Source organism: Amblyraja radiata, chromosome 10 (assembly GCF_010909765.2).
Source record: "Amblyraja radiata isolate CabotCenter1 chromosome 10, sAmbRad1.1.pri, whole genome shotgun sequence".
Taxonomy (NCBI): domain Eukaryota; kingdom Metazoa; phylum Chordata; class Chondrichthyes; order Rajiformes; family Rajidae; genus Amblyraja; species Amblyraja radiata.
In genome coordinates, this window is record NC_045965.1 from 52,942,876 (window position 1) to 53,079,151 (window position 136,276).

Here is a 136,276-nt window from a genome sequence, read left to right on the forward strand (position 1 = left end):
AAACCTTGGGTGGGGCGCAAAGTCTCCAGAGGTTTCCGTTCAGGTTTCCTAAGTGGGACAGGGGCATAAGGCAGCAACTCTACCGTGCCACCCATTTCATAAACAGTTCTTACATTCATTAGAGTATGCATTCTTTTGTCAGGTTCTAATATGCAGGAACTACATGGGTGACGTGGACATGAATGAAATTGACTACTTCCTACCGATGTTGACGCAGAAAGAAGACGAGGGGTCTGGATCTCCATTCCTCATTCATGGACGTGCTCATTTCCTCTGGATAAGACACAATAACTTGTACTGTATCCTTAAAGTGGGGCTCCCGTGCTGGGGCAATCTGTTTAATGGTCGATCTGGAGCAATGTTTAAGGGGGATATGCAGAAACAAGGAACTGCAGATGCTGATTTATTAAAAAATACCACAAAGTGCTGGATTAACTTAGCAGCTTAGCCAGCATTTCCGGAGAAGACTGATAGGTAACATTTTGAGTCAGGCCCCTTCGTCAGTCTGAAGAAGGGTCCTGACCTGATAATAAAAAGACATACCTTTAAAAAGGAGATGAGGAAGAATTTATTTAGTCAGAGGGTGGTGAATCTGTGGAATTCAATGCCACAGACGCTTGTGGAGGCCAAGACAATGGATGCTTTTAAAATGAAGATTGACTAATTTCTGATTACTAATAGCCCTGTCCCACGGTACGAGTTCATTCCAAGAGCTCTCCCGAGTTTAAAAAAAATCAAACTCGTGGTAAGCACGGAGAATGAACGTAGCGGGTACGTCGGAGCTCAAGGACGTCTCTTAGCGGTTCGTAACGCTAACGCTAACGGCAGGTACTCGAAAAGACTCGCTAATGGAAGGTAAGCACAGGAAGACTCGTGAAGATTTTTCAACATGTTGAAAAATGTCCACGAGAGCCCCGAGTACCGACGAGCGGCCATTACCGTAAATCTCCGAGTTCGAATCAGGGCAAACTCGGGAGAGCTCTTGGAATGAACTCGTACCGTGGGACAGGGCTTTAAGGGTGTTAGGGGGGCAGGCAGGAGAATGGGGTTTGAGAGGGAAAGATGGATCTACCATGAGTGAATGGCAGGAGAGACTTGATGGGCCGAATGGCCTGATTCTGCTCCTAGAATTAATGAACGTCATCTATCCATGTTCTCCAGAGATGTTGCCTGATCCACTGAGTTCCTCTAGCACTTTGGGTCCTTTTTTTAAAAGGGGAATACTTGCTTTATCCTTTCATTGAAGGAGATTGATATCTGTTATTTGTGACTATGTGATACCACTGGTGTGTAGTAACTTACAATACAGAATGTTGCCACTTGGTCCAAATTACTTCTGCCAGCCTGTGGGTTCAGTGAGAATTTGTATTGGAGCCCTGGCCGGAGAGAACATAACTTGTAATATCTTCTCACCACCATCAAAATTAGCTAAAGGGGCTGCGGTGTTTTTAGTTTTTTTAAGATTTTTTAGTAATATGCTTGCTACTGGATTTTTTCCTCTGGAGAAATATGTGGGGTCTATGTCTATCCAGAAAGGATCATGGTATTGGAATTAAAAGTGGAAGGACAAGGCAAATGATCACTGTAGGGACAGATGCATAGTCAGATTGCCTTCTGCTTATATCTGTGAAGAGAATAAATAATTCATCTGTATCCATTGGGGATAATGCACTTTTAATTTCAAGGCAGTGAAGACTTGGAATAAGAAAATGGTATTTTTTAGTTTAGTCTAGTTTAGAGATACGGTGCGGAAACAGGCCGAGTCGGTGCCGACTAGCGATCCCTGTACGCAAGCATTATCCCACACACGAGGGACAATTTACAATTTTTACTGAAGACAATTAACCTACAAACGTGTATGTCCTTGGAGTGTGGGAGGAAACTGGAGCACCCTGGAAAAACTCATGTGGTCACAGGGAGAACGTACAAACTCCTTACAGATAGCACCCGTAGTCAGGATGTAGGCCATTCGGTGCAGGAGTAGGCCATTCGGTCCTTCGAGCAAGCACCACCATTCGATGTGATCATGGCTGATCATCCACAATCATTCCTGCCTTCTCTCCATATCCCTTAACTACATTATCCCAAAGAGTTCTATCTAACTCTCTTTTGAAAGCATCTAGAGAACCAGCTTCGATCGCCCTCTGAGGCAGAGAATTCCACAGACTCACAAGTCTCTGTGTGAAAAAGTTTTTCCTCATCTTTATTCTAAATGGCTTACCACTTATTCTTAAACTATGGCCCCTGATTCTGGACTCCCCCAACATTGGGAATATGTTTCCAGCCTCTCGTCTGTCCAAACCCTTAATAATCTTATATGTTTCAATAAGATATCCTTTCATCCTTCTAAATTCCAGAGTATACAAGCCCAGCTTCTCCAATCTATCAACATATGTCAGTCTTGCCATTCCAGGAATTAACCTTGTAAACCTACGCTGTACTCTCTCAATAGCAAGAATGTCCATCCTCAAGTTTGGAGACCAAAAGTGTACACAATACTCCAGGTGTGGTCTCACTAGGGCCCTGTACAACTGCAGGAGGACCTCTTTGCTCCTAACTTCAACTCCTCGTGTTATGAAGGCCAACATGCCATTCGTTTCTTCACTGCCTGCTGTACCTGCATCCTTATTTTCAGTGACTGATGAACAAGGACCCCAGATCCCGCTGTACTTCCCCTTTTCCCAAATTGACACGATTTAGATAATAATCTGCTTTCCTGTTTTTGCCACCAAAGTGGATAACCTCACATTTATCCACATTAAACTGCATCTGCCAACTCACCAAACTTGTCCAAGTCACCCTGCATCCTCATAGCATCCTCCTCACAGTTCACACTGCCACCCAGCTTTGTGTCATCTGCAAATTTGCTAATGTTACTTTTAATCATCTTCATCCAAATCATTTATATATATTGTAAATAGCTGCGGTCACAGCACCGAGCCTTGCGGTACCCCACTACTCACTGCCTGCCATTCTGAAAGGGACCTGTTAATTCCTACCCTTTGTTTCCTGTCTGCTAACCAATTTTCTATCCATGTCAGTACCCTACTCCCAATACCATGTGCTCTAATTTTGCCCACTAATCTCCTATGTGGGACCTTATCAAATGCTTTTTGAAAGTCCATGTACACTACATCCACTGGCTCTATCTCTTGTCCATTATCCTGGTTACATCCTCAAAAAAATTCCAGAAGATTAGTCAAGCATGATTTCCCCTTCGTAAATCCATGTTGACTCAGACCAATCCTGTTACTGCTATCCAAATGTGTGGCTATCTCATCTTTTATAATTGACTCCAGCATCTTCCCCACCACCGATGTCAGGCTAACTGGTCCATAATTCCCTGTTTTCTCTCTGCCGCCTTTCTTAAAGAGTGGGATAACATTAGCTACCCTCCAATCCACAGGAACCGAGCCTGAATCTATAGAACATTGGAAAATGATCACCAATGCATCCACGATTTCTAGAGCCACTTCCTTAACCCGGAACCCGGGTCTCTGGCACTGGAAGGCAGCATCTCTACCACTGTGCTAACTGCACCTCAACTGTTGGAAGAGGGGTTTCGCTGTTGATGTCTCTTTAAATGAAGCATCTTTGTGTGAAGATTAAGGCCAATTTAAAATAAAGTTCTTCAAATTTAAAAAAATGGTTTGTAAAATCCTGTCATACGAGTTTAACAATGGAAAATATCAGCCGATGATGCGCTGTCGAATTGTTTGATAATTTGCTATGGTTGCTATTTTAACAGGACGTACCTTTAGAAAGGAGTTGAGGAGGAATTTATTTCGCCAGAGGGTGTTGAATATGTGGAATTCATTGACACACATGCCTGCGGAGGTATTGGGTATTTTTTAAATGGAGATTGCTAGATTCTTGCTTAGTAATGGGCCTGTCCCATTTATGCGACTTTTTAGGCGACTGCAGGAGACTATGCAGTTGCCACTTGTTCATTGGTGGTTGCCGGGGAGTCGCCTTGGTGGTCGTGAGGAGTTCCCGCATTCTGGGAACTCCTCGTGGCCTCATTATGGTCGCCGTGAATTTTTCAAAATGTTGAGAAATTAGCGGCGACTAGAATGGAGAGTAGCGAGAATTCTCGAGCCGTGGGTGGGTCGCTGGGAGGTCCTGGTGGGTTGCTAGGAGGTCGAAGGTTCTCGGAGGTTGTAGTCGGTGCTGACCGGTGAATTTCATTGGCTCATTAGGAAAAAAAAGGTAAGCAGTAGTTTTCAGAACCAAGGATAACTGACCGGTAATGTTAAATGTCCGTTGAGCTTCACAGCCGTGTATCTCTGGCTACTTAAAAGTTGTCTCCACCCCTCCTCCCCCCCCCCCCCGCTCTCCCCCCCTCTCCCCGATTTTAAAGGACTTACCTGCACTGTGCTTTAGACATCTTTTTACAGCGCCAACCTTCCTGTTGATCGCGGTGTGTGTCTGTATCACCTTGGCTTTGCACCGTGGGAATTTTTTACAGGGCAAGCGGGGGGAGCGCTGTCTAAAAAATTGACACGGGCTGGTGAAGGAAGCGATGTGTGTGTGTGTGTGTGTGTGTGTGTTCCACTCTGACAGTCGCCGTTCCAGTTCCCAGTTTTTCAGGCGACTTCCGGGAACTTGACAGTCGCCGGCAGTCCGCTTAAGAATCGCCTAAGTGGGACAGGCCCATAACAGTGTCAAAGGTTATGGGGAGAAGGCAGGAGAATAGGGTTGGGAGGGAAAGATGGATCAGCTGTCGATGGGCTGAATAGCCTAATTCTGCTCCTATGACTTACAAACTTATGAACAGAAGATGATAGAACTTTACAAAAAATGACAAATATTTATCCCACAAAATCATTAATAATTTTCATTTTCCGTTCTAAACTGAAATATGTAACTCATAATGTGTGCATAAATCTACAAATGTGAACTGAAGCGAAGCAAATTAATTCCTGATTCTGATCTTTGTCGTAACAAAATGACATTTAGAACTTTCCATACGGTCTGGGGCTAATAGATTAGCAGATCAGACGTTACTGCTGTAATATGCCTGCTCTGCTGTTTAACCTGCTGCTCAACAATTTAACTTCTTTAACCTTGAACACCAAGTGGTAGCAATGACGAAGAAGAATGCAAACGCAGCTCTGGTTTTTGCTTTTCTATATAAAATTATTCAGGTGAGTGCAATTCAATCAATCCTCATGTTTTTTTTGTTTTGCATTATTAGCCCTGTTGCCAGCAATATTGGATTTTTCCTGTCTTGAATTTAAATATTATGCTACACTGAATGGAAAAATGTATTCTCATTTTCGTATTGAGGCATAAGGGTTAAAATGTGGCTTGGTTTGTTTACTGACAAACTGGGCTAAAGTATTGACGATAAGCTTCAAAATAGGAGAAATACTGGAAGATCAAAGCTCCATCCAGTAGACAGTCCGAGACAAAATGCATGATTTAGAGTTAACAACACAACGTATCACCTTGTTATTCTCCCCTCCTAATCCATGATTAGGCCAGTTCACTAAACCTCTCACATCAGACTGGGATACAAAACGGCCTGTCCCACTATCACGACCTAATTCACGCACTTTTTTGCTCGTGGACATTTTTCATCAGGCTAGAAAAACGCCCCGACCTACTTGATGCCACGAGTACCTACGACTAACATCATGACCTGCCTTCGACCTACCTACAACTTCGTGACGACCATGCTGCGAGTATGAGTCAAGGGCAAACTCGGCAGAGGTCATGAATTAGGTCGTGAAAGTGGGACAGGCCCTTAAGGCACTCGTATATTCTCAATGGTCAAAGTCTCTGGAACCTGCTGTACACTGGAGTGTGTGTGGTTTCAGGTTTTAATGAAAAGGCAAGTCAAACGTGATAGAAAATGGGTGGATGATTCATTCCTGCTTGGTTGAAACCACCTCTGCCAAACAGTGACACCCTCAACCCAGGGCACAATGGTAGAGTTGCTGCCTTACAGTGCCAGAGAGCCCGGGTTCGATCCTCACTACTGTCTCTGTCTGTCCGGAGTTTGCACATTCTTCCTGTGACTGAGTGGGTTATCTCCGGGTTCTCCGGTTTCCTCCCACACTCCAGAGATGTACCGGATTGTAGGTTAATTGGCCTCGGTAAAAATTGTCACTAGTGTGTAGGATAGTGCTAGTGTACGGGGATTGCTGGTCGGCATGGACTCGATGTGCAGAAGGGCCTGTTTCTGCTCTGTATCTCTCAACTCAAACTATACCCCAATTTCCCACCTTCTCTTCCACTCCATGCATGACCCGTATCTCCCTGCACCGCTCCACATTGACAAGAACAGTTGTGACTGTTGATTACATGGGGAGAAGGCAGGAGAATGGGGTTAGGAGGGAGAGATAGATCAGCCATGATTGAATGGCAGAGTAGACTTGATGGGCCGAATGGCCTAATTCTATTCCTATCACTAATGACCTTATGACTGACTGACATAGCACTGACTGGTTGCACCACCTTCCAACCCTCTGCTTTCTATCGCATCTGCACAAGCCCCACTAGCCCCTTTCCACCTGCCTGTCCTTCCCCCCCCCCCAGCCCGGAGATAAGATATATCTGTTTACTGAACCACAGGCAGCTGATCTGTCCCGTCACTTTTTACTCTCTCACCATTTGAATATCTTCCGTCTATCTGCTTTCAATTTGTGTCGCCCTCAGGTTTTCTCAGAATATTTTAAAGAGGTCGAAGAGGAGAGCATCCGAGATAACTTTGTTATCGTTTACGAACTTTTGGATGAGGTGATGGATTTTGGATTCCCACAGACGACAGATAGTAAGATACTACAAGAGTAAGTATAGAACTGAGGAATTTGTTTGAACCCAAATGTATTAATTTGCTCCTCTGCATTTTGAATGTTTTCCCCCAGTGCTAGCAGATTTACCAGTTTCTTTTCCAGTGCATGGAATAGCACTCACAATACCACATCATGAGATCCAATTTGTTAATTGGGTAATATTTATGACGAATTATGATTTTTGTTATCATAGTGCAAAATAACTGGCAGAGTCTGAGACCCAGGGCTACCAGTGTATCCTCCTGATTTATTATAGACTCACAGGTGTGGATTGCACACCTTGGACCATTTATCTTTCACATTCAAGGTTAATAGCTGCATGGTGGTGCAGCTGTTGAGTTGCTGCCTTACAGCGCTACAGCGCCAGAGACCTGGGTTCAATACCGACCATAGGTGTACAGAATTTGTACGTTCTCCCCCGTGACCTGCGTGGGTTTTCTCTTCGGTTTCCTCCCACACTCCAAAGACGTACAGGTTTACAGGTTAATTGGCTTGATATAAGTGTGAATCGTCCCTAGTGTGTATATGGTAATGTTAGTGTGGGGGGATCACCGGTCAGCGCGGACCCGGTGGGCCGAAGGGCCTGTTTCTGTGCTCTATCTCTAAACTAAACCAAATCAAGGTCCCCATCAGTAACATCCTGGGATCTCTACTCGATGGAACATAGCTGGACCCAACCATACTAATAGTGTGGATACAAGATCAGGTCTGAGGCTGAATATCTGGTGCGTACTCTTGACTTCCCAAGGCCATTCCACCATCTACGGCATCTCGTACAAGCCATGGGTGTGATGGAATACTCCCCACCTGTCCACATGAAAGCAGCTCCGACATACACTCAAACTGCTCGGCTCCATCCAGGACAAAAGAAGGCCACATGACTGCCACCACCACTGAACATTGGTTCTCTCCACTCTGTACCATCTATACATTGCACTTACTTGCTTTGGTTATTCAGACAGTACCTCACAAACTCATAGGCTTCACCATCAAGAAGAACAAGGACATGGGGCCTTCTTAACAGCATTATAGGCCCCCGAGCAAAGCAGTGCACTGGGGTCCCTACCTACACAACCACTCACAGGAATAAAAATGTAAATGGTCGATAAAATTAAAGCCAGTTCAAACGCTGCTACCCCATTGTGCTGCAAAGCTGATTTTCTTTATGTTTCAGTCTTGAAAATGAACGTTCTGAGTGGAATTTCAACATTGGGAAACACAGATTTCAAGTTGTCCGAAATTATTTTGATCCTCTTCTTCTGATCCGTCATATCTAGTAAGACGCACACTTCGCTTTCATTCCCGTTTTTTCACATCGCTATAATCTGTATCTGGACACCTACTCCTGCCTTTCAATTCATATTCACTGAATTTGTCTCTAATTTCCTGAAGATACGTTTTCGGAGACTCTAGAGGATTCATGGCAACAAGTTTGTTCACATCTCTGACTGCAGGACCTCACTTGTTTTGTTCACTCTTTCAAGAATTTCATTCCAATGAAATGTGAGAAAGATCGTTTCCAGGTTCTCCATTTTCTCGCTCAATCCTTCTGCCTCTCGCCTGGTGTTCACTTCCTGTTCAGTGTCAGCTGATGCAGAATCTAGTGCATGTTTAATTTTCTCCAAACCACCATACAGAGCATGAACAGCATCAAAAGGTGACGAACATCTCGCGTCAGACAGACGCTTGGCCACAACATTCTTTCCTAAAGATGATGCCAGAACATTCATAGAAACATAGAAAATAGGTGCAGGAGTAGGCCATTCGGCACTTCGAGCCTGCACCGCCATTCAACATGATCATGGCAGATCATCCAACTCAGTATCCCATACCTGCCTTCTCTCCATACCCCCTGATCCCTTTAGCCACAAGGGCCACATCTAACTCCCTCTTTAATCTAGCCAATGAACTGGCCTCAACTACCTTCTGCGGCAGAGAATTCCACAGATTCACCACTCTCTGTTTAAAAAATGATTTTCTCATCTCGGTCCTAAAAGACTTCCCTCTTATCCTTAAACTGTGACCCCTTGTCCTGGACTTCCCCAACATCGGGAACAATCTTCCTGCATCTATTCCATTGACTCCACTGCATTCCATTGATGTGTAGAAGCAGAGAAAAAGGAATACAGACACCGAACAAAGTCAAAGAATTTTACAGTCTGTAGCCAACACTCTGCCGCTTTTACACCCACCAAGTTCAGGCTGTGTCCAGCACATGGGACATAGATGGCAAACTCATTCAGTTGATGAATCCATGCTTGCAATCCAGTATTTATTTATTGACAGCAAGTCACAACATACATAGATTAGCTTGGGGTCCCTATGCTCGTGGGGCCCCGGGCAACTGCCCAGCGTGCCCATGCGTTAAGACGGCCTTGCAAGGGCAGAAGGTGCATAGGTACACCACTACGGTAGCTTTCTCTCTGTCTCACACCAGCTTGATTTGGAGATATGTTGCTGGTCCTTCTGGTCACTGGGGCTAAATCCCTTCCTACCCCAACATGTTCATCAGCAGTGTTTAAAAAAGACAGTTCACCACCACCTTCTCTCAAAGGATTAGGGATCAATGCTAGACGCGGGCCATAACAGCAATGCCCATATCTCAAGCACGCTAGCATGAATAACATCATCAAAGGCCATGATGTGGTATTTGCAGGTAGATTCTTCAATATTCTCCTGACAAAATTATTTTAACTGTCAAATCATACAAACATTGAGAAAATCCAGGATTAAGATTGATACTATTTAACCCTAGTGATAGTGCTGAAGTAACTCGGCATCTGCTGAGAAAAAGGATAGGTGATGTTTCGGGTCAGGACCCTTCTTCAGAATAACCCTCGTGATTTAAATTGGGAACAGCCCAATGATTTCACCTCAGTCCAGTATACTAATTAAGAGTTCTGCCCAGTACTACATAGTTTTGCAGTACACTTTGTCCTTTTGCTTTGCATTGGTCCTTTGTGACAAATATCTTCCCAACCCTCACCCTCCATATGATTCCATTGGTCCTTTGACCAACCACGCAATGTCTCAGCACAAATGGATCTTGGCTGATTTCCCTGAATGGGAAGGAGGGAACAAACAGACATTCATTACAGTCTTGGCTGTTACATAACGGGCTGGAAACAGATTCACAGGATAGTTATTGTACAGTAGGAGCCAGTTCATTCAACAAATCCATTAGAAAAAAGGTATTTTACTTTACTATCATATTTTTACTTTAGATACTTTAGTGATACAGCACAGAAACAGGCCCTTCGGCCCACCAAGTCCATGCCGACCAGCATTCGCCAAGTACAACAGCACAATCCTACACAATAGACAGTAGACAATAGGTGCAGGAGTAGGCTATTCGGCCCTTTGAGCCTGCACCGCCATTCAATGTGATCATGGCTGATCATCCCCAATCAGTACCCCGTTCCTGCCTTCTCACCATATCCCGTGACACCCCTATCTTTAAGAGCCCTACCTAGCTCTCTTGAAAATATCAAGAGAACCGGCCTCCACCACCCGCTGAGGCAGAGAATTCCACAGACTCACAAATCTCCATGTGAAAAAGTTGCGATTAGGGACAATTTACATTTTTTTTTTACCAAAGCCAATTAACCTACAAGCCTGTACATCTTTGGAGTGTGGGAGGAAACCAGAGCACCTGGAGAAAACCCACGTGGTCATGGAGAACGTTCAAACTCCCATGGTCCCACACTCCAAAGACGTACAGGTTTGAAGGCGAATTGATTTGTTAAAATTGTCCCCAGTGTGTGTAGGATAGTGTCAGTTTGTGGAGTTGGCTGGTCGACGCGGACTCGGTGGACCAAAGGGCCTGTTTCCGCACCGTATCTCTAAACTAAACTTCTGTACTTTTCATTTAGTCCTCTATCATTCTGCTCAGCTTCAGCGAAATCAAACCTAGTTGACTTAATCTCTCCTCAAACAGCCGTCAACCATTTTAGATCATAACTACTTTGTGTAAAATAAAAACCATCCTACAAACCCCTGTATCTTTTGATGGAGGATGTATAAAATGCCATCCAGGCAGATTGATACACACGTGGAACAAAGTGAAACTAGAAAAGCATAGAGATCGGAGTCTCTGAGTCTGAGGAAGTGTCCCAATCCAAAATGTTGCTTATCCATGCCCTGCACAGATGCTGCTTGACTCACTGAGTCACTCCAGCACTTTGTGGTTTGCTCAAGATTACAGCATCGGCAGTTCCTTGTGTCTCCATAGAGATTTGATGTTATGTGACCAGCAGAGGTCTCCACTGTCATTTTTCTGCCATGGTACTAACTTGTACCAGGGCTGGAATATTGCAATCCATACTTTTAGAAGACGATAGAATATATTTACCAAGAGAGGGAAATTAATGCTAAAATTAACGATTAATAAAATGTATCATTAATTTCCCTGCCTTTTTATTCCTGTTGGGTTAAAAATGTAAAGCTAATTTGACATGGTTCTGGTGAAGAATTTGAGGAACATGAGCCCCACATAATGTCCATAGCCTGCAGTGAACCACAGTTCTATTCAACCACCTCTCACTGAGTACTAAATCCTGGTTGCCCACATTACATTCAGTCCTCAGTAAATGCTACTAAATAGAACTGTCCAGTGATAATGATGAATTGCTTCCTGGTTTCCCCACCTCAGCGATCAAACAACCATTTGAATGACTAATGGTCCATTCTTCAGTTTTTAATATTCACGTAACAGAGATTGATGAAAGTAATGCCATCACTCATTTGAGAATGTCCCGCTTCGGAACGGAAGTTTGAAATTGAGAATAAGTCTGCCAAAAATACTGATGGACTCTATTGATAACAAAAGAAGTATTTTCTCATAAATAATTCCATACACAAACAATTTGGTATTCGTTATTTACGTTGCCGAACCAGGTTGTGATGCAAGCAATCAGTATGTGCTCTACTGTACACCTGTGGACGTTCAATAGGCTATTTCTCGTCCTCCCCGACTATTAAAAGAAGGGAGGAAGGCAAAATGTAATCTTCAAAATGTTTTGTATTAAATGCACAGATGCATAGAGTCTCTTGCCCAGAGTAGGGGAATCGAGGACCAGAGAACATAGGTTCAAAGTGAAGGGGGAAAAGATTTAATAGGAATCTGAGGGGTAACTTTTTCACACAAAGGGTGGTGGGTGTATGGAACAAGCTGCCGGAGGAGGTAGTTGAGGCTGGGACTATCCCAACATTTAAGAAACAGGTACATGGATAGGACAGTTTTGGAGGGAAATGGACCAAGCGCAGGCAGGTAGGACTAGTGTAGCTGGGACATGTTGGCGGGTGTGGGCAAGTTGGGCCGAAGGGCCTGTTTCAACACTGTATCACTCCATGACTCTAAATGGTTATGTTAGAATAACAAGCAAATTTCCACACAAGGCTAACCAATGAGTCAAAGCCAACAGCCTTTATTAAAAATAATCTAATGTAAATACTGAAGGACACAAACCAAGCAGGAAAGTATTCAAATATACATAGTGGGTTATTAATTAGAAAGTAAAATAACACAAATGTTTCAAATAAAAAAATTGAAAAAGCTCAAAATACTCAATATGTTTGTGGAGGAAGGAAGAAAGTTAATTTTTCATTTGATTATTTTCACATTTTAGTATTCTGGAGGACCTCATTGTATCAAGCAATATCTGAGGAGGGCAATAGTCTTTGCTAAAGATACCAGCATCTGCTGTGTCTTGTGTCTCTATATTTTAGTATTTTTAGCTTGTAGTCTGCCTCAAAAAGGCAGCCAGCATCATCAGAGACCCACATCACACTGGCCACACACTCATTTCACTCCTGCCATTGGCAAGAACAAATAGGAGCCTGAAAACGGTCATGCCCAGGTTCAGGAGCAGCTTCTTCCCTACAACCATCAGGCTATTAGACACTACAATGTGTAGGAAGGAACTGCAGATGCTGGTTTACACCGAAGGGTCTCGACCAGAAACGTCACCCATTCCTTCTCTCCAGGGATGCTGCCTGTCCCGTTGAGTTACTCCAGCATTTTGTGTCTATATTAGACACTACAGCCTCCAAATAAGCTCAGAACTACATATTCTTGGGGGCATTAGTTTTGTCTTTTTGCACTATTACTGTTTAGTTTCTTTATTTATTACAGTATATTGTTCAAAGAGTGCTATATTTACATATTCTGTTGTGCTGCTGCAAGTAAGAATGTCATTGTTCTGTTTGGGACAGATGACACTGTTGACTCTATTAACTACTGTCGCCGTACCACTAATGCTACATCACTTAACTCAAGTGACACCATGTTATATGGTGAGATGCGTTGCTATGCCTCAGGAACATTACATTAATTCCTGTGGCAAAAATGTCTCCTGATCGTACTTGAAGTGAATTCCATTGCACATTTAATGCCTTCTTGTTATTTTGAACGCTCAACTTTCAGGTACATCATCCAACAGGGGCACAAGCTGGAAATCGGAGCACCGCGCCCCCCTGCTACCCTTACTAACGCTGTGTCCTGGAGATCAGAGGGTATTAAATACAGAAAAAATGAGGTGTTCATTGATCTGATCGAATCTGTCAACTTAATGGTGAGCAGCTGCGACTACAACCGTGATATCCTGTAAAACCCATTATTTAATTTCAACATTGCACTTCTAGCATTTAGAACGAGAGAGAGACCTGCATTAAAGCAGCCTGGTAGAAATGCTGCAGTAAACAGCCTCTTTATCTGGGAGTTATTATTTATGTTCTACGTTTTCTCCATGATGTCCATTTCATTTTTGGTCTTGAATGGTGTTGCCACAGTTTGAGTTAGTTTACGAATTTTTGTTGAGACAATAGACAATGGGTGCAGGAGTAGGCCATTCGGCCCTTCGAGCCAGCACCACCATTCACTGAGATCATGGCTGATCATCCCCAATCAGTACCCTGTCCCTGCCTTCTCCCCATATCCCTTGACTCCACTATCTTTAAGAGCTCTATCTAACTACAAGAGCTACAAGAGACTGCAGATGCTAGAATCCTGAGCCAAACACAAAGTGCTAGAGGAACTCAGTAGGTCAGGCAGCATTTATGGAGGGAATGGGTTAAGTGCAGGTAGACAGGTGATGGTCTTGGCATCATATTCAGCATTGATATTATGGGCTGAATGGCCTATTCTTGTGCTGTACAGTTCTACATTCAAAGTTCTATGGAATGGACAGATGACATTTAGGGTCGGGATACATCTTCGGACTTTTGAAGGAGGGTCTTATAGAAACATATAAAATTCTTATGGGATTGAACAGGCTAGATGCAGGAAAGATGGGGGAGTCTAGAATTAAGGGCGGCACGGTGGCGCAGCGGTAGAGCTGCTGCCTTACAGCGCTTGCAGCGCCGGAGACCCGGGTTCAATCCCGACTTCGGGTACTGTCTGTACGGAGTTTGTACGTTCTCCGCGTGACCTGCGTGGGTTTTCCACGAGATCTTCGGATTCCTCCCACACTCCAAAGACGTACAGGTATGTCGGCTAATTGGCTTAGTAACATAGGTGTAGGGTAGTGTTAATATGCGGGGATCACTGGTTGGCGCAGACATGGTAGGCCGAAGGGCCTGTTTCCGCGCTGTATCTCTAAACTAAAAACTAAACTAAACCAGGGGTCACAGTTTAAGAATAAGGGGTAGCCCATTTAGGACTGAGATAAGGAAAAAACGTTTTCCAGAGAGTTGTGAATCTGTGGAATTCTCTGCCACAGAAGTCAGTGGAGGTCAATTCACTGGATGTTTTCAAGAGAGAGTTAAATTTAGCTCTTAGGGCTAACGGAATCAAGGAATATGGGGGAAAGCAGGAATGGGGTACTGATTTTGGATGATCAGCCATGATCATATTGAAAGGCAGTGCTGGCTCGAAGGGCCGAATGGCCTACTCTTGCACCGATTTTCTATGTTTCCATAGCCCTAACCCCGAAACAACAGCCATCTGTTCCCACCCAAAATGCGACCCGACATGCTTAGTTCCTCTAGTATTTGTGTTTTGTTATGAATTCTTGCTGGTTGACCAAGCATATGTGCATGTGTTAATGACTCGAGTGCTATATAAACTCTACATGCATAACAACGTTTAAATTGAAATGACATTGAAGAGCTAAAGAATTCCCCCTTCCTCCGCGCAATGCACTTAAAGAACAGATGGAAACCAGGATAAAATTATTGAGGCATTATAAACATTATAAACCCGTTGACAGGTTCAATGGCAATGGTTAACCAGTAAATGTTCTGTTATAAATGATATGAGTGCCTCACTGCAGATATAAAATGATACAAACTGGAGGCCATTCAGACCATTGTGGTCCTGCTAGCTCCTTTGTAAATCTATCCTTAACCTCACATACCAAGTTGTACCCTCCCATCCTGCACATAATTCCTCTTTCAGTATTTATCAAATTCTTGTTTACAATATACCTTTAAGCCTACTTCCATCATGCTTTCTGTATGGTGGAAATTCGGCCTGGATAGAGTGGATGAGGAGAGGACCTTTCCACTAGGGCCAGAGGCCATACCCTCAGAATAAAAGGACGTCCCTTTAGAAAGGAGATGAGGAGGAATTTCTTTAGTCAGAGGGTAGTGGATCCGTGAAATTCTTTGCCACAGAAGGTTGTGGAGGCCAAGTCAAAGGATATTTTTAAGGCGGAGATTGATAGATTCTTGATTAGTACGGATGTCAGGGGTTTTGGGGAGAAGACAGGAGAATGGGCCTTAGAGGTAGAAATACATCAGCCATGGTTGTATGGAGGAGTAGACTTGATGGGCCGAATGGCCTAATTCTGCTCCTATAACTTATGAACTTTCAGGTCATCCATTCTAACTTTTACCAACACTGCATTAAAGATGCTGCTGATATTAAATAGTTTCTCCCGAATAATTGTAGCAAAATCTCCCCTGTGTGTCAATGCAAGCCGACTACTGTTGGAGTTGACTCGTGTTTGAACCAGAGCGTGGCCCTGTGATTTAAACCAAATAATTGTACTCTTAACTCAAATGCACAAGGGGCCGAAAAATCTAATAAGTCAATGAGTTTGGTGAACGAGAGTCATATACATACAAATGAGCATGTGGTGGTAAATCATGCAAAGTCTTGGGAAGGACACAATGATTAGGAGGACAGTGTGTGGTTTTGGCCTTCATTCCAAAGGAAGTATATTGAGGAAAAATACAGAAGAGATTCACGAGGACACAGCTTTAATAGAGAGTAGAAATGTGTAGCTAACCACATCGTGTCGGGCTGTGTGTGTGTGTTAGGGGAAGGGGTGGATTCAGGTTATATGCTTGTTCTTGAATGCATGTACCTGAGTTCCTCCAGCAGTTTTGTGATTTGCTATGAATTCTTGCTGGTTGACCAAGCATATGGGCATCTGTTAATGACTCAAGAGCTATATAAACTGTACATGCATAACTACATTAAAAAAGTTGAAGAGTTAAAACATTTTCCCTTCCTCCAAACAACACAATTAACATGCACCTACAGGACATGCATTTAACCAAATATGTGTAGTCACACAAAATTTACACTCAGGAATGCGCGTGCACACAGACACACACACACACACACACACACACACACACACATTCAGCTGTACGCATGTTCTTGCATGCGTGCACCTGGGTGTGTGTGGTGTGTGAATATGTGTGTATTCTTGAGTGTAAATTTGTGTGCAAATGCATATGTGGGTTATATGCGTTTCCTTGTGTGTGCATGCATGCTTATTTACATGTATGTGCTTATTTGTGTGCATGGCAGCTAAATATACAGCTTTTGTGTATGAATGAGTGGGTGTATGTGTGCACGTGTGTATAATCCTATGCGTCTGCATGTGTATGTGGTCACATATGTGTGTGCATGCATGTGTGTGTGTGTCTATTGGCATGAAGTGCTACTGATTTTCTGCATGCTGAGTGCTGCTTGCTTCAATGTTTCCTGTTTCTCCAGGTGAGTGCAAATGGCAACGTCCTGAAAAGTGAGATTGTTGGAAATGTAAAGCTGAAGGTTGTACTCTCAGGAATGCCAGAACTACGACTCGGACTCAATGATAAGGTTCTGTTTGAGATCTCTGGAAGTAAGTAGATATGGACACACAAACAAATGCAATAGGAACAGCAACGGTCCACTTACTCATCAAGTATCTAACTGCACCTACTTTAAAAGTATTAAAAGACTCTCATTGCTCTTTGAAGAAAAATTCCAAAGACCATGAGAAAGAATTTTGCCTCATTTCCATTCTAAGTGACCATTCCCTTATTTTTTGCAAAGGATGCCTAGTCCTTGATTCTTCCACACAACAATATCCTCTCAATATTCATTCTGCTAAAATCTCTCAGGATTTTATATGTTTCAAATGTCTTCTCACTCTTAAACACAGTCCCATCCAATCATTAATCTGGTAATCCTTCTCTGAGCTGCTTTCAATTTTAAGCAAGGGATCTTTATTGTACAGAATACTCCAGATGAAACCTTACTAGTTTAGTTTAGAGATACAGCGCGGAAATAGGTCCTTTGGCCCACTGACCAGTGATCCTCGAACACCATCACTAGCTTACACAATAGGGATGGTTTATAACTTTCCCCGAAGCTAATGTTCCTACAAACCTGTACGTCTTTGGAGTGTGCGAGGAAATCCGAGCACTCTGGGTCACAGGGAGAACGTACAAACTCCGTACAGGCACCACCCATAGTCAGGATGGAACCCGGGTCTCTGGTGCTGTAAGACAGCAACTCTACCACTGTGCCACCCTGCCATCCCACTAATGTCTGAAGCATAACCTCCCTATTTTAGTAATCGGTTACCCTCGTAATACATTATAACATTCTGTTAGCTTTCCAAATTACTCTCTGCATCAACATGCCATGAATGAAACATGTACCCAGATCTCTCAGTAATCTTTCTTTATTCTGTGGAAAAGCTTATTCCTAACTGTTATTCCTAACTGTCACTGTATGTTGTTGTCACTTGCGGGCAGAGCACCAAGGCAAATTCCTTCTTTGTGAATACTTGGCCAATAAGCTTATTCATTCATTCATTCATTCATTCATTCAAAAGCTTCCCTTATTTTACCTACCAAAACGGTCAATTTCACGATTTCCCAATTTTTTTCCATTTATTGTATGTTTGGCTGTAGCAATTTTCTGCATAACATCCATCACCATGTCAACAGTTAAAGAATAACTGAGCTTGGGAATGCATAACCAAAAAGCAAAGAAAAAAATGCAGATCCTGGAAAAGTAAAAAAAGGAAAACAAATTCTAGTAATATATACTGATTTCTAACCTTTACAGTTCTGATGAAATGTTTTCAACCTAAAACGTCAGCACTTTTTCCCTCTCCATGGATGCTGCCTAACCTGCTGAGAATTTAGTGGGAAAAGTTCAGACGCACAGATGTGAATTGCATCTGCCAGTATCCAGTCCAATTTCACAATCAGTCAACACAGGTAGATAGGATGGTAACGAAGGTGAATGGCATACTTGCCTTTAGAGGTCGAGGCATTGAGCCTAAACGTTGACAAGTCCTGTTGCAGCTTTAGAAAGCTTTAATGTTAGGTCATATTTGGAGTGACATGTGCACTTTTTGTCACCACGTTTCAGAAAAGATGCGAAGGCTTTGGAGAGGTTGTAGGAGATGTTCGCCCAGGATGTTGTCTTTATCAAAGAGTATTATCAATGAGGAGAGGTTGGACAAGCTTGGATTATTTGCTCTGGAGTTTCCGATGCTGAGGGATGGCCTGATAGAAGTATGTAAACTTATGAGAGGCACAGACAGGATAGCTGGACATTGTCTTTTCCGTAGGTTGGAAACATTAAATACTGGTGGACATACTGATAAGAGGGGAAAAGTTGAAAGCAGACTTATAAAGGAAGAATTTTACACAGAAAGTGGTCTGAGCTGGAAAACATTGCCAAGGGAAATGGTGAACATGGAAACAACAATAATTTGCACATGAACAGGCTGGGAATGGGGAGGATAGAGGTCATCTGCATGCAAATTTGAATTGTTTAAATTGGCATCATGGTCAACACAGACATCATGGGCTGAATGGCCTCTTCCATTGTGGTACTGCTTTATGCTCTACGATACTTAGCACAATTTCACCTGGAATTATGTACTGAGTATTTACTTCTCGTGAAATCAGGAGTGGATGGAGATGATTCTTTTCCAGCCCTAATTAAGCCGATTTCTAGCCATTCTCTCACAAAGGATGGGAACTTTTGAGAGGCATTCTCTGCCTACCCCAGGAGTTGTGGGTGTGGACTATGTAAGGCAAGGCTGAGGTAGATTGTTTTTTGACTTGAAAGGAAACCAACATCCATGGGAAACAGGAAGGAAAGGAAGGTTGAGACCAAATCAGACTAATCATGATCTGAGTACGTGATGGAGCAAGCTCTACAGCTATATCGCCCACCACTGCAATTTGTTATGTTTGCAATTTTGTTTTTGGATTACTTTATACCACTTGGGATCAACATCAAGGCTCAACATAACACTTGATGAGCATTTGACCCCACTGGACCTCCACTCGCTGGAGTATAGAAGGATGAGGGGGGAGCCCCATTGAATTTACCAATTAGTGAAAGGCTTGGATAGAGTAGATGTGGAGAGGATGTTTCCACTAGTGGGAAAGTCTAGGACTAGAGGTGGTAGCCGCAGAATTAAAGGATGTTCCTCTAGGAAGGAAATGAGGAGGAATCTGTGGAATTCATTGCCACAGACGACCATGGAGGCCAAATCAATGGATATTTTTAAGGTTAAGATCGATGTCAGAGATATGGAGAGAAGGCAGGAGAATGGGGTTAGGAGGGAGAGGCAGATCAGCCATGATTGAATGGCGTAGTAGACTTGATGGGCCGAGTGGCCAAATTCTGCTCCTACGACGTATGAACATTAACATAAAATGCTGATTGAAGACTACACGTGCTCTAGGAACAAAATAATTCTGCTCACTTTCTCTCAGACACGGATCTAATGTGGGATCATTATGAAGAAGGAACTTTGTTCAGCATAAAGCTGCAACAGTAACCATTCTCCATTTCACTAGCAGGAATTTTGGCTCCTCAATTACTTTGTTTCACAAAGGCTTTAGCTCAGCGACTCCAACTAACAGCATGCTTCTTTTTTATTCACATTAGGGGACAAGAGTAAATCCGTGGAACTGGAGGATGTAAAGTTTCATCAGTGTGTCCGCCTATCCCGCTTTGAAAACGATCGGACTATATCCTTCATCCCTCCTGACGGAGAGTTTGAACTCATGTCCTACCGGCTTTATACTCAGGTGCGTAACATGCCCAGAGTAGCTCCAGGGTAAATGTACAGTCGGGCACGAAACATATTCAGAATTTACCTCTGTCATTAAGAATACAGCACACAGCTCGCAACTCTCAGTCTGAAGAAGGGTCTCGACCCAAAATGTCACCTGTTCCTTTTCTCCAGAGAAGCTGCCCGGCTCGCGGAGTTACTCTAACATTTTGCGTCCATACGCAGCTGATGAATATGTACATGCAGAGGCTGAGTTCCAAGCTGTTGTCAATTCATTCACCATAGCATACAATAGACTCCAAATTTGTATAATAGATATATTGAACTCTTGAGTGCCTTCAGGGCAGAAAATACCTAGATTTCCTGAAAAACTACAGCATCCGCACTGTCTTATAGAATCCTTGGACTTTGACCACTTAAACTGGAGATGGAACATCCAAGATCAATCTGATAACCTTGGGTATCTTAGTGTATAACCTGATTAAAAATGCCTGAATGAGCACAAAACGTTCCAGCCAACACACCTAACCACCACATGAAGCATCTACTACCTGTCCTGGGTAGGGTCTATAGAACCCACATGGGAAATAGCCATCCTTGAGACCAACAGACTGTCCAGAGCAAGAAGAAACTGAAGTATTTATGTAGCACTTGAGTTTTTTACATATTCAGAAGTAGTAATGCCAAATGTACGCTCATCTACATGATAAATCCATAAGGTAGACAAAAATGCTGGAGAAACTCAGCGGGTGAGGCAGCATCTCTGGAGCGAAGGAAATAGGCAACATTAGGAAATAGGCAAACCCATAAGTTTAGTTTATAAATACACCATGGAAACATCCCCACACACTAACGCTATCCTACAAACACTAGGGATAATTTACAATAACACCAAGCCAATTAATCAATTAATTAACCGTCCATTCAATTAACCTACAAACCAGTATGTCTTTGGAATGTGGGAGGAAACCGGAGATCTTAGAGAAAACCCACACAGGTCAAGAGGAGAATGTATAAATCCTGTACAGGCAGCATCGAACCCGAGTCTCTGGCGCTGTAAGGCTGCAACTCAACCTGGCAAAGTAGGAGATAATGGGCAAAGCATTGGCAAGATAATAGAAACATAGAAACATAGAAATTAGGTGCAGGAGTAGGCCATTCGGCCCTTCGAGCCTGCACCGCCATTCAATATGATCATGGCTGATCATCCAACTCAGTATCCCGTACCTGCCTTCTCTCCATACCCTCTGATCCCCTTAGCCACAAGGGCCACATCTAACTCCCTCTTAAATATAGCCAATGAACTGGCCTCGACTACCCTCTGTGGCAGGGAGTTCCAGAGATTCACCACTCTCTGTGTGAAAAAGGTTCTTCTCATCTCGGTTTTAAAGGATTTCCCCCTTATCCTTAAGCTGTGACCCCTTGTCCTGGACTTCCCCAACATCGGGAGCAATCTTCCTGCATCTAGCCTGTCCAAGCCCTTAAGAATTTTGTAAGTTTCTATAAGATCCCCTCTCAATCTCCTAAATTCTAGAGAGTATAAACCAAGTCTATCCAGTCTTTCTTCATAAGACAGTCCTGACATCCCAGGAATCAGTCTGGTGAACCTTCTCTGCACTCCCTCTATGGCAATAATGTCCTTCCTCAGATTTGGAGACCAAAACTGTACGCAATACTCCAGGTGTGGTCTCACCAAGACCCTGTACAACTGCAGTAGAACCTCCCTGCTCCTATACTCAAATCCTTTTGCTACATGCATATATCTACACGCTGCTTTGGCAGTGGCACTGGCCAGCTATTGAAATTGAAGCTCCCATTGAGATATCTGTACTTTCAGAATGGAAATATGTTTTGTATATTTCTCCGTTTTCTCATTCATTGTTATTAGTGAACATTAGTTACCTTTGTAGTTATCATTATAAAATGCCACACGCATGGGTATTGTTGCAATGACTTGTTTTGCAGGTAAAACCCTTGATTTGGATTGAGTCAGCAATTGAGAAACACTCACACAGTCGGGTAGAGATTATGGTAAAGGTAAGAGTGGAACTACAGCTAAGATTATAATGTTGTTAACGGAGCATTATTAAGTTTCTCCGTAGAGCTGGTTCTTGGTGGTCACATTTAAAGGGCCATATCTACCTATGAGGATGTGGGTCCCATTAATTTTGTTTTGGTACGAAGTTTGTGCCTTTGTCTCTATTCCTAGCTTTCTCCCCCTTCCACTAGCCCATTCCACTCCCAGGATTTCATCCCTTAGTTCCTAATAGAAATAGCCAAACTGTTACGGTGGCCCCACAAATCCCAGCAAAGAGAACCCAGTGTGATTTAAGAACACAAATGCAAAACAAGAACCAGCACTAAAAGGAGGTTATCCTTCCTCTCAATCCTATTTGGCCATTCAATTGCTTGCCCGAGTCACCTTCTGAGGCACTGGGAGTCCAGAAGCAGGGGCCACAGTTTAACAATAAGTGGGAGGCCATTTAGAATGGAGATGAGGAAAAACTTTTTCACCCAGAGAGTTGTGAATCTGTGGAATTCGCTGCCTCAGAAGGCAGTGGAGGCCAATTCTCTGGATGCTTTCAAGAGAGTTAGATTGTGCTCTTAAAGATAGCGGAGTCAGGGGATATGGTGAGAAGGCAGGAACGGGGTACTGAATGTGGATGATCAGCAATGATCACAGTGAATGGCGGTGCTGGCTCGAAGGACTGAATGGCCTACTCCTGCACCTATTGTCTATTGTCTTTTGTCAGCGGGACAGGCAACATCTCTGGAGAAAATGGATAGGTCTTCCTTACTGATATGCCCATTCGTAAAATGTTGTCTTACTAGACTTAATGCTACCAATATGGAGAACTGTGTTGATAATTATCTCACTCTTCCCAAACCTGTTATTTAGTTCACCAAATCAACATCCCACTTTCTACAACACTGACCATGTAGTCCAATCCTATTCTCACCCTGTATGCTTTATGCCATCAATGTAATTCTATTTGTGAAGAAAACTGGTACCATAGGAATATATTGTTTAAGAAGGAACTGCAGATGCTGGAACAATCGAAGGTAGACAAAAATGCTGGAGAAACTCAGCAGGTGAGGCAGCATATATGGAGCGAAGGAATGGGTGATGTTTCGGGTCAAGACCCTTCTTTAGACTGAAGGGTCTCGACCCGAAATGTCACCATTCCTTCGCTCCATAGATGCTGCCTCACCCGCTGAGTTTCTCCAGCATTTTTGTCTACCTACCATAGGAATATACTTATGGCATCCCTTCTTAGGAAACTTAAAAGAATATTGGCCTTAACTATTTTCCTGTATGCTAAACACTAGCATGTTTATAGGAATAGTCAGTACTACAGTGTGTATTTCACATCAAGAGAGGGTGAGGCCAATGCAAATATGCTTGTGCACAGGGAAATAAAATAATTGAGTAAGAGATGGAATGTAGCAGACCTGAAGGTCAAAGAGTAACACCCAGTATTCTTGTTGGTCCACTGTAATTAAATCGATGGTGAACAGGAGAAAAATACCAGGCTGTGATGGAACACACAGTATCTTGGCTGATGGGCATATTTCTTGAATTGTGACTATTTCCCAAGAAGAAAATAAGATAGCCTATTGAGCAAGTTAGCATTTAGGAATAGCATTTATGCGAATGGATCTAAGTCAGGAATGGAGGGTGTTTACTTATATCCAAAGTATATCCGTATATCGGGCTTTATAATTTCAATATACCAAATGTTATTGAGTTTATACCAAAGCTGAAGCAGCGATACCTGTGATTCTCAAGTTAAATATATCAATTTACTGTGCATGTTCAAAAATGGTGTAATATATTTAAGGTAAATCTTTTTATTTAAATTATTGTTCATTTTGTTCTGTGTGTGTGTGCACATGTGCATGCATGTGTTGTGACTGTCTGGGTGTGTGTGTGTGTGTGTGCGGGCCTGTGTGTGTGTCTGGGTGTGTATGTGTGTGCGCATTGTGACTGCCTGTGTGTGTGTGTGTGTGTGTGTGTGTGTGTGTGTGTGTGTGTGTGTGTATCTGGGTACATTTTAAATGTGAAGATTCTTATTAATCCTCCAAATTTTGTTGACTGTGTTCTGCTTGTTTCTTGATTATTTCTGCTTGTTTGCTTGTTGCCTTAATTTTCATAACTTAAACTACTACACTTATTCAAATTCAGGCCAAGAGTCAGTTTAAGCACCGTTCTACAGCGAACAACGTCGAGATAATTGTGCCAGTTCCCAGTGACGCTGACTCACCAAAATTCAAGACTAGCACCGGCACTGCGAAGTGGCTGCCAGAGAAGAATGTTGTTATCTGGTCAATCAAGTCTTTCCCTGTGAGTAACGTGGACTATTCAAAATAATGGCAGCACAGTGGTGCAGCAGACCAGAACTGTAGGGGTGTCCAACCCTTGCCCACTGCTGAGGTTAGACTGGGATAAGTAATGCAATAAAAGCCTCTCATGCATTAGGTTAGGCAGTCCATGCATGCATTAGATTTGGTGAAATTCTTTGGATAGATTTCAGTGACTACAACTTGACTAATTTTCTGTCATTATTCATGAAATGTCATTTCCTGAATTATTTGAATTATCGATTCGGCAGTTGGAAAATAATTATTTAATTTAAAACATAATTTCAGTGTTTAATTTTATGTCTATCCTGGGATGTTCCAAACCATCTTATATCCAATGAAGTACGTATATCTGAAGGCCAGTCCCTATAGTATTAAATGCAATGTGGCAGTCAATTTGCATCTAGAATCCACAATACAAACAATACATGATTACAATCGAGCCATTTACAGTGTATAGATACATGCTAAGGGAATAACGTTTAATGCAAGGTAAAGCCAGCAAAGTCCGATCAAGGATAGTCCGCGGATCACCAATGAGGTAGATAGCAGTTCAGGACTGCACAATGAGATGCCGATTACCCTACATGTCTTTGGGATGTGGGTGGAAACCAGTGAATCTGGAGGAAACCCACATGGTCTCAGTGAGAAGGTGCAAACTCTACACAGACAACACCTGAGGTCAGGATTAAACCCAGGTCTCTGGTGCAGTGAGGCAGCAGCTCTACCAGCTGTGTCACTGTGCCGCCTCTGGGGTCAGTTGTGGCTTCAGCTTAATGTCTCATCCAAGAAACACCACCAACTATTGCACGGGTGCCTCAACACTGCATCGGAGTGTCAGCCTAGGTGTTTGTGCTGAAGAACTTCCACTCCAGTAGTGCTTTCAATAGGTCTAATGATCAAGTTGAATATGTATTCCAAATTTGGCAGCAGTGCTATGTTCTCCAATTTTGCAGGTTTGCTTTATTAAACCATTGGACCTATTCCTGCTTTTAATTTAGTTTAGTTCAGTTTACTTTAGCTGTACTGCGTGGAAACAGGCCCTTCTGCCCACTGAATCCATGGCGACCATCAATCATCTGTACACTAGTTCTATGTCCTACACACGAGGAGCAACATAAAAGTCAATTAACCTACAAACCCACAAGTGAGAGGAAATCAGAGCTCCCAGAGAAAACACTTGCCGACCACCACGGGGAGGACGAGCAATCTCCGCATAGACGGCACCCGAAGTCAGGATCGAATCCGGGTCTCTGTCGCTGTGATGCAGTAGCCCTACCGCTGCGCCACTGTTCCGCCCTATTGTGACATTGCCTGTTTCCGTTCTTTTCAGGGTGGTAAGGAATACTTGATGCGGGCTCACTTTGGTCTCCCAAGTGTTGAGGGTGAGGAGCAGGAGGGAAGGCCACCCATCACCATCAATTTTGAAATTCCATATTTTACTGTCTCCGGAATTCAGGTCAGTTTCACTGTACCTCGGTACAGGTGACAATAAACTAAACTGAACTGGATATATTTCATTAAAGGGAGGAATCGCATTATATTTTTCTTGCTTCCAGGTGCTTTCCCAAGTTAATTTGAATGTTCTGTATTAGTTTCGCAATAGGGGAAGTTTACTCTGGCTGAGTTCAGCCTTCCCTGTGATCCGACCGACTCCATTACTGAGTTCTATTTCTTTACCTTTTTCAATCAACATGCCCATTGCCTCCTCCCAACCTGCCAAATACATTGGACGCTGTCTACTAACTCTTGATTGTTGGGCAGCCTGTCAACTTGTCTGGGTGCCAGACAGGAAACATAACTTTAAAAAAAAATAATAGCCACCAAATTTCCACGACTACCAGACATGTTTATTTACCTCTCTGCTACCCCTACTTGTAATATTGGGGAATTTTACCAAAGTAAATGGGCTTCCTCCTTCCCAACCAAACAGGGCATCAGACTAATTCCTGTGTCAGGAGCCATTCAGCGCTGGTACTGTAAATAATGTCATGAGGCAGTAGGACTGGCACGTGGTACATGAGATCTGGGAGATGGCGCGATTAGTTTTCCCTTGGAAAACAAGGACTCAATGGGCCAATTGACCTCCTTCCTCGATGCAATGATTTCATGAAATCAGAAATCAGTTGATGGATGTCATTTTTTTTACTTGAACACTAACGCTGACAAGATAGGACTGGCCTTCCCCAATGCTGTACTGACTTACTACAAGAAACTATGTTCACAGTCACTGCTTGCAACTGTGTCCTCGCTCTTCACGGTACGCATCATCTCCATCCCAGGCAAACCTTCTTGGCTTTATGAGAAGGAACTTGAGCTTTTATTGTTTAACTGAAATAACAAAAACAAATGTTAGAATGGTTTCGGCCCGAAACGTTGCCTATTTCCTTCGCTCCATAGATGCTGCTGCACCCGCTGAGTTTCTCCAGCTTTTTTGTGTACCAACAAAAACAAATGATAGGATTGTTTTTTCATGATGGGGGCAATGAATTCAGCAATTGCACAATTCACATTTTTGGTCAGAGACACAACAAACTGCAGATGCTGGAACCTTGAGTTAAAGACCAAGTGTTGGAGTAACTCAGCGGGTCAGGCAGCATCTCTGGAGAACTTGGCTAGGTGACGTTTCAGGTCGGGACCCTTCTTCAGACGCTGAGCTGCCTGACCCGCTGAGTTCCTCCTGTACTTTGTATGTTTAAAATTATATGTTTGGACGATGTTTGGGAAATCTCATCACCCATGTGTGTTTGTTTTCACTAGGTGCGCTATCTGAAAATCATTGAGAAGAGTGGTTATCAAGCTCTACCCTGGGTCCGTTACATTACTCAGAGTGGAGGTAAGAAAAGTATCATAAAAACATTGAAAATAGGTGAAGGAGTGGTCCATTCGGCCCTTTGAGCCAGCACCGCCATTCAAAATGTTCATGCTGGTCATTGATTTCGTTCCTGCATTCTCCCCATATCCCTTGATTCCGTTAGCCCTAAAACTATATCTAACTCTCTCTTGGATACATCCAGTGAATTGGCCTCCACTGCCTCCTGTGGCAGAGAATTCCACAGATTCACAACTCTCTGGGTGAAAAAGCCTACCCCTTATTCTTATATAGACAATAGACAATAGGTGCAGGAGTAGGCCATTTGGCCCTTTGAGCCATCACCGCCATTCAATGTGATCATGGCTGATCATCCACAATCAGTATCCCATTCCTGCCTTCTCCCCATATCCCCTGACTCCGCTATCTTTCAGAGCCTTACCTAGCTCTCTCTTGAAAGTATCTTGAGAACCGGCCCCCACCGCTCTCTGAGGCAGAGAATTCCACAGACTCACAACTTTCTGTGAGAAAAAGTGTTTCCTCATCTCCATTCTAAATGGCTTACCCCTTATTCTTAAACTGTGGCCCCTGGTTCTGGACTCCCCCAACATCGGGAACATGTTTCCTGCCTCTAGCGTGTCCAAACCCTTAATAATCTTATGTTTCAATAAGAACCCCTCTCAGTATAGAAGCCCAGCTATACAGAATATAGAAGCCCAGCCGCTTTATTCTCTCAGCTTATGACAGTCCCGCCATCCCGGGAATTAACCATGTGAATCTACGCTGCACTCCCTCAATAGCAAGAATGTCCTTCCTCAAATTTGGAGACCAAAACTGCACACAATACTTCAAGTGTTGTCTCACTAGGGCCCTGTACAACTGCAGAAGGATCTCTTTGCTCTTATACTCAGCTCCTCTTGTTATGAAGGCCAACATGCCATTCGCTTTCTTCACTGTCTGCTGTACCTGCATGCTTACTTTGATTGACTGATGAACAAGGACCCCCAGATCCCGTTATACTTCCCCTTTTCCCAACTTGACACCATTTAGATAATAATCTGCCTTCCTGTTTTTGCTACCATAGTGGATAACCTCACATTTATTTTGAATTTTTGAATTTGAATTTGAATTTGAATTTGAATTTGAATTTTGAATTTGAATTTGAATACCTTTATTGTCATTCAGACCTTACGGTCTGAACGAAATTTCATGCCTGCAGTCATACATACAATCATACAATAATAAACAACAATAAACACAAATTAACACCACCACAGTGTATCCTCCAAGCACCTCCTCACTGTGGTGGAGGCAAAAACCTTAGGGTTACTGTCTCTTCCCTCCTCTTCTCCATCTGCGCTGAGGCGATTCCCCACCGGGCGATGGCACAACAGTCCCGCGGCTCACCGAACCCCGCAAACGGGCCGGTTCAAACACCGCGGCCCGGGGGTGGTCGAAGCTGCCGCCCTCCAGTCCAGCACACGCAGCCGCTGGCCCGCGGCTGAACCCCGGACTCAGGTCACCACCTCAGAACGCCGTCCCAGCCACCGGAGCACCGTTCCAGCCCCGAGCCGGATCGCCCTCACGTGAGTACCGTTCTCCCTCGGGCTGGGCCACTCCGACGGGAGTGCCGTTCTCCCTCGGGCTGGGCCACTCCGACGGGAGTGCCGTTCCACCCTCGGGCTGGGCCACTCCGACGGGAGTGCCGTTCCACCCTCGGGCTGGGCCACTCCGACGGGAGTGCCGTTCCACCCTCGGGCTGGGCCACTCCGACGGGAGTGCCGTTCTCCCTCGAGCTGGGCCATTCCGACGGGCCACAGCCCCTCACGGGAAAGTCTCTCAGCCCCTCGCCAGGCCGCTCTCACGAGAGCGCAGTTCCAGCCCCGGGCTGGGCCACCCTCACGGGAGCTCAGGGCGAGTCCTGTCAGCTGCCTCCAGAGTCCCGAGGTCGCCAGCTCCGCCATTAGGCCTCAGTGTAGACGGAGGCAGAGAAGGGGGATACGACAAAAAGGTCGTATTCCCCCGTAGGGAGAGACAGCAAGCCCCGTTTCACCCCCCCCCCCCACCCCACATAAACACGACCTAAAAACCAAAAACGTAACTAGACAAAACGAAAAAATACAACACAAAAAAGTAAAAGACAAACGGACTGCAGGCGAGCCGCAGCCGTTCCCGGCGCCGCCACTTCCCTGGGAAATTTATCCACATTAAACTGCATCTGCCCACTCACCCAACCTGTCCAAGTCACCCTGCATCCTCATAGCATCCTCCTCTCAGTTCACACTGCCACCCAGCTTTGTGTCACCTGCAAATTTGCTAATGTTACTTTGAATCCCTTCATCTAAATCATTGGTGTATATTGTAAATAGCTGCGGACACAGCACCGAGCCTTGCGGCACCCCACTAGTCACTGCCTGCCATTCTGAAAGGGACCCGTTATCTCTACTCTTGATTACTTTTCTGCCAACCAATTTTCTATCCATGTCAGCACTCTACCCCTAATTTTGTCCACTAATCTCCCATGTGGGACCTTATCAAATGCTTTCTGAAAGTCCAGGTACACTGGCTCTCCCTTGTCAATTTTCCTAGTTACATCCTCAATAAATTCCAGAAGTTTAGTCTAGCATGATTTCCCCTTCGTAAATCCATGCTGATTCGGACCGATCCTGTTACAGCTATCCAAATGTGCGACAATTTCATCTTTTATAATTGACTCCAGCATCTTCCCCACCACCGATGTCAGGCTAACTGGTCTATAATTCCCTGTTTTCTGTCTCCCGCCTTTCTTAAAAAGTGGGATAACATTAGCTACCCTCCAATCCACAGGAACTGATCCTGAATCTATAGAACATTGGAAAATGGTCACCAATGCATCCACGATTTCTAGAGCCACTTCCTTAAGTACCCTGGGATGCAGTCCGTCGGGCCCTGGGGATTTATCAGCCTTCAGTCCCATCAGTCTATCCAACACCATTTCCTGCCCAATGTGGATTTCCTTCAGTTCCTCCGTCACCCCCGGTTCTGGGCTTCCCCCAACATCTGAATTGTTTTTCCTGCATCTAGACTGCACAATCCCTTAAGAATTTTATATGTTTCTATAAGATCACCTCTCATCCTTCTAAATACCAGTGAATATAAGCCCTGTCGATCCATTCTTTGCAAAATGCAGAAAACCAAAAGTTGTATTCTATGCCATTAAATAATATGATTCTTAGAATCAATAAGCATTATTACTATTCCCTTACTCAGATTTAGCCTACTTCCTTTTTTCATGGCTGAATAATGATTTTCCCGGATTATATTTAGCAGAATCTATCAAATTTATCACCACATTCGTAGAGGCTCCAGGACAAATGCTGGAGAACTGGCATTTCCCTGTATATTATTTTCCAAACTTAAAATGTACAATCACACAATCCTTTTTTAATGGCCATATACCAGTGGGACAATTGCGATAGTAATGAACTATCCAAATGAAAGCAATTTTGGAAGCTGCCAATTTTTAGTGTAAAACACATCAGAGACTACCCTTGTACACGTGCATGGCTCTGACCAAGATCAAACTAAACACTCTGATGAATGTGTGTACGGTTAAACAACCTGAGTGTTGGTTACTTAGCAACTCTGCGAGTAAGTAGGAAGCATTGGATTACAGAGAGAGATCATATCCGCTCAAACTTGAAACAAATTCGTACTCAGATAGCGTAAAAAGAAATATATGCAGCTGAAAATGGAGAGGGAATGGTGAGAGTTTTAACAATCCAATTGATAGATCTGAACGGGAGATGTTGATAAAACATTTAAGTTTTTAAGTACACATATCTGGGAGAGAATGGTTTGAGAGGGGAGAGTTTGCTTTAAACCATTTCATTGTGACGTAGTTTAGCTTGTTCCTGTTGTTTAGTATCTCCGTGTTGTGTTCCAGATTATCAACTGCGCACCAATTAATAGGGACGCTGCGATCCAGTGGAATTCCTGAGTTGGAAGGACACGATTTGTGATCGGTAAAGAAGGGGAAAATTATGACCAAAATCCAAATCCACAAGACTTCAGGATCACGGATTATGGCTGTTACATAGCGGAAGTGTTCGAACAGAGCTCTGACCAACCAGATAGGAAAATTTGACTCCCACTGACGTAGCATTTCTTTGTAGCCTCTGAATGAGTGTTAGGTTTCTACCTTCATTTCTGTTCCTTCCTGGTTTAGCTGCTATCTGGATACGGTCGGCTGAAGTCCACGCCCTGGGTAAATGCTGATCTCTGTTCAGCTTTCTGACATACTTCAAATGTTCTGACACATTCAAACATTATCACCATACTAACACAAAGGGAAGTCTGATAACATTGGCGTGAGAAGCGCCCTGGAAGTGCAATGAAGGATTCTGTTTCCTTTTCCTGGATCAGGTAGAATAATGGGTACTTTCCCGAACTAGAACAGGTAGGCTGGACCATTGGTTCTGGAGACGCTGGTTCAAATTCCACCATGGCAAACGGGGAATTTAACTTCAAGTAATTAAATAAATCTGGAATAAAAATCTGGTTACAGTGATCACTACTGGATTTTGGCAAAAAAACCCCCACCTAGTTGCCTAATAAGACAATGCAAATAGTTTCTGATTGCTTTAGCAGTGAGCTATCACTAGGATGATGGGATGAATGGCTGCCTTCTGTTTTGTAGGTCTAACAGCATAACTTTGATAAGTGCCAGTTGTCACAGTCAGGCTTAATGGTTGGAGAAAATATCATGGGAGAAAATCTGGAACTTGGAGTTTGAACAACAGCAATTGGAGTTACTATTGCAGTAATGCCTGGGTGCCCAGTAACCAAGGAACCTTCTACACATTGCTATAAGTGGAGTGCAGAGTAGAGGCTGATTACATTGTTCTAGTTCTCTGAAGGGCATGATAACCTGATATGAGAGGGACTAGGGACCCTTCCTCCCCATTGCATGATATTGTGTATGAGCTGCCTGCTAGGTTTCCCAAAGCACCGAGCAGTTTTTAGTGCAAAGCCATCGTTCTATTATAGTCTGGCTGAAGTCAGCTGATTCTGAAGCAGGCCTGGATGTGCGTTTGCTCTCCATGGGTTGCATCGAAGGCCTTCCCAGCCCTTCCTTACCTAGTTCTTAAGCCCTTCCTCAGCTAATACACCTCTCATTATGACTGTCCCAGTGAAAACACTGCCTTATTGACCCACTGAAGCAAGAAGGAAGGAGCAAAACACAAACTGCTGGGGAAACCCAGCAGCCCAAGCCACATCTGTGGTGACAAAGGGGTAGTTGTCATTTGGGGTCAAGGCCAAAAGTCAACAGCCAAAGTCCATTGTCATTGAAGGCTGTAGTTTGTATGTTAGTGACAATTCCACCGCCCAAATCTTTACCAACGTCCATGAGCAGCAGCCAGAAATATGTGTAGGAAGGAACTGCAGATGCTGGTTTAAATCGAAGATAGACACAAAATGCTGGACTAACTCAGCAGGACCGGCAGCATCTCTGGAGAGAAGGAATGGGCGACGTTTCGGGTCAAGACCCTTCTTCCGACTGATGTCAGGGGAGTGCGCAGTACATAGATAAGGAAGTGTATAGATAAGGAAAAGTAAGGTGTGAAAACAGGACAAAGGGAATGGAGACCAAGGAAAATGTAGAATAGATCATTGTTAGTTGGGAGAAGGTAACAACAAAGCAAACAGAGATAAAATGTAGTCTGAGACGGAGAGACTGGTCGGAGAAGGGGGGAGGGATGCAGAGGGAGGGAAAGCAAGGGCTACTTGAAGTTAGAGAAGTCAATGTTCATACCGCTGGGGTATAAGCAGCCCAGGTGAAATATGAGGTGCTGTTCCTCCAGTTTGCGCTAGCCCCAGGCAACCAATAGGACATCTATAGTTATAGGATGGAGTATAAACCCAGATTTTAGATAAGGCTCTCACACACAGCAGAGGATGATAGACTACTTATAATCACATATTTAGATTGGAATTGAATTCTGCCAACAACTCCTGATTATTGAGTTGATCCATTCTTTACCTCAACCCGGTGAAAAGATTTTGTGTTGTATTTTGTTTTCCTTCTGCTTTCCCAGATTAGTGTTGAGAAGTGAGGTTGAATTTAGTCGCTGCCGTTTACTCCGCCCTGACCATGGATTTCCAGTTGTGTTTTGCTCTGATGAACATTACGGTGCTTCTTTGGTTCAGTCTCCTCTGACAGGGTTCTAGACCAGGGGGTATAAATGTGACTCCTTAAATAAATTATTTGAAGGATCCACAACAGCAGTGCGCATTCTGAATGAGCATGTAGCAACTAGAAAAATATATTCAAGGTGATATCAGGTACAGAAAATAGAAAGGCAGAATACTGTTAAATAGTGAGAGATTGAAGTTGTGTTCATGTTTACAGGGATCTGGTGTCCTTGGGCACACAGTAAAAGTTAACATGCAGGTTTAGCCAGTAATTAGGAAGGCAAATGACCTTCATTGCAAGACGATTTGGGATTAATGGTATGGATGCTTCATTCTCATTACATCTAAATTCTGAAGAAGGTCCCCACCAGAATCGTCACCCATCCATGTTCTCAAGTTCAAGTTCAAGTGAGTTTATTGTCATGTGTCCCTGATAGGACAATGAAATTCTTGCTTTGCCTCCAGGGATGCTGCCTGACACTTACTGCAGCACTTTGTGTCCACATCTAATGTCTCGTCTCCCTACCAAAGGAGATCACCTTGCTACTGAGGGAGAGAGGCGGAGATTCACCAGCTTTATTCTTGGCTTGGCATTAGTTAGCCAGTAGGTATGCAAAGTACTGGAGAAACTAAGCAGCTCAGGCAGCATCTCTGGAATACATGGATAGGTGATGTTTTGGTTCAAGACTCTTCTCCAGTCTGAAGAAGAGTCTCGACCCAAAATGTCAGTATGAAGAAGGATCTCAATGTTAAACGCCACCTATCCATGTTCTCCAGAGATGCTGCTTGACCTGCTGAGTTACACTTTGGATCCTTATGTATATTGACCAGCATTTGCAGTTCATTGTTTCTGCATTACTGAGCCAGTTCTCTACTGAATTTAGAAGGATAAAAGGTGATCTCATGAAACGCATTCGTATTGTATTTGACATCTTAATTGTGCAGTTTGATGTTTCTTTGGATGCCCAGAATGCGGGCCCATGGTATAAGTGATCAGTCATTCAGAGCAATCATGTGAAGACTAGTCCTGATGCAGGGTCTCAACCCGCAATGCTGAAATGCTTCTGCCACCACGGATGCTGTCTGACCCACTGATTCCCTCCTGCAACTTGCTCATCACTCCAGATTCCACCATCTCTTGTGTCTCCAGTCATGTGAAGAAATGTCTTCACCAGAAGGCAGTGAATCTTTAGAGTTCTCTACCCAAGAAGGTGCTGTCGTTCTGTCACTGAGTATCATCAAGCCAGAGGTCAACACATGTTTAGATATTAAAAGAATCAAAGGAAATTAGGGGAATACAGGAAGGTGGCGCTGATATACAACATCAGCCCGGATCTTGTAGCTGAGCGGAGTGAGTAACTGTGGGCACCATATCTGAGGAAGCATGTGCTAGCTCTGGAGAGGAGGTTTACAAGATTGATCCCAGGAATGAGTAGGTTGACCTTTGATGAGCGTTTTTCAACATTGGGCCTGTACTCGCTGGAGTTAAGAAGAATGAGGGGGACCTCAATGAAACATACAGAATAGTGAAAGGCTTGGATAGAGTGGATGTGGAGAGGATGTTTCCACTAGTGGGGGAGCCTAGGACTAGAGGTCAGAATTAAAGGACGTTCTTTTAGGAAGGAGATAAGGAGAAAGGTCAGAGGATGGTGAATCTGTGGAATTCTTTGCCACCGAAGGCTGTGGAGGCCAAGTCAGTGGATATTTTTAAGGCAGAGATAGATTCTTGATTAGTACAAGTGTCGGAGGTTATGGGGGGAAGGCAGGAGAATGGGGTTAGGAGGGAGAGATAGATCAGCCATGATTGAATGAAGGAGTAGACTTGATGGGCCAAATGGCCCAATTCTATTCCTATTCCTTATGACCATATTAGCGATTAAGGACTTAGTGGCCCATACCTGAATCGGCTTCTGTTATTGTTATCTTCACAGTCTGAGGGCATAAGACTCTTTCAGTTCCAGGGAGGTTTTGTAGAAGCATCGGTTGAGCTAATTGTCGATTTGAGCCAGAATGGACAAGCCATAATATTTCCGAGTAGATTTAGTGAGCGTCCATTGCCTAATGCATGGCGTTCAATGATTTTCAATTAACACGTCAAGCGCTATAAGAATGTTGTGCATTTCAATGAGATCACCTTTTATTGTTCTCAACTCAGTGATGCACCCACTCAGTAACGCCAGGTCACGAATCAAACTGGTGAAACTTTGCTGCTCTCCATCAGTTGCAGCTTTATCCTTTGGTGGGGAAATGAGGCGTGAGATGTGATTTTACTGGGGCACAATGTAATTACAGTGGGACATCCCTAACCTTCTACCCAAATCCTCTTGCAGTAAAAGTCAACGTATCGTTTACTTCCCTAATTACTGGCTGAACCTACACGTGCACTTTTAACGCGCGAGTCTCTGATTGAGACACTGGGAAAGGGAAGACTCTGAAACCGCAGGGCTACCCAGACAAGAATCTTTGATTACTGTGCATAATGGGGGCAGATGGACCCACTGAAACTTGCTGTCTAATCATTCGTTAATAAAGCCGAGTGCTGGAACCTTAATGAGCAAAATCTGGTCTGCCGTGTTCAGAACAAGATTGGCTGTTTCATGTTTAACAGTTATAAAATGATTGGAGGTAGGGTAATATGCCAGTTTGACGGGGTGGATTAGGTTAGTTTAGAGATACAGCTGGGAAACAAGTCCTTTGGCCCACCCAGTCCACACAGACCAGCGATCCCCGCACATTAACACTATCCCACACACATTAGGGGCAATTTACCTTTATACCAAACCAATGAACCTACAAACCTGTGCGTCTTTGGAGTGTGGGAGGAAACCAAAGATCTCGGAGAAAACCCATGCAGGTCACGGGGAGAACGTACAAACTCTGTACAGGCAGCACCCGTAGTCAGGATCGAACCTGGGTCTCTGGCGCTGTGAGGCAGGGGCTCTACCAGTTGCGCCACTGGGCTAGAATAGTTCTATGTGGAAGTGTTGCAATGAAATCTCCAGATATATATTCATGGTTTGTGCAATATTCCACCACACCCTTCCAGAAGAATTTCCTGCATTCATTACATGTTGAAATTTACAATAGACTACATTTTGGGGTGGCACGGCAGGGGTTGAGTTGCTGCCTTACGGCAACAGAGACCCGGGTTGGATCCTGACTACGGGTGCTGTCTACGGAGTTTGTTCATTTTCCCTGTGACCTGCGTGGGTTTTCTCAAGGTGCTCCGGTTTCCCCCCCACACTCCAAAGATGTACACTTTGTAGATTAATTTACTTAGGTAAAAATGGAAACTGTCCTTAGTGCGTATGTAGGATAGTGTTAGTGTGTGGGGGTCGCTGGTCGGCGCGGACTCGGTGGGCCAAAGGGCCTGTTTCCGCGCTGTATCTCTGAACTAAACTAAACAAGTTTTAAAGGACAGTGAAAATGTATATGTGTTATTCCCACTGAGAAATATACCCAACTCCTAGCAGCAAACAGAAGCATTTGTACACACAGGGGTAGTGTCCATGGTACGTGTCACTGGGTACAGAAATTGGGGGGTTTTGGCTTCTGGTTTCGAATGATATTGAATCGTTCCTCTTTAATTGAAGGTTTCTATTCCATGAAACTATTTTGAGCCATGTTGACCCATATAGTGTTCTGGCTGATACTTATCTCTAAACCAACATTATAAAACAGATTGAAGACACAAAGTGCAGGAGTGACTCAGTGGAACAGGCAGCACCTTTGGAGAACATGGATGGGTGACATTTTGGGTTGGGACCCTTTCTTTAATCAGAACCATCTGCCTATCAAAATACAACCTCAACTGTATCCACCTATCACTCACCAGGCTTTGTCCTGGCCCTCTCTTCCAACTTTCTCCCCCCCCCCCCCCCCCCCCAACCCTCACCACCGCCATCAGTCTGAAAAAGGGTCCTGACCTGAAGCATCACCTATCCATGTTCTCCAGGGCTGTTTGCCTGACCTGCTGAGTTATGGGCCTGTCCCATTTACGCGACTTTTTCGGCGACTGCCGGCACCCGTCATAGGTCGTTGCAGGTCGCCGAAAATGTTCAACATGTTGAAAATCCAGCAGCGACCAGAACAAGGAATGACCACTCACGACCATACAGGCTTCACACGGCCACATGTCGCCGGGGTGTCACCTGTACGGTCGTGAGTAGTCACCTCAGTCGCCCAAAGAGTCGTAGCGTCTTTCTGGTCGCCGCTGGTTTTTCAACATGGTGAAAATTTTCGACGACCTGCAATGACCTATGACAGGTATATGCAGTCGCCGAAAAAGTCGCGTAAGTGGGACAGGCCCATTAGTCCAGTACTTTGTTCCTTCTTTTGTAAACGAACCCCATGCACTTCCTTGTTTCCACTTCTTGTAAAGCAGATGAATCTGACTGTTAGTGCATTGCTGTTTGTGGATGCTCTTGTGCAAGTTGGCAGCTGTGTTTCCCACCCTGCAGCTGTGATACACTTCCAAAGTAGGTTTTGAAGGGCTTTGGGATGATCGAAGCTACAAAATGTGCATTGGAAGTGCAGGGGAGCTGAATTCAAAGGCTGAGTACCTGGTACTTGGAAGCCTTCTGGCACCTAGTGTAGGAGAGGGAGCTGAGATACCTGCCGTGTTCTCTTAACAATTAATACAAAGAGGCCCCCCTGGAGATTGAAGCTGTTGACATGCTTGGGCAGAGCTCAGTTATTGCTGCACCTGAATGTCAGCCAGAAACGGGGCAGTGAGTATATTACAGATTACACTACCTTGCTCTGCAACAACATAGAGCACGGTGGCCTAAAGCCAGGCCATTCGGCCCAACTGCTTCATGCTGGGGTTCCTGCTCCATGCAAACTTCCTCCCTTATCTTTCTTACATCATAGTGTCAGCCAGCAATGGCATGTTTCCTTTATCATTGTTACTTTTTTGCATATCTTTCATTCATTGTTCTTTATCTCTCTACATCATCGTCTATATCTCTCGTTTCCTTTATCCCTAACCAGTCTGAAGAACGGTCTCGACCCAAAACGTCACCCATTCCGTCTCTCCAGAGATGCTGCCTGGCCCGCTGAGTTACTCCAGTCTTCGGTTTAAACCAGCACTTGCAGTTCCTTCATACCCGCTCATAGTGTCATAGATCCATACAGCACAGAAACAGGCCCCTCGCCCCAGCTTGCCCATGCTGACCAAGCTGCCCCATCTACACCAGTCCCGCCTGCCCGCGTTTGGCCCATATCCATTACCTATCCATGTACCTGTCCAAATGTCTTTTAAATGTTGGTATAGTTTCTGCTTCAACTCACTCCATACAACCATCACTCTGTGTGTGAAAAATTCGCCCCTCCGATTTGTGTTAAATCTTTCTACTTTCACCTTATAGCACGTCTTTTATATTTTACCCTTAAGAATAAATCCAATTTCCCAATATATGAATCATTTTAATTCGCCACAACAGCAAGTTCCCCATTCTTGCCCGTATCTGAATAAGACACAAAGTGCTGGAGTAACTCAGCAGGCCAGGCAGCATCTGTGGAGAACATCGATAGCTGATGTTTTGGATCGGGACCCTTCTTCAGAAGAACTGAAGCTTCTTCGGACCCGAAACCTCACCTATCCATAATCTCCGGAGATGCTGCCTGACCCAGTGTCGACTGCACTTTGTGTCTTTGTTTCTAAACCAGCAGTTGCAGTTCCATGTTTCTGAATAAGATGGCCATTCCTCAACCTCACGAGATAAATTTGTGACTTGCATCTCCTCACAAATGGCATTAACCTTTTGAATGTCCATCCATCACATAATTTCCTCGTGTAAATGATCTTTGTTAATTCTTCTTGTTTCTGGAGAAAAAACACTTTGCCTGGGGAATTACATGGCAAGTAGGCCCCAAAATATTTCAGCCATAAACCACAGGCTCCAAGATGGCAAATGCACAGCCCTAGAACTGTGTGGAGAGGGGTTAATCACCTCAAGGACACCAGATCCCTGATATTTTTCTAAAACCACTAGGTTTCCAGTCATCTTCAATGTTTTAGAGTAGATGACCAACTACTCTTAAAGTATTCTTATAATATTCTTATAATTTAATTCTTAAATATTCTATAAATGAAGCAAATAAAATAATCCTACAAAATGTGTTTTCATGTTTTCCTTCCAATGGGCACATGGTCTCCTTTGCACTTGTAAAGGGCCTGTCCCACCTTCACGACCTAATTCACCACCTTTTTTACTCGTGGACATTTTTCATCATGTTGAAAAAACGCCCCGACCTGCTTGATGCCATGAGTACCTACGACTAGCATCACGACCTACCTACGACTTACCAACGACATCCTACGACCTCGTGACGACCATGCAGTGAGAATGAGTCAAGGGCTAACTCGGCAGAGGTCGTGAATTAGGTCGTGAAAGTGGGACAGGCCCATTACTCATTCAGCCTGCACCATCAATGCCAAACACAAGGTCTTTCCTTGACACACATAACAAGGAAGACGATTCTAAATGGTCAATATCCATGTATGACAACGTAGGAATGTGGCAGCAGGGTGATTGCCTTTCCAGTGCTCCAGGAATATTTTGGGCATCACAGGAACTGAAGATGAAACTCCAATGTATTATTGTGAGTGATCTAGAAAGAAGGACATGAACACCTTAAGCACCTTCACTTTTCTTGAAAATATTACAGGTACTATAACAATATTTTAAAGTCATTGTTCATGTACATAGGTAGGAAAAGTTGAGAGGGATAGGGGCCTAATGCAGGCAGGTGGGGCATCTTGGTCGGCATGGAGAGATTGGGCTGAAGAATTTCTTTAGTCAGAGGGTAGTTAATCTCTGCAAGTCATTGCCACAGAGGGCTGCGGAGGCTAAGTCAGTGCATAACTTTAAGGCAGCGATAGACAAATTCTTGATTGGAATGGGTGTCAAGGGTTATGGGCAGTAGGTGGGAAAATTTGATTAGGAGGCATGATTGAATGACGGAGTAGACTCGATGGGCTGAATGGCCTAATTCTACTCCTACAACTTGTGAAGGTGTGAACTGTTTCCCAGCTGTTTGACACTATGACACTACCAGCAGGTAGCAAAAGAAACAGCAAACTTGCATTTACAGTACATGACACATTTAGTGATGTTTCCGTGACCTTCATTGTCAACCTATGTCCCCTGGTTCTCGAATCCCCTCCTCTGGGCAAGAGACTCTGTGTGTCTACCCGATCTATTCCTCTCATTGTCTTACATTGATAATACAATTGTGCCACTGCTGCCTTTGATCAATAGAGGAAAGGGGTATTTGAAAATTAAGAAATAATCTTTCTCCTTGGGTGGAATTATCGCAGGACATAGCTTTAAAGTAAAAATGGCAATGTATAAAGGAAGTATTTTACACGGGGGGGCGGTGGAGCCTGGAACGCACTGCCAGGGGTGGTGGTGGAGCTATATACGATAGTGGCGTTTAAGATGCTTTCAGTTAAGCACATGGATATGCAGGGAATGGGGGAATATGCAGGCAGATGATCATAAGATCATAAGTGACAGGAGTGGAATTAGACCACTCGGCCCATCAAGTCTACTCCGCCATTCAATCACGGCTGATCTATATCTCCCTCCTAACCCCATTCTCCAACGTTCTACCCATAACCTCTGACACCCGTATTAATCAACAATCTAACTATCTCTGCCTTATATATAGCCACTGACTTTGCCTCCACAACCTTCTGTGGTAAAGATCTGCCACAGATGAGATTAGTTTATCTTGGCATCTTGTTCTACACAGACCTTATGGGCTGTAGGGCGTGTTCCTATGCTGTACTTGTCTACGTTCTATGCTCTAAGACCTCAGACTTGGCCCAAAGCCCTTGATATACCCGGCAGCAACGGTTTCTGTTCTTTTCATATGTTTCAGTGACCTGGATTACCCACTATAGGCACCTAAACTCACTGGAAGGATACCACTAACACTGCGGTGAAATAATTGTCAATTTCCTGCTCAGCAGTGAAGATTTCAAGATTCAAGCTGAAATGTGGAAGACTATCAATTGTAGTGGCCTTGCTACATGCTGGTGTAACAGGGGTCTCATAGGATATGATCGTAACAAATAAAAAACATATAACCACACTATGCACGCTATTCAAATTTGATGGTGCCATTGAAATAAAATCTCTTCAAGAGGTTTAGGCTGGTTTTTTTGTTTAGGTTTAGTTTAAAGATACAGTGTGGAAACATGCCCTTTGGCCCATCGAGTCCACATAAACCAGCGATCCCTGCACACTAACACTATCCTACACACACTAGGGACAATTTACAATTTTACCAAGTCAATTAACCTATAAACCTGTACGTCTTTGGAGTTTGGGAGGAAACTGGAGGTCCCTGGAGAAAACCCACGCAGGTGACAGGGAGAACGTACAAACCTGTAGATAGCACCCATAGTCAGGATCGAACCCTGGACTCTGGTGCTGTAAAGGGCCTGTCCCACGAGCATGCCCCACGAGCATGCGACTGCATGCGGCGAGCGCGACCAAACCGGAAGCGGGGGCCGAGCGGAGGTCAAGTGATCCCGTACGAGTGAAGTTCAAGCGAAGGCGTACGCCGTCAAGACGCTGCGCACGCCCGTCGAGGCGGTGCGTACGGCCTCAATGAGGCTGCAGGCCGGCAGGCCGTTGCCGCGCGGAATTATTGGACACTGTCAGTTTTTCGGAGCCCCGCGTGATGTCGGGACCAGCTCCGCACAACTCCATACGGCTGCGGCGATCGAAGTGGGACCGGCCCCGCGAGGCCCTATGGCTCAAGCGACCACATTAGGTCGCGCTTGCTGCATGCAGTCGCATGCTCGTGGGACAGGCCCTTTAGGCAGCAACTCTACCGCTGTGTCACCATGCCGCCTTGATGTCAAGTAATTGCTCCAAGCTCGCCAAATGATGAAATAATTAAAACAGTAAAAATACTAACCTAAAACCCCCCCCCCCCCCCCCCCTCCCCCCAGATCCGCACCTATTTGTCCCCTTCCACCTCCGTCTCCACATATTCCTTCCTCTGGCTTCACACTTCACACCTATTCTATCTTTACGTCATGCCTTTTATCTTTTAATCTCTGGCCATCTGCCGCCCCTCACCTGTATCCACCTATCACTCGCCATGCTTTGTCCTGGCCGTCCTCAATTCCAGCTTTCTACACCCACACCCCAAGCAAAACAATCAGTCTGAAGGAGGGTCCCAACCCGAAACATCACCTCTCCATGTTCTCCAGAGATGCTGCCTGACTCGCCGAGTTAATCCAGCATCTTGTGTCTTTTTTGTAAACCAGCATCGTCAGTCCCTTGTATCTCCATAATGAGAAAGTCCATTTTAAACAAAGAATGCGTAATAGAAATGCCTCAACAACAAATGACCAAAGTATTGAAACCATTACCACCCCAGGAAGATATTTTTAACTAATAAACAGCCGGAAATGTACTTATTCAAACAGTAAGTGCTGCAACAGTTTTTTAAAAAAGGCATTAAGTAAGAGAGATGATAATGGATCAGGCAGATTAAATAACAAAGGTGTACTGGTAACGAGATGAATAGAAAACAATTCCACTCTTAAATATTTAACATGTATTTGCATTTATTATTAGCAGCCACACAGCACCTTTTGTTAGTGACTTGGCTGAGGCATAGCATGTTTGTGTTTGACATTAATTCTATTTAGTCCTCTGAACTTCTGCAGCCCAAAGCGCTTTTTTGTGAGTGTCATTTTGTGACAGCTACAATTGTAAGACTCTAGTCATTTGTGATCATCAACAGATAAATAGTTTCATCAGCAAATCTCAAATCTCTTCTCGTAGTCAATGCCCTCCACCGCAAGTCTCCACCAAAATTCAAGATTACTCAAACAAATTGATCTCGACTGGCATTAATTGGTCTTGTTAAAAAAGCTTATTCGTGGCGTTACTTGTTCAATGTTCACCATAAAAATGAGGCACATTAGTCCAGTCATTTCACTGTTTGAACAGTCAGTCAGTGCCCATTTCAGATCAAGTTGGCTGCACTTGATGAGACTTCCCTTTGCCTCCCCTGTGCAGTGCTTGTAGATATTACATAGATGCTCAGCTCTCCCCCACCTGAAGCCCCGGGTACTATATGGGGACAAAATTTGAAGATGACGCTGTAGACTAAGAGGACAAGGAGGATAATGGAGCCGGACAATGTAATGGCAACACCAGCGATGAACATGTCGCTCCAGGACCTCGGTGAGAGGCGAGGGTCGGAATTCGCCAGGATTATCAGCACGTAGCCACAAATAAGTATGACAGACCCAGCAATCAAAATAAGCAAATAATCAATGAGCCCTCCACTCCTTAGCTTGTTGATCTGGGTCCGGTTCCTCATGCAGTTCATATCCTGGATGGCGGAGCTCAGTAACTGTTTTAGGAGGATGCCCAAAGCCAGGAGACACATGACAGTCCCGACTCCCAGCCGCCACTCGCTCGATTTACTAGTTGCCGTGGACAATAACACGATTCCCCCCAACCCGGTCCCCAGAATGAGCACCACCGCCACCGAGTAACACAGGATCGAACGTTTGAGATCTTGGAACCACCACAGTTCCACCTGATCCTCCAAGATGCTCTGCTGGATCCGTATAGGGTTTGCAGGGGAACGGCCGGGTGTGATCTCCGATAGCTCCGGCATCTGGAGATGTTTGCCCAGCCTTCACCAAAGGGGAAATAAATATTAAAGCCAGCCTGCAAAAATATACAAGATGCCGGGAAAAAATAACAAACAGTAAATCTCAAGCGAGTCTCAGTCTGAAGAAGGGTCTTGACCCGAAGCGTCACCTATTCCTTCTCTCCAGAGCTGCTGCCCGGCCCGCTGAGTTACTCCAGCCTTGTGTGTCTCTCTTCGGTATAAACCAGCATCTGCAGTTCCTTCCTACACACTTCGAAATTGAATGGTTGTTTGGTAGAAATCGTCCATGTTAATCGACCAGATTCATAGGGTTAGAACTTGGAGAGAACTTGTGGGATGCCGCATGAGATCAGAGAGTAGCAACTTCATGAGTTAGAAAGTAGCATCCACTTCACACCAGACTCGATTCTTCATTTCAATTTGCTGCAGATATTTAAAATTCAATGTTATGCCTTCAGTATCATCCATTTGTATTTGTTTTTCATTCGGGTTACCTGGAAGATTATTAATAACACAGTCTCAGATGCATGCTCCACTTTGTATATGCTTTGAGTGCAAAGGAAACTCCTTAATAAGAGTGCAGGTTGATAAGATGCAATCGTTCACACTGTCCACAATTCCGAGCCCATCCTATGAAATCACCCAGTATCTTTAAGCACAACTCATAGCCTAATTCTCTTCCTTACTTGTTCCAGCAATGACGATGCTTATGTCCCATCTCCCAGGCTGGCGTTGAGGAAAGTTGAAATGATCTCACAAGACAAGATATTGTGGAGTTCCCCAGTCGTCGGCCGAGGCAGCTTTTCTTAACGCTGGCCTTCAAATCAGTGCTATCCCTCCATGTTGAATCTCTCCAGCAATTCGCTCCTCATTAATAATGTGCTTCACCCAGCGGTGCAATCTCACACGATGGTTTTCTCAAGACAAAGTTTATATCTAATGTAGATGCGACCTGTTATGAAGCAGTCCAAAAAAAAAAATTCGGTCAAGATAGACTTCATGAAATACTGCAATTGCAACGAGTTTTTGCAGCTTTATCAGCTGAACCTGCAAATAGTCCAACGTCTCAGGATGGTTTCGCTGGAATCACACAGGCTCCGGATTGGATGTTCTTTCCACGATTTCACCTTGATCTATTCCAGCCCTCTCGCTGGCTAAGGTGTTCAGTTTCCAGATCGTTTACAGACCGTCTTGAAGCAGGTAACTAATCAGTGCAGTTTCCACGCCGGTGAGGGCGATGATGCGTTGCACCAGGCAGCCTTCCCGGAGAATAAAGTAAATACATTGTCAGTTTGCATTCTGCAGTTTGGCAGATGTTTCCAGAATCTTGTGGGTGTTGCCTGGCCTCGCTGTTTTCCACTCACTTTCAGGTAAATCTCCTGTGAGCGAAGTCTGACTCCGCCTGGCTCCACCCCAACTCCCACCAAGGCTCAGCTTGGCAGCATCTATTTATTTTTTTCAGACCGTTCCTTTGACAAGCATTTTGTTTTATGATCAAATGACCCAGCTCTGCTCAGATAGCTTTAACAGGGTTGTTTGTGTGTGGCTGACCGCCCCCAAACTGCTTTGCTCAACTAAAGACCTCCTTGGTGAATTTATAAACCAGTTGCAATTCTCATGGAGTTTACCTGGAACTAGTCAACCAATTAATTCCACCCGAGGTGAATTTCAAGAAGCACAATAACATTTGTACATTTACCACACAAATTATTAATTTGCGGAGGAGACATTGAGTCAAGTAGCTTAGCATTTTAAATATGAGTATCCAGGAATAACCATCAATGTTAAAAATTTGTTATTTAATCTCAGGTAGAATTTCTGAAAGGGCACAAAGAGTTTTATGTTAACATGTTTTATATTATCTGCACTTTCATACTAAAATATCTAAAGAGAATTTTGACAACCCCTGACTGGATCTCTCTCTCTCTCCCACACACACACACACACACACACATCATTTGTTTTCTTGCTGCCATTAGCTTGAATTGCTTCATGCATTATACTTTATTTCTCATCACTGGTGAGTGAGTGCAATCTTTGTTCAACCAACAGAACCTTTCTGTCGTCCTTGTGCAGCTGGGAATGGTGGGAAAGTTGCTACAAAGTGGTGTGTCTGTGGAGCTGAAGTGCCAGCTGGTACCATCCCTCCATAGGTAACACGTCCTCTTGTATTATAAATAATGGAGCCCGCTGGGGGTGTGACTATTGTCCTCGTCTGAATGCCTGGCCAAGTGATGTCATGATTCAGGGCTGTGATCAGTGTAACACAGCTGGTACAGTAAGCAATATTGTTAGAGGTTTTCTGATCATAGAATGCCAATCTCTTATTTATTTCTTGCTTTCAATAGGCAACAGATTGCTACTAACAATGTTTGTGCGTTGAATCAAGCAATCAGGGAACATCGAAGGAAACTATTTGGCACATTCACATTAGTGTTTAGTGACTTGATTTAAGTCAAGTTGCCCAGAAAAATGACTCCCCTTAAAGCACCCGTTATCTCGTACCCTTTTGAAAGTTACCAATGGGTCTGTTCCTTGCAACCATTCAGGCAGAACCTTCTAGATCACAACATCATTGTTCATGTTAGAGACACAAAATGCTGGAGTAACTCAGCAGGACAGGCAACATCTCTGGAGAGAAAGAATGGGTGACGTTTCGGGTCGAGACCCTTCTTCAGAAATGTCACCCATTCCTTCTCTCCAGAGATGCTGCCTGTCCCGCTGAGTTACTCCAGCACTTTGTGTCTACCTTCGATTTAAACCAGCATCTGCAGTTCTTTCCTACACATGGAGTCATGCGTACAATACCCCTTGAAAATTTGACCCCCATTAAGAAGGGTCTGGACCCAAAACATCATCCATTCCTTCGCTCCAGAGATGCTGCCTGTCCCGCTGAGTTGCTCCAGCTTTTTGTGCCTATCTCCGGTTTAAACCAGCATTTGCTGTTCCTTCCTACACATTGTTCGTGTCATGTTGTCTCCCCAAATCGCCACCTGATTATTTGGTCTTTTCTCTCTCAGATGTTCCGAGACTTTAGAAACCATTGTATGAATGTGAATATTTCTTTTGTTAACTCTATTGACGTCTGATTTCCAATTAGACATTAGTCAACATAATTAAGGACTACCCTGGACATTTTCTGTTCACCCCTCTCCCGGTGAGCGGAAGATGCAAAAGTTTGAAAGCTCGTGCCACCAGAGTCAGGAACAAGCTTTCTCCCCACTGCTATCATTCTATTGAAAGGACCTTACATGAGCTACCATCGATTACATATACACTTCACACTGCCTCGCAAAAGCAGCCAATATAATCAAAGATTATACCCACCCTGGTCATTCCTTCTTCTCCCTGCTCCCATCGGGCAAAATGTACAGGTGTTTGAAGCACACACTACCAAATTCGGGAACAGCTTCTTCCCCTGTGTTATCAGGCTTCTGAACAGTCCTTCCATAAGCTAGGCTACTGTCCGATTTACCTCTACCCGAATGGCGACATTGGACTTTGTCTATGACACTGTTGCGTCACAATGCTGAGAGCTATATTCGGCTCTCTGTATATTCCCCTTTGCTCTACCTATTGTACTTGGGTTTGACGTGATTGTATTTACAGTATATATGATATTATCTGATCTGATATGATAGCATGAAAATCAAAGTTTTTCACTGTATGACAATGATAAACCCAACCCTAGATTGAAGGTGGAGTTCCTATCTTCTAATCTACCTCAATGCAGCCCTTGCAGTTTTTTTATCTGCACTTTCTCTGTAACTGATACACAATATTCTACACTCTGGTTATTTATCCCTTTGCACTACCTCTTGTTCCTGTGTATGGTTTAATTGTACTTGTGTATGGTATGCTCCGACTGGATAGCACACAAAACAAATATTTTTTGTATCTTGGTACATGTGACAATAATAATCAACCAAACTAAACCAACATGTACTGGTAGCAGCAACAGTTCCTCTTAATTTGTTTTATCAGAAGCTTTAATGACTTGTAACATCTCTTTGAAATCATCTCTTAACTATGTTTGGTTTAAGGAAAGGTCCCTGCTACACCAATGCCTCTATAAACACAACATCCCTGTTACCATCCTGATAAATCTCTCTTGCATTCTCTCCAAAGTTTAGTTTAGTTTAGTTTAGAGATACAGCGCAGAAACAGGCCCACCGAGTCCACGCCGACCTGTGATCACCCCGTACACTCACACCATCTTACACCCTAGGTAAATTTACAATCTTTACCGAACCCATCTAACCTACCTGTACGTCCTTGAAGTGTGGGAGGAAACTGGAGCACCTGGGGTAAAGCCATGCGGTCACAGGGAGAATGTATAAACTACATACAAACAGCACCCATAGTCAGGATTGAACACAGATCTCGGGCGCTGTAAGCCAGATACTTAATTGCTAAGTCACCGTGCTGCCCTATATTCTTATGCCCCATGGTGGGACTCACGACAGTCCGAGGAGGCTTCCAACTCCATCGATGGAAGGCCGCAGAGCCCGGAGAATGTGATCCGAAAATTAATCACATCTCTGGGAATTTATATTCTTCTCAAAAGGAGAGGCGAGAATTAGCACCAGTTTTCAATTCGAGCTAATCATTTATAAAGCTTCTTATATCTTTCTTGGTAGTATTATCTCTCTCTCTGTAAATCCAGGGATTCTAAATGCTTTTTTAAAATTAGCTTCCCAACTTGCCCAGCCTCCTTAAAAAATACGAATGAATATCCCAGGTCACTGTTCTTATACTCTTTAATATTGTAGTAATTAACATGTTATCTCTTCATAAGTCAGCAAAGTGAAATATGACAACTTAGTGTTCAGCTATCAATATTGATGCTCATGTAAGGAATCAGAATCAGAATCAGAATCACACTTTATTCGCCAAGTATGTTTTGCAACATATGAGGAATTTCATTGGCCAGGTCAGTCATACAATTAAAAGTAACGGATCACTTCAAAAACACATTTTAACATGAACATCCATCACAGTGACTCCTACACATTCCTCACTGTGATGGAAGGCGAAATATTCAAGTCCTTCCCTTAGTTCTTCCTCAGTCATGGGCCTCGAGCCCCCGTTGACGGGACGATCTTGACTCCCGTAGCCGGTGGCGTTCGGGCCCTCCGTGTCGAGCTGACCTGCTCCTGCATCGGGGGGATGTCAGCTCCCCCGCGCTGGATGATCGAACCTCGCGTCGGGGCTGGTGAACCTTCCGCGACACTGAAGCTCCCGACTTGGCCTCACCCGAGACTGCGAGCCCTTGATGTTGCTTCCGCGGTGGTCGCGGTGGGAGCGATCCCCGGCAAGGGATCCGCTCCGATGTTACGTCCGCGCCCCGCGATGGGACTCACGACAGTCCGAGGAGGCTTCCAGCTCCATCGTTGGAAGGCCGCAGAGCCCGGAGAATGTGATCCAAAAATTAATCACATCACCGGGAAGGTAAGAACCTGAAAAAAAGTTTCTCCTGATCCCATCCCCCCTCCCCCCACATAAAACAAACCGAAGAACATTAAAACAAAAACTTTTAACAAACTAAAAAATAACAAAAAGAGTGAAAAGACGAAATCAACCCCATTGGTACCAGGAAACTAAAATTGTCCATGAATCTACTAACTGCAGAAACCAGGAACTGCAGATGCTGGTTAATACATAAAAGGACACAAAGTGCTGAAGTAACTCAGCAGGTCAAGCAGCATCTCTGGAGAAAGACACAGGATGCTGGAGTAACTCAGCGGGACAGGCAGCATCTCTGGAAAGAAGGAATGGGTAATGTATTGGGTCCAGACCCTTCTGGAGAACATGGATTGGTGATATTTCAGGTCAGGTCTATCTGAAGAATGATCCTGACCCAAAACGTCACATGTCTATGTCCTCCACAGATGCTGTTTGACCTGTTGAGTCACTCCAGCACTATGTGTCTAACAATCTATAAACTGATTATTTTCAAATTCAAACTGGAGTATGAGATTAAATTAGCACAAAGTAATAAACTAAACTTAAAATTCCTAATTCAGACGTTGCAGCTGAAGCTAATGTTTAACGATAGTTGGTTTCTTGTCTTTGTATAATATCACATTCTCACAGTAAATACTGAGTTCAAAATGGCATTGTTAACTGAATGGAACTATAGTAAAGATGGAAACAGGTTTGTAGGTTAATTGGCTTCTGGTAATAGTAAACTGTCCCAAGTGATCCTAATATCACTAGTAGGATAGTGTTAATGCACGGGGTTATCGCTGGATGGAGCGGACTCCGTGGGCCGAAGGGCCTGTTTCCATGCTGTATCTCTAAAGGCTAGAGATTAAGTAAAGACTTTACCTTAAGTCTGAGTGGATTGCCCAGCCATTGAAAAGCCCACACAATTTTAATTTAATTGAATTTCATCAATCTAAACCCAATGCCTCTGCAAAGTGAGCCACTTTATCCACCCGAATGACTATTGAGTATGCACCAAAGGTCAAGGAAGGAAGCAATTTTCCTCTACTTGAGTTGACCCTCATTTTCCCATTCAGAGGGGAAAAGAGGCTAATGACTTTTACTCAGCAGGCCAGGCAGCATCTCTGGAGAAAAGGAACAGGTGACGTTTCGGGTCGAGACCCTTCTTCAGACTGAGATCCAGGAGAGAGGTAACTGAGAGATATGAAAAGGTACTTTTTAATGAAAGATATGCAAAAAGACAGATCAAAGCTGGCAACGATGATCAAGGAAAGATGGAACACACAATGGTCCATTGTTGGCTGTGGGGAAGTTGATACGAGGAATACAAACAGTGAAACTCAGCAGGCCAACAGTAAAGCTAGTACGATGACTAGGGTGGGGGAGGGTTGCGATATTATACTGGCAGTGAAGGGACCCAGGCTAGATATGATAGTAAATTAATTGACTGAATTGCAACTAATACACACAACCAATTAAATGTACATACAGTTAAAACAAGCACGTGTCAACTTGACATTCGATAAATTAACACTACATTTTTACTCCCAGGTCATCAGAGTTTAGCAACACAACACTTGGTGGCAGACTCCTGAATTATGCCTGGCCTTCCCAGCAATGAGTTTATCCTGTAAATAAATTACAAAGATATCCTTACCCCTCTACCTCACTGTACTTCTTTCAGGACATTTATTTAAATCAATTTATTTAATCAAACATCTGGGGACCATTCATGTATCTTTGAGAGACTCTCTGGCACGTTCTGTCTTCACATCGGGAGCCTGGGATCTCTCGATGAGATCGCCAGTTGAGCTCCATTCGGCGCGGCCTTGTCGGCTCCGGAAGCCACGGTCTCGAGTAGGGAGGCGGCCGTTCCAGGGTTCCCATGCCGCTGAGAGGACTCTCCCGACGCCGAAACATCATCACCCGGCGAGGACGGCCTGGAACATCGGGCCTCCGTAGAGGCAACTGTGGAGGCCTCAATAGGCCCGACTATGGGTGGACATTGGGGATGGGACTGGACTTTGTGCCTTCCCCCATAATGGGAACCATTGTGGGGGGATGTTTTTATGTTAAAGCTATTTATTATTGTTATGTTTGTATTCTTTTTTATGTGCTGCATTGGCAAAAAGAATTTCACTACATCTAGGTGTATGTGACAATAAACCAACCTTTGAACCTTTGTCTGAAAGTGTTTCAACCATTTTGCTGCACAATGTAGTCTTACCACAGCGACCACAATACAAAAACAGACATTTGTCTCAATAGGTTGATTATCAATATATTCAAGATTCTTCAGCAGATAGACACAAAATGCTGGAGTAGCTCAGCCGGGCAGCCAGCATCTGTAGAGAGAAGGAATGTGTGATTAAGAAGGAACTGCAGATGCTGGAAAATCAAAGGTACACAAAAATGCTGGAGAAACTCAGCGGGTGCAGCAGCATCTATGGAGCGAAGGAAATAGGCAACGTTTCGAGCCGAAACCCTTCTTCAGACTGAGAGTGGGGGGGGGGGGAGGAAACGAGAGGTACAAACGGTGATGCAGAGAGATATAGAACAAATGAATGAAAGATATGCAAAAAAAAGTAAGGATGATACAGGAAACAGGCCATTGTTAATTGTTTGCTAGGTGAGAACAAGAAGCTGGTGAGACGGGTGGGAGAGGGATTGAGAAAGAGGCAATGCAGGGGTTACTTGAGAAATCAATACTTCATACCACTGGGTTGTAAGATTCCCAAGCAAAATATAAGAAATAAGTGAAATCATAATCATACTTTATCATAAGATAAAGATTTTCCCTGACTGTCTCCGCACAGCCTACCATTCCAACTCTCATTGGTACAATTTTTCCCCTCTGCCTTTGTGGCCTATCAGCATTGTTGAGCAACACTCAGATCAGGAAGGAGTCAGAAGGCAAAGTGCTAACCAGCCAAATATAAATAAGACAAACATAATGAAGGGTGAGCGACGAACTGAAGGTGTTTCTCATATTTACGATGCAGCGTGTTGAACTAAATGAAAGTAACAACCAGAGAATGGTATGAATCTACTGCCAATAACAGTGTAAATGATATTAAATATTATGGAAGTGTTAAAGAGCTACGTGAAATGTGTTACTTTCTAGGTTTGTGTACTCTGTAGAACAAATGACCTTTTGATTATTTTCTCTTTTGTTTCCTGCCATTGGAACTCTCATTGTTTGGGTGATTGGAAGAAAGCACAAAATTTAAATTAAGCAATCATATACGTGCAGATAACATGCACAGGCTCTTATTCCTGCAGAACTTGTTTACGCTATTATATATTTAGATATTGGGCAACATAGGTAAATTCCAGGTTGTGAATGACATAACAATAACCAGTGAAACATAGAAAATAGGTGCAGGAGTAGGCCATTTGACCCTTCGAGCCATCACCGCCATTCAATATGATCATGGCTGATCATCCAAAATCATTACCCTGTTCGTGCTTTCTCCCCATATCCCTTGATTCCGTTAGCCCTAAGAGCTATATCTAACTCTCTCTTGAATACATCAATGAAGATCACTGAAGAGTACACTGAAGATCACTGAAGATCAAAGAAGATGGGTCCAGGCAACCTAAAGAGTGAAACCAGAATTTGTGATGATGTAATAAAGAGCTTGAGAACTGTTTGCTGCTGTTAAGTATGAGAATAACTTTAACATAAGGTTTACTCTATTTCAAATCTACTGCCTATTATGAGTACCCTGTATTATCAAGAGGCCAGTGTGTGTATGTATACCCTGGTCTTTTACTCTTCAATACTGTCAGACGAGAGGCACTTATAGACCTCAAGAGAGGAGGGGAACATGTAAACAGCAGTCACTTGCAGCCAGGTCGTTTACCTTGGTCCCCGAGTGGCTGGCAATAGAACTTGATCTTTATTATAAGTGAATGCCATATTTTAGCATTCCTTCCTGTTCAATTTGCGAAGGAGTTCTGATCTAACCTCTGATTTCAGGTTTAGGATTCTGCCTGTAAATTCGTCAGGTGCCTGTGGTTTCATTCACACAGGTTTGTGGAGAAGGACCAGTTGAGTTCTGCGCATTAGTACGGACAACCCACTGACCTTTATCCAAATGTGGAGGCCGGTTCTCTGGATACTTTCAAGAGAGAGCTAGATAGGGCTCTTAAAGATAGCAGAGTCAGGGGATATGGGGATAGCTTAATTCAAGTCGAGAAAGTGGGCTTTACGCATACTATATAATGTATGTACTAACTCAAGAGTCACAAATTGAACAGCAGATTAAAAATATCCTGCTTTAAGAGAACAATGTTGTGCTTTGTTCACCTTTAAGAATTAAAAACCTTAAGGGCTTGTCCCACGAGCATGCGACTCCATGTGGCAAGCGCGACCTAAAGGGCCGGTCCCACCAGCATGCGCCTGCATGCGGCAAGCGCGACCTAACGTGGTCGCTTGAGCCGTACAGCCTCGCGGGGCCGGTCCCACTTCGATCGCCGGAGCCATATGGAGTTGTGTGGAGCTGGTCCCGACATCGCGCGGGGCTCCGAAAAACTGACTGTGTTCAAAAATTCTGCGCGGCAACGGCCTGCCGGCCCGCATCCGCCGCGACGCCGTACGTCACGCGTGAAGCTCGCACTTCATGTCACTCACTCGACCTCCGCGCTTGTCGCATGCAGGCGCATGCTGGTGGGACCGGCCCTTTAGGTCGCGCTTGCTGCATAGAGTCACATGCTCGTGGGACAGGCCCTTAACCTGCCATGAAAATGAGGCTGGTTGCACAAACGTAGGGTGGTTAGGAGGTGGGATTTGGAGATGAATTACCAGTGACACCACAGTAACGCAACTGGTAGAGCTGCTGCCTCATTGCAGCAGAAATATGGGTTCAATCCTGACCCCGGATTCCGGCAGTGTGGGGTTTCCACAGTCTCCCTGAGACCACGTGGGATTCCTCTGGGTGATCTGGTTTCCTCCCACATCCCCAAAGATGTGCAGGTTTTTGTAGGTTAATTGTGGATGAGAAAGTGGGATAAAATAGAACTAGTGTGAACAGCTGATCGATGGTTGGCATGGACTTGTTGGGCCGAAGCATCTCTTTCCATGTTGTTTCTAAACTAAACCAGTGCTTTGCCAATTACTGATCCATGAATCAAGAGTTCTGTATACCTTCAGTTCCAAAATCACAGAGCCTACACTTTGTAGGGAATAGTGACTTTCAAAAATATTCTAGAGGAAGATTTGTTTAAGAAAGAACTGCAGATGCTGGAAAAATCGAACGTAGACAAAAATGCTGGAGAAACTCAGCGGGTGAGGCAGCATCCGTCGAGCGAAGGAATAGGCGACGTTTCAGATCGAGACCCTTCTTCAGACTGATGTGGAGGTGGGAGGGGGCGAGAAGAAGAAAGGAAGAGGCTGAGACAGTGGGCTGTGGGAGAGCTGAGAAGAGGAGGGGAAGGAGGGAGAAAGCAAGGACCACCTGAAATTGGAGAAATCAATGTTCATACCGCTGGGGTGTAAACTACCCCAAGCGAAATATGAGGTGCTACTCCTCCTAATTGCGGTGGGACTCACTCTGGCCATGGAGGAGGTCCAGGATAGAAAGGTCGGATTCGGAATGGGAGGGGGAGTTGAAGTGCTGAGCCACCGGGAGGTCAGGTTGGTTAGTGCGAACCGAACGGAGGTGTTGGGCGAAGCGATCGCCAAGCCTACGCTTGGTCTCACCGATGTACAGCAGCTGACACCCAGAGCAGCGGATGCAATAGATGAGGTTGGAGGAGGTGCAGGTGAATCTCTGCCTGCCTGGAAAGACTGCTTGGGTCCTTGGATGGAGTCAAGGGGCGAGGTAAAGCGACAAGTGTAGCATTTTCTTCGGTTGCAAGGGAAAGTAGCAGGGGAGGGGGTGGTTTGGATGGGAAGGGACGAATTGACCAGGGAGTCACGGAGGGAGCGGTCTCTGCGGAAAGCCGAAAGGGGAGGGGATGGGAAGATGTGGCCAGTGGTGGGATCCCGTAGAGGTGGCCAGAGGAAGATTCGATTTTAAATATAAAAATAGCAAGATTCTGGGCAAGAGGGAGCGCCATTTTCATTCTCACATGGTTAGCTACTGACTGTGTACTGCGAATCTCAGCTCAGTATGAGTTACGTTTTAAGGATGTGAGGTGTGACCTGTTGATCTGAGTTCTGGCATTCACTAATTGAAACAAGCCTCACACATTGGTGGTCTCTTCACATGGGATCTACAATGAGCAAATATCATCCAAGGGGGTGCTTCATATCACAAAGTGCCCAGTCCAATGTTCTGATGGTCAGGACATCAACAGGGAATAGGAACAAACACTTCAACGCTTTGTATGCATGCACAAAGGGTCAACATCTAGGCACCAAAGTCTAGATAACATTCTGCCAAATGTGCACTGTAGCATTTCTGAAGGGAGAGTGTACGCTGGCGCGCTTTAGCTGCCGCTGCTCTCGCTTCATATTGTGTTTTTGATTTTTGTCTTTGGATTGAATTCTGTCTTTAATTTGTGTACTGGTGATGTCTTTACTATTAATTTCATTCCGCTTACATGTTTTTACTCTATTTGCTAAATTTTTTAAGGTGTCATTGAGACTCTTGAAAGGCACCCATAAATAAAATTTATTATTATTATTATTATTTCTGAAGGCAACATGCCCTCCTCAGGGGAAGACACAAATTGCTGGAATAACTCAGTGGGCCTGGCGACATCCATGGAGAACATGGATAGGTGTTGTTTCGAGTCAGGACCCTTCATCATACAGATTGAAGGGGTGGTTGGAACAAAATTCTGGAAGAGTGGAGGGACAGGTTAAAGGGTGGCTTCAGGGTAATGGTAAAGGATAGGTATGAGGAGGTGTCTGAGAGCTGGTGCTTGGCCTCAGCACAATAGAGGTCACTGAAAGATTGCAATGGCACCTCCCTTATTGGCGGGTTTAATGACAATGTTGGGATTGTTACTGAGTGTGTCTGTGGGATCGTAGTTAATGGGACTATGAGGGCATGGCCAATGGGTCCATGGGGCCCTGGTCAAGAGGAAGATATATTTGCGGAGTCATGGCCAAGGGGAAGGTCCTCGCAGTCATTGTTCAGAACACCTAACAGAACTTGATGAGCAACTTATTCATAGCAGTCGCACTACCTGTTTCGCCTACATTCTAGAACAGCATTTTTTAAATTCTTTTGGACAATTTAATAACATATGCATGTGAACCCCAAGCTTTTTTGGACAGCCACTGCTTTTAGTTTTTCTCCATTTAGAAAGCATTCAGTTTTTAATCATTTTTTTAGATCAAATATCAATGACTTCACATTTGCCTACATTAATTATCAATGGTCATAATTTTGCTCATTTGCTCGATCTCTCTTTACTTTATGGTTCTCACGGACTTTGCTCATGATGCCACCTGCCTTTATATCAATGACAAAGTGCATTATGTGATAATCAGGTCACATATATATTGCACTGGTGCTCCCTGTTTTATATTTAGCATCACCGGACAATGCTTTGAAGGGTTGGTTGAGAAAGATGATCAGAAAATACGGGTTGCGATTATGTTCCATTACGTTTGTAGGAGGGGATTTTGTGCTGCACCCATATCCTGTATTTGCCTTTACTTAGATAGGCAAGGACACAAAATAAAACACTCATGTGACCAGTGTTGAGTCTATCTAACAAGTTGGCTTATTAAAGATTGCGTGTTGTGTACAACAGACTGAGAGAACCCAAAATGTTTCAAAGATTCATAGTTCCTTCAGCATTTTATATTCTTACTGGACTACGTGGGACCCGTTGGGTCCCAGCATCACACAGGAGGGCTGGTCATCCAACGCAATATTCCACCTCTCCACCAATTCTAATATTGGTGGCCAGTTGGGGGGGGGGGGGGGGGGGGCTTTCTGGAGTGCTAGTATGGGTGTTGTGGGCTGAAGGGACTGGTTTCCAGAGGGCTAGTATGCAAATTGTGCGCTAAATGGATTCTTGGGCTGGCGTCTCAGTCAATCAAGCCTGTTGTGCTGGCAACTCACTCACTCACTCACGGCTGGTGGGCTGGTAGTTGACTCACGACTAATCCTTGAAATTCTATTTCAAGCAGGGTATAAGGCCACCAAATTCAAGTGCAGTTTCTTACCACTTCTAGCAGGGTGCAAGGCCACCAAATTCAAGTGCAGTTTCATACCATTTGAAGTAGGGTGCAAAGCCACTAAAGACAGCGAGTCGTGACCTCTCCCGCCTCCATCTTGCAGCCACACCCACATTTCCAGGTTTTATAACCCTCCCCCCCCCACGGAAAAGGTGTGGCTTTCATGGAGTGATTGACAGGAGAGAGATTCTCAACATTTAAAAAAAAACTAATAACACTTTTATTTTTAATTAATGGGAAGAATTCTCTGTACCTGCTCAGCGGAGGGGGACTGAGTAAGATTGCCAAAAATCACAGCCGTAAGTGGTAGCGTTTTATCTAAAATCAATATACAGTGCAAACAGGAAGTAAGTGCATTTACAGTAGTGCCTTTTAACTTCAAGCCAAAGCACCCAAGCCACCATTTGCAGTAAGTAGTGCATTTCAACTTCATGCCACCATTTGCAGTAAGTGGTGTCTTTCAACTTCAAGCCACACCCAAGCTACCATTTGCAGTAAGTAGTGCCTTTCAACTTCAAGCCAAAGCAACCAAGCCACCATTCGCAGTAATAGTGCCTTTCAACTTCAAGCCAAAGCTCCCAAGCCACCATTTGCAGTAAGTAGTGCCTTTCAACTTCATGCTACCATTTGCAGTAAGTGGTGTCTTTCAACTTCAAGCCACACCCAAGCCATCATTTGCAGTAAGTAGTGCCTTTCAACTTCAAAGCTCCCAAGCCACCATTTGCAATAAGTGGTGTCTTTCAACTTCAAGCCACACCCAAGCCACCATTTGCAGTAAGTAGTGCCATTCAACTTCAAGCCAAAGCAACCAAGCCACCATTTGCAGCAATAGTGCCTTTCAACTTCAAACCAAAGTTCCCGAGCCCCCATTTGCCGTAAGTAGTGCTTTCAACTTAAAGCCACAATTTGCAGTAAGAAGTGCCTTTCAACTTCAAGCCAATGCACCCACGCCCCCATTTGCAGTAAGTAATGCATTTTAACTTCAAGCCAAAGCTCCCAAGCCACCATTTGCAGTAAGTAGTGCCTTTCACCTTCAAGTCAAAGCTCCCAAGCTACCATTTGCAGTAAATAGTGTCTTTCAACTTCATGCCACCATTTGCAGTAAGTGGTGTCTTTCAACTTCAAGCCACACCCAAGCTACCATTTGCAGGAAGTAGTGCCTTTCAACTTCATGCCACCATTCGCAGTAATAGTGCCTTTCAACTTCATGCCACCATTTGCAGTAAGTGGTGCCTTTCAACTTCAAGCCACACCCAAGCCATCATTTGCAGTAAGTAGTGCCTTTCAACTTCAAAGCTCCCAAGCCACCATTTGCAGTAAGTGGTGTCTTTCAACTATAAGCCACACCCAAGCCACCATTTGCAGTAAGTAGTGTCTTTCAACTTCATGCCACCATTTGCAGTAAGTGGTGTCTTTCAACTTCAAGCCACATCCATGCCACACCCAAGCCACCATTTGCAGTAAGTAGTGCCTTTCAACTTCAAGCCAAATCAACCAAGCCACCATTTGCAGTAATAGTGCCTTTAAACTTCAAGCCAAAGCACCCACACCCCCCATTTGCAGTAAGTAGTGCCTTTCAACTTCAAGCCACACCCAAGCCACCATTTGCAGTAAGTAGTGCCTTTCAACTTCAAGCCAATGCACCCACACCCCCCATTTGCAGTAAGTAGTGCCTTTCAACTTCATGCCACCATTTGCAGTAAGTAGTGCCTTTCAACTTCATGCCACCATTTGCAGTAAGTAGTGCCTTTCAACTTCAAGCCAATGCACCCACGCACCCCATTTGCAGTAAGTAGTGCCTTTCAACTTCAAGCCACACCCAAGCCATCATTTGCAGGAAGTAGTGCCTTTCAACTTCAAGTCAAAGCTCCCAAGCCACCATTTGCAGTAAGTAGTGCCTTTCAACTTCAAGCCAAAGCAACCAATCCACCATTTGCAGTAAGTAGTGCCTTTCAACTTCATGCCACCATTTGCAGTAAGTGGTTTATTTCAACTTCAAGCCACACCCAAGCCACACCCAAGCCACCATTTGCAGTAAGTAGTGCCTTTCAACTTCAAGCCAAAGCAACCAAGCCACCATTTGCAGTAAGTAGTGCCTTTCAACTTCAAGCAACCAAGCCACCATTTGCAGTAATAGTGCCCTTCAACTTCAAGCCAAAGCTCCCAAGCCACCATTTGCAGTAAGTAGTGCCTTTCAACTTCAAGCCAAAGCAACCAATCCACCATTTGCAGTAAGTAGTGCCTTTCAACTTCATGCCACCATTTGCAGTAAGTGGTGTCTTTCAACTTCAAGCCACACCCAAGCCACCATTTGCAGTAAGTAGTGTCATTCAACTTCAAGCCAAAGCAACCAAGCCACCATTTGCAGTAAGTAGTGACTTTCAACTTCAAGCCAAATCAACCAAGCCACCATTTGCAGTAATAGTGCCTTTCAACTTCAAGCTAATGCATCCAAGCCACCATTTGCAGTAAGTGGTGCCTTTCAACTCCAAACCACACCCAAGCCACCATTTGCAGTAAGTAGTTCCTTTCAACTTCAAGCCAAAGCTCCCAACGGAGGGAGGGGGAGGGGGAGGAGGGGGGGCTTTCTGGAGCGCTAGTATGAACCATTTTAGAACCAATAGACATTTTTTTTGTAAGCTTTAGAACCAATAGTCATTTTTTTGCAAGCTTTAGAATCAATAGACATTTTTTTGCAAGCTTTAGAACCAATAGACATATTTTGCAAGCTTTAGAACCAATAGAGACATTTTTTGCAAGCTTTAGAACCAATAGACACTTTTTGCAAGCTTTAGAACCAATAGACATTTTTTGCAAGCTTTAGAACCAATAGACACATTCTGCAAGCATTTTAGAACCACTAAGGGCACTTACATTTGAGTAGACATGTGTTCAGTGTTATTCACAGCTCAGAGAAACATGACCCTCTGCCTTACTCCAGCTTGCAGACACTGATTGAGGCACACCACTTCCTGGTTTTATAGTCCTTCTCTCTGCGGGGGTAGCAGAGAGAATGGGGAATTTTGTAAAAACATTAATATCTCTGTCATTTTTAATCGACAGGAAAAATCCTCGGCACACATGCGGCGGAGGGGGGCTCTGAGCAAGGTGGCCATAAATGACGGCCATAGGTGGCGGCGTTCTCTCGGAAATCGCAGCACAGATGGCCAAAACCGGTCAAGAACAGACGTTTAGTAATATAGATAAGAAGAACCCAATTATTCACAATACAATAAGAATTTGGAAACAAATAAAAGTATCCTTGAAACTAAATAATCAGTACTAACCCCACTATTGAACAATCCCGCATTCAAACCAGCTCTCATCGACAAAACATATCATGTCCTGGATGTCCTGGCTAATACGGGACAGTCGGCAACCCCAGGTAGTCAGAACCGTTGTTCATATCTACTTCCTAGGCCAGAGGTTGAAGGAAATAAAATATCATGAATGATAATTATTATTCTTTTGCAATTTTTCACAACAAATCAGTTTAAAAGTCACAATCATAACACTAATCTACTTCAACGAACACAGTGAATATTGCACAAGTAGTTATGAATTACAAAGGCAATTAAAAGCTTGGAGAATGTAGAGCTGGGTATCAGATAAAACTCCCATCATTTTACAGACACCACAATATAATTGATTGTGTCTGTAAAAGAACAGTACTTGTACTGTTAACATGGTACCTATGGTACTCCTATAACATGGTACCTGCCACCCAGTTCTCCATTCTCCATGCATTTCATTGTCTTGGTACTCACTAACTTCTTGCACAATATCTACTGTGTTCAGTTTAAAGATGGGCCAATTACACAATTGGGTGGCTAATGAACCACTAGATGTGTTGCACAGATAGAAGAGAAACAGGCCACGAAATTGAGTTCATTTGCTCACATTTAATATGCCAATTTATCAATGTTTTCCACAGGTCAGACAACCATGGTGATCACATCTTGGTCAGTTCATACCCACTAGGAAATTATTCCAAGTACATTGGTACACAATATCCCTAGGCACATTAGATACTTGCCTGGATCAATCCCACAGGCAATGAATCACCTCTGGCCATTTCTACCATTATCAAACTAAATTAGATTCATAGAGTCATACTGTGTGGAAACAGGCCCTTCGGCCCTTTCCTTCCCAAATTGACCAACATGTCCGATCTACACATATCCCACCTGCCTGCATTTGGCCTATATCACTCTAAACCTATCCTCTCCATGTACCTGTCGAAATGTTTCTTAAACGTTGCAATAGTACCTGCCTCAGCTACCTCCGAACATAGCTCGTTCCATATACCCACCACGCCATGTGTAGAAGGTTTACCCCTCAGGTTTCTATTAAATCTCCCCCCTCCCTCCCTCCTCACTTTAAACCTATGTCCTCTGGTTCTAAATCCCCCTACTCTGGGCAACAGACTTTGTGCTTTTACCCGATCTATTCCACTCATGATTTTGTACACCTCTACATGAGATCACCTCTCATCCTCCTGCGCTCCAAGGAAGAGAGTCCCAGCCTGCTCAACGTCTCTACAGCTCAAACCCTTGACTGCTGGCAATATCCTCATCAATCTTCTCTGCACTCTTTCCAGCTTCACAACATCTTTCCCATAACAAGGTGCCCAGAACTGAACACAATATTCTAAACGTGGCCTCACCAACATCTTATATAACTGCAACATGACCTCCCAACTTCTATACTGCTAAATTGATGCATTAGATTACAACCTATGACCTTTGCTGATTAGACACTGAATGACAACAAGCAAACTAAGCAGCATATAGAACATAGAAACATAGAAAAATAGGTGCAGGAATAGGCCATTCGGCCCTTCGAGCCAGCACCACCATTCAATATTCCCCCATATCCCTTGATTCCTTTAGCCCCAAGAGCTAAATCTAACTATCTCTTGAAAGCATCCAGTGAATTGGCCTCCACTACCTTTTGTGGCAAAGAATTTCACCGATTCACAACACCCTGGGTGAAAAGGTTTTTCCCCATCTCAGTCCTAAATGACCTACTCCTTATTCTTAAATGTGACCCCTGGTTCTGGACTCCCCTTATTGACAAGGAGACAAGAATTAATGAGTTTAAGATGCATAAATCTCATCATGCACCACACACATTTGCTCACTGAAAAAGCAACCTGTGTCATGTTTCCACAAAGATTCACTGCTTTGCTATATTATACACTTCAATGCAAGGTGCTGCAATGTCCGTAGAAAGGTCCTGATCCAAAACATCATCCATCTATTTCCCTTCACGGATGCTATATGACCGGCTGAGTTCCTCCAGCAGTTTTGTTTTACTCAAGATCCCAGCATCTTGTGGTGCAAATGTCTGTCAGGTGAATCAGCCTGTACATCACAGTAACATCAGGCAAATCGACAAAGGGTTCAGTCAGGGCACTGAAATAGATCCCTGAGGTGGGCTCTCAAATACCAGGGGTTAGACCACACGCATCAGAAACTGTTGCTTCTCCTTGTCCCTTGCACTTCCTCACTTCCACAATAGCATTTTCTATAGTCGGGCTGTGGCAGCCACAGAGAGACCACCTTACCAGTTGTTACCATGCCAGTAACTCCTCTGCAGACAACTTCCAAAGGGAACCATGTAGGTGTTCAAAAGGGAACTGCAGATGCTGGAATATCGAAGGTACACAAAATTGCTGGGGAAACTCAGCGGGTGCAGCAGCATCTATGGAGCGAAGGAAATAGGCGACGTTTCGGGCCGAAACCCTTCTTCAACCATGTAGGTGTTGTGTCAACCCACAAACACGTGTGCTAAACAGCATAGCATCTAAAATATTCAAAAGGGAACTGCAGATGCTGGAATATCGAAGGTACACAAAATTGCTGGGGAAACTCAGCGGGTGCAGCAGCATCTATGGAGCGAAGGAAAACGTCGCCTATTTCCTTCGCTCCATAGATGCTGCTGCACCCGCTGAGTTTCCCCAGCAATTTTGTGTACCTTTAGCATCTAAAATATATACTTTTGCCAACACATTTTCAGGCATTAGTGGTTACGCATAGGAAAGCCTTTGACCTGAAAGGTGAACTCTTCTCTTTCCACAGATGTTGTCTGAGTATTTCCAGTATTTTCTGTTTTTCTTCTGTATTTCCAGCATCTGCAGCTTTTTTGATTTGTTTCTTTTTGGGGGAGGTTACTGGTTTAACTTGAAGTCAACAAATCCTCTGCACTGCAATAGATGGAGAAAATGTCTTTTTCAGAAATCCTCTCCCTCCTTTTGGAATTATTTAGTGGAAATTTTTTTTTTTAAAAAGGTGATACATTAGTAAAAAATGGAATATGCAATTCACGTACATCAATCATCACTTAAACAGTTTAGAAGCTCAAAGGAAAAATATTTGACCTGCAGACTCAGCTTTTGACTGAAGAACATCCTTTGGGAAGCAGTTTAGTTTTAGTTTAGAAATACAGTACAGAAACAGGCCCTTCGGCCCACTGATCGATGCCGACCAACGATCACCCGGTACACTAGCACTATCCTACACACGACTAGGGACAATTTATAATCTACAGAATCTAATTAACCTACAAACCTGTATTTTTTTGGTGTGTGGGAGGAAACCGGAGCACCCGAAGAAAACCCACACAGTCACGGGGAGAACAAACGAACTCCGTATAGACAGCACCCATTAGCCAAGATCAAACCTGGGTCTCTGGCGCTGCAAGGCAGCATCTTTAACACTGCGCCACCCCTGAACATTCCACATCTTGGAAAACATTTATTGTAAATAGACTTCAGTAACCAAGCATTAGAGGTCAATATTTGCATAATTTAGATTACTGTAAATATCAGAGGGTTCATTCAATCCAAACAATTCTTTGTTTACATCTACCCACCCATGGTAAGCACACCAATGTGTGTTTGTCCATACACTCTTGGTCTGCATTCTATAAGTGTCTGTTGTGTGTATGTGCACATCTATCCTTAAATAGTCAAGTGTGCGTAAAGAAACAAGACAACTCGGACTTTAAGTCCCAAACTTATTTTATTTTAAGCTGTTGTTATTGATGGACTAATCGGGATGATACAACATCACTTTCACCTTCCCCCATTAACAAGCAACCAAAACAACAGAATAGATAACCAATTTATTTGTGCAAAAATCAAATTATAATTTTATTTATAATTCTATATTACTTTGACTTAATTTACGTTTCTATATGCATTTATTTCAAATCTTTGAATTAATATAAATGACAGCAATAGTACTGAATTCACAGAAGTCTGTAATACGCTGCCTATACTTCATTTAGTTTGATTAATATAAATCTTAACATGATTTAATGTGTTCACATCTTGACCTACAGCATGTATGTAGCGCCAGTTTGGAAATTGGTCAAAGTTATGTAACAAAGTTCACAATTGTCTTGCAGTGGCAGCAGCTTGCGTTCAATCCCGCCCTCAAATGCTGTCCGTGTGGAACTTGTACATTGTCCCAGTGACCAGCCAATGCCCCAGCATTCCAAAAATGTGCTGGGAAACAGCAACAAAATACCCCTGACGACTCTAAGTGGCAAATGATTCAATGGTGAGTTCATGGGTATGTGAGAGAGAATCGGTTACCAGGCCACAGGGAAATAAAGAAAGGGAAGATGGGACTAAAGAGGTAACTCAACTGGAACCAGCATGTATCCAAAGTCACATAATAAGTAAGTAATCAAGTTTACAACATATCGTTAAATCCCTTGTTATTATAATTAAGTCACAAGTTCACAAATTATAGGAGTAGAATTTGACCCATCGAGTCAACTCCGCCATTCAATCATGGCTGATCTCTGCCTTCTAATCCCATCTTCCTGCCTTCCCTTGACACCCGTTCTAATCAAGAATTTGTCTATCTCTGCCTTAAAAATATCCACTGACTGCCTCCACAGCCCCCTGTTGCAATGTTCCACAGATTAATTACCCTGTGACTAAAGAAGTTCATAAAGTCATACAGTACAGCAACAGGCCCTTCAGCCCATTGAGCCCATCCTGGATGGCAAGCTCCCATTTAGACTGATTTACATCAATCTCATTTTATTCTTTCCACATTCCCACCAACTCCCCTCAGAATCCACCGCCCACCTATACTGGGGGGTGGGGGTGGGGGCAAATTACAATGGCCAGGCAACCTATCAATCTGCACGTCTTTAGGTGTCCCAGTCTCCCACATCCCAGAGAGGAAACCTACACAGAGAACGTGCAAACTCCATAGACAGTTACCAAGGTCGGGATTGAACTTGGCTCACCAGCTCTTCCAGTTGTACCACTGAGCGGCCCCATTAATAAAACCCAGTATTTGACATCAGCGCCTTGAGTATTAGAAAGGCGCTATATAAATCCCATCCATAATTATTATTATTATTATTATCAGATGTCCTTTTGCATTTATTTCGACATTTATGAGAAAATCGAGATGAACCACGTCTACTTTGTACAGAGTTCTCAATGTCAGGGCGGAGACCTGGGTGGGAGATTGCAACCTTCACGTTGGTGCACCCTGTTTCGACTAATGCAATCAACCCGACGCGCACAAACAAATAGATCAATAGAACAAGTTGAGCTACAACTTTGGACTGCGCACGCCATACACAAGAAGAATGTCAGAGCAATTCGTTGTCTTGCAATAGCCATCCCTTGCTTTATGATAGGTTGGTGGTTCTCGTGGAGATTGGCGTTTGTCTCTCCACAGCGTCACTTCCAGAAATGGTAAAAACATTTTGTTCCCTTTTGTCTGTGAACCTGGCTCTGATTTTAGGATAGAGTTCGAAAATTGATACATAGAACAATAGCGAGAGCAGGATAATGGAGCCAGCCACTGTAAGAGTCACTCCTGCGATTAATTTATCACTCCAAAATCTAGATGCAGGATAGAACTCAGAATGTACCACAATTATCAGGACATAACCGCAGGTGAGTACTGCAAATCCAGTGAACAAAATAACAAGATAATCAAGTAGACCACCACTCCTTAACTTGTGAATGCGGGCTCTGTTCCTCACGCAGTTCATATCCAGGAGCGCGGAGGTCAATAGTTGTTTAAAGAGAATGACTAAACATAATAAACACAAGAGAATCCCTACGGCAAGCCTCCATTCGCCAGATTTACTGGTGGCCGTTGATATAACAAAAATCCCCCCTATCCCAGACCCTAAAGCCAAGACCAAAACCACAGCGTTACACATCACCACTCGTTTCATATCTTGGAACCACCACAGTTCCACCTGATCCTCCAAGATGCTTTGCTGGATCCTGGAGCGATTCGCTGGTAAACGGCCAGAAGTGATCTCGGCTAGCTCAGACATCTGGAGATATTGTCTATCGGCACCCAAAACGAGAAGAAATTAAGGTAAGTCTTCAACACACCGGGCAAATAATAAATGTCAAAGAGTTTTGTAAGCTGGCGGCTCTGTTGCAAATATTCCTAATGTCCGAGACTCATAAAAGTTACACTTGTAAGTCGCTGATCTCTAAGCTCATCTGGATGCCAATGTGATCTGGGGATAGAAACATAATTTATAAGTTCTTCGTTTCTATTTTCTCTAGAGACATTAAATCACAGTCTTAACACAATTCATAGTGAATTGATGAACATACAAGTGAATTCGCTATTACCATTAATTCCTTGTTATCACATGTGTTAGCTTTATCCCAAATGCCAGGATCCCAGGAAACGCTGTGACAGTTCTCCTGGAGTCAGAGACACAAATCGTTTCCCAAGTATGTGGAGTAAAGAACTGTAGATGCTGGTTTAAATCGAAGGTAGATACAAAGTACTGGAGTAACTCAGCGGGACAGGCGGCATCTCTGGAGAGAAGGAATGGGTCGAGACCCTTCTTCAGACTTAGTTTTCCAAGTATATGGCAAGCCCGTATTTAGAAGCACCCTTCATTTTTTTTTACCTCTTGCTCCTTCCAATAACGACGTTGTCCATTTTCTTTGACGGAATCTGCATTTCATTAAACCTCCAAATTCTCAGCTTTTCCCACGCAGAGAGTGAGCATCAGATGATGTGGCCACAGATAACCAGTCAGAGAGAGCCAAGTACAGGCAAACTATTTAGACATGCTGCAGATTTCCTGGCTTTCTGTATTTAATCACCTGTTTGCTGTATCCTTGACATCTTGAACATTGCACAGTCTTCAGATGAATTTTCTCGTTGAGAATTGGCACATACTTTCCATTAAACTATCAGGACCCAACTACACACAGGCTTAGTGTGGAGGAGAATTACAATTTCCCCAGGCTCGGCTTCAATTCCAACAGGTATTACCTGTTATACTGCTCCGAGTATTGTGGATCCCATCCAGAGTTCGACGTACTTCAAGATGTAGTTGACCCTTTCCAGCAGAATCAGTACAAATATTCAATAATCAAGCCTTATTATTTATTTCCGATTCCTCCTGCCTTCAGTGCAATGGGTATTTTTTTTTTTTTGCGTTACTTCCCTGATTCGGTCCGGCTTCTGAAACATGGCCTTTGTAATTTCCTGGTCACACGCAGGTTAATTAGTTCAGTGCCTTTTACCCGAGTATTCAAGTTACCTCGGCTTCCAGTCAACTTTAACCCGCCTTCCGTCAGTGCTCAGGTGAGGGAGACCAATGGTCTTTCGGTTGTTTTCGCGACTGTTATCGATGGGACACACGGGGAAAGTCTTCGTGTCACGCTTCTGTTTTTTTGTTGGCGATACTGTGATTATATTTTAACTCCACCCACTTCTGGTCCGGAGCCGGTTTAACGTGGAATGCATACTACGCAAGTCTTTCCAAGGAAGGGCTCGCTGCTTGCGCAGGTAACCCGGCACCTACTGCGAATTGAGATTTTATTACACCAGGTTCTACCCATTACTGCATTGTATTTTATAATCCAGGAGGGATTTTGGAGGACTCAAGTTGAATGCTTCATGTTGTTGGGTTGCTGCTAACCAAATACACCAAAAACCCACTGATTAATATCAAATAACGTAAACTTTGAATTAATTTACCTGAAGCACAGATAAAAAGGATAAACACAAAGGCTTGCATTCATAAAGGTTAATAATTCATTAAGTATGTTTCAAAGCAGCCTTCCACCAATTAACCATTTTGTATTGTAATTAAAGCAGGAATATAGAAGATGGGGACTTGAATATCCCAATTAATACCAATCTTCACTGAGTTCCTATATCTTAGTTAATATGGAGCTACCTTTGCCTTGTAAGGAAAGGACGGGATGATTATGGAGGTGATATGTTCCATTAGCTACCTCCACTTGACTAAGATATTCTGGCAACTTTGTCGATTTAAAAACCCTTCTCCTTCATTTTCAAGAGCTTCTTCTGTAGGCTGGTTTCATATTTGGTATGAAGGTGGTCCAAGTAATTGACTTAGAATAGGAAAATAACTTTCCAAAAGCCATTGAGTATATTCAAGGTAGAAATCAACAGACAATTGAACCTCAAAGGGTATGTTAAGTGAGTGGGAAAATTGAGTTGAAGCCAAGATTTTATCAGCAATTATGTCATTGAATGACTAAGCAGGTTTGAGAGGCCTCCTCTTATTCATTGCTCCTTACAGTATTTTAAAACCCACAAGGAAGGCCCAGGCCTTACCTAGGACATCCTTCTTTTCCTTACAATAATTGCTGGGGCACGCAGCGGGATAACGTTCAGCTACAGAAACGGATGGAGAAATGGCAGACTGAGTTTAAACCAAGCAGTTTTAAAAAATTTAATACATATTCATTTATACAATTTAATACAGACAAACGTGAGTTGTTGCATTTTGGGAAGTCTAATGTGGGCAGGACCTACACTGTGAATGGTGGTGCTCTGGGGAGTGCTGTAGTGCAGAGGGATCTAGGAATGCAGGTACATGGTTCCTTGAAGGTGAAGTCGCAAGTAGATAGGGTGGTCAAAAATCTGTGTGGCACATTGACCTTCATCAGTAAGAGTATTGAGTATAGATGTTGGGAGGTCATGTTGCAATTGTATAAGACTTTGATGGGGCCGCATTTAGAGTATTGTGTTCAGTTCTGGGCACCATATTATAGGAAAGTTGTTTTTAAACTGGAAAGGGTACAGAGAAGATTTATTAGGATGTCGCCAGGGTCTGAGTTAGAGGAAGAGGTTGAGTAGGTTGGGACTCGCATTATGGATCGCAGGAGAATGAGGGGTGAGATGTATAAAATTAATTGAGATGTATAAAATCATGAGAGGAATTGATGGGATAGATGCACAGAATCTCTTGCCCAGAGTAGGTGAATCGAGGACCATTGAGGAGTTTTTGGGACGAGCCCGAGCCCAGCTCTCCATGTTGGACTTGGCCAACCACATCCCAGAAATGAAGAGCAGAGTCAGCACTCTGAACGGCTTCAGATGGGGTCCACTTCCTCCCCGTTGCCACATGGGGGCCCGCTGTTCGAATAACAGTATCTTCAGATTCAGTGAGGGGCATGACCAACCTTGCTTTAGTGCAGTTGAACTCTTCCACAAGACCTACAATGGGTAATTCCAATTTGCCACTCCCGTACAGTCCAACAGCACTTAAGCATCGTGGAAGTCCAAGTCATTATTTGACATGTGTGCTGATCATTCTTTCCAGCGTTTCCACTTTGTTGATGGGGATTTCATACATAGTTAAAGGTCACATGATTCTTGCCATATTGGAAGCACCACAGCCTGGTAGCAATGTCTTGTTGATGCGAGCTATGTGCGTGATGGTATCCTTTTTGAGTTGTTCAAACTGCTCGGTGTCCTTGAGCTTTGCATCATACCATCGGCCCAAGCTCTTCACCGGCATTTCTGAAACAGTTGGAACAGGTATTCCATCAATATGAAATCTTTGATCCTTGACTTGACCTTTGACAATGGCGATGCTTCTGCACTTGCTGGGTTTAATCTTCATCCTTGCCCATGTGATGTTTTGATTAAGTTTTTCCAGAAGTCCCTTGGTGCAGGGGACAGTTGTCATAGTGTTGTTATATCGTCCATATAGGCTCGTATAAGTGGCAATCGCTGACCACACTGTATCCGTTTTCCTCCCACAACCCATTTTGATGGTCTGATAATGAGCTCCATTGCCATAGTGAAGGCCAATGGGGAGATGGTGCACCCCGCCATGATGCCTACTTCCAGTAGTTGCCACACTGTGGTAAAGTCTGATGTTGTGAGATGAAATTGCAGATCCTAGAAGTAGTTTTTTACCAGAATCATTAACCCGAAGCACAGATAAAAGGATAAACACAAAGGCTTGCATTCATAAAGGTTAATAATTCATTAAGTATGTTTCAAGACAGCCTTCCGCCAATGAACCATTTTGTACTGATGGTACAAAATATCCCAATTAATACCAATCTCCACTGAGTTCGTATATCTTAGTTAATATGGAGCAAAGGTAGCTCCAGGTAACTCCACGTGGGTTTTCTCCAGGTGCTCCGGTTTCCTCTCATATTCCAAAGACGTCCAATTTCTAGATTAATTGGCTTTGGTAAATTATACCTAGTGTGTAAGATAGTGCTAGTGCACGGAGATTGCTGATCCATGCAGACTCAGTGGGCCAAAGCGCCTGTTTGCTCCATGTATTTCTGAAACTAAACCTAAAAACTAAAAACTGCCCTGCCATTATTCCAGCACAATCACATCCTTCCTATAGCATGGCGGCCAGAACTGCATGCAGTACTCCATCTGAAGTCTGACCAAGATTTTGTAAAGTTGGAGCCTAATCTCCCTACTTCTGTATTCAATAGCCCGACTAATGAAGGCCAGCATGCCATATGCCTTCCTATCCATGTTATTTACCTGTGTTGTCATTTTCAAGGACTTGTATCCAAGGTTCCTCAATACTCCCGAAGACCCTATCATTCATGGTGTAGGTCTTTGCCTCATTGGTATCCCAAAATGAATCTCCTCTCATTTGTCTGGTTTAAACACTATTTGGCATTATTCAGCCCAGTTCACCAACACATCTTCCCGCAGTAACTTCTACACTACCAACAACTCTACCAATCATAGTGTTATTTGCTAACTTCCTGATCATACCTCTCTTATCCATATCTAAGATATTCATGTATGTTTTTTATACCATCTGACATGTGCACATATAAAAACACTGCCTGAGACCCAGAAGAACCTGGCACAGGTTCACTAGACGCCAACAGGTCCACGTTCCTATGTAAACATAGTTATCTTAATGAAAGCTGTTACTGTTGTAAAATCCATTTAATTATATTGATTGAGGGATAAATGTGAGGCAATATATTGATAAAACTTCAAAAAAGTGCCCAAAAATAGACACGGTTTCGGTTTAATATCTAATTTAGAAGATGGCACCCACTGGCACTATAGTGACAATGGACAAGACCAACAAATGTACAGATTCCCAGCTGAAAGAAGATAGGGGAAAAATTGATCTTGCGCCACTAGCACTTAAACGTGCGATTATCAGTACTGGTTGGAATTTGTTTTATTGGCCATAACAGGTGGAAAGTACAGCTTAATATTCTACTCCACATTCTGTATCAGCAATCAAAAAGGTTTTCTTCCAATGAAAAACTGGAGGAACTGTAAAATAAGGAGAAATTGAGTGTACAATTCCAGGATCCAATGAGAAACTGTCAGCATAAACAGACAGAAGCATGAGAACATGAAGACAATGATTCATTTAATTTGTTGATACCAACTGACCTCTAACTTGCAGAGTTATAATTTGTGCTGCACCCAGCTGTTTTTGTGATTGCTCCAAGTAATAGGATTCTGTTAAATGTTTCTATCCTCACATCAAAAATAATGAAACTATTTTACTACATGTTTAAAAGACCACAACTGATTTGGTTCAAAAAACAAGTTGGACAAATGTAAAACATCTCGCTGTTCCAGAATCAATTTTGCTTAATGAAATATATATATATAATGAAAAGGTTAATAAGGCATCCTTAATTGTGATCACTTAATTCCACTGAAGGAGATAGGATTTAAACAGCTATTAAAAGGGGAGATAAAGTGGTAGATTTAATATGAAGCGTTACATATCACAAGAATACACTGCACCAGTTTCTCAAATGTTCATCAGGCATGAAGTGCAGGTAACATTGTTCCAGGCTGTTGTTGGTGTTCCTCCAATGTCTGAATTTTTTCCCGAAGTTTGTTCATTTCCAGCCGCTGCATTTCAATGATCCGTTCTGACTCCTGGTCGAAATTAAGACGTGTAATTGTTTCACTTCGTGAACAATTGTCTGGGGAGAATAAAGCAAAACAGATGCATTTGTTCTTTTATCTAATATTCTGACCAGAAAATGTTTCTCAATACAAAGAAATAAGCACATGAATTTGTCCTTTCTACTGAGGCGCTCAATGAAACACATTTTATCAGATGACACAAATAAACCATAGTTGAGTCCCCACTGGTCAGCATGGACATGATGGGCAGAATGGCCTGCTTCCATGCTCTGTGACTCCAAAGAGCCCCTTTCCAAAATGCCTTGGCATTACAAAAGAAACTGAAGCAGGAATTGGCCATTCAATCTCTTATGCCTGTTCCATCATTCAATAAGATCCTGGTTGACTTTTCACCTCATTGCCAATTTCCTGCACTAATCCTCATGTCTCTTGACCTTAATTATGAAAAGTCTGCAGATCACTGCCCTGATTAAAATCAATGCAATGGCATCCTGCGTAGGACATTTTACTCCTGCTTCTCGATTCACCAGCCAGTTGAAAACACCAACTCTGTACCTACCTTCTCAAACCGTTTACGTTTTTTTTTTTGTTTCTTTGAGATCATTTCTCATTCTTCTAAACTCTGAAAAGTACAGGGTTAGTCGGCTGAATATCTTTTCAAGGGATGATCCCCTGTTCCTATCCCAAAAATAATTTTGTGAACATTTTGCACACTCCCGCCATTATAAGTATATTCAGGCTGTGGGAGGCGGCAGACCTGTACACAATATTTAATGCTATCACCCTGGGAGCCTACATGATACCAGTAAGATGTTTCCTACTTCTATACTCAAATTCTCCCACACCATTTGTTTCATAATTAGTGCAGTTCCAGTATGCAAACTTTCAGATTTTTCAAGAACAAGGACATCCATATCCCTCTGAAAAACAACGGTCACGGTGGTGCAGCTGTAGGGTTGCTGCCTTACAGCACTTGCAGCGCCAGAGACTCGGGTTCGATCCCGACTACAGGTGATGTCTGTACAAAGTTTGTACTTTCTCCCCGTGACCAAGTGGGTTTTCTCCGAGATATTCGGTTTCCTCCCACACTCCAAAGACGTACAGGTTGGTGTATGTGTAAATTGGCTCTAGTCTGTGTAGGATAGTGTTAAAGTGCAGGGATCGCTGATCGGTGCAGACACAGTGGGCCGAAGGGCCTGTTTCCCCTCTGTATCTCCAAAACTAAAACCTAAACCTCTTTCAATCTCTTTCCTATTAAAAATTATTCAGCCTTTATTTTTTTTCTAACAATATATTCCATATCCACGAACCTGCCTATTAACCTAGCCTATCCATACCCCTCTGGAGGGGCCTTAGATACTCTGCAAAGCCCTACATCTTACATTGTTTTGCCTCACTGACAAACTTAGATAATTATCCTTGGTCCCAATATCCAAATCACTGATGCGCCTGGGAGATGGCAGCCCTGCCGGCAGTCTGTTTGTCTTTTCACTCTTTTTAAAATTATAACGTTTGTTAAAAGTTTGCTTTAATGTTCTTCGGTTTGTTTTATGTGGGAGGACAGGGAAGGGGATCGGGGTAAACTTTTTTTCAAGTTCCTACCTTCCCGGAGATGTGATCAACCTTCGGACAAACATTCTCCAGGCTCAGCGGCCTTCCATCGATGGAGCTGGAAGCCTCCTCGGACTGTCGTGAGCCCCACCACAGGCGCGGACTTAACATCGGAGCTGATCCCTTGCCTGGGACTGCTCCCACCGTGACCACCGTGGACTTTACCATGAAGGGCTCGCAGTCTCGGGAGAGCCTAGTCGGGAGCTCCAACGTCGCGGACGGTTCGAACAGCCCCGATGCAAGGTTCGATCGCCCGGCACGGGGGAGCTGACATCCCCCCCAATGCGGGAGCTTGATCGCCTCGACGCAGAGGGCCCGGACGCCACGGGAGTCAAGACGAGCCCGTCAACGGGGGCTCGAGGCCCACGACCAAGGAAGAACAAACGAAGAGACTTTAACTTTATTTCACCTTCCACTACAGTGAGGAATGTGTAGGAGTCACTGTGGTGGATGTTCATGTTAAAATGTGTTTTTTGAGTGATCTGTTGCTTTTAATTGTATGACTGACCTGGCCAATGAAATTCCTCGTATGTTGCAAAACATACTCGGCGAATAAAGTATGATTCTGATTCTGATTCTGATTCTGAAGTGATGAGTAGCACTGATTCTTATGGTATCATAGTATTCACAGCCTTCCAGTCCCACAATCACTCCCATTTCTCTTCTGTAACCCACCCTCAGTCCACATCAGTATACTACCCATTCTACTGGATGATCTAATGTTGTTAAATATTCCTCTGTGCAGCACCTTACCAACAGCTTTCAACTGGTCGAAACACATCACATCAACTAATTTCCTCTTATCTTTTTTGGATGTTACAAAAGAAATCCAAAAGACATATATAAACAAAATGTCTGACATATATTGATAATGACTCTGTCCAGTCTTATTATAAGTTAAGAGAAATAGAGAAAGAGAATTAAGAGAAAGAGAAACTTATTATAAGATAAGTTAAGAGATAAGTTATAACTAAGTTACAGAGAAAGGTTGAACAATTTAGGTCTTTATTCTTTGGAGCGCAGAAGGTTAAGGGGGGACTTGATAGAGGTCTTTAAAATGATGAGAGGGATAGACAGAGTTGACGTGGATAAGCTTTTCCCATTGAGAGTAGGGAAGTTTCAAACAAGAGGACATGACTTCAGAATTAAGGGACAGAAGTTTAGGGGTAACATGAGGGGGAACTTCTTTACTCAGAGAGTGGTAGCTGTGTGGAATGAGCTTCCAGTGGAAGTGGTGGAGGCAGGTTCGATTTTATCATTTAAAAATAAATTGGATAGGTATAGTGGTTGGGAAAGGAATGGAGGGTTATGGTCTGAGTGCAGGTAGATGGGACTAGGGGGAAAATAAGTGTTCGGCACGGACTTGTAGGGCCGAGATGGCCTGTTTCCGTGCTGTAATTGTTATATGGTTATATAGTTACTACTTCCCTAATAATAGATAGACAATTAATAATAACAGACTAATAATCTGTGATTCCCTGCATTCTCACTGACTAGTCTTTTCTATCATCCAATGTTTTGGAGTTGCTTTAGAATGCCTGCATTTTAACACATGACTTGATATGTCCTGTTTTACAACGGTGAAACCATGGAGAACAATTAAGATGATGCAAAGTATATTTTTAATATAAACATGACACAGGTAGATGATATTAGAACAGGGATCTGTCACTGGAGGAGGCAATGGAAGTGATCTACTGGAGTTCTAATTATTCATTTTAACATTGGAGTAATATAGAAACCTTAATAAGATAACATTGTGAAAGTGGAAGGTACTGTGAAAATTCACCTTTTGATGATAACTGTATAAAAAGGTCTTCAGAGTTAGGCTTTTCTGGTCAAGGATGTTACCCATACTTAAAAGTGAGCCTGCATCATTTTTTTGGCCATGGGTATGAAACTACTGTTTTTTCTTATGGGTGTGAAAATAATTTTTGATTTTTCTTTTCTATATTGTTTTGCCTTAGAGATTTAATATGTAATAACTGGAAAATTATTCCAAATTTTAATAAGTTTCAATGGATTCAACGGCATTCCTTTAGGAAGGAGATGAGGAGGAATGTATTTAGTCAGAGGACGGTGTATCTGTGAAATTCTTTGCCAGTGATGGCTGTGGAGGCTGTCAATGGAGATTTTTAAGGCAGAGATAGATCATTTCTTGATTAGTACAGGTGTCAGGGGTTATGGAGAGAAGGCAGGAGAATGGGGTTAGGAGGGAGATATAGCTGTCCCATGATTGAATGACGGAGCAGACGATGGGCCCAATGGCCTAATTCTGCTTCTATCACATGATTTATTTCCAAAATATAATTTAACCATTTCCAGTCAAATTTGCCTGGTATGCATAATTGTGATCAATACATATACTAGGATGATGATACAAGTTAGGAGATTAATTGGACTTCCGAGTTTTTCCCTTGTTGTTTCGCTGTTAGTTTATTGAGATTTCAATATTTTACCTTTAAAGTCTGCGGCACATGGTTTCTTGGTCTTTTTCTGGGTTCCAAGGGTTACTTCCAAATCATGTACCTTGATGCGAGCAATCTTCAGGTCCTGCCGCAGATCGTTTATCTCTTTAATTAAAACAACGTTTTCCTGAGAAATCGAAAAGACTTGGCCTTAGTTAGTTCCTAACTAAAAGTGGAGTGAGTAGCACAAATAATTACAATGTTGTTTGTCTATAAAGGCAAGGAAAAATTTAGAACATCATAATAAAGGAGCCCAATGGATCTGCAATAACTAGCTTAAGTCTAAGATGGGAGTATAACTTTCCCACAATGATTATTCCTCATTAGGTCATTTGGGGCCATATCATTGATGAGCAATAATGTTAAATAATCATGTCATTTAAAATTATTTCCATCTTTTTAGCATTAAATTATTTACCTTTTCGAAAAAATCTGAAAATAATCTATCTGTAGACTGTAGTTTCAACATTGCTATACAATTTTCTCCGTTCATGTAGCACTTTTAAGTACCCCAATGTGCTTCATGTAGGGATTTCAGACAAAGGAAGGATGCAGAGATGGAGAAAAACACATTAAGGAACGATTAAAACATGGGGAAGGGCTAGATGAAAATGAAATATAGGGATGCAGATTGATTTAGGAAAATAATTCCAGAGCATGGATCAAACATGGCTGGAGTAGGATTAAGATACAGAAAGAACAAGGCAATTAAACATTTTTTATAGCAGGAAGACATTTTGAACTTTGAGGCATTAATGAATAATGACTGAAGTGGATCCGATTCAAGACAGAGTATATGCCTCAGGTTTTCAGAAGACTGAAACTTTCCAGAGGAGGAAACTGGTCGGGCAAGCACAAACATGTGATTTCAGCTGCAGATGGGATGATGGAAAAGGGTGAATTACAAGGAGAGCAGTCATTGTAATAAGACATGAATGTGATCAGAATCCAAGCTCATGTCACATAAGATGGTGAAATGGCAGGCAAATTAGTTAAGCCTGTGACAATAGCTGCAGACAGTCATGGGGAACTTGTATTTTTGTAGCCATTACTGAAGCCAGGGAACTGTGGCTCATACTGGATATTGTAGTCTGAAACAGACAGAGGATGAATGATCTGAGATGAGGGAGGGATTTTTATGCTAGCTGTTTATTGAATTTGAGCCTAAAGTTATCCAAATTTAAAATACTGCTTGGCGTATAACACCCATAGCACGGTCTCTACTTTTCTGAAACATTTCCTATTCCAGGATGCTCAAAATTATGGCCGAGAAAAATGTTGCTTAGATTGAACTGCCCCACCCACTCCTCCACTTTCCAATCAACCAAGGGGTCTGAAGGAGAGCACGTTTCACCCTTGCAGTTGGACAGACCATGTTACAATTTGGGCTTCAAACCAAAATGGACCATGTTCCTAAAAAAACATTCCTTCAAGTGATCTACTGTAAAATGTTTGCCTGATGCTGAAATGTTTAAGAAAGAACCGCAGATGCTGAAAAAAGCGAAGGTAGACAAAAATAATGGAGAAACTCAGCGGGTGAGGCAGCATCTATGGAGCGAAGGAATAGGTGATGTTTCGGGTCGAGACCCTTCTTCAGACTGATGTGGGGATGGGGGGGCGGGAAGAAGAACGGAAGATGCGGAGACAGTGGGCTGTGGGAGAGCTGGGAAGGGGAGGGCAATGAGGGAGAAAGCAAGGACTAACTGAAATTAGAGAAATCAATGTTCATACCGCTGGGGTGTAAACTATGCAAGCGAAATACGAGGTGCTGCTCCTCCAATTTGCAGTGGGACTCACTCTGGCCACTCTGGCCAGAAAGGTCGGATTCGGAATGGGAGGGGGAGTTGAAGTGCTAAGCCACCCGGAGATCAGGTTGGTTATCAGGATGCAATAGATGAGGTTGGAGGAGGTGCAGGTGAACCTCTGCCGCTCCTAGAAAGACTGCTTAGGTCCTTGGATGGAATCAAGGGGGGAGGTGAAGCGACAAGTGTAGCAGTTAGGGGCGTGGCCACGGGGGGGGGGAGATGGCAGCCCTACCGGCAGTCTGTTTGTCTTTCCATTCCTTTTGCTATTTTAGTATGTTAGAAGTTTGTTTTAATGTTGTTTTATGTGGAGCGGGGGGGGGGGGGGGGGGGGGAAGAGGGGATCGGGGGAAACTTTTTTCAAGTTCCTACCTTCACGGAGATGTGATCAATTTTCAGATCACATTCTCCGGGTTCTTAGGCCTACCATCGCTGGAGCTGGAAGCCTCCTCGGACTGTCGTGAGTCTCACCGCGGGGCGTGGAATTAACATCGGAGCCGATCCCTTGCCTGGGATCACTCCCACCGTGACCACCGCGGGCTTTAACATTTAGGGCTCTCAGTTTCGGGTGAGGCCGAGTCGGGAGCTCCAACGCCGCGGAAGGCTCGACCAGCCCCGACGTGAGGTACGAATGCCCGGCGCGGGGGAGCTGACACCCCCCCGATGCGGGAGTGGAGCGCCTCGACGCGGAGGGCCCGAACACTGGCTACGGGAGTCAAGATCGTCCCGTCAACGGGGGCTCGAGGCCCACGATCGAAGAAGAGCTAGCGGAAGGCCTTGAACTTTATTTTGCCTTCCACCAGTGAGGAGTGTGTAGGAGTCACTGTGGTGGATGTTCAATGTTAAAATGTGTTTTGATTGTTCCGTTTCCAAGATGGCTGCCGGAAGAGAGAGTGAACGCTGGCGGATTAGCTGCCGCTGCTCTCTCTTTGAATTGTGTATTGTTGATGTCTTTACTGTTTTTTTTTTGTTTTGTTTCATTCCGCTTATATGTTTTGTAATCTGCTTACTAAATTTTGTAAGGCGTCCTTGAGAGTCCTTTGAAAGGCGCCCATAAGTTAATGTATAATAATAATAATAAATAATTTCCTGCGGTTGCAAGGGAAAGTACCAGGAGAGGAAAGTGCGTGATGCTGAAAGATTTTTTTTGTTTAAATGTAGTCACCTGGGCAATATGCACCGGAGGATAAACTCTGAATAGATGCCAATTAATTTAAGTGCATGAAGGCTCAGAACACTTTCCATCATATTTTCCTTGGCACTTTTTCCAGTGATTACTCACGTCCATCACAAAAGAGAAAAATCTGTTTATTGTGAAGATCCTTAAAATGTATTCAAACATACATTAGTAAATGCAATTCATGCCAGGATTGCTGATCTAATTATGCGGTTTTATTTAATGAATATTTCATAATAATGATGTTAAATTTTCCTTTGGGAAAATTAATAATGTCAATATAACCACAAGGCTCAGCTTCAAACATTCTGAATCTTAAAAATGAATGTTCACATGAAATACAATGTACAACCTAATGAAAACAAAAGAAGAATCTGACATCACCAAAAAAAAAGTTACATTCTCTGACTTAAATGTATTAACCGTTTCTTTCAACAAAGATGCAATACTCTGTTGCCCAGGCTTGAATTTATTACCTGCATAATGCGGACATTGTCAGCGCGGTGAATCTCTGCATCTTTCACTAGTTTTTTCTGAAGTGTTGCAATGCTTTTCTCCAGGTGGTTTCTTTGTCGTCCAAACTCTCGCTGAATATCTGAATCCATAGCTGTAATATCAAACTGGCAAGTAGGAAATAGTTAAAGAAGAAAAACTAATTCATGTGGACCATTTAAATTGGAAGTTAGATTTTGTCAAGTAAATAACTATAGTTAAATATCCTGGGGTGTGCTAAAGTTCAGTGGGAGCGAGGAGCACAAATACATATTTCCTGAAAGTGGCACTGCAGGTTGATAGGGTGGTGAAGTGGCACACTGGTCTTCATCAGTCAGAGAATTGAGTATAGAAAAGGACACAAAATGCTGGAGTAACTCAGTGGGTCAGATTGCATCTCTGGAGAACATGGCTAGATGACGTTTCGGGTGGAGACCCTTCTTTAGACTCAACTCAGATTGAGTATAGAAGTTGGGATGTTATGTGACAGTTGTGCACAATGTTAGAGTAATCAAACCCTGTCATTAAGATTACCAGATGAGCAGAGGAAATGATTCAAAGATGTTCACAAAGCCTCCTTCCAGGGAGTGTTATGGGTCTGTCCCACTTAGGCGATTATTTGGCGACTGTCATAGTTGTAGCTGGTTGCTGTAAAACCGGCGACTGGACCCCCCTACGACAATGTCTACAACAACCTACCACCTAGTCGACGTCAAGCTACGGCAAGCTACCGCCAACCAGTGACCCATTAGGACGTCCACCTACGACCACACCTATGACAACCTACGTCCACCCGCGATAAGCTACCACAAGGTACGACAAGTCAGTCGCCGGTACCTATCGCCAATCAAATTCACCGGTGACAACCTACATCATCTTGGCGACAACCTACGTGATCCTGGCGACATCCTGCGACAGCACCTATGTCAGGAGAAGTCAAGCTACGCTCATTGTCGTCAAGCCAACTATCTTTGAAAGCCGCCGAAAAATCCAGCGGCGACCAGAAAAACGCTACGATTCTTTGGGCGACTGAGGAGACTGTGGCGACTTCATGCCCACGTGGTTTTTAGGTACAGCTTGTTCCCATTGCTTAGTAACGAGCAGCGTCACATGAGGGTCAAGAGCTGAGATTCCGACTCTGAGGTCAGAGGGACTAACGGGTTTATCTATACACGAGGAGTAATGAGATTTTATGAAACGAACGACAAGGTGTTTGGCAAAGCTTGGTGTCGCTTGTCCTTTACTTTCACTCGTGAGATTTACTGGATCCTACAAGACTATTCACGACCATACAGGCGACACCCCGGCGACCATGTGGCAACAGCCTAGTTGCCTGTAGTCGCTTTTAAAAATCGCCTAAGTGGGACAGAGCCATTACTGAGAGTTACAAACAATGCTCGTTTGCTGCATCAGCTAAACGCATGCTCATTAAAAACACAGGCAAGTTTAGGAACAGGAAATCTTTCCATTTCCTCAATGTGCAAATCGTAGTAGATTGTAAGAAGAATTCCCTGATGATAAATATCGTGTTTCTAGGAAGCACGTGACTCCTTCTGCCTGAGAGTGTTCCCACTGTCAGACATTTTCTGTGGCTGGCATTACTCTGAGGGATAGTCATAGTCATAGTCATAGAGTGATACAGTGTGGAAACAGGCCCTTCGGCCCAACTCGCCCACTCCGGCCAACAATGTCCCAGCTACACTAGTCCCACTTGCCTGCGCTTGGTCCATATCCCTCCAAACCTGTCATATCCATGTACCTGTCTAACTGTTTCTTAAATGATGGGATAGTCCCAGCCTCAACTACCTCCTCTCGCTGCATGTTCCATACACCCACCAACCTTTGTGTGGAAAAAGTTACCCCTCGGATTCCAATTAAATCTTTTTCACTTCACCTTGAACCTATGTCCTCTGGTCCTTGATCCCCTTACTCTGGGCAAAAGACTCTGTGCATCTACACAATCTATTCCTCTCATGATTTTGTATACTTCTATAAGATCTCCGGTCAGGGAACGACAGTGTTTCTTCTCCGTGGATTGTCACCTTGTCGTGGTGGAGGAGCTTGTGTGGTCCTGAGATCCTGAGAACGATGCCGTCTGGAGCTATGCTCCTGGTAGGGCCACCCATGGCGGTAAGGTCGAGGGGGAGATCTCTGACAAAGAGCAATCCAACCAAGACCTCAACGGTGGAACAGGCGGAGGACAATGGCACACTTTAGTGGAGCATCACAACGGCTGGATGAAGGCTGCAGCAGAAAAGGATCTCCGGTCATCTTGGACTCCATGCCACTGGATCCTGACCCAGATCTGTGCACCAGTCTCTCCACGTTTAACAAAGTTTCGCACAGGCGTCCTCCATATAGGGAATTCATCTAACACCCTGGATTAAGTCCTCTGGCGATCAGCAAGTGGTGACGGGGGCAGGATTGTGAGATCTGGAAGCCCCTAGTTATGAGCTGACACAACAAGTGGTGGATGCTAGATTCAGTCGCTGGACTGTTGCATCTGCACCCATGATTGAGCAGTCCTCTTTAAGATCCATTCTGCTCACCCCACTTGGGGAAAGGGCTAAAAAAGGTGCCCTAAAAATAGCCGGCCTCAAACTTACCGACTGGATTACCGCGTTCAGAGGTATCACCACACGTGGTCAGAAACACAGAAATATGAATATGAACTTTGAAGCATGGAATATGCGCACATTGATGGATAGTGCAACCAGTAACAGACCAGAGAGGAGAACCACGATCATCGCAAGAGAACTGAGAAGATGCCGGATTGACATAGCTGCCCTTTCTGAAACCCGGCAGGCAAGACGAAGGACAACTGAAGGAGCAGAACACTTTCTTCTGGAAAGGAAAAGCTGCTGATGAGCCCAGAATCCATGGTGTTGGGTTTGTCATCAGGAACCAGCTCATCAGCCACCTCTCTGAACTTCCTGTGGGAATCAGTGAGCGTCTCATGACCATCCATCTAGTGCTTGCCAACAACCAGATGGCAACAGTTATGAGTGCCTATGCCCCAACTTTAGACTCTGAAGAGGAAGTAAAAGAGAACTTCTACGCCTGCTTGGACGAGACATTGTCTAAAATCCCCAGGGAGGATAAGATTATTCTCCTAGGAGACTTCAACACCAGGGTCGGCCGGAACCAACACCTCTGGAAGGGGACCATTGGAAAGGAAGGTATCGGGAACATGCACTGCAACGGAGCTCTGCTTCTCAGCAAATGTGCTCAGCACGACCTCATCATCACAAACACCCTCTTTCACCAGAAAAACAAACTAAAGGCATCTTGGAGACACCCACGATGCAAACAGTGGCATCTCATTGACTATGTCATTGTACAAGCCAGGGACTGCCGTGACGTGACCATCACAAGGGCCATGATCGATGCAGATGACTGCTGGACAGATCATCGCCTCATCCGCTCCATGATGTCCATCAAACTCAAGAGGAAGAGGAGGATTCAAACGAAGCAGATCCGGCCAAGGCTGAACTTTGAAAGCTTGGAGGAAACTGCCCCCCAGCAGTGATTTCAGGCTTCTCTTGGGGAAAGCCTCCAACAGGAATATCCTGATGATATTGAAGGGCACTGGAGCTGGCTCAAATCGACCATCATTGATACCTGTAAAAACATCTTTGGGTGCAAGTCCAGAAAACACTAGGACTGGTTTGACGAGAACAACACAGAAATAGAACAGCTCATCTCCAAGAAAAGGAAAGCCTTTTGTGCCTGGCAATGAGAGGACAGTCATACTTGTTTCGAGTGACCGCCAATGATAAGATCTCCCCTCATCCCTCTGCACTCCGTGGAATATAGACCCAGCCTACTCAACATCTCCCTATAGCTTACACCCTCTAGTCCTGGCAACATCCTCGTAAATATTTTCTGAACCCTTTCAAACTTGACAATATCTTTCCTATAACATGGTGCCCAGAACTGAACACAATACTCTAAATGCGGTCTCACCAACATCTTATACAACTGCAACATGACCTCCCAACTTCTATACACATCCCAACCTATACTGGCTTACAGGGGCTCTCATGATTCTGCTTGATTCACTAAAGGCTACTACAACTAATTAGGAAAACTAATAAGTGTTAGCATTAATTGCTAGAGGAATCAAATACAAAATATGGATTCCTTGAATATTTTAGATGCATGATCAGCAAGTGGTTGAAAGGTTACTGAGAGATTCAGCTGGGAAGAAACTGTCCTTGAATTTGGAGGTGTGTGTTTTCACATTTCTATAACCTTTCCCCGATGGGAGGCGGGAGGAGAGAGGTTGGCTAGGGTGTGACTCATCCTTGATTATGCTGCTGGCCTTGCCGAGGCAGCGTGAGGTATAAATCGAGTCAATGGCAGGGAGGTTGGTTTGTGTGATAGTCTGGATTGCGTCCATAATTCTTGCCGTCTTGGATGGAGCTGTTCCCAACCAAGCTGTGATGTATCCTGATAAAATGCTTCCTATGGCGCATCTGTAGAAGTTGGTAAGAGTTGTAGGGGACATATCAAACTTCCTAGGCCTTCTGAGGAGGTAGAGGCATTGGTGTGCTTTCTTGGTCGTTGCTTCATGTGCCCCTTGCAAGCCTTAGCAATGGACACAGTTGTGTGTCTAATTTCAATAGCTCTACAGAGTAAAGAAGGTATAGTTTTTACTGAGTTGCACAATGTAAATATTTCAATTGTACATATGGCCTTACCACATCCGACTGAGGTACATATTTCTCGTACAGTTGCTGCACACTTTCCTTCAGTTTTTTTGGATCCTGAATAAACCCCACACAGTTGTATACATCAGTCTTAAAACGTTTGACGACTGATTCTACACTATGCACCTGAAAGAAAAAGAATGGGAAACCATTAAAAAAGAATGGATGTCTCTCAGATAGGGAAAAGAGGAATTTTCAAAATAATAAAATCATTTAATTGAAGTATTTTTGTTTAGAAATTGGATTTATCCCTTATTTGGTGACCATATTTTATAGATAGCATAAACTGTCAATTTGTCTTTTCACACAAAGGGTGCCAGGAGAGGTAGTTGAGGCAGGGACTATCCCAACATTTAAGAAACTGTTGGACAGGTACATGGATAGGGCAGATTTGGAGGGATATGGACCAAATGCTGGCAGGTGGGACTAGTGTAGCTGGGATGTGTTGGCTGCTGTTGGAAAATTGGGCCAAAGGGCCTGTTTCCACACTCTATGACTATAACTCTATGATACTCACCAAGAATACATGAATTGAGTCATTCTTTTTTTGAGGAACTATTACTGTTGTGCCTATCCTTCCTTTAAGAAGCATTTGACCTGTGCAATTAAACAATTTTGCCTGTGGACTCAATGTCTGCAATGTAGATGGGCACAATGCAGAAAGGGTAGTAGTGGATGGAGAGAGAGTTCATGAGAAAAGTAGAGAAGGGAGTAAAAGCAGAATGAGTCTCTGATGACTTCCCCGACACATGGATTGGGCAGCTTGTACCCTGTGCAGTGGACAGCAGAAACATAGGGGCCCCGGGTTGCAACATCTGTAGCCACAGGAATTAGATTTTTAATACATTAAAATGACTGTGGAATAGATTTATAAAATACTAGACTAAGTGGGACCCGTTGGGTCCCAGCATCACACGGGAGGACTGGTCACCAACGCAATATTACACCTCTCCACCAATTCCAATATTGCTCGCCAGTGGTGGGGGGGGGGGGGCTTTCTGTTGCGCTAGTATGGGTGTTGCGGGCTGACGGTACTGGTTTCCAGAGGGCTAGTATAGACATTGTGGGCCGAATGGATTCTTGGGCTGGCAGCCAACTGTTGCAACGATTTTAAAAGCCAAGCCAAGGCAAACAATTTGGCTGCAGCCACCCGACAACCAAAATTCATTTTGTGAACACAAACTTTTTAAAAAGGCGAGGCAAACAATTGGGCAGCAGCCACCTGACAACCAAAATTCATTTTGTGAACACAAACTTTTTAAAAAGGCGAGGCAAACAATTGGGCAGCAGCCACCTGACAACCAAAATTCATTTTGTGAACACAAACTTTAAAAAAAAAAGGCGAGGCAAACAATTGGGCAGCTGCCACCTGACAACCAAACTTCATTTTGTGAACACAAACTTTAAAAAAAAGACGAGGCAAACAATTGGGCAGCAGCCACTTTACAGCCGCATCGAGGCGACTCAACGTGGAGTAGACGTGCATTCAGTGTTTATTCGCAGCTCAGAGAGCCGTGACCCTCTCGCTTCCTGGGTCTGGCAGCGTGAGGGACAACACTTCCGGGTTTTATAGTCCCTCCCCCCTGCCGCCAGTGGGGGCAGCAGAGAGAATGGCAATTTTTTAATAAACATTAATATCTCTCTGATTTTTCATCGATGGGAAATATCCTCCGGTCCCGGAAGGCGGAGGGGGGCTCTGAGTGAGGTGGCCAAATAAGACGGCCGTAGGTGGTGACGTTCACTTGGAAATCGCAGCATAGTCGGCCAAAAGCGGTCAAGATCAGACTTTTAGTAATATAGATGAGCAATTAAAACTTTATTTAGTCTATTATCTTTTCAGTTGATATTTTTCTAAAAATCATCGTCATAGTTTAGTTTAATTTAAATTTGAACGTTTAATGCTTTTTGAAGCCAAATTAATAATTGTATTCAGTTGGAGAATAACACATCAAAATATTTGTGCGTCATTGCTATGATATTCATAAAATTCATTTTACCATAACAATTGTTAATATTGATGCAATAAAAGTATTAGAGTCTGAAAAGACAAATCTTATGTGCCTGTCCATGTCAATATATACATGCATACATGATTTAATATATTCAAACCTTCTCCATTTCTTTACGCATCTCTGCTTCTGTTGCTTTCAATTTCTGTTTGAGCTCTCCGATATTAAGTTCCAGTTGTGTATTTTGTTTGTGGAACAATTCCAACTCAGTTTCCATCTACAAAGGTACCAGAAGGAAAAAAAAAGATAAGGTTAACCATCTCAGGGTGATAAGATTTACTCAAAGAAGCTTTATTTTCTATTCATTGTCACCTTTCATTAATTTTATTAAGAAGTTGTTAGAAGCTGTGAACAAACAGGGAATAGAGGGATATAGACCTTGTCCAGACAGATGGGGTTAGTTTAGATTGGCATCATGATTACCACAAACACCATGAGCTAAAGGGCCTGTTTCTATGATGTACTGTTTTATTTTTATGTTTTAGTACAAGAGGACTTCTTGCATGTGAACTGCAAGAGATGATTAGCATATTTTTTGTGTTTTTTCTGATACCCGAAATATCATCTTTGCATTTTGTTTCTGTTTGGAAAGCTTTTGAACCAGATCTTTTAACAATAATTTTCCAAGGGTTAGGGAAATATGTAATTGAATTGGGAACTTCAAATCTCATTTAGTTTAGTTTAGTTTATAGATACAGCGCAGAAACAGCACCTTCCGCACTGACCAGCGATCCCTGCACATTAACACTATCCTGTACACATTAGGGACAATTTACACATACCAAGCCAATTAACCTACAAACCTGTACGTCTGTGGAGTGTGGGAGGAAACCGAAGATCTTGGAGAAAACCCACGCAGTCACAGGGAGAACATACAAACTCTGTACAGACTGCATCCATAGTTGGGATCCAACCCTGGTCTCTGGTGCTACAAGCGCTGTAAGGCAGCAACTCTACCGCTGCACCACCATGCTGCCCTTTTGTAATTTTAAGAATGTTACGGTGAGAAAAATTGGCAAATTATTGGCATTAATGTACAGAGGGATCTTAGAGTCCCTGCTCACAACTCAATAAAAGTGGCAAAAGAGTGGTAAAATGGCATGATATTCTTGCTTTCATAGGTCGGGACATTAACCTCAATCCCTCTAAAGCTTTCTTTTCTATACACCAGTCGACACATTATTTAAATATAATTATTGTAAATGTCTCAACCACTTCCCCCCTATTTGAAGAAGTTGCCCCTCAGGTTTCTAAAACTCTTTCCCTTCAGCATTGGTGATATGTAGGGGAGGGGGGTGGGGGTGGAGGAGGATGGTATTGGTCTGATAATATAAAACTGAGAACTTCTCACAGAGAGTGGTGAATCTTGAGAATTCTCTAACCCAGAGAATTACATCATTACAGGTTTTTAAGACAAAGAATATACATTTTTGAAGGATCAGAGAATTGAGCACTATGGACAACTTGCACAAAATAGGACGAGGCCTGAGGCAGATGAGCCACAATCATATTAAATGGCAGGGTAGGCTCAAGTGGCCAGACGCCTGCTCCTATTATTTTTTATGTTTTCATCGTGAAATCCTTCCAAAAATACTGAGGAATAATATCAACGCATGTTGTTTCATTTCTCGTCCCACATTAGTTGCGTTTAGAGATACAGTGCAGAAACAGGCCTTTCGGTCCACCGAGTCTACAAGGAACAAGATGAACCATACACTAGGGGCAATTCACAGAAGCCAATTAACCTACAAACCTGCATGTCTTTGGAGTGTGGGAGGAAACCAGATCACCTGGAGAAAACCCACATGGTCACAGAACGTACAAACTCCGTACAGACAGCACCCGTAGTTAGGATCAAACCCGGGTCTGTGGTGCTGTAAGGCAGCAACTCTACCGCTGCGCCACCATGCGCCCTGTTATACTGAGGACAGCTACACAGCCAGAGGTATTGCCTTTCCAATGAGTTGTTCTACCGAGGCCCAGGCTGCTCTTTCAGACAAATGCAAGGATGTCTTGCTCAATATTTAATACTTACTTGCTGAATCTGTTCTTTCATTTCTTTTATATCATTTTCTCTTGGCTCAATCTGCTGTTTTAGTTCCTTGATTTTGTAATCCAGAACAAACTTAAATTTCTCCAGTTCTTGATTCTTCTTTTTGAGATCATAGATGCGCTTTTCCTACAGAAGATCAGAATGTTAGATACATTTTACAGCTGTTGTAATTTCTTGCTGTCCTCTACTGGAATGATGCTGACAGTAACAACCTTCAGTCTATGCATTAGAGCTATGCATATTTGCCATAAATGCCATAAATAAAAACATACTTTTTGTAATATGTTGAAATGGCTGCAGTTATATTCAATGAGGTATAATACAATTGAATGAGTGACATTGCAAAATCTGAAGTTCCTCAAATCTTTTCCACAATGCAGCATTATATACCACTTTTGTCTTCTTCCCAATGTAACAGGGTCACAGAGTCTTACAGCATGGAAACAGACCCTTCAGCCCAACTTGCCCACGTTGCCCCCTCTAGACAAGTCCCACCTGCTCGTGCTTGGGCTATATCCCTAACTTTTGCTGGCTGTGTACCTGTCTAAATGTTATAGTACCTGTCTCAACTACCTCCTCTGGCAGCTTGTACCTTATATCCACCACCCTGTGTAATATTGTTATAATATACAATGGTATGAGTGTTTTGTCTCTTGATGCTAGTTGTAAATGTCTGATCATGTTTGGTCTCAGAAACTCATTAGATATGTTTGGTAGTTGAATGGGAGACCACTTGGGCTCACAAAAGGATGAGGGTGATGCCACTACATTACCGAGTTAACATTTTCATAGCTGACTTGGAAAAATTAGAAAACATAACATATTTTAATTTGAAACTATTGGGAGTGAACAAAGTGAAAGCAACAAACAGAAATCTGATGAAGCATCTTCAAGCTGAGCTGTTAACTCTTTTCACAGATGTTGCATGTTCTATTGTGGGTTTCCAGCATTTTGCCGATATAAATAGAAATCTTGATTGAGAGTTAAGCAAAGCTTCTTCCACATGAGAATGAATTAAACGGTAACCAAAAAGCAAAATAAAGCAGATACTGGAAATTGGGAAATAAAACCAGAAAATAATCTCTCCCATCTAGGCAAGTTCTTTGTCCCTTTTTTCATATTCCCAGCTGACTCACCTTATCTTGGATCGTTTCATCTCGTTCTAAAATTTCTTTCTTCAATCCTTGGATGTCTTTCTCCAGAGATCTGATGACTCCATGTAACTTCTGCTGTTCTGTTTTCAGTTTCTCAATCTCTCCCTGTCGGTCTTCAATTTCTTTCTGCAAACTGGTAAACTGCGAAAAGAAGAAATGTTGGAGAGCGATGAGAGGACAGAGTAAAACCATCGGACTTCCACACCTAATGGGAATGAAAAAATGATCAAGTCTCTATCACAAGACAGTTTTCCAAATTTCCTAAGTTCTGTGTTCCATGTTCTTAAAAGGGGACTTGCATCTCTCTGGAGAAGGGAACTTTCAATGTGCCAGATAAAGCAACAAGGATCCATGATATATCAGTTGAGAACCACACAATTACTCATCATTTTCAGATAGCTTGCTTGGAACACCGATCAAAATTTCCTTGCTTCGTATGCTGACTGCAAAGTTGGAAGTCTAAGCCACAGCACTATAAAGGCAATTCCCCAGCCTAGAATTAAAAAAAATAAAATGACCTGTTCATACCTTTTTCCTCATGATTCCCGTTTCTCCTTTCAGTCGGAGATTTGCCTCCTTCTCATCTCGCAGATTCCGTTCATATTTAATTTTAATGTCCTGAATTTCACGGTCACAGTCCTCCTCTATTTGTTTCTTTGTTTCATCAGACTCTTTAATCTGATGCCTGCTCTCTTCCTGCAACTGAGATAATTAAAAGAGGAACCATCAGTACCACAGTCAACTGAATAAAACAAAGAGAAAGCATGAAATAGTATTAAACAGTAAGTTGATTGTAATTTGTGAAAAGTATGTTTAATTTTACAGAGTCACATTAATTCCTATTTCACTTGCTTCTGCCTTACCTCTGTGATAAGTGTGGACTTCTCCTGGAGTTTGGTCTCATAGTACTCTGTCAGCTCCTCTAATGCTTGGGTCTTACTTTCATCCATCTCACTCAATTGCCTCTCATAATCTTCCTGCATCCGCTGCGATTTCATTTGCAGCTCCTGGTATTTTTCATATTCCAACATTAATTTCTGATTGTTCATTGTTTCTAAAATTGGAAATATGTATGGAAGTAAATTTATTTTGAAATATGTATGCAGCAGATGGCCTGATTCCAGCCTGCAATGTGTTAGATTACCTGGTGAAATAGGGCAGGGCTATTGGAGTGATCATCACCACAACTGATTGGAGATAGTAATGAATACCTCTGTTTATTCATTGCCAGAGCATGACTTGTTTTGACAGAGTTTCTGACCAAGATATTAACTCATTCTTTCTCTTTACAGGTTCTGATGCGCCTGCTGGCTATTTTTCAGAGACCTTTATATGTTTTCTTTAGTCATCTGAACAAATATTGTTGAAACTGTTTGAAAACTACTGAGAGCCTGAACAACTTTAAAGAGCAATGATAAATAAGGATAAGTTAGAGAACTGACTACCAGCAGAGTAGTAGGGGTACTGATTTTCGATGATCTGCCATGATCATATTGATTGACGGTGCTGGCTCGAAGGGTCGAATGGCCTACTCCTGCACCAATTTTTCTATGTTTCTAGAAGTTGTTTGTATTGTGACTTGTAAATGTATGATGACCACGGAAGAGTTCCTGGACTGAGAGGTGAAACTGAGAGGTTTGAATGCCCTCTGCTGGCAAGTGGCAGGTAAGAAATGTTCACTTCATATACTGTATGAGAAACAATTAATAGTAGAAAAGGAGAAATTAGAAACGACTCTAACACTGCCTTTGTGCCACTGTTACTGAGTTTGGATTAGTTTCCAAAAAACTACTTCAATTAACGTAACCCTTGCGACCGCAGGAAATGCTACACTTGTCACTTTACCTCCCCCCTTCATTCAAGGATCCAGGCAGTCTTTCCAGGTGCGGCAGAGGTTCGTTCACCTGCAACTCCTACAACCTCATCTATTGCATCCGCTGCTCCAGGTGTCAGCTGCTCTACATCGGTGAGACCAAGCATAGGTTTGGCGATCGCTTCGCCCAACACCTCCGCTCGGTTCGCCTTAACCTACCTGATCTTCCGGTGGCTCAGCACTTCAACTCCCCCTCCCATTCCGAATCCGACCTTTCTGTCCTGGGCCTTCTCCAGAGTGAGGACCACCGCAAATTGGAGGAGCAGCACCTCATATTTCGCTTGAACAGTTTACACCCCAGCGGTATGAACATTGACTTCTCTAATTTCAGGTAGTCCCTGCTTTCTCCTTCCCTTCTCAGCTTTTCCTCAGCCCACTGTCTCCGCCTCTTCCTTTCTTCTTCCTGCCCCCGCCCTCACACCAGTCTGAAGAAGGGTCTCGACCCGAAACGTTGCCTATTTACTTCGCTCTATAGATGCTGCCTCACCCGCAGAGTTTCTCCAGCATTTTTGCCTACCTTCAATTAATTTAGTTGACTTGAGAAGTCAATGTTTTATTACATTCTACAGTATTTGTTTACTATTTTTTTAACTAGCTGTCTGTTTGGCTTTAAAGACAACATGCAAAAGAAAAGCACCAGGCAATTTACCTAATTCCTCAATTTCTCTGGTATGTTTATCCAAGATCATTAATGTATCCTCTTTGTGTTTTATCTCAACCTTATCTTTGTCAGTCTTCAATACCTACAAAAAAAATCAAAATAGTTCATTATTTTGAAGTTTGAATTCATTAGGTACCAGTTGATATGTCTCAGATCTCCTTGCAGTATATAACTTCCCTGATGAACTTTGTTGAAGAATCAGTGGGTAGAAATGCCTCCTTGGTCACTTCCACCAAATATGCATAGGAGATGTTGTTGTGTATCCTGCTCTGCTTCCAATATTGTGCTTAATCAATCAAGGTGCAATTTCTACATCAATCTCTGCATATTCATACATAATATTTATCCAAACAGGTGTTCTCTGTCAAAGCTAACATAATTTGTGTTGAAATTATTGTATGGACAGTTATACTATAACACAAAGGTTGCATTCCTAAGAAACCTCGCATTATAAAGAAAATTGTATCAGTGCAAAGGGGGTTTGAGGCAAGAACATTTCTGACCCACAATAACAGTTATTTTTTCCTGCATGATTTTCTAAATTAAATATTTTTTCATTGCTATAAGTTTATTTTTATTACTGCAAGCTTAAAAGTTTGTGTATTGTATTATTACTGTGTATTATATTATTTCATAGAGTTTCGTTCCACATGTTTCAAAAGAAGCAAATGCTTCTCAATTACGGTGACAACCAGTGCTCAAAGTAGAAGCTGTGATTGTAGGAGACAATGGTGTCTTATGGAGAAACGTTTTTTCCCATCCTATACCGTTTAAATCCATGACTGCTTTTCTTTTCTGGTTGTCAATTTCCAAAGCAACTTTTAAGTGGTTCTCTAATTCCTGATCAAGAATTGCATTATAAATAATTCGGTCCACACAATGCAAACAGTGATCTCTAATTCATTGGTCATGTTAGATCCAATTTGCATTGCAAAAACATGTGTTATAGCAAAACAACTTGTACTCATAATGTTAGTCATAGAGTAATAGAATTATGGAGTCATAGTTAATCCTGAAACCTGTGAAATCGCTTCGGTTCCTTGGGTATTACTGTATGTTTTTAATTATAGATGATTTTTTTGGCTGAGACACATTTCAGTACACATTTTCTCTCCAGGAAAAGCCTACTGTTCCCAGACAATCTTCCATTTTAATGCAAACCATGCTTAACACTGTTTGGCAAGATCAAGTGTTTTCTGGCAAGTGCGAATCAGCCTACAGAGACATCATCAGGACATTATGTATACAAAAGCAAAACATTTGTGGATACTAAAATTAAAAAAAATTAACATATACATCTCTGGAAATGTTCTGTGAAGAAAAAAGAGTTGATGTTACAAAGATTCTCTGACCTGCTGAGGAAATCCAGCAACATTATTAGTGCCTGCTTTTGTTACTTACCTGGTTTTTCGTTTTCAGAGCTTCCATTTCCTGAATAAATTTCTCCGTTAATTCTTTTATTTTATCATTGTAATTCATATCCTTCAGTCTAAGTTGGTATTCATTTTCCATCTTCAGTTCCTCAACGCGAGTTTTTAACTCCACTGCCAACTGATTCTGTTATAACACATTAAATCATTTTCTGCTGTCAATTTATGTTGATGTCATAGGAGCAGGATTAGACCAATTGGCCCATCAAGTCTACTCTGCCATTAAATCATTGTGATCTATCTTTCCCTCTCAACCCCATTCTCCTGCTTTCTCCTGTAATATTTGACACTCTTACTAATTAAGGAACTGTCAATCTCTGCATTAAAAATACCCCAAAACATGCCCTCCAAAATCATCTATGGCAATTTAATCGTATTATGAATTCTAACAGTGACACCAACCCCATTTAGAAATACAAACTTTCCCCAACATTTTCTCTTCCTGCACCAAACCTCCATTGAACAAGAACCTGGTGAATCTTTGGCTAGTAAGATACAACTATAAACTGTTGAAAGGTAATCTCAAAGCATATCAGGGAGCGTGAGATTAAAGAAGTGGCGTGAGGGCCAAAAAGGAATTTAAACTTGAGGAGAAGAATTTTAACCCTTAAGTGCTGGAGTCATTGTAGTTCAGTCTACACTGCATGAATAGGAGTGAATGTGGGATTAGATATAGGTAGCAAAGTTTTGGATGAATTTATATTAATTAATGCTGGTGGAATGGAGGCGAGCCAAAAGTGTTGTGGATTTCTTCATGACAATATTGATAATCCCACTGCATATGAAATCTGAATGAGAATGAAATTAATTTGAGTTAACTCACTTAATATGTAAAGATCAGCATAATAAATAAAATACGATAGCCAGCACACAAGGAATGTTAAATTAAATGTGGATACTTATTTCCTGCTAGATAAGAAGCATTTATTCTAAAATGTTGACTATTTTCCCCACTCATTGACAATCATATTGTTACTACAGTATTTGTTCCAGATATCTGTCCTTTTCCCTTCAATTTTTATTCTTTATCATTTATTTAATTTTAACTTTATCCACAGTGCCTCTCCCTTATGTTGATTGTACTATTTATTTGCTTAATTCAATTTATTTTATTATCCCAGAGAGCACATTAGTCACTTTTAGCTGAAGAGCAATATTTATGTTGTTGCCCTCACTGTCTATGAGACAAAGGTGCCATACTCTCAAAAGCCATATTTTGGAGCATGAATGTTTTATCAACACTTTTTGTGTTGAATTCAGATTGCAGGGGCAATGAGTACAAGAATATGAATGAATTGGACGCCTCCTAATAGTGCAGGCAGTACACTTAGGGTTAAAAATCTCATGAAACATAGAAACATAGAAATTAGGTGCAGGAGTAGGCCATTCGGCCCTTCGAGCCTGCACCGCCATTCAATATGATCATGGCTGATCATCCAACTCAGTATCCCGTACCTGCCTTCTCTCCATACCCTCTGATCCCCTTAGCCACAAGGGCCACATCTAGCGCTATATGTGCGCTATATGTGACGAGCCATCGAGAATGTTTTTAAAGTGTGATTTGGGAAAAATTAAAATTTGAGGGAAAGTATATTTATTATTATATTATAGAGGTTAACCCAACAGAAAATATTATGAAGTGGCCAAAACACTCTGCTGAATGTCTTCCAAATTATACAATCTAATTAATAATTTCAATGAAAAATCTAAAATAATGCATTTGCCTCTGGAATCCAGTTGCAAAATTTGAACCAAAAGATATATTTAACAATCCTCAGGATAATGAACTTAGAATTGCAAGATGTAAACATGTCAACATTTTAAAAATATACTTCTAAACATAATGCAATGCCGAGAAACACATTACGTTGGCTGTGCCCAGAGGACGCACAAATGATTGTATTGTGCAGCTGTACCAGCAAAATTATGAAGAACATGAAGCTATGAGAGCACGGAGCAGACTCTGCATAATCAATGTGCTCAATTGTTTTCCTGAAATATGATCATCTGCTTAAAACCTAGAAGGAAAAACAGGTATGTTTTGCATTCAGGTCACATGGACATTTCATTGAGAAAACCATGGGGCTAAGGAGCTGGTAGTCAGAAGCAGATCAGTCAGAATATGATGGAAATCTTGAGGATTGGCTTGCCCATGGTGGGAAGGAGCTGGGGTCATGATCAGGTTGCTATACATGTCTTTCCAATTGAACTATGTTACTATTTTTTTCCGGTTTCAAGTCCTTTAATACTGTGGAAATATCTTGTAAAATTCTTCATTATTTTGCATTCAGAGTGTTCATCACCATTTATAGTCAATATATCACCTTTTCTTGCAAATCCGATTTTGTTATCAGGATTTCTTCTGAATGGCCAAGTTCTTTGTCTCGTTTCACTACCCTTCCCTCTTTATCAATAATTTTCCAGATCATAAGACATGAATCCTCTGAAATGGTCAGCAAGTACAGGTCATCATAGGTAATGGCCATCTGTAGAGAGACGAAAAAATTACCATAACTAGGTAGAAACTGTTTTCCGATGTCTTTGAAAAGCATATACTATTTTTTTTCACACTTTACTGAGGAAAAATATGTTAATATTTAAAACATCGAGAAGTCATTGGTTTTTCTATATTTCAGCCAATATGTGCTCAACAACCTGATATCATGTGGAGGTGGATGCTTTGAAATGATGTTCCTTGTCGATGACAAAGCAATTAATACTACTGAATGGAAGAAGAAAAAAATGAACAGACACGTAAAACTTGATGGATGATCCTTTCCTTAATCTTTTCTTTTCTCGCTTCTGTTACTTTTCTATTGTTAAATTTAAAACAAGAAGTTGTACACAAAATGTATTATGTTATATGCCATGGTTTATACGACTGTACATTGCTTCTAATTAAAAAAAAAATTTAAACTTAAAAAAAACTTTATGGATGGATTTAGATCCAACATGCGAAAAGGTAACGGGCTGTAAAATAAGGAAATGCTTCATATATCAAATGGATACCCTACAACAAATGTATAAAAGAAAAAGATTTTGAGGAATGTGAATTACATTTTTTTCTAAAACTCGGCTGAAAGTTTCACCAAATGCCAATGGCACCTCGTCATTTTAATGCCCTGCAACTCATTTTTAATGTCATACTTACATTTACATTATTGTCTAATTTTGCAATTACTCTTCTTATTAAGCATTTGTTTCATGAAGAATTATTCAGGACTTAATAAGAAGTTTAACATTCATGGGACTCAGTTATAATTGGTTTATTCTACATAGTCACAAAGCTATGGAATTATAGAGGACAGATATTGGAGAATATTTCAATCTCTAGATAGACTTCTGGTATTGGATAACATTGGAATAAAATTCCTTTTCTCATAACAATATGCTTTTACCATAACTTCAATACAAAATCATGTTCTACAACATTATCTTCTCCAATATAACCCCCACATGCGCCTTTAAAAAAACTCACAACTTGGTATCAATTAGGGATGAGTAGTTAAAAGGTGTGTCCTTTATTCATATTAGGAATTGATTCATATTGACAATTTCCTTGAAAAAATAGTAGGCAAATGAGTTTTCCAATTCATATAATTTTGCACCGCTGGTTGTCCAAACTTCAAATGAGAACCAGTCACCCAACATCCCACCCAACATCCTGCTCAACATTTAACTCAAAATTTATATTTGAAAACATACTTTTCCCTTCAAACTTTAGTGAATATCAAATATCATAGGAAAAAGGAGCATATCTGAGATTGAATTATTCAGAGTCTGATTTTGGTTACATTGTTCAGTTGAGTTTTCAACTATTAATATTATCTAATTATAAGTAAGGAATGATCATCTAGTTCTTCAGATAAACTACAAGATGTACCAAAATAGATTTATTTTTAGGTGAAAATAATGGAATGTTGTTAGCTATTTTAAAGGCCTATTAATTAAAGTAGTTTCTTTCAGGTAGGAAATATAGTTATGACAATAAAACTAGTGCACTGAGCTAACTTTGTCTTCAATTCCACTTACACATTCTCTCTATCTTAAAATCCTTTGTAATGATATCTATTATACCTTAGTGATTGGTCCATTGTGTGCCTGATATTCATTCCATTCCTGCTTTATAGGCAGAGGGACTTTCATACTTCGTACTGTTCCATGGGCAGTGCCGAGAAACAACATTCGCCCAGAACGTGATAAAACAATGGCGGTGTATGCAACATCATTTGATGGAATTTCACGAATTATCTGGGTAGGTAGGAGCAAAAAAAAAGAATGATCAAGGGAGTTCCAGAAATGGAACAATGTTAATCTGTTAAATGCAGACTTCAACTTCCACTTTTGAATATCTGAACTCCTTTGCTCCCCAAAATCTACTCCATGACCATCTTTTTGGCAATTTGTGTTAAGTGACCCTGTTTCAGTCTTGGACCCAAAGTGCTGGAGTAACTCACCGATTCAGACAGCATCTCTTGAGAACACGGATTGGTGACGTTTCTGGTCAGGACTCTTCTTCAGACCCTGTGCCAGTCCCGACCTGAAACGTCACATATCCAAATTCTCCAGAGATGCTGCCTGACACGCTGTGTTGCTGTGGAACTATACCATTTATTGAGCAATACATAAATGAAACGGCATTAAATTCACCAATACTTCACATCGAAGAGTAAAATATATTGACTTTGCTGACATGCTAATATACAGCTTTTAATATTCTTAATATTTTTTCCCTGAGCCTAATAGATTTTTTTCTCTCAGAATCAAATTTTAAATATTCTTTGTTGCATCTGAGGTTCTCAAACACATTGTAGATGCATGAATAACAGAGCAGAAAATAACATTCACTCATCAAATCACAGATGTTATTATCCAAGTAATTGATGCGTTGGTTTGGATCATTTTATGTATCACATCTTGATTTTGTAGCAAGTTTCAAAAAGTTCTAGCTGCAGAAGAAGAGATTATTTAGAGTGTAGAATCACCTTCAATTTTTAGCGAGAATATGTTATGTGTATTTATATTTTTAATTACAAGCGTTATTACCAAAAAGGTAGGATTTAAGGAGCAGAACAGAGTTATTAGAAGGGATTTCTATAACTCAGGGCACATAAAGAAGAAGGCATAGCTGTCAATAATTAAGAGCCAGAATCAGAGGAGAACAGATAATCCAAAGGAAATTACAAACATAGAGAGGCCCAAAGTGATGCAGAGATTTGGAAACTGGATAGTTTGATTGTTTAACCGGGAGTCAAAGCGAGTCAAGCAGAGATAGTGGGTGAACAGAACTCGATGCGGGGCTGGACAAAGAAGGCAAACCATGAATGCTTTGGGATAGTCAAATCAAAGGATCAGAAGGTATAATTGAATATCTCAGCAACAATGGATGTGATGGCATAATGGGATAATGTTACCAAAGGAGAAAGAGGCAGGTTGAGTGATTGTGTAGAAATGTGGCCTAAAGCTAATATTGGTGTCAGATATGATACTCAGATTTCAAACTGCCTGGTTCAGTCTGAGGTGGTTGCCAGTATGAGGGATAAAACAGATGCAAGATGTTATGCACAGCCCAAAAACTTTACATGATTAAGTAATCCCTTGGCCTCTTGTAAATCTGCGCTGCTCAAGTGTAAGGGAAATGCTGGTCTTTCAGTACAGTAACCCTGTCCAACTCCTGCTTTCCTCTTTGATTAAGATTTCTTTGTCTAGCCCTGCATCGAGTTCTGTTCACCCACTATCTCTCTGCTTGACTCGCTTTGACTCCTGGTTAAACAATCAAACTATCCAGAATAAGATTTTTTTTCAGTTAATCTCAGAAATATTATGTATAATGATCCTGAGAAGTTGGGCCTCAAAACAAGTCCTAATTGTCTGTATTTTCCTTATTGATGAGCAACCTCTCAATGCCAATTTACCACAGGATGTGACAGCAATTCCCTTTCACTTCATTCCACATACCTGGGAGTCAGTAATTTCTTTCAAGGTTCGATCAGATCCCACTGCAAATATGGATTTCCCATCTGGCGAGATACAAATGCCAGTGTAACTGCAAGTCTTCAATACACACTCAGATTCGCGCTTTCCAGTCAGCGTGTTCCATTCATACACTGCACCATCCATACCGCAGGAAACCAATTTACTATCATCCATATTCCAGGCAATAGCACGGATCTATAGGATGAAATTGAAAAGCATCAGTGTGTAATCTCTCAACTGCTCCCAGAATCATTTATTTCACAATGCAATGTTCCACTGCATTTTACTAGAAATTAGGCTCTACTGTTACAGTCAACATGTACAGACTTAAAATTAACATCAGAGGCACAGTTTGCCAGATGTGAAGGAACAGGAATAGCATTCTCTAATTCCCTCCTGTGGTGAACCTAAATTAATTAGTATGGCTATCAAACAAAGTCTTGCCTCTGGATTCAAGCCCCCACAGTACTATTGATACAACAACAATGTGTCTGTAGACAGCACTATTACTGTAATAGAATAATTCAATGTACTTTATACGAGTGTAATAAACAGAAACTGAACATGTGGAAACAGGAAAATGCAGATGCTGGTTTACAAACAAGGCCACAAGGTGCTAGAATAACTCAGCAGGTCAGGCAGCATCTCTGGAGAACGTAGACAGGTGACGTTTCGGGTCGGAACCCTTCTTCAGAATGGCGCAAGAAGGGTCTGAAGAAAATGTTTTTTATCATATGGACTTAATCACAGTAGTTTATTCACTAATCTACCGTTACCCGTATTCTTTTACAACAACAAAAAATAGTAATTCCGTTTGGACTCAACCCTACCTACTAATACTGGATTTAATTTACCAATGTCAAATTTAACAGACATAATAATAAACTTTATAATAATAATAATAAACTTTATTTATAAAGCGCTTTAAACAACCGCAATTGCCACAAAGTGCTGTACATGAGAACTCATGGACAAAAAGTTATTACAAACCATTAAAAACCGTAAAACGAAGGACTAAAAACAGTAAAAATTAAAAGACATTAAAAGCACTAAGAACAGGAGCAATGTCTCAGCCAGTGTCGAAAGCCAGAGAATAAAAATGAGTTTTTAGGGAGGATTTGAAGATGGACAGTGAGGGGGCCTGTCTGATGTGCAACGACAAGGTGTTCCAAAGTGCCGGAGCAGCAACAGAAAAGGCTCTATCCCCTCTGAGCTTCCGCTTAGACCGTGGTACCTCAAGGAGCAGCTGATCAGCTGACCTGAGGCACCAGGCAGGAGCATATAGGTGGAGCAGCTCAGAGAGGTAAGGCGGGGCGAGCCCATTCAACGATTTGAAAACAAATAAAATAATTTTAAAATGAACTCGAAAGTGCACTGGGAGTCAGTGAAGGGAGGCCAAAATTGGCGTAATGTGCTCCCTCTTTCGAGTGGTACCACTTTTGATTTAAAATGTCCATAAATCACAGGACACCATGGCAGGATCCAAATCATAAGATGCAAGAAAATCATAAATAAACAAAACCACTTGATTTTATAATTGACCTGATTCTCACCTTCCCATTGTGGCCTTTAAGATTAACCTGATTTTCAAACGTGGTTGTGGTATAAATGTGGATGACATTTCCATTCACGACTGCAAAAAGGTGTCCACCATGGCTGAAGGAACACTGAAATAAAAGTAATAAAGTTAAATGCATTATCATAGCTGTAGAGGGACACTGTATTTGTAAATATGACAATATGAATACAGTAGATTATAAATTACAAAATGGTTCCAGTTATCAATTGTATTTATTTGTTAGGCGCTGGTCATTCCAAGAAATGCTAGCGTTTATTGCTCATCCTTAAAAGTCCCCAAGAATTTGTTTTGTGGAGACATTATTGTTGAAGGATCTGGTAGCAACAGAGAGAATGCAAAAGAGAATCACCAGGATTTTGCCTGGAACGGATAGTTGTAGTTATAAGATGGGACTGGAATGAGCTGCCAGAGGAGGAAATGGAGACATATTATTACAACATTTAAATCATTTTTGGACATGTACTTGGATAGGAAAGGAGTAGAGGCATGTGGGCCTAATGTGGCAAATGCGATTGGCAGAGATAGGCATCACAATCAATATGGACAAGGTTTTCAGTAAGGGCCTGATTTTGTGCAGTATTTTCTTTGATACTATGACTACGAGATTAAAGATCTGTTTACAAATTCAGAAAACTCAAGGTGCTTCAAAAGCAAAATCCTCCATGCTTTCTGTTCTCACCATAAAGGGGTTTAATTTAATAAAATGTCAATAAAAATACATGAACCTATTTAAAACCTTTCTTGTTAATTAGCTAACAGTATGTTGTTGAGTATTGTGATTCTAGATATTAGGGGAAATGTTCTTAGCATTGTTGTTTTTTGAGGGAGATATAAAATTATAGTATCAATCATTTTTCAAAAACTCTGATATGTATATAATGATTTGAACGAATGTATTGAAGACTTTGTGGCCAAGTTTGCGGATGGGAGAGTGGGCAGAGAAGTGGCAGATGGAACATAGTGCAGCAAAGTGTGGAGTCATGCAATTTGGTAACAGGAATAAACGTGTAGACTATTTTCTAAATGGGGAGAGAATTCAGAAATCAGAGGTGCAAAGGGACTTGGGAGCGCTGGTGCAGGATTCCCAAAAAGTTAATCTGCAAGTCGAATCGGTAGTAAAGAAAGCAAACTCAATGCTAGCATTTATTTCATGAGGGCTTGTATACAAAAACAGGGATGTAATGCTGAGGCTCTATAAGGCGCTGGTAAGGCTGCAGTTGGGATATTGTGAGCAATTTTGGGCACCATATCTGAGGATGTGCTGGCTCTGGAGATGGTCCAGTGGAGGTTTGCAAAAATGATCCCAGGAATGAGTGGGTTAACCTATGATGAGCATTTGTCGGCACTGGGCCTGTACTCGCTGGAGTTTATAAGAATGAGGGGGGACCTCATTAAAACATACAGAATAGTGAAAGGCTTGGATAGAGCGGATGTGAAGAGGATGTTTCCACTAGTGGGCGAGTCTAGGACTAGAGGTCGTAGCCTCAGAATTAAAGGACGTTCCTTTAGGACAGTGATGAGGAAGAATTTCTTTAGTCAGAGGGCAGTGAATCTGTGGAATTCATTGCCACAGAAAGCTGTGGAAACTGTCAATGGATATTTTTAAGGCAGAGATAGATTTTTGATTAGTACATGTGTCAGAGGTTATGGGGATAAGGCAGGAGAATGGAATTAGGAGCAAGAGATAGATCAGCCATGATTGAATGGGGGAGTAGACTTGATGGGCCGATTGGCCTAATTCTACTCCTATCACTTATGTACTTATTACAATGGTTGCAGATTTAAGCATCATCTGTTACCTTTTTGACTTCAGTATGTTCATCAAATCACACAAAAATGATCCTACAATAAAACCATAAGGATGTTTTTGTATTGGTACCTTTCAGCCAATCCAATGGTTGTACTGAATAGATCCTTTAAGGCAACCTGGTAACTGATTGCCTGATAGAACTCACATTTGATATATTTTATTCGAACAACATCATCAATAAGATACAGACCTCTCGACAACTCCGAATAGTGAATTCTCTGAAAGATCGTACATCATCAATTAGAAGGTTCATAAGCCGTAGTTTGTCAGAGAATCCAACAAGAATATATAGGCCAGATGGGTGCAAAGAAACACTATACGCCTCTTCCTGGAACTCCTTATAAAGCTCCAAAACACTAGAAGAAAGAAGAACCAACAGCAACAGTAATTGTTAAAAAAAAACAGTGAGGAGTTCACTGAGACCTAAACAAGAAATGATATTATTCAATTTAACAGTATGTTAAACAGATTCATTGACTTATTTAAACTCAGGTACCGACCAGCAATCCCCGCATATCAACACTTTCCTACACCAGGAGCAATTTTTACATTTATACCAAGCCAATTAACCTACAAACATGTACTTCTTTGGAATGTGGGGGAAACTGAAGTTCTAGGAGAAAACCCACGCAGGTCACGAAGGGAATGTACAAACTCCTTCCAGACAAGCACCTGTATCAAATTCGAACCCGGGTCTCTGGCGCTGTAAGCGCTGTAAGGCACTGTGCCACCGTGCCACTTAGCTTCTTCCTCACTGTTATCAGACCACTGAGCAGGCATTTCAGAGATGATAGCCATGATCCCGATCTCCCAACCCACCTCATTGCAGCCCTTCCATGTTTTTTATCTGCACTTTCTCGGTAGCTGTAATGTTGAAATGGTGGAACACTATATTCTGCACTCTGGTATTTTTCCCTTTGCACCACCTTTCTTATTTCTGTATGACTTTATTTTTCTCATGTATAATACGATTTGAATGGGTAGCATGCAAGCAAAATGTTTTACTGTATCTCGGTACATATAACTATAATAACTACATATAACTGTACATTTACATATAACTGTAAATAACCCATAACCATGCTATTTAATAAAGGACAGTTAACGTTATGAAGCATTATTCCCTAAATAATCATATTTAAAACTAAATTCCGTACTTCGTCTCATAGTTCCACAAACGTATTGATCGATCTACAGAACTGGTGACAAACAACGGTTTTCGAATGCAGACATCCAGACCCGTGATTATGTTGGAATGAAAGGATTGGGCTAGAATTTCAAACTTTGCCATTTCTCCCTGTTAAAAATGTCACAAAATATAACTTTAAAATATGCTGTTAAATAGAATACAAATACATCACTGCAGCTTCTAAATGGACAGGGTGTGAATAATGCAGCAAAATACAATAGTTGGGCAAGTGTTTATAACCATTAAATCACTAGATTTCAATTCTGAACTAATTAAAAAACATTGACATCTTGTTTATGTTATATTTAGACTTAAATTTGTGCATTTCTGATTGTTGAACGCTCATTTTGAAACTAACCTTGTTATTCCAGTGTAGCTTACCTTGCTTGTTTCTGCAGAAGATAATGTGATGCTATACAGTTGATTTTTGTTGGTGCTGGCAATTAGAATCTCTTCTGAGGGGCTAAGACATAGAGTTAAGATTTCCTGTTGTTCTGCTTGGGTTGGATCTGTACTGGACAGATCTTGTGGAATCTGAAAAAAAGTGATGGGGGGGCAACAGTAATTTCACATAATTAAATATTAATTAAAAATATATAATAGGATGTTGATAAAAAGCAAAGGAAAACATCCATCTAAGTTTCTCCTGAGGGTAATGAGTAGAGATGCAACAAAAATAATCTTCTAGGGCCGATGCAAGACTGAATTGGGCTAATGGGATGGGACAAGTGTTCTGTCACACCCTTGCCAATCTAATCCATGGCAAAATTGAGGATTGTCTATTTAACCATTCTCATATTGCATTTGGAATGGTAGACCCCATCTGGTGGGTTAGAGTTTTCACATTTAACTGCAAATAAACTTTGTACCCTAAAGCCATATTCAAAAGCCTGGTTTTAACTGAACAACTGGTCAGAAAGTTAAAAGCATTCTGCATTTAGCTGGTCAAACTTCACCAATAGTTCCCTGCATGATCGAATCATTAGAACTGAGATTATTTTTTAATTCATTTAAGGGATGTGGGCTTTGCGAGTTGACCCGGCTTTTAAATGCTCATCCCTAATTCCCCATGAAAAGTTGGTGGTGAACTGCTTTCTTGAACCACTGTATTCTTTGAGGTGTTGATATATCCACAATGACGTTAGTGAGTGTGTTCCAGGAGTTCGATCCAGTGACATTGAAGGAATGTCGATATATTCCTAAAACATGATGGTGTGTGGCTTGAAGGGCAACTTCCAAGTGGTGGTGTTGTTCAGGCTTTTGCTTCCCTTGTCCTTCTCGCTGGTAGGAGTAGCGGGTTTGGAAGATGCTGTGTAAGGAGTCTTGGTGAGTTTCTGCAGTGCATCCTATAGATGATACAAATGGCTAATACTGTGCAATAGGGTAGTTGAGTTTGGGAATGGTTGTGCATGAGGCCTATAAAGCAGGCTGCTCTGCCTATACGCTGTTGGGCTTCTCAAGGTTTGTTCAAACTGACAGACAAGTGTGCAGTACTGGGTAAATGTGCGTAAGTCTGGGTAAATGTGGACCAGGTGGGTGAGGTTGCAGTGATTATGAGTGGTCGTACAAAGACATTCCACCAAAATAGGTCAAAATCTGGTTGTCATATGAAATACAAGATATGACAAACAACCGAAAGATGTGAGGTTTGTAGATTAATTGGCCTCTGTAAATTTCCTCTAGACTGTACTGAATGGATGCGAAACAGGGATAACATAGAACTGGTGTGAACTGGTGATCGATGGTTGGTAAAGACTCGGTGGGCCGAAAGGCATGTGTCATTCATTGATGCATTCATTCATTCATTCATTCATTCATTCATTCATTCATTCATTCATTCATTTTAAAGATATTTTGTGATCTTCAAAAATGTAGACTCTACTAGCATAAACAGCTCCCAATTCCTCAAAATGCATATAGTACTGGAGTTAATGGTTGTTTTAATCACTTGTGTTATGCATTAACTGTCACATTTAATGTGGAACTCACCCTAATCACTCTGGTTTTCTTAAAAGCATCCTTCTCCTCTGCTCTTTCAAACATATACACTACGCCAGGCCCAGCAGCGCACAAGAACCCTTTGGAAAATATTGTTATTGATGTTATCTTGGGTAGAGGGGGTGGAGGTGGAGGCATCTGGCTGATGGAGACAGATAGTCTGTGGGGCAGGAAAAACAGTATTACCATAGTTTATTCTGTAATAATAGTTACAAAAGAATTCCTTAATCAATGGATAATCTAAACACAATAGAAAAAATGGAGCATTGAAAATGTATAATTTGACAAAAAATTGTTTAAAATATTCCTTAATAATAGAGTAATTTAAAATCTAAAACTAGCGAACTTCTAAATACATATATAAAAAATACGAATATAATAGATGTATGGAGATCTGCTAATCCAGTTGGAAGGGAATACTCGTTTTACTCTTCGGTGCATAAAACTTATTCAAGAATTGATTATTTTTTAGTGGATATGAAATTAATGCCATATACAAACAACCCAACATACCACATTAGTAGTATCTCAGATCACTCCCCGTTGACATTTTCAGTAAAATTTGAGGGAATGCCGGGCAAAAATTTTTTTTGGAGGTTTAATACACATATTTTAAATGACGTGCAAGGCTATCAATATTTAAAACAACAAATGGAACTTTTTTTCGATACAAATGATATACCAGGTACTTTGCCTTCTTTATTATGGGAAACTTTTAAGGCATTTATGAGAGGAATTATAATTTCATATCAAAGTTTTCAAAATAAAAAGAATAAGACAGAACAATTGTTGTTAGAACAAGAAATCAGACAGTTAGAGATGGATAATGCCAAAGATTCCACGACAGATAAACACAATAAGATAATATTACTGAAATTTATACTTAATCGAATTTTATCGGCAAGGGTAATAAGACTATTCCAAATGACAAAACAGGAACATTTTGAGTTTGGTGACAAACCACATAAGCTTTTAGCTCGCCAATTGAAAAAACAAGAAAAGGAAAATACTATAACCAAAATTAAATCAGAGAAAGGAGAATTACTAATACTACCTAAAGATATTAATAATAGATTTGCCCAATTTTATCAAAACTTATATACATCTAAAATTAAAAGAGAAGATAGTAAAATAAAAAAATTTCTAGATAATTGTAATCTTCCAATACTGGACCTTTTGGAACAAGAGGAATTAGGAGCTCAAATTACAATCAAAGAAATAGGTGAAACAATAAAATCGCTGAAAAATGGTAAGACACCGGGACCAGATGGTTTTAATAATGAATTTTATAAAAAATTTCAGGAGATAACAACCCCTTATTTATTTAATTTATACTCCCATGCTTTTAAAGAAAACAAACTACCTGAAACACTAACAGAATCAACTATTACACTTATTCCAAAAAAAGATAAAGATTTAGAAGATCCGGGCTCGTACAGAGCTATATCACTTTTAAATACAGATCAGAAAATTTTAGCAAAGATTTTATCAAGAAGATTAAGCAAATATATTAGTAAATTGATAAACCCTGATCAAACGGGGTTTATACCTAAAAGATACTCATTTAATAATCTGAGACGTCTGTTTAATATAATGTACTCGCATAAAGTAGAGGAAGAAGATATATCAATTATTTCTTTGGATGCAGAGAAAGCATTTGATCAGGTAGAGTGGCAATACTTATATAAAGTACTACAAAAATTTAATATGGGAGAGAATTTTATAAGATGGGTAAAATTATTATATGATAAACCGATGGCAAGAATTTTAACTAATAACATGTTATCTCAAAAATTTCAACTATCAAGGGGTAATAGGCAGGGATGTGCACTATCACCCCTGCTATTTGCCCTTATGATAGAACCCCTGGCTGAAAGTATAAGAATTCATCCGAATATTCAGGGCTATAATACCAGAGACTCAAAGAATAAAATCTCATTATATGCAGACGATATACTTTTATATATTACAAAGTCACAAACGAGCATACCAAATTTATTAAACTTAATAGAGGAATTTGGGTCTTTTTCTGGATATAGAATAAACTGGAATAAAAGTGAAATCATGACATTAAAACCTCAAGAACCTACACACTTACTGAAGTTCCCCTTTAAAATCGCAACAGAAAAATTTAAATATTTGGGTATTCAGATTACTAGAAAATATAAAGCATTATTCAATGCTAATTTCATGCCTTTATTAAATAAACTTAATACGTTGATTAAATTTTGGAAAACACTTCCCTTATCATTATTAGGTAGAATAAATGCAATAAAAATGATCTTCCTACCGCAATTACTATACCTATTTCAATCTATACCGGTATATATACCAAAATACTTTTTTTTAAAATTAGACTCTAATATTACTAATTATATTTGGGACTATAGATCACATAGAATCACAAAAAAACACTTATGTAAACCAAAAGAGGTCGGGGGACTTTCACTTCCGAATTTTATGTATTATTACTGGGCAGTGCATATTAAGAATATGATTTATTGGTTGGATAGTGCTACCCAACAGACAGAATGGATAAAAATGGAGAAGGAGGATTGCCACCCTAGTAATATAGGAACGATCCTCTTCTCCCCAAAAAAACTGAATAACACAATATATAAGAAGAACCCAATTATATATGGTACAATAAGAATTTGGAAACAAATAAAATTATCTTTAAAATTAAGAAATCTATCACTGTTAATGCCAATAGCGAATAACCCTTTATTTAAACCATCTCTTATTGATAAGACATATAACCAATGGGAAAGTCTCGGAATTAGAAGGATCGGGGATATGTATGAAATGGGAAACTTACTATCATTCCAACAATTACAATTAAAATTTAAATTGAAAAACAACCAATATTTTAAATATCTTCAGATTTGCGATTTCGTGAAAAAATATATACAAGGATATCAAAAAGTAACTCCTGACTTATTGGAAGAGGCAATGAATATTGAAGCTGACTCACAAAAATTAATATCATATTTATATAATAGTATTCTAAATATAGACCTACCATCGACAGAGGTACTTAGAGAAGAGTGGGAACGGGAACTAATGATAAAAATTACGAAGGTTAAATGGGAAAAATACCTGATATATATTCACAAATGTTCAATTAATGTAAGACATAATTTAATTCAATTTAAAATTGTACATAGATTATATTACTCAAAAACAAGATTGAACAAATTTTATCCAAATATATCCGCCACTTGTGATAAATGTCTAGCCCAAAAGGCAACTATAACACACTCCTTAGTCTCCTGCATAAAACTTTATAGATTTTGGAATGATATTTTTGAAATATTTACAAAATTATTCAAGACAAGAATGGAACCTAATACTGAAATGATTATATTTGGCGTAATGGAAGATGGGAATAAATTGAACACATCTCAAAATCTATTCCTTAACTATGGTTTAATAATAGCAAAAAAATTAATTCTTAAATTTTGGAAGGGTACATCAATACCAACGCTTAAAATGTGGATTGCAAGTATGTTGGACACCGCTCATCTTGAGGAAATGCGATTCCTCCTAATGGATAAATCAGACCAATTCATAACGAGTTGGTCTCCATTCGTCGTTTTTTTGGAATCATATGGTGCAACACAATTGTAAAAAATAACTGTTTCAGGACTGGACGAGGGTTGGTCAAGACTATAAATAATGATCTCCTCTTTTTTTCTTTTCTTCTCTCTATTCTCTCTCTCAACTTTCTTCATTTACTCGTTTTCTTTTTTCACACACTATATATTTCACATCTTTCTATCCTTTACTATCTAACTTCTTTTTCTTATTCTAATCTTTTTTCAAAAAAAAAAAAAAAAAAAAAATATTCCTTAAACACATGTGCTAATTTCAAAAGCTTGACATGTTCTCAGTTAACATTAATACAAGCTCATCTACAAACTATATTTATACTGAATTAATTGCTATTTCTAATTATACACTACTCTTCAGTTATTGCAAGCATCAAATATAATTTCACATTCAATGATCCATGTGCAAATATTAGATTTGCCTCAAACACCAGTGAATTCTATCCATGGAGTCTAAGTCTCAATGGAAATTGTACCATTTTCAAACCTAATGATGGTCATTGAAAACACGATCTGATGTTAGAGTCATGGGTACATACAGCAGAGAAACAGGCCTTTCAGTCCAACTTGCCCATGCTGATCAAGATGCCCCATCTACACTAGTTCCACCTGCATGCATGGGTCATATCCCTCTAAACCTTTTCTATCTATGTACCTGTCCAAATGTCTTTTAAATGCCATTATAGTACTTGCCTCAACTATCTCCTCTGGCAGCTCATTCCATATACCTATCACCCTCTGTGTGAAAAAGTTGCCTTTAGGTTCCTATTAATCAAGTGCTAATCAAGAATCTATCTATCTCTGCCTTAAAAATATCCATTGACTTGGCTTCCACAGCCTCCTGTGACAATGAATTCCACAGATTCACCACTCTTGACTAAATAAATTCCTCCTCATCTCCATCCTAAAGGAACGTCCTTCAATTCTGAAGCCACGAACTCTGGTCCTAGACTCTCCCACTAGTGGAAACATCCACTCCACATCCACTTTATCCAGATCCTACTCTGGTTAAAAGGCTCTGTGCATTCATCCTGCCTATTCCCCTCATGATCTTATAAACCTGTATAAGATCACCCCTCATCCTTCTGTTCCAAGGAGTACATTTCTAGCTTGCCCAACCTCTCCCTATAGCTCAGACTCTTAAGACCTGGCAACATCCTTGCACTCATTCCAGCTTAACAACATCCTACCTTTAGCAGGGTGACCAAAATTAAACACACTACTCCAAAGCAGCCTCACCAATGACTTGTACAACTGTAACATAGTAATGGTTGAACAAAATATTTCCATCCACAATTATTAATTAGTTCTCATCTACCTAATTTCTAATCATTATCACCTGGACAATATTACTGCATGGTATGGGAACAACTCCATCCAAGATGGCAAGAAATTGCAGAGAATTGTGGACGCAGCCCAGACCATTACACAAACCAACCTCTCTTCCATTGATTCCGTATGCACCTCATGCTGCCTCGGCAAGGCCACAGGCATAATCTAGCATGAGCCGCACCCCGGCCACTCCCTCTTTTCCCCTCTCCCATCGAGCAAGAGGTATAGAAGTGTGCAAGCGCTCACCTCCACATTCAGGGACAGTTTCTTCCCAGCTGTTATCAGGCAACTGAACCATCGTACCAACCACTTGAGAGCAGTCCTGAGCTACTATCTACATTATTGAAGACCCTCAGACTTTCTTTGATCGGACTTTACTAGACTTTATCTTGCACTGAACGTTATTCACGTTATTCCCCATTTATCATGTATCTGTACGTTGTGGAATGGCCCGATTGTATTCATGTATTATCTTTCCGCTGTCTGGTTAGCACACAATAAAAGCTTTTCACTGTACCTCAGTAAACATGACAATAAACTAAACTAAACTAAATAAAAACTATCAATTATCTTGATGAGAGATACATATTCTATAGTTAGTAGCAGGCAAATATTAATACACAGTGCATTCACTCATTTGACCATAAATGATCTTAAATAAAGTTATGTTTGAAACAAAGATAATGTTAGCTTGGTTAAACCATCCAGTTTAAATTACAGGGTTGAAAACTGCAGAGCCTTGGCCCAAGAATGCACACGATCTCAAGGATCTACATATTATTAAACATTTTTCTCATTTTCATTGACTTATTTAAGGTGTTAATATTTTTAATAATATTTCCTACAAAAATGTCATTCCTTTCATTAAGTTCCTTAAATGCTAGAACTGGAAGTTTCTCAGAATTTCTAAATATTTAAATAGGATCAGTAACATAGAACATACATTTTGAGAAAACAGTAAGAGCAGGTTAGGGGGTGATCCATTCCAACTGTACCTGTGGTCTAATGTTATTTTGTACTCCCAGCGCAGTTCTGCCAACTCAAACAGGTAAAGTTTTCCCAAATCAGTGCCAACAATGATGCGATCTTCAGACATCCAAGCATGTGTAAGAAAGTTTTGCAACTCTAACTTTTGGAAATTTGTTTGTTTGAGATTTCCATCAGCAAATCGCAACAGTTTTAAAACACCATCCCCAACCACACAGATCTGTGCATTATCCTGAGGGTTAAAACTGACCTAAACCCAAAAAGAGAATTACTAATCAGTGTTTACAGTACAGTTCTGCAGTCACATTTTCACATCATGATACACTAATAGGCTATATGACATTTCATGCTTGCACGGGTGAAAACTATAATAGATGTTATTAGTGTTCCACATCACACCATATATTTCTAATTCTTGCCAGAATACATTCAACCCTTGAAGATAAAATATGAAGAATATCTTTCAATTTAGAAGGCAGAATAGGAATAGGTAGAAAGAAGTATTATCAGATACTTCACAAAATAAAGCATTGCATTGCATCCTCCTTAATTTTCAACGGATCTGAGTCAGGCAGTAGTGAAAAGTAACTAATTGGGTTGCAGGTACACCTATGAGTGAGTTGCATATCACAGGTCCACTGGCACACTACAAACTGTGATCATTCAGAAACACGTTAATAATGAAAGCACAGCTGTGTAAGATTGTTGAATACATTCGTTAAGCCAGTGCATCTGTGGAATGAGGAGGCTCCAATGTTTAGTGAGAAAAGTGGCCTGTGCCAGTATGTGGAAATAAGGACCTGCAGATGCTGGTTAATACACAAAAAGACATAAAGAAGGGTTCTTCATCTCTGAAGAAGGGTCCCGACCCGAAACGTCATCTTCATTCCATAGATGCTGCCTCACCCGCTGAGTTTCTCCAGCATTTTTGTCTACCTTTGATTTTTCCAGCATCTGCAGTTCTTTCTTAAACATAAAGTACAGTATTAACTCAGCAGGTCTGGCAGCATCTCTGGAGGACATGGATAGGTGATGTTTCGGGATGAGACCCTTCTTCTGAGGTAGGATGTCGACCTGAAACATCACCTATCCATGTACTCCAGAGATGCTGCCAGACCTGCTGTGTTGCTCCAGCACTTTGTGTCATTTTGGCCTGTGGCAGTGCTTATTATGTAGACAAAAAAGTGCTGGTACACATGCCATCATAATAAAACCACTGGCTTGTGCAAATATTTTAGGATATTTAAGGATATTCCTATAAGGCCTCACAGTGGCAGAGGGACCCTGTTTTTCTAATGCTATTATTTTCTAATGCAACTCATCACCTCACCTAGGCCTAGGTGATGGATTCATCTCAGGAAAAATAAAAGGTTTTCAGGTGTCTCAATTATGACATTGTAATAATCACACTGAAATCCCAGGCTAATATTCCCAGGTTTATTTAAATTAAAGTATGCAACCACTTGTGTCTCATTAATAGTTATTACAGTTACTGTATGAGAAAATAGTCATATGGGGCATTTTTCAGGATATACAAATATAGACAACTTTAGATTGTTGGAAATCGAATTAAAAGTCATATACTCAGAAACATTTTGTGTCACAGGTTACATTGAAAATTGTAATATTTTGCACTTTTTTGAATCTTCCTTTCTACTTTGTAACTTTCAGCAGTGTTTCATGAAACCAAATTATGCATGACTATGATTATTTTATAGTTCGATTTGGTTTGATTTGATTTGGTTTGGTTTATTATTATTATTATCATGTGTGGCAAGATGTAGTGTTTGGGCATTATCCAAACAAGTCATACCACACATGAGAGCAATGATGCCCATACGTGAGTACAACACGTAGTGCTAAAGAGAAAGGAAGCAAGAGTGTAGACTATATTGTTACCACTACTCAGAAAGTGCAGATTTTAAAAATGTGCAAGGACCGCAATGAGGTAGATTGGGATACCAGGAATAGATGCATATTTTTGCAAGTTAGAAACATTTTTGCTTGAACTTAGTTGTCACTTTTCTCAATTTTTTTTTTTTTTTTAAATATGGTATCACAAGCTGCTGTTTGGAATTTGTAAAAATTACCTGGTAAATTCGGTTTGCATTGGTAGTAGTTTTCATGACACCCATGATTTTTTGTTTCTTCCATAACCAGTAGATAAGTGTCCAATCTGGTTGTCCAGACTGTACAACCAGGTATTTGGAGTCTGGTGAGAAGGCAATACTGACGAACTCTTGGGCTTGTAGATCATTCACACTAAGTGACTTCCTCTTTCTACTTTGTTCATGCTGTATATCATAAATGCTCACGGTGGCTTTTTCTCCTTTTTCAGAAATGGCTAGATATCGTCGATTGGGACTTAAGGCAAGAGCCAGTATTTCTTGGCTTTTCTCTGAACCTGTTCAATGTAATACAGATTATTGGTTAACATTTCAAACATTGAAGAAGTATGATATGAATTGGCCACATCAGAAATAACATTTTACATTTTCTCTCTTGAAAAGGAATGCAGGACTAAGAGTCAGAAAGTACAGTAGTTCATAAGTTTATGTTCATAAGTGATAGGAGCAGAATTAGGCCATTCAGCCCATCAAGTCTACTCTGCCATTCAATCATGGCTGATCTATCTTTCCCTCTACACCCCGTTCTCCTGCCTTCTCCCCATAACCCCTGACAAGTAGTGAGCTAGAGTGAAAAATATAATTTGATGCATGTGGTCCCACACAGATCTAGATCAAGCTCACGTGATGAAAATCAGAACAAAAATGCAGAATCTGGAAATCTAAAATTGAAACAAAATTGCTGGAAATACTCAGCAGATCAGGCAGCATCTGTGGAAAGTGAAACAGGCAAAATTTGAGCTCGAAGTCACATCATCGAATGCTGCATGACCTGCTGAGTGAGTGTTTCAAGCACTTTCTGTTTTTATTTCATGCTCAGGTATACTGAGGTAAGCTTCTTCCAATGTACAAGTGAGTCATCTCAGCTGCTATGGTTGACTTTGTGAGAGCGACAAGTTCAATTGTAAGGAAAGTTTGGACTATAGGAAGAAACAGAAATGAAGATTTTTTTCCTTAAATGACATTCTTTCACCTAACCCCGTGTTTTAAATGCACAGAGCATGGTTGCAAATCAAAGTTCAGATGGTCATGGTGTATGTTTAGAATTTTTTTTTTAAATGCCAAATCATTTGTTTACTTAGGAAGCCCTATAGGAATTGTGGCTCTTTTGTCATTTTCGAGATAATTTCTACCAGTACTTGTAAATAAATATTACCCATTGCCAACATTTAGCAAATCTTTTCAGCAAAGTCATTGCAGGATTAATGTAAATACTTTTGTCCAGTTTGCAATATGTATGTACTTTAATGTCAAGCTCAATAGTATTTTGCCAGAAATTAATTGGCCATGAAAATCAAAATAAAACTAAATGCTAGTAATCTGAAACAAAAATGCTGGTCTTTCTCCACAAGTCACGCTAGATCTGTAGAAAGAGAAACTTTTTGCATTTCAGGTCTGTGACCCTTTGTCAGAATTCACACTGAGTCGACTATTTCTTTTTTCTACAGATGCTGCCTGACTTTCTCAGGTCTTCCAGCATTTGTTGTCTTTTTTTGTAATTGGCCATGTTATTGAAGGGAATTTTTCAACTGCCCTTGAATGGTTATGGCAGCTACAAACTTTAATAGTGCTCTTACTCAATTACATTTGTGCCAGTGGCATACCTTATTGACTTTTGCCATGATAATATGCTACCTGGTGACAAGTTTGTTTCAAGGTGGCTGAAGCAATATGCTGAAACACATATTCTAGATAAATATCATGTAATTTTATTCAAAGATTAACTCCTACTGTTCAATTTAATGCCTATATTTTTTTTCCACTATGTGCACAGCATTGGAAATCAAAAGTCTTTCTTCAAAAATGTCTGAAGGATGTTAGCTTAAGGTTTGAAATAGAATATAGTTCAGAATAAATGTTGGAACTCACCAAAATGATCTTTAACTGAAGATAAGTGAGGCAAAAATGCATGTTGACTTTTTCATTAAACACTGTCTTCCTTTTGGAGTGGATGAATATTGTTTTTTTGGTTTTTTTCAATTAGCTAAATCTAAATGTTCATAATTGGAACCAAAAATTCAAGATTTGAGATTCAAGATTCAAGAAAGTTTATTGTCATGTGTCCCAGATAGGACAATTAAATTCTTGCTTTGCTTCAGCACAACAGAATATAGAAGGCATGAATACTATCATGATATTCAACCTATCAAATTCTTCTAATGTGCCACTGAAAATCCGGTTATTTGATAACTATTTTTAACAACAGAATATTTCCAAAAGTCTATAATATTTCCATATATAAATTATATTTGTGCATGAAAATGCCTTTGGGCTGTTCTAAACTCAATTTCCTCTACAAATAAGCAATATATGAGTTTGTAGTTATCTGATATAACTATTGGGAATTGCAATAAATGTGCAGGTGTAATTGAAGGAAGGGCCCAGTCTCCTGCCCTTAAGAATCCAAATGTTCCTGAGTGCAAAAAAAGCCTCTTACCTGTGACGAATTTCTGCCATTTTTGGTCAACGTTGTAACGCACACAGCCACTCCCAGAAGGATAAATAATGCTTTGATCATCAAAATATAAAACACTATTGGCAACAGAGCCATGAAACCCAAAGATATGATGGGCCTGAACTATTGGCGTTGTCATGGTGGACAATTAGATAAATCTCTCTCTTTTAATATTGCTTTCTTCAGCTGTACTTTTAATATTCAAATAATCTATATCAACATGTCCCTAATGCACTTTATCTTTCTTTTCTCTGCTGTACATTTTGTTGTATTTACTCTTTCATCACTGTATATCTAATGCTCTTACACTTTCCTGATAAACAGTTGCTTTTTGTTACATACTCTATGCCTTTCTAGTTATCATCCCTATTATGCTCTACATCTTTTTCACATAACCTCTCATATATCTTCTACCTGTCATAAATTCTTTAGTATAATCTCCACTTCTTTCTGAGGCACACAATCTCGCTCAAACAACGTTGCCTTGTTTTAAGGACGTCTATGCCTAAAATTTAGCGTGCTCTCACAAAAACCCTCATCTACTGCAATGCTCCCTCAACATCCTCTGACCCTCTAACTTGCTCTCTATTTATCTCTACAGCACAACTATTTCAATGCATTCTCTCTATCTCACACACACCCTGTCCGTGGCAGTCCTTTTTACACTTTCTCCTCTCTGTTACTTTCTTGCTGTCTATAATATCCTATCACACACCCCTGTCTCTATCTCAATCAATTATAATCTCTATCGTTGCTCTCAGTCCAATTCTGAATATCACTTTCTTCTTCTTCCTATCTCTTTCTTTGTCTATAAAAATATATTTTTCAATGTATCCCTGTATCACACTTTCTCCCACTCCTCTCTCACTGTTACCTAATTTCTCTCTTAAATCCTTTCCCTCTTTCTAATTCTCACACTTTTAATCAGGTTTCATTCGTTTGCTTTATTATTCTCTACACATCCAACACTGTATCTAACTCTGTCTATCGCACTCCTCTCTCCCTTCTGTATCTCTCCACCTCTATCACACACTATAATTCTCTGTCTCTGACTGTGTCTCTCTCAGCAATAGTCGCTTTTCGAACTCCCCCGTCTCTCTCACACTCTCTTTCTCCTTATCACACTCTATTTCTCCTGATCACACTCCCGTGTCTCTCTCTCCCCCTCGCTCTCTCTCTCTCTCTGTTTTTTCTTCTAACACACTCAGTCTAACTTCAGCACTGCCACTGCTTCTCTGCTCCGGTAAATAACGCCGTTACCATGGATACCGGCCGGAAGTCCCCTCTCCGCCTCACCGGAAAAGGCCTGCCGCAGCTCGCCCGGGACTCTGGGAATTGTAGTTCAGACTGTGCGAGGAGGCGATGGTGGTGGGAATCTAACACAAGGACACATTTCACCCAGACACTGCTCTGCTCTGACTCTTCCACCGGTGAGCATCAGGTGGCAGGAAAACCTTTGATCATGGAAACAGTCCCACCCAAAGATCCGATAGCTCTAGTATTTTGGTCCCACCTGTTCACATGCTGCTTCTGATGGAGGCACAAGACACATGATGCAGATGCTGAGGCCTTAAGCCAAATGCAAGGCGCTGGAGGAGCTCAGCGGGTCAGGCAGCATCTGTGGAGGGAAAGGACTGACATTCTCAGGTCGGAACCCTTCTTCAAGACTGGAATAGTCTTGAGGAGGAGAGCTGGAAAAATAGAAGAGAGAGGAGAGGAAGGAGTGAGGCAGGAGCTGGCAAGTGAGAGAATTTGATCATGGTGAGGAGGGGTTCAGATGGGGGTATCCCATGCGGGGTTGGGGTGGAGGGTGGAGAAGGATGAGGATAATGACCAAGGCTTGGAGGTGGTAAATGGAGAATACAAAGCGTTGTTGATGCTAGAATCTGATAAGGAATTAAGGTAGAGGTGCAATGTAGAACCAGTGGGAATGATTGGACGTGATGGAAACGGGGGAGTAGGGAAATAGGGGACTTGGAGAGGGTAGTCAGCAGAAGGAGGAGAGGGTGGAGAAATAGAAATGAACTAGGTGATGGGAGCGGGGAGAGTAGAAAGAATGGTGTGCATGTGAGGACCTGGGTAGATGAGGAGAGAGGGGATGTTACCTGGCAGTGAAGAAAGTGAATGGCATGTTCGCCTTTATAACAAGAGAAGTTGAGTATAGGAGCAAACAGGTCCTTCTGCAGTTGTATAGGGCCCTTGTGAGACCACACCTGGAGTATTGTGTGCAGTTTTGGTCCCCTAATTTGAGGAAGGATATTCTTGCTATTGAGGGAGTGCAGTATAGGTTTACAAGGTTAATTCCCGGGATGGCGGGACTTTCATATGCTGAGAGAATGGAGCAGCTGGGCTTGTATACTCTGGAGTTTAGAAGGATGAGAGGGAATCTTATTGAAACAAATAAGATTATTAAGGGTTTGGACGCGCTAGAGGCAGGAAACATGTTCCCGATGTTGGGGGAATCCAGAACCAGGGACTACTGTTTAAGAATAAGGGGTAAGCCATTTAGAACAGAGACGAGGAAACACTTTCTCTCACGGAGAGTATATGAGGCTGTGGAATTCTCTGTCTCAGAGGGCAGTGGAGGCCGGTTCTCTGGATACTTTCAAGAGAGAGCTAGATAGGGGTCTTAAAGATAGGAGAGTCAGGGGATATGGGGAGAAGGCAGGAACGGGGTACTGATTGGGGATGGTCAGCCATGATCACATTGAATTGCGGTGCTGGCTTGAAGGGCCGAATAGCCTACTCGTGCACCTATTGTCTGTAGTGGCCATTTGGCTTTATTTTGTATGTCATTAATTATGGCATTTGTCTTTAAATTTTAGTCTGCCTGTAATTATGTGGGTGGGATTTATTACGTAGTCGGTGGTGTGTTTGCTGCTGGGCTTCTTGCGCAGAAGCTGTTAGGGAGTTAGTTTAGTTCGGAGGACGATGGCTGAGAGTTTAGCTTTTGACCATGAGAAGTTTTCTAACGTTTCTAAGCGATAAGCTGAAGTTTGACGAAGTTTAAAATGTACAAGCAAAGAAGAAGGTTGGATGGATATCTTACTGTTTTTCTTCAACAATAAAGAAACTATTAATCAAAAGACTGTTATGAAGATTTTTCTTATGAGAAGCTTTGAGCTTGAAGGACGTGGAGAGCTCACATGCGTAACAAAACGACATTCTCCTAATACCATGGATCTCCCCATTAAACGTTCCCCTTCTTGCCTTGATGTTATGCCCTCTAGTGTTGGACATTTCCACCCTGAGAGAGAGGTTGACTGCCTACCCCATCAATGCCTCCTAATTTTATATACTTTTATCAAGTCTCCAGAAGGATCAGGAGCACCCCCACCACCTTTCAGTCTGAAGGGTATCAACCCCAAAACATCACCCATTCCTTCTCTCCAGGATGCTGCCTCTCCTGGTGAGTTACTCCAGCATTTTGTGTCTACCTTTAAAGACAATATCGAATTCTCCCAACATATATATATATTCTCCCCTCATTTTAGCAATGTGTAGATGCAGTCACTTAATGTTGCCTGTACATTGCTATTCACACCAATCACCCTGACCCCTTCCTAGACTCCGTTGGAAGCATAAAAGATCCACTATTCAATCTTGTCCTCCATTCCCTTTCCACCGCCAGACCCCAAATATTCTTACCAGGTGAAACAGTAAGTCACATATTTTCAGTTTATTGTTCTGTATTTGTCACTCATGGTGTCATATAGTCACAATATGGGAACAGGCCCATCTACACAACTCACCTATGCTGCCCAAATTGCATAATCTAACTCGTCCCACTTGCCTGTTTCTGGCCCATGTCCTGGCAAGTAACATATTCCTATTCCTTTTTGTGTACATGTCTGAGTGTCTTGAATGTCATGATTGTCCTTGACTCTCCCACATCATTTGGCAACTGGTTCTATTTACACACCGCCCTCTGAGTGAGAAAGTTGCCTCTCGGGTCCCTTTGAAATCTTTCCACTCTCACCTTAAACCTACGTCCTGGAGTTTTAGACTGTGGTGGCATCAATTACAGACTAGGTAATTCATACTCAAAATACCTCCACTCATTCAGAATGCATTACCCCGACATTTCACTCACCTATAATTTTACTTCGGAGTCACGTGAGTGACTACGTGAAGAACCCGTCCAGCACGCATGCGCGACATGAGCGTTCACGCAGTGCAACAGCGACGAACGGGAGTACAGGGCGCTCCCGCTACAGCCTAAAAAAGATGGACCGTCAGGTAAGTTTATTCTGAGGTTGTATTTCGAAAACAGTTGCTTTGCTTTGTCTCACCAGGTCGAGACAACTGGAAACATGAGCAAAACAAGGCAAGCAAAAAAGACCGCCCCCCCGTTCGACTCCAACAGAGGAGCGTTCCATCAGTGGGGGGCGAGAGGCGGCAGGACCGCACACCCTGCAGTCCGCTATTCCTGACACCGAGCCGAGCCCAGTCCCGCTAGCGCAGCCTGAGCAGCGGGCTGGAAGTAAATCAACGCGGAAGACAAACCAGCAGGTAATGTCCGACACCTCCGACGAGGACGTCTCACCGCCCGAGAGCGGCAGAGACAGCCGCATGAGCCGCATGGAGCGGCTCATGGAGCAAATGCTCCAGCGAGACTTGCTTCGGGAGCTGGAGCAGTCTCGCCAAGGGAGTTCAGGCACTCCCGCCAGAGTGCCTCACAAGGCACTGGCCATCGATTCCCCCTCAGCCGAGGGCAGCGTTGGCGACCAGGGCTGGGCTGGTCAAGAAGAGGGGTCACTGGCCAAAGATGTCGGGAGTACGCTTGGGGTACAGGACCAGGAAGAGCTGCTGTGTGTGTGGTCAACCGCTACGTGGCAGCTCCACGAGCAGGACGGCCATTAGAGCCAAAACTGGCGGCCAGCATAGACTACCTGTCCTTCAAACCCCTACAAGAGCAGGTAGTCAATGAGGCACTAGAGCTGTATTCGGCCCCAGAAAATTGCGCCTCGCTCAACGTGTTGGAGGTCAACAGGCAAATCTGGGGGCACGTTGGGCAGAACATCCGCAACGAAGAACTAAAATTACAGCGGATTCTCAGGCTCCTGACGTCAGCCATCACTTCTTATGATCGTTCCGTGGATGGGGTGGAAATGACCACAAACCAGCAAGATACATTAGCTCTGCTGTGTAACACCCAATTCGAGATCAACAACCTCCGTAAGGAGATAATAAGACCTGCCCTCAACCCGAAATTCGCAGGGTTGTGCAAAACACCGGCCTCAGAGCCACAAATCCTGCTCTTCGGTAAGGACCTCTCTAAAAAAGTGAAGGACCTGGAAGAAGAGTCCAAAACATTTGGCCTCATGAGGGCAGGCCCCGGGACGAGCAGACCCACAAAACCCAAGCGGCAGTACCCCACCGCGTCCACCAGTCTACGTCAGCCTCATGGGACTGGTGAAAGCTCGGGGTCCACACATTATCCCCGAAAGCCTTTTTTAGGCCAGGGCCCAGAGTGGAGCCCATGGAAAATGCGCCACCCCCAACCAGCAGCACATCAGACAACACATCGTCCAACGAAGAAACAGAAGAAACACCCGTAACCATGGAGGTGGGTGGGTCTGGTTCCTACCAGCATATAAAAAGTGGGGGATCTATACTAACGGGGGAGATTACACCTGTTTGTGGAAGCATGGAGGTCTATCACGAATGATAAATATATACTCAACAGCATTCGTGGATACAAAATAGAATTTGTTTGAATTGAATTGAATTGAATCCTTTATTTGTCATTCAGACCTTTCGGTCTGAACGAAATGCTGTTGCCTGCAGCCATACATGTAATAATAACAAAACACAATAAACACAAATTAACACCCTACACAGTGAGTTCACCAAACACCTCCTCACTGTGATGGAGGCAAAAGTCTTAGAGTTACTGTCTCTTCCCTCCTCTTCTCCCTCTGCGCCGAGGCGATACCCCACCGGGCGATGGTATCAGTCCCGCGGTTCAAGCTCCGCGGCCCGGGGGTGGTCGAAGCTGCCCGCAGCTGTTGCAACGGGTGCTCCGGAAAACAGGCACCAGCCTGTGACCTGCAAGCTCCCGACATTGTCCTCCACTGGCCCGCGGCCGAACCCCGGATCCAGGTCGCCGCTGCCAGAACGCCGCCTCAGCCGCCAGAGCACCGTCTCCGCCCCGCACCGGGCCGCCCACAAGGCAGCGTCTCAGCCCCGCACCGGGCTGCCCCCACGGGAGCACCTTCCAGCCGGGAGCCGGTCCGCCCTCACCGGAGCGCCTTCCAGCCGATAGCCAGGCCACCCACACGGCAGCATCTCAGCCCCGCACCGGGCTGCTCACACGGGAGCGCCTTCCAGCCGGGACCCAGGCCGCTCACACGGGAGCGCCTTCCAGCCGGTAGCCGTGCCGCTCACACAGTAGTGTCTCAGCCCTGCGCCGTCCGCCCTCACCAGAGCGCCGAGTCGTGCCGCTACCCGGACGTCGCCACAGCTCGAAGACGGCCAGCCTCGCGTTGGTGAGGCCTGGCTGGCTCTACCTCCGGACCCTCGAGGTCGGTCGCAGGTTGGAGGCCGCCAGCTCCGCCATTAGGCCTCAGCGCAGACGGGGGAAGAGAAGGGGGATACGACAAAAAAAGTCGCATTCCCCCGAAGGGAGAGACAGAAAGCTCTGTTTCACCCTCCCCCCACACACATAACACCACCTAATAACCAAAAAAATTACTAAACTAGACAAAAAAAAACAACACAAAAAGTAAAAACAGACAGACTGCAGGCGAGCCGCAGCTGTATCACAGCGCAGCCACTTCCAGGAGTTCAAGAAGTTATTGTTCAAGAAAACATGCCACCAGTTCAGCATACACCCCAAAGGGTTTTTACCCTCTCAGTTAAAGAAAAACTAGAGGGCCAAGCAGAACTGGTGAGGCTACTCACAAAGGGTATCATTGAAAAAACCAAACATGAACCCTTGGAATTTGTCTCAAATATATTCACTAAAACTAAAAAAGATGGTGGACGTCGCATCATCATTGACTTAACTTCACTAAATATGTTTGTTAAGTATATACATTTCAAAATGGAAACGTTTGTAACTGCCAAACAACTGATTTCCAAAGGATACTTCATGGCAAGCATCGACCTTATAGATGCTTACTATTCAGTACCCATTCAAAAGGATCATCGCAGATACCTGAAATTTACCTGGATGGGGCAACAATGGCAGTTTAAAGCGTTGCCCAATGGTTTAACATCAGCCCCAAGATTATTCACCAAGATATTAAAACCAGCCTTGGCAATATTAAGAAAACAGAAACATATTGTCATGGCATATCTTGATGATATCTTAATAGTAGGCAAAACCATGGAATTGGCTATATCAGCTGTGTCAGCTACCAAACAATTGTTTGAAACCTTGGGATTTGTCTTACATCCAGATAAATCTAAATTGACGCCATCCACAACCATGGACTATCTGGGATTCACAATTAACTCAGTCCACATGTCTGTAACCTTGCCAAAAGAGAAAGCAGTAGAATTGGCACAAACATGTAACAATTTAATGGTCAACGATCGACCAACCATTCGACAAGTGGCAAGAGTAATTGGAAAAATGGTAGCAGCATTTCCAGCTACACAATTTGGACCTCTGCACTATCAAAACTTAAAAAGAGCAAAAGTGCAGGCGTTAAAACTTTGACCGAGTCATGAAATTACCCACTGAAGCAATATCAGAGTTACAGTGGTGGGTAGGGAACGTTTGGCATAGTTCCAGCCCTATCGTCATCATTAACCCAACATTAATTATTCAAACAGATGCCAGTGCTCAAGGCTGGGGAGCAACTAATACTATATCCAGCACAGGTGGTAGATGGACTAATCTAGAGTCATCTTTACTACAGACACTGGGCATAAATTATCTGGAAATGTTGGGTGCATTTTATGGCTTAAAAGCATATTCAACAAATATGCATCACTTGCATGCTCGTTTACAAATAGGTAATACCACGGTGGTGGCCTATATTAACCATTTGGGCGGTATAAAATCGATATCATGTAACAATTTGGTCAACACAATCTGGCAATGGTGTGTCGACAGACATATTTGGCTATCAGCAACTTACCTACCAGGTAAGCTAAATACAGTGGCAGACACCAGGTCACGCAAATTCAATGATAACACCGAATGGATGTTAAATCCCAAAGCATTTGCTAAAATTACAAAGCAATATGGCACGCCAGATATCGATCTATTTGCATCCAGACTAAATCACCAGGTTCCAATGTATGTCGCTTGGGAACCAGACCCTGAGACAGCAGCGATAGATGCGTTCGCGCTGGACTGGGGGAAATTCTTCTTTTATGCTTTTCCTCCCTTCTGCCTCATCAGTCGGGTACTACGCAAAATATAGATGGACTCTGCTTCAGGTATTTTGATAGTACCCGACTGGCCTACACAGCCATGGTTCCCAGTGGTCCTCGACATGGTCGTCGAGACCCCAATGACTTTTCCCAGTAGCCCAGACTTGTTAATTCACCCAGTATTAGGCATAAGCCACCCATGCCACAATAAAATTAAACTCCTGGGTTGCATATTTTGAAAAGGCTTCTGCTGGGCCTGGGATTGTCAGAAAACACTATCAACACGATGACAGCATCCCACCGCATATCCACAAGGAAACAATACTTGTCAAACATCAAGAAGTGGGAAAGATACTGTTCGAACACAGGAACCATATTCAACTACAACTGTAACCAATGTACTGGAGTTCCTGGCAGGCCTTCACCACAATGAAGGACTCAGCTACAGCGCCATTAATACAGCCAGAAGTGCTCTGTCAGCCTGTTCAGGCACCAGGACAACAGGCCATGGGGTCCCACCCGCTGGTGATTAAACTCTAATCCCCCCAGACCTAGGTACACCCAAATCTGGGATGTCAGTGTGGTCCTGACATACCTTAGGGGATGGTCACCAGCCAGGTTCCTCACCCTGGAACAATGAACCCTGAAGACGGTCATGCTGATGGCACTTGTCTCAGCACAAAGAGTCCAGTCCCTCCATCTATTACGATTGGACAACATGGTTGTAACACCAGACCGTGTCTCATTTACCATCCAGGGGCTGGTCAAACAGAGCAGGCCAGGAACATCAAGCCCAGTCATGGAATTCCGGGCTTACCCACCTGAACCACGGTTATGTGTCATGACCCACTTATTGAACTATATTGACACAAGAAATCCCCGAGGGAGAGAAAAAGCCTTATGGGTCAGCCACAAGAAACTTCATGGTCGGGTGACGAGCCAAACTATTTCAAGATGGCTCAAGCAGGTGCTGAAAGCCGCTGGTGTAAATACTAACGTGTATAAATCTCACTCCACCAGGGCAGCATCCATGTCGGCGGTTAAGAGGATGGACGTGCCTATGGACCACATCCTGGCTACAGCGGGGGGGTCTGGGGAAAAAGTGTTTCAAACTTTTTATAATAAGCCGTTGGCAGAACCTGCATCATTTGCAGAAAAAATATTAGAATCTGCAAATATATAATTTAAGCCCGGGGGAGCAATTTGTTTTTTGTTATTGTTTAATAAACACCATTATTGTTTTTTACAAACAGATTCATGGTTGATTACGATAACATACTTCCTCCCTTGAATGACTTCGGCAGTGAGTGTAGTATGAACTGTTACACGGTTTGAAATCACAGAGCTTTAAAATCTTCACGTAGTCATTCACGTGACTCCGAAGTAAAATAGTAAGATTAAACGAGAACTTACCAGTTCGAAGTTGGATCTGTATTTTATGAGGAGTTACGATGAGGGATTACGTGCCCTCCGCTCCCACCCTCAATTATAGAGATCAAGTTTAAGTTCTCCTTTTCTTTACTATGTTTATTTCAATTATTGTATCTTTCTATGATTCCACACCGCTGCTTTGAAGTATGTCGCTCATGCGTGCTGGACGGGTTCTTCACGTAATCCCTCATCATAACTCCTCATAAAATACAGATCAAACTTCGAACTGGTAAGTTTTCGTTTAATCTTACTCTGTATTTTAATTCCCTTTTTTTCTCCTGATCCTTCTGGAGACTTGATAAAAGTATATAAAATTAGGAGAGGCATTGATAGGGTAGGCAGTCAGAACCTCTCTCTCAGGGTGGACATGTCCAACACTAGAGGGCATAACATAAAGGCAAGATGGGGAACGGTTAATGGGGATATGCAAGTCAAGGTTTTTGCTACACAGAATGGTGGGGGCCAGGAACACATTATCTGGGGTGGTGGTGGTGGAGGCAGATACAGTAGTGGTGTTTAAGAGCTTTTTAGGCAGGCAAATTGAAGTCCAAGGAATAGAGAGATATGGATCATGTACAGGCAGATAAGATCAGTTTAACTTGGCATCATGTTCGGTACAAACATTGTGGGGTGCAGGGCTCGTTCCTGTGCTACACTGTTCTATATCCACACTAACCATCAGACACCCATCTATACTAATCCCATCATAATTCAGGGCCAACCATATTGCAATGGGCCTGAGGCAATATACAATGCAATAGTTTTATTTATCCCAGGAGGGACATTGATCTGCCAACAGTCATAAAACACAAAATACATGAAATTAAAGTGATGAGTGGAAAGGATTAGGGATGTGAAAATATTGGGGACTGTGGGGGGGAGGGGGGAGAGAGAGGAGAGTGTCTACCCCACGACAGAAGGGGGAGGAGTTATAGTTTGATAGCCACAGGAAAGAAAGATCTGTTGCATTCTGTACTGCATTTTGGTGGAACCACTCTGTTGTTGATGGTACTCCGCAGGTTGATCAGTGTGTCGTGGAGGTATGTCATATATTAGATTGACTAGGTAAAGACAGATTTCCTTTACGAGTCAACGTTAGTGAATCAAGGCACTTTTTACCAACATGCCAGTGGATATAATTCCTGAAAGATTTATTAAATTACCTGAATTTAAATTCTCCCATTTCCCATGGTGGGATTGGATCACCAGTCCCAATCTCTAGCATAATGATCTAAAATGATCAGTACCTAGTCATAGTTAAACTGCATGGAAACCTAAATTACTAACTGTTTTATGTCAGATGCATCCTAAGGCTGCTGAATAAATTCAAAGTTTTCTGGCAACGTTTTGATTTTCTACTGCTGGCAGGAATATAAAAACAAAACAAGGTTTTATTCATCTTTATTTGTCAAATGCACAATATTTCCATCAGAATATATACAACATTCAACTTAAAACACAAGCATCCTTGTCCAGAATGCACTCAAACTTGGCCCTGAAGTCCCCAAGTAAGCCAGCAGGGTCTCTCCATGTTCACTCTTTCTCCAGAGACACATCCAGGCAAGGACATATCCTCAGAAGAAGGGCAGGTAGTGTGTAACCCAAAACTTTGCAGAGTTGTGCAATGCTTTTAGGCAAGTGTGTTTACTGTAAACATATCAAGTACCATTGCAACCCTGTGGCTGTTTTATAAACTGTATAAATGGGGTGAGAGTACAGGAAATTAATTGAGGAAACAAATTTAGAATTTAATATTGAACCAAATAAATAACAAAAATAAGGATAGAAAAATTTGCTACTGATATAAGAAAACATAAGAGTAATGGGGAGGGAGCAATGAAGAATCAGCTAGCATTGCACTCAAATTCAGAGACTGACAAGTTAAGCTCATGTACATCGATTTTTTAAAACATTACAAATGTTAATGAATAGGCTGGAGGAACTAAAGTTCAACATTTCCATAATCATGGAGTGAAAGCATGTTTTGTGCACCACTCTCAATGGAAACTTGGGAAAGAAAATTAAGTTCCTCAATAATCATCAATAGATTCTGCTCTTCAATATAGGTTTTTACCCTCCCGGAGATGCGATTGTTTTCCAGTTCGTATCTCTGTTCGTGCTGCGGCCGAACATCGTGGAGCTGGATGCCTCGCTCTGGACTGACTTTGAGCCCCACCGCAGGGCCGTGGACTTACCATCGGAGCCAATCCCTTGCCTGGGATTGCTCCAACCGCAGCTTGCGGATTTTACCATCGAGAGCTCGCAGTTTCGGGAGAGACCAAGTCGGGAGCTCCAACGACGCAGAAGGTTCGACAACCTCCGACCTGGGGTCCGATCGTGGGCACGGGGGAGCTGAGATTCCCCCCAATGCAGGAGCTTGATCGCACTGATGCGGAGGTTACGGGAATAAGATTACCCCGTCAACAGAAGGCTCGAGGCCCCCGACCACAGGAGAACAAAGGGAAGAGATTGAGGAATGTGGAGTCAGTGTGGTAGATGTTTATGTTTAAATTATTTTGTGTGTTCTGTTGCTTTTATTTGTATGACTGACTTCGCAAATTAAATTCCTCGTATGTTGCAAAACATACTTGGCTAATAAAGTATTATTGTATTGGAGGAGGGTGAATAAAGTGAATGGCCCAAAATCTATGTAAGGAAACCATTGATGACTGACATGATGCAGCAGGAATGGTGACATGCTTTGCGAAAATAAAATAAACGTTTTACCCTTACAAAATAATTTGCTAAGATTGGCAACAAAGAAAAACAGAAGTAGGGGAGAAACAGGTTTGGCAATCTTGTAAAGGAAGCAGATGATCTATTCGAGATGGAGAAGTGGTTTCATTCAGGATGCTGCCGAATTTATTTTTCAAACTTGCAAGTTGTATTACTATTTCTCTAATTTCTGTTCCTGTGTGTTGTTCCCTTTAATTGGGTCATTTAGTTGCATTTTTGTTCTTTTAATTTTCATTTCCTCCACCCTTATTATATTCTCAAATTGTACACTTATAAACCTGGATGGCCCTGCACAACTTCCATCTCAATGGGCTCTATATTTGGCAGGCGGTCTCAATTGTTGCCACCGTCTCCTTCGCCCTTTTATTTCAAATGCAGACAATACCCAAATCCTCAACCATTAGCCAAGATGTATTGCGATTATCTCTTAACCTTCTCAGCACCAGAAGTAAAAGAAACAGTATCCCATCTTGCCATTCGAGCCAGTAGTGTCAATTTTGGGACATCCTTTTACTTTCACTGTTCACTCATAATAGGAACGCATCATGCAAGGATTGGACACGAGCTGTCAATTAAATCACTTCGATATAAATGTCTTGTACACAGTATTTTCTAATGACATGTTCCAAACTATCAGTAATAGTCTGTCTATATAATTTATATAATAAAACAGTGCTACTTTCACTGATCACAGCCTTGGTGCACATCAGTTTTAAGTTGCATATTGCAATCACTGCACCTTGATTAGTCTGCATTGTTTTGGGGATAGACACAAAAAGCCAGAGTAACTCAGCGAGACGTAGCATCTTAGGAGAGAAGGAATGGGTGATGTTTTGGGTCGAGACCCTTCTTCAGTTTGGGGGATTGTCCTTTATCGCACAGGAACCAGGTTCCCTTCTTTCTGCTTCAGTATTCTGCCTACTGTGGGAAGAACCAACCACAGCAATAACATGGCAACTGCAAGCTGGGGCTACAACTGCCACAGGTTACTTGCACAGGCCGTTTGAAAACATTGTTGTGTGCACAAAATGCCATTAATAGCAATACAATGTATTTTGCCAATTTCACAAAATCAGGAGACATTAGGACTGTATGCAGCTTACATTTGTGGATTGAAATAGGACAAATTTGATTTTTTTTAAAGACCATAGTTAAATACTTATTTGGTCCACAAAGACATCAATCTTATTTACCACACAAAATGACCCACAATACTAAACTAACTTAGCAGGTCAGGCAGCATCTCTGGAGAATATGGATAGATGACGTTTCAGGTCAGCACCCTTCTTCAGACTTGTTTAGCAGACCGACTAATCTATTGTATCACTATTTTGTAAATACATTCTGTTGAGTTCATGTTCAATCAAACTGGAATCTCTAATGAGCATACTTATTCTAAGCACAGGACAAGCTCTTTGGCCCACATTGTCTGTGCCAAATACAATGCCAAGACCAACCTTATAGAAACATAGAAACATAGAAATTAGGTGCAGGAGTAGGCCATTCGGCCCTTCGAGCCTGCACCGCCATTCAATATGATCATGGCTGATCATCCAACTCAGTATCCCGTACCTGCCTTCTCTCCATACCCTCTGATCCCCTTAGCCACCAGGGCCACATCTAACTCCCTCTTAAATATAGCCAATGAACTGGCCTCGACAGCCCTCTGTGGCAGGGAGTTCCAGAGATTCACCACTCTCTGTGTGAAAAAAGTTCTTCTCATCTCGGTTTTAAAGGATTTCCCCCTTATCCTTAAGCTGTGACCCCTTGTCCTGGACTTCCCCAACATCGGGAGCAATCTTCCTGCATCTAGCCTGTCCAACCCCTTAAGAATTTTGTAAGTTTCTATAAGATCCCCTCGCAATCTCCTAAATTCTAGAGAGTATAAACCAAGTCTATCCAGTCTTTCTTCATAAGACAGTCCTGACATCCCAGGAATCAGTCTGGTGAACCTTCTCTGCACTCCCTCTATGGCAATAATGTCCTTCCTCAGATTTGGAGACCAAAACTGTACGCAATACTCCAGGTGTGGTCTCACCAAGACCCTGTACAACTGCAGTAGAACCTCCCTGCTCCTATACTCAAAGCCTTTTGCTATGAAAGCTAACATACCATTCGCTTTCTTCACTGCCTGCTGCACCTGCATGCCCACTTTCAATGACTGGTGTACCATGACACCCAGGTCTCGCTGCATCTCCCCTTTTCCTAGTCGGCCACCATTTAGATAATAGTCTGCTTTCCTGTTTTTGCCACCAAAATGGATAACCTCACATTTATCCACATTATACTGCATCTGCCAAACATTTGCCCACTCACCCAGCCTATCCAAGTCACCTTGCAGTCTCCTAGCATCCTCCTCACAGCTAACACTGCCCCCCAGCTTAGTGTCATCCGCAAACTTGGAGATATTGCCTTCAATTCCCTCATCCAGATCATTAATATATATTGTAAATAGCTGGGGTCCCAGCACTGAGCCTTGCGGTACCCCACTAGTCACTGCCTGCCATTGTGAAAAGGACCCGTTTACTCCTACTCTTTGCTTCCTGTTTGCCAGCCAGTTCTCTATCCACATCAATACTGAACCCTCAATGCCGTGTGCTTTAAGTTTGTAAACTAATCTCTTATGTGGGATCTTGTCGAAAGCCTTCTGGAAGTCCAGATACACCACATCCACTGGTTCTCCCCTATCCACGCTACTAGTTACATCCTCGAAAAATTCTATAAGATTCGTCAGACATGATTTACCTTTTGTAAATCCATGCTGACTTTGTCCAATGATTTCACCACTTTCCAAATGTGCTGCTATCCCATCTTTAATAACTGACTCTAGCAGTTTCCCCACTACCGATGTTAGACTAACTGGTCTGTAATTCCCCGTTTTCTCTCTCCCTCCCTTCTTAAAAAGTGGGGTTACTTTTGCTACCCGCCAATCCTCAGGAACTACTCCAGAATCTAAAGAGTTTTGAAAGATTATTACTAATGCATCCACTATTTCTGGAGCTACTTCCTTAAGTACTCTGGGATGCAGCCTATCTGGCCCTGGGGATTTATCGGCCTTTAATCCATTCAATTTACCCAACACCACTTCCCGGCTAACCTGGATTTCACTCAATTCCTCCAACTCCTTTGACCCGCGGTCCCCTGCTATTTCCGGCAGATTATTTATGTCTTCCTTAGTGAAGACGGAACCAAAGTAGTTATTCAATTGGTCCTGCCATATCCTTGTTCCCCATGATCAACTCACCCGTTTCTGACTGCAAGGGACCTACATTTGTTTTAACTAATCTCTTTCTTTTCACATATCTATAAAAACTTTTGCAGTCAGTTTTTATGTTCCCTGCCAGTTTTCTTTCATAATCTATTTTTCCTTTCCTAATTAAGCCCTTTGTCCTCCTCTGCTGGTCTCTGAATTTCTCCCAGTCCTCCGGTATGCTGCTTTTTCTGGCTAATTTGTACGCATCATCCTTCGCTTTGATACTATCCCTGATTTCCCTTGTTATCCACGGATGCACTACCTTCCCTGATTTATTCTTTTGCCAAACTGGGATGAACAATTTTTGTAGTTCATCCAAGCAGTCTTTAAATGTCTTCCATTGCATATCCACCGTCAACCCTTTTAGAATTAATTGCCAGTCAATCTTGGCCAATTCACGTCTCATACCCTCAAAGTTACCTTTCTTTAAGTTCAGAACCATTGTTTCTGAATTAACAATGTCACTCTCCATCCTAAAGAAGAACTCAACCATATTATGGTCACTCTTGCCCAAGGGGGCACGTACAACAAGACTGCTAACTAACCCTTCCTCATTACTCAATACCCAGTCTAAAATAGCCTGCTCTCTCGTTGGTTCCTCTACATGTTGATTTAGATAACTATCCCGCATACATTCCAAAAAATCCTCTTCCTCAGCACCCCTGCCAATTTGATTCACCCAATCTATATGTAGATTGAAGTCACCCATTATAACGGTTTTGCCTTTGTCGCACGCATTTCTAATTTCCTGTTTGATACCATCTCCAACTTCACTACTACTGTTAGGTGGCCTGTACACAACACCCACCAGCGTTTTCTGCCCCTTAGTGTTTCGCAGCTCTACCCATACCGATTCCACATCCTGCAAACTAATGTCCTTCCTTTCCATTGCGTTAATCTCCTCTCTAATCAGCAACGCTACCCCACCTCCTTTTCCTTTCTCTCTATCCCTCCTGAATATTGAATATCCCTGGATGTTCAGCTCCCAGCCTTGGTCACCCTGGAGCCATGTCTCCGTGATCCCAACTATATCATAGTCATTAATAGCTATAGAAACATAGAAATTAGGTGCAGGAGTAGGCCATTCGGCCCTTCGAGCCTGCACCGCCATTCAATATGATCATGGCTGATCATCCAACTCAGTATCCCGTACCTGCCTTCTCTCCATACCCTCTGATCCCCTTAGCCACAAGGGCCACATCTAACTCCCTCTTAAATATAGCCAATGAACTGGCCTCGACTACCCTCTGTGGCAGGGAGTTCCAGATATTCACCACTCTCTGTGTGAAAAAAGTTCTTCTCATCTCGGTTTTAAAGGATTTCCCCCTTATCCTTAAGCTGTGACCCCTTGTCCTGGACTTCCCCAACATCGGGAGCAATCTTCCTGCATCTAGCCTGTCCAACCCCTTAAGAATTTTGTAAGTTTCTATAAGATCCCCTCAATCTCCTAAATTCTAGAGAGTATAAACCAAGTCTATCCAGTCTTTCTTCATAAGACAGTCCTGACATCCCAGGAATCAGTCTGGTGAACCTTCTCTGCACTCCCTCTATGGCAATAATGTCCTTCCTCAGATTTGGAGACCAAAACTGTACGCAATACTCCAGGTGTGGTCTCACCAAGACCCTGTACAACTGCACATTCACCATCTGCACATTCAACTCATCCACCTTATTACGAATGCTCCTTGCATTGAGACACAAAGCCTTCAGGCTTGTTTTTACAACACTCTTATCCCTTATACAATTTTGTTGAAAAGTGGCCCTTTTTGATTTTTGCCCTGGATTTTCCGGCCTGCCACTTTTACTTTTCACCTTGCTACCTATTGCTTCTACCCTCATTTTACACCCCTCTGTCTCTACGCTCACACATTTAAGAAACCCTTTCCTTTTAACTCCATCCTCCACTAGCCCATTCAACACCCCACCCCCCTTATTCAGTTTAAAACCACCCGTGTAGCAGTGGCAAACCTGCCTGCCAGAATGCTGGTCCCACACCTGTTAAGATGCAATCCGTCCCTTTTGTACAGTTCCCCCTTACCCCAAAACAGATCCCAGTGATCTAAGAATCTAAATCCCTGCCCCGTGCACCAGTTCCTCAGCCACACGTTCAGGTCCCGTATCTCCCTGTTCCTGCTCTCGCCAGCACGAGGAACTGGAAGCAAACCGGAGATAACAACCCTGGAGGTCCTGCTTTTCAGCATTTTCCCGAGCTCTCTAAAGTCATGCTGCAGAATATTCATCCCCTTCTTTCCGACATCGTTTGTGCCGACATGCACTACCACTTCCGGATGTTCACCTTCGCCCTTGAGGATTTTCTGCACTCTGTCCGTGACATCCTGGATCCTGGCACCAGGAAGGCAGCACACCATCCTCGCATCCCGTCTGTTGCCGCAGAAACCCCTGTCCGTACCTCTCACAATGGAGTCTCCCACTACAATGGCGTTGCCTGCCTTAGGCCTTTTTGGTTTTGGCTCAACAGCCCTATTCGCATCACAAGCCAGTCCGCCGCCCAGTGTAAACACCTCTTCTGTCCTTGTATGCCTGTAATTCTACTGTAATCGGGAAGTCCAGTGGTGGGCTCTGGGCCAGCAATCCTTTAATTTTTAGTTCTGCAAGAGATTGGGACACTGCCAGTAAATAGTTCCTCAGGAACACATCGTTCCCTTGTATTGTTGGGACTCCTTCTATCTTCCCTAATTTCTTCCTCACATCAGACCAGGATTTGGTCACGAAATTGGCCCTAAGCAATTGTTGTCCTGCCCCTGAGTCCGGGTCTATTCCAGAATACTGTTGCATGTTCTTCCTGAGTCTCTGAAGGAACACTGTCGGGGCCTCATCTTTCTGCTGTCCATTCTCAAATGCTCGTTCGAAATTCTGTCCTTTGGGTACTGCCTCTCTTATCCCTTTTATAATTATATCCCGCAGGTCCTTCATATTCCCTCGTCCTGCTTCTGTTCCCTTGTCCCAATCTGGCTCTTGTACTGGGAATTTATCTGCTGCCGCTGCATTCTGCTGCCCTGGAGGGTTCTCCTGGTCCCACTTTTTAATTGCTGCTGCCCTAATCATTTGCCTCTCCTCTGATCTTCATTTCCCGCATGTCCATGTGCTAATCTAAAAGTCTCTTAAATGCCACTATTGTACCTGCCTCCACCACCACCCCCAGCAGTTGTAAATCCTG

At 42.4% G+C, this 136,276-nt stretch overlaps 3 protein-coding genes across 3 annotated transcripts in view; 1 reads left to right on the plus strand and 2 right to left on the minus strand.

Moving 5' to 3' along the window:
- The window catches only part of LOC116977947 (AP-1 complex subunit mu-1-like), a 43,496-nt gene extending 11,680 nt beyond the window's left edge, over positions 1-31,816 (plus strand). Inside the window, exons 2-12 of the mRNA XM_033028860.1 lie at positions 143-299; positions 5,080-5,147; positions 6,664-6,794; positions 13,225-13,372; positions 16,750-16,876; positions 19,942-20,084; positions 22,034-22,105; positions 24,255-24,413; positions 25,764-25,889; positions 27,191-27,266; positions 31,168-31,816. Of these exons, the coding sequence (XP_032884751.1) occupies positions 143-299; positions 5,080-5,147; positions 6,664-6,794; positions 13,225-13,372; positions 16,750-16,876; positions 19,942-20,084; positions 22,034-22,105; positions 24,255-24,413; positions 25,764-25,889; positions 27,191-27,266; positions 31,168-31,190 (1,230 nt within the window). The 3' untranslated portion in view covers positions 31,191-31,816. The remainder of the gene's footprint in view (positions 1-142; positions 300-5,079; positions 5,148-6,663; positions 6,795-13,224; positions 13,373-16,749; positions 16,877-19,941; positions 20,085-22,033; positions 22,106-24,254; positions 24,414-25,763; positions 25,890-27,190; positions 27,267-31,167) is intronic.
- An 11,171-nt stretch (positions 31,817-42,987) lies between these two features.
- Positions 42,988-45,474, minus strand: tmem125 (transmembrane protein 125). The gene has a single exon (XM_033028861.1). It carries the CDS (start codon positions 44,076-44,078, stop codon positions 43,416-43,418), a length of 663 nt encoding a protein of 220 aa, XP_032884752.1. The 5' UTR covers positions 44,079-45,474; the 3' UTR covers positions 42,988-43,415.
- Positions 45,475-72,310: 26,836 nt separating this feature from the next.
- Positions 72,311-118,614, minus strand: cfap57 (cilia and flagella associated protein 57). Its single transcript, XM_033028862.1, has 22 exons — positions 117,330-118,614; positions 114,857-115,170; positions 112,775-113,016; positions 106,828-106,996; positions 105,220-105,372; positions 104,807-104,946; positions 103,840-104,005; positions 101,814-101,927; positions 100,243-100,455; positions 98,362-98,535; positions 96,609-96,770; positions 94,256-94,411; positions 92,843-92,936; positions 91,184-91,374; positions 90,849-91,022; positions 90,303-90,461; positions 89,149-89,292; positions 87,214-87,330; positions 85,096-85,230; positions 80,377-80,520; positions 76,913-77,048; positions 72,311-72,898 (listed from the first exon to the last, which is right to left on the minus strand). Exons 1-22 carry the CDS (start codon positions 117,484-117,486, stop codon positions 72,732-72,734), a joined length of 3,621 nt encoding a protein of 1,206 aa, XP_032884753.1. The 5' UTR covers positions 117,487-118,614; the 3' UTR covers positions 72,311-72,731.
- Between the last annotated feature and the right edge of the window lie 17,662 nt (positions 118,615-136,276).

What these genes read in the sequence shown, in the direction of transcription:
- tmem125 (XM_033028861.1), bottom strand. Translation starts at nt 44,078, where the DNA reads ATGCCGGAGCTATCGGAGATCACACCCGGCCGTTCCCCTGCAAACCCT.
- cfap57 (XM_033028862.1), bottom strand. Translation starts at nt 117,486, where the DNA reads ATGACAACGCCAATAGTTCAGGCCCATCATATCTTTGGGTTTCATGGC. An exon ending in AGAAAACCAGAGTGATTAGG is followed by an intron (nt 105,373 to 106,827) that starts GTGAGTTCCACA and finishes ACTTTTTTTCAG; the next exon opens with ATTCCACAAGATCTGTCCAG. An exon ending in AAGAAATTACTGACTCCCAG is followed by an intron (nt 98,536 to 100,242) that starts GTATGTGGAATG and finishes CTACCTACCCAG; the next exon opens with ATAATTCGTGAAATTCCATC.